Source organism: Rana temporaria, chromosome 3, assembly GCF_905171775.1.
Source record: "Rana temporaria chromosome 3, aRanTem1.1, whole genome shotgun sequence".
NCBI classification, from domain to species: Eukaryota; Metazoa; Chordata; class Amphibia; order Anura; family Ranidae; genus Rana; species Rana temporaria.
Window position 1 is genome coordinate 245,298,298 of NC_053491.1, and position 118,064 is coordinate 245,416,361.

General features: G+C 44.6%; 1 protein-coding gene and 1 pseudogene across 1 annotated transcript; one reads left to right on the forward strand and one right to left on the reverse strand.

The window, feature by feature from the left end:
* Positions 1-17,787: 17,787 nt before the first annotated feature.
* CREBRF (CREB3 regulatory factor) lies at positions 17,788-93,202 on the forward strand. The gene is made up of 9 exons (XM_040344548.1): positions 17,788-17,962; positions 41,237-41,407; positions 48,083-48,208; positions 64,911-66,033; positions 69,432-69,626; positions 78,993-79,182; positions 81,708-81,781; positions 89,307-89,429; positions 90,089-93,202. Exons 2-9 carry the CDS (start codon positions 41,300-41,302, stop codon positions 90,202-90,204), a joined length of 2,055 nt encoding a protein of 684 aa, XP_040200482.1. The 5' UTR covers positions 17,788-17,962; positions 41,237-41,299; the 3' UTR covers positions 90,205-93,202.
* Positions 43,098-43,252, reverse strand: LOC120933914 (annotated as a pseudogene).
* Positions 93,203-118,064: the final 24,862 nt, after the last annotated feature.

Sequence of the window (118,064 nt, forward strand, 5' to 3'; positions counted from 1 at the left end):
TCTTTTTAATGCAAGGAGTGTAAATACCTACCTGTTGATTTGGCATTCGCCTATTGCAGTGTTCAAATATAGCATAGCCGAGACTGGATAAGGTAGGGAGCAGTACAAGTAGCTAGTCAGTTGTGGTGCAAGACTTGTTACTTCACTACAGCACAACAATTTTGGAGTTCCTGCTGAGTGAATCAGTGGACAGAAATACTAATCCTTTGCCATGTAAAAGGGCCTGTGTGTGTATTTAATCTGTGTGTTCAGCTCTAATGCAGTTTGAGGCACTGACATAGGGCAAATCGTTTGTACCTTCGCTATCTAAAAACTTATTTTGGGTCAGGGACTCACATTATCTCTCGTTTTAGCCTTTAACTGGAATCTAAGCCCATTCTATGTCTGCATCTACCATTGCATATAGGAGCTGCCCCCAATTCCTTGTCCATATTCTGAAAACTAGCAATGGGGTGGGCGGCAAGGTACAGATTTGTTTGCTAGTGCATTAGCATGGTGACATTCCCCCCCGTTAAAAAAAAAAAAAAAAAATGGAGGAACCCTTGGCAAAAAGTTTGATCTAGCAAAACCCCTAAATTCAGATCTACAGCTCATGGGACATTGGTGTGGCAAAGCACAGGGAGTCAGGAGGGCATGTTGCATAGGATCAGGGCAGTGGCCTCCTTCATTTGCAGAGCTAAGCAGGGAAGCAGTTGCCTGTGATGAGTCCTTCTGCTGTGCTATTTCCTTCCACCTTCCCTTTCTGTCCAGCCCAATGTTGCATACAAGCACCCAGGAAGGGAGGGGATGCAACCTACCCATCAGCTGCCTGGGACTGGCTGAGTAGATCACTGTGTAGCCCTGGCTGAGAAACACTTAGCCAAAATGTACATTATATTTTTATTTTATCAGTGCTGCTCTCTACACAGGGGTCCAGCAGTACTTTATGATATTGCAAAACTAGGATCTCGGAGAGATGCCTGTTTTTTTTTTTTTTTGCCTTGGTATTTTATCTATTGTTGTGTTTTAGATACAAAATTCTACTCTTTGTGCTGTATCATAGTGGTAGCTTTATACTCCTGTACATAGCCCAAGTTATCACCATGCAGAACTTTCCAACAAGGGGAAAAAAGGGATAGACATGCACTTAATATGTTATTTTTGTAACATTGATTACAGGATGCATCTCAGTATGTAGAAAAAGTGAATATGGCCAATCAAGAAATTGTGCCTTTTGCATTTTCTTAGCCTGTAATTGCCACTCAATGTTCTTTGCAAAGGTCAAGTACGAACAGATGTTCATAAAGCAGAATGTTAATCAGAAGTCATGGCAGCTTTGCATGAGGAACAATATTTTATTACATTGTTAAAATGACCCAGAAGGTGACCACATTTTCTCTCTCTCTCTCTCTCTCTCATTTTTTATATATATATATATATATATATATAAATATATATATATATAAATTTTTTTTATTAGAATCCTTCCTTTCTAGCCACCAGTGACCTATAGAAATAAATTACCCCATTATAAGTTATTGATCTACGAGTGGGTTAGCTCTTCAATAAACAGTGATTTCTCTTGCGTTCATTTACGCCTCTTCTTCATATATGACATAACAGGTTTGTTTTTTTTAGCCCCACCTACAGCAATAGGACACAAGTTTGGTCATGGATAAAGAGGCTGTCCCCTCCCTGTCAATCAACTCGGAGAAAGGGATTTTACCGAAATCCTGTTTGTTTTTTAAAACACACACGTAATATAGTTCAATCTTTTTTTTTTTCTTGGCATACAGCTAGTGAAAACCCCAAATTCTGTATGTTAGAAAAATTTAAATATTACGTAAGACCAATAAAAAGTATTTTTAGTACAGAAATTTTGGCTTACTGAAAAGTATGTTCATGTAAAGTATAGTATGCATGCAATACTTGGTCGGGGGCTCCTTTTGTATAAATTACTGCATCAGTGCAGTATGGCATGGAGGTGATCAGCCTGTGGCACTGCTGAGGTGTTATGGAAGCCCAGGTTGCTTTGATAGCAGTCGTCACCTTGTCTGGTGTCTCTCCTCTTCACAATACCCCACAGATTCTCTATGGGGTTTAGGTTAGGCCAGTTTGCTGCCCAATCAAGCACAGTGATGAAGGCCGCTATCACAGCAACCTGGGCTTCCATAATACCTCAGCAGTGCCAAAGGGTGATTGCCTCCATGCCACACCACAGTAATTCATGCAAAAGGACCCCTGACCAAGTATTGAGTGCATACTATACTGTACATGGGCATACTTTTCAGTAAGCCAACATTTCTGGGTTAAATTTATTTTAATTGGTTTTATGTAGTATTCTAATTTTCTGACTACTGTGGTTTTTCACTAGCTTTTAGACCACTTTCACACTGGTGTGCGTTTCAGGCTAAAAACGGCACATAAAAAGCTCATGAAAACCTATTTCCATTAAAGTCAATGAACGCTTTCACACTGGGGGCAGTGTGCTGGAAGGGCTGTGAAAAAATCCCCTCTCCATTGAAATGAATTGAAAGCTCTTCAAAAGCCCTCAGTGTTTTTTACTGGCAGTTTAGAAGTGCCTCAGTGTGAAAGTGGCCTAAGCCATAATCATCAAAAATTAATAGAAATAAATGCTTCAAAAATATCACTCTGTGTGTAGCACATGTATATAAAAATGAGTTTCACTTTTTGAATTGAATAACTCAAATAAATTAACTTTTTGATGATATTCTAATCGTATGAGGGGTGTATATGTATGTGTGTGTGTGTATATGTGTATACATACATACGGCCAGATCCACAGAAAAATTACGCTGGCGTATCTATTGATACGCTGCATAATTTCAAAGTTCCTGCGTCGTATCTTTGTTTTGTATCTACAAAACAAGATACGACTGCATCTGGGCTCGATCCGACTGGCATTCGTCTTAGTACGCCGTCGGATCGTAGGTGCATTTTTCCGCCGGCCGCTAGGTGGCGTTTCCGTCGAATTCCGCGTCGAGTATGCAAATTAGCTAGATACGGCGATCCACAAACGTAAGTCCGGCCGGCGCATTTTTTTTACGTCGTTTCCGTAAGGCTTTTTTCGGCGTATAGTTACCCCTGCTATATGAGGTGTATCCTATGTTAAGTATGGCCGTCGCTTCTGCGTTGAATTTAGATTTTTTTATGTCGTTTGCGTAAGTCGTTCGCAAATAGGGATTTGCATAGAATGACGTTATCGTCGTAAACATTGGCTTGTTCCGGTTTATTTTCGAGCATGTGCACTAGGATACCCCCACGGACGGCGAATGCGCCGTTAAAAAAAAAAAACTTCATTTATGTCGGGTCACGACGTATTAACATAAAACACGCCCCTATCACATACATTTGAATTGCGCGCCCTTACGCCGCCAAAGTTACACTATGCCGCCGTAACTTACGGCGCAAATTCTTTGAGGATAAGGAAAATGCGCTGTAAGTTACGGCGGCGTAGTGTATCAGAGATGCGCTACGCCGGACGTAGGAATGCGCTGCGAGGATCTGGCCCACAATGTGTATATATAGAGCTTTTTTTCTCAGAAAATAGGTGCAGGAACTCAACCACGATCCCGTTCATGTTTCACACACAGTAGAAGGGTCTTAAAGGGGCATTAAATACCAGGATTGCATTACATACAGAGTGCAGAGTTCAGGGGGTTACATTCAGAGTGCAGAGCTGTCACTTGTAAACACAGAAACCAGACTTCTGTGTTTACAAGTGATTTGTGATTAGCAGGCACCAAAGGGTCTGAGCCAGAAGTGGTTGAACTCCGTTCCCCCTGAAAAAAAAAAAGCCCTGTATATATGGATCTGGGTCACTAGTAGAGAGAGTGAGAACAGCAATGATCGGTTGTACTGCATTAATTCAACTTGGTGCTCTCTTTGAAATTGTGTGCCAGAAAAAGGCCAGAAAACCTATATATGCAATAATGTTCTCATACTTAAAATGTATCTTTGATCAAAATGTAAAATCATTTCAACATTTAACCACTTCAATACCAGGCACTTATACACCTTCCTGCCCAAGCCAATTTTCAGCTTTCAGCACTGTCGCAATTTGAATGACAATTGCGCGGTCATACAACACTGTACCCAAACATTTTTTATAATTTTGTTCCCACAAATAGAGCTTTCTTTTGGTGGTATTTGATTAACTCTGGGGTTTTTATTTTTTGCGCAAAAAAAAAAGTAAATTTTCTACTTCAACGACGGGCACTGATATTGCGGCTGCACTCACAGGCACTGATAAGGCGGCACTGACGGGCACCGAAAGGTGGTACTTATGGTGGCATGTATGGGCACTGATGGTCACTGATAGGTGGGCACTGATGGACACTGGATGGCATTTATGGGTGGCATTGCTGGGCATCATTGATTTGTGGTCTTTCACAATGGTGCCAATCAGTGCCCATTTGTGGGCACTGATTGGCACATATTTGGCATCAATTTGCATATGTGGATGGCCATGTGGGATGTACCTGGCCATCCACATGCTTGGGACTTCCCTGGTGGTCCTGGCGGCTTCCCTGGTGGTCCAGTCTGGGCATCAACGGCTCTTCCTGTTTACGTTGTGATCAGCCGTGATTGTACATGGCTGATCACGTGGTAAAGAGTCTCCTCCGGAGGCTCTTTACCGAGATCAGAGATGCAGGCAGACTGACACCCCCGCATCACCCATCGCCGCACTGCGCACCAGCATGTTATCCTGCTGGACGCCAATAGACGTCCAGTCAGGATAACAGAACCACTTCCCGGACGTCAATTGTCTATTGATCGGGCAGGAAGTGGTTAAATTATTTCTAGCCCACACATTTCAACTGAACAATTTTAGAAATTTGTAAACTTTATGATAACACATTTACTTCCTTGAATTCTCTGCCATTTGCTATGTCCTGTTGATGGACACTGCTGTGTCACAGAATGCACTAAAGCTTCGTACACGCAATTGATTGTTGGCAGGGGACTGTCTGTTAACAGACTGTTGTCCCAAAATCTAACCATTGGTACGCTCCTTCTGACAATTGTCCAACTTTCGGCCAACAAATGTTGGATGGCAGGCTAGTACATTTTTGTTGGACAACGGTCTGTTTTCTGATTTTTGTATTGTCAGTACACAAGTCTGTCACACAAAAGTCGAAAGTACAAACACGCATGCTTGGAATCAAAGCTCGCCAAGCACAAAATTAGCAGAAGGGCCCCAAAGGGTGGCTATCAAGAGCTGAAATTTCTAGTAGTACATCACTACGTTTGTGTTTGTTGGCCGACAATTGTGTACCGCTAGCATGCAAGACAAAAATCCAGGCACACACCCTTTGGACAAAAAAAAAATCAGACTCTTGGTTGGCTAACAATCGGATCGTGTGTACGCCTTCTGAACTACAGAGGCAAGGAGTTTCAGGAGGCATCAGTATAGGATTCACTGCTTGAAGGCAGAAAGGTGTCATGTGATATGTAGTCCTTAAACGGAAGAGAAAGATGTAAAGCATGCAGGGAATCTAGAAAGTTATGGTCAGCAGACAGGAAGAACTCACAACATGAAAGGAGATTTTTTTTCAAGAAAGCTATTCCTGAATTGTCAAATATAAGAAAAATATAAGCCAAAAAAATATAACTATTGTTTGTATTGCTATTACAATTCTGATGTGATTAAAAAGAAAGTGTAAGCTCTGACCATAAATCTCCTTTAAAATAAGCATATTGAAATACAGTGGAACCTCGGATTGCGAGTAACTCGGTTCATGAGCGTTTCGTAATTTGAGCACTGTATTTAAAAAAAAAAATCGTGACTCGGTTTTTGAGTGTTGTCTCGTAAAACAAGCACAATTCAGGCCAAAGCGGTGTGCGGTACTGCTTGTGGCCCGAGGTGGGGGGGGGGGGGGGTGCCAAAGCAGAGCCGAACGTCGCAGTTCGCAAATGCACAGAAAGGCCAGAGGACAGCACGACTGACCTTGGCAAATGCTCGGGTAGGAAGTCTTTCTGAGGTGTGCCGAGGTCAGCCAAAGTGTCCTCTGGGCTTTTCGGCTGTTTCCGAGGCTCTGCCCCTGCCTCTGGCCGCAGGCTGAAGTCAATACGGAACAAATTATTTTCGTTTCCATTGACTTCAATGGGGAAACTCGCTTTGATATGCAAGTACTTTGGATTACTAGCATACTCCTGGAACAGACTATGCTCATAATTCGAGGTTCCATTGTATCTTAGGCTAGCACCAGTCAGCCCAATTAATGGGCCATGCCCACATAACTAAGCATCCTACTTAAAAATATTGGCCCTCACGGAATATAGTGGCTACTGTTATTGACCTCTACAAAAGAACCTGGCTGTCATTCAAATTCATTAGCTGTAGTAGTTTCCAAGTCACTGTTGCTTAACTAGTATCCCAGATTAGGATCTCTGGCTTCACTGGGATTTTAGTGATTGGTGTATGCAGGTTTTTTTTTTTTTCCCCCCTCAGAGAAAAGGTGCAGGAGCTCGCCCCTCTCCCCTAGGCCATGCCTGTCTCTGCCCCCCACCCACCTCCCAGCATCACCCCCTTTAGAGAACATGTATAATTTGGGGGGCTATACAAGTAATATGTATGAAACTTAATAAAAAGCAATGTCCGGTGCCAGTGATTGTTCCCAGGTTCCTTTCTAAATGGGAATCGGACCTTGCAACTCATTTCTCTGACTCACAAGAAGCAGAAAATCCTCCAATTTGCTCAGAAGTCTTCTATGGCCACTAGAATTTAGGAGACTGGTTACAAGATCTTGACCCGTTGGTATAGGGCTCCCACCACTTTGCACTGCATTCCCCCCCCCTCAGGTCCCTAGTACATGTTGACGATGTGGCAATGCAGAGGGAAATGGTGCTCCATATCTTTTGGGACTGTCCCAAACTTAGGAAGATTTGGCGAGAGGTGGTTAGTATTGTCAAGCACCTGACTAACGTCGATCTGAAGGGGAACTCTGCAACATGTCTGTGGCATCTCTCGGACCATCCTATCAAGAAATATAAAGCAGCCCTCACAATTCTGTTATTGAATGTGGCTATTGCATTTATCCCCTTATGAAAAATAAAAAAGAGACATGGAAACCAACGCAAACAAGCAATGCGATGTAAATGCCAGACACTCATCTACTCACCCCAATTGAAGGAGGGGCTCAATGGCTAGAAGCATCCCCTTGGAGTTGGAGATCCCACCGTCAAAATCTCTGTGGTTCTTCAAAGTCAATGAACTTCGGGATATGGAGGATCTCGCAGCTACCTTGCACAATCGTAAGAAGATCTTTCAGAAGACCATGGCAACATTTTGTATACACTGATGTCTATCATCAGGGAGTTTTGCAACCTCGCTGACCACCTGTGCGAGAGGTTCTACCCTTCCTTCTTAATATTGCTTTATCTTTCCTTGTATAAGATCATTTGTTTCTCAATTCTACCCCTTTACCACCACTCTTTCTTAGTCCTCTTTTCCCTCCACTCTACCCCCCCCCCCCCAATATATACCTGTCTGAGTTCTGTGTTCTGTCCTTTTTCAGATATTGGAATATCATTCTGGGTCCGTCTGGCTACCGGGAGGCCCGCTTCCCGGTGTCTTGCATTATTTATTTTGTAAAAATATAGTTGCACAGTTTTAAGCTCACTAGTATATATTTTGGGTCTCTCATGTCAATACTCTGCCTGCCATACAGGCTAGGTAAACTTTTATTGGATATAAAATAATAAAATCGATACACTCACAAGTGAAGGTAAATAAACTCTGGTGAAGCCAACTTATAGAGGACGCTGTCATTTTCAGGATAACTACACTTTCCTCTATTATTGTTATACAGGATTTATATAGCGCCAACAGTTTGCGCAGCGCTTTACATCAGGGAAGACAGTACAGTCACAATACGAATCAATACAGGAGGGATCAGAGGCTCGTTAGAGCTTACAATCTAGAAGGGAGGGTCAAGTGGAACAAAGGGTAGTAGCTGTGGGAGATGATCAGATGGACTCAAATGAAAATACAGATGTTAGGTGTGGGAAGGGTAGGCTTCTCTAAAGAGGAGGGTTTTCAGGGATCCTCTAAAAGCTAATAGAGCAGGAGATAGGCGGATAGATTGGGGTAAGGAGTTCCATAGGCTTGGAGAGGCTCTGGAAAAGTCCTGGAGACGAGCATGGGAGCAGGTGATGAGAGAGCTAGAGAGTAGGAGGTCTTGAGAAGAACGAAGAGAACGATTAGGCTGGTATTTAGAGACTAGGTCAGTGATGTAGCTAGGGGCAGAGTTGTGGATGGCTTTGTAGGTAATTGTTAGTAGTTTGAATTTAATTTGTTGGGTAAGTGGAAGCCAGTGGAGGGATTGACAGAGACTGTGCCCCACAGTCCTCTCCTGACCGGCCACCTCTACAGTCAGTGAGCGGCTCACTCGTGGTCTGTCCGCAGCTGCTTGATGAGCCCTTGTCTGTGGAGCCAGCCCATCCATCCAGCGGTCTTCTCATCCACTTTAAAGCACGGATGTGTCCCTCACTAAGGCTCTCTATTGGAGGAACTGTTTGACGCTGTTTTTTTCACCTTCACTTGTGAGTGTATCAATTTTATTATTTTATATCCAATAAAATACTTTATTGCACCATGAGCCTGTGTGCTCATATTCCCTTTTGTTTGCACTCCAGGACCTTAACATGCTTCTTCTTCCACTACTTTGTTGCCTTGGCCGTGTGTTTTGGGTCATTGTCATGCTGGAATACCCATCCACCACCCATTTTCAATGCCCTGGCTAAGGAAAGGAGGTTCTCACCCAAGATTTGCCAGTACATGGCCCCATCCATTGTCCCTTTGATGCTGTTAAGTTGTCCTGTCCCCAGAAAAACACCCCCAAAGCATAATGTTTCCACCTCCATGTTTGACAATGGGTATGGTGTTCTTGGGGTCATAGGCAGCATTCCTCCTTCTCCAAACACAGCGAGTGGAGTTGATGCCAAAGAGCTCAATTTTGGTCTAATCTAACCACAACACTTTCACCCAGTTCTCCTTTGAATCATTCAGATGTTCACTGGTAAACTTCAGATGGACCTGTACATGTGCTTTCTTGAGCAGGGGGACCTTGTGGGCGCTTCAGTTCTTCATGGTTTAGTGTGTTACCAATTGCTTTCTTGGTGACTATGGTCCCAGCTGCTTTGAGATCATTGACCAGATTCTCCCTTGTAGTTCTGGGCTGATTCCTCACCATTCTCATGATCATTGAAACTCCACAAGGTGAGATCTTGCATAGAGCCCCAGACAGAGGGAGATTGACAGTTATCTTGTGTTTCTTCCATTTGAGAATAATCGCACTAACTGTTGTCACCCTCTCACCAAACTAATTGACGATGGTCTTGTAGCCCATTCCAGCCTTGTGTAGGTCTACAATGTTGTCCCTGACATCCTTGAACAGCTCTTTGGTTTTGGCCATGGTAGAGACATTGGAATATAATTGATTGATTGCTTATGTGGACAGGTGTCTTTTTTTACAGGTAACAAGCTGAGATTAGGAGCATTCTCATTAAAGCGGGGGTTCACCCAAAAAACAAGTATATAACATAACATTACATTCAGTATACCTCAAACATGTACAGTATGCCTTTTTTTGGGGGGGGAGGGTGTACATACAGAATTATCGGTCTTTTCCTCCCGGCTTCCGGGTACTCACTCCCGCGGGACTGGGCGTCCCTGTGCAGTGCCGCAATGTCATCTGGGACTTCGCCCATATGATTGACGTGCCTGAGAAAAACTCCCACCGGCGGATAAGGCGCGTGATGACTTTCCGAAAATAGCCGAACTGCGAGTCGGCTCTATACGGCGCCTGCGCACCGACTAGGAGCCGTGTAGCGCTGACTGCGCAGGCGCCGTACATGTCTGAGGTATACTGAATGTAATGTTATATACTTGTTTTTTGGGTGAACCCCCCCTTTAAGGGAGTGCTCCTAATCTCACCTTGTTATCTGTATAAAGGACACCAGGGAGACAGAAATCTAGCTGTTTGATAGGGGATCAGATACATATTTCACTCAATAAAATGCAAATCAATTTATATATATTTTTTTTTAAATGCGTTTTTCCGGATATTTGTTATTCTGTCTTTCACTCTCACCAATACAATTATAGACTGATCATTTTCTTGTCAATAAGCAAACATACAAAATCAGCAGGGGATCAAATATTTGCTATGGCTGAATGCTATGCTATGGCTGAATGACGGCTATAGCGTGGACAGCCAGTTCTGGGAGGCCGTCATTTGATAGCCTCCCATGATCGCAGGTGGCGCTTTGTGATCACAGTTTAAACCTGGACACTGCCGATCACAAATTAAAGAGCCAATCAGCAGCTCTTTACCACCTGATCAGCTGTGTCCAAACACAGCTGATCAGAATGTAAACAAAAGCCAGTTAACCTTTTGTAAAAGGGACATACACTGATAATCAGGGCACGGATTACCAGTGCAGTCCCAACAGTGCCCACCAGTGGTGCCAATCAGTGCCTCCACATCTGTGCAGCCTCATCAGTGCCTATCAGTGAAGGGTAAAAATTCACAGTTTGCAAAATGTTATAATAAACTCTGCAAAAGTTTGTTTTTTTCAGAATTTTCAGTTGTTTTCATTTATTTTGCAAAAAAATAAAAAACCCAATGGTGATTAAATACCACCAAATGAAAGCTCTATCTGTGTGAAAAAAATTATAAAAATGTTGTTTGGGTTAGAAAAAGAGCAATCCTGCTCTCAGTAGCACAACAATGGTAGTCACTGTTCGTCGCCACTCTAGCCAGAGTGGGTGAATTGCCACGGACAGACTTCTGCCACAAGCCTGGCAGCCGAAGTGTCACTTTGTGTTGCTGGGAGGAACAGGCCTCTGCCACAGGCCTAGTAAGAAGATGAGCTAAATGAATTGAGCTGATCCTCCCAGTAGATTTAGTTAGGGTCACCGGGTGACAGTTGAAATGTACCTGTCAATGTCCCGGTCACCAGATCCCTGATGGTTTGTGCAAGCCCTGTTGGACAACCTGCCCCTGGGTTCTCCTCAAGCCGACCCCCCAATTGAGCGGCACCCAGCCTGGGATCTTCTCAGTAAAGCAGTGGACCCAGTAAGTCACTGGGGCCCCTCTCTGCAGCATGAAGCTCCACGTAGCATGCGACCCCGGCCTGGAAGGCCATCGCCGGGGTCCGTTGGATGCGCGCACCCTAAAGGTGGATGCCGCACCTGAAACCCGTGGGAAGAAGCCCTCCAAAAATCATGGCGTCTGCCACAGATATAACCCTCCCCAGCATGCCCCACGTGGGAAAACTCCTCCAATTGGCTGCTGGGCAAAAGTGGCTCTGCCAGAACCCCTCTAGCGCCACCTGTCGCCCAGGGGTGGAAACAACACCCCTGGAGCGCAGACTGACCTACAGGACAGTTCAGGAATGACAGCAGCCCATTTTTTTTTAGCAAATTGTGAATGGGAGCAAAATAACTCTCCCATTCCCCACTAACTTTAGCGTAGTGCCCACACTGAAAGTAAGGGGGCGCTACATACAGGAGACCCATTTCGCTTATTTTTTTGGTCCCGAATACTTTGATGCCAGGTATCCCTAAGTTTTTCTTGCTAATGGCCCGACTAAACAGAGGGTTGTTCTCATAGCCATATGCAAGTCGGTTTCCTTTAGCTGCAGTAAAGAGACTGCTGAGCCAAAACAATAGGTACCTTTTATTACAAGGTACTATTCAGGAGACGGAGGTCACTATCCTATCTTATTATGCACCAAATATTAACCTGGAACCTTTTCTCACCCACATCTGTTCCTTGTTGAAGTCCCATCAGAAAGGCACTCTCCACTTAGCGGGTGAATCCAATGTCACACTGAATCCTGCCTTGGATATGTACCACTCTGAACACAAAGCTCCATCATCTGATGCTAAAAACTTTGCGCATTCTCTACAAAGTCATGACCTTCGATATCTGGAGAGAGCTTCACCCCACAGCCAGGGACTACACCCATTACTCTCATTCTCATTTCAGAATTGACCATATTTTTGTTTCGCGGAAACATCTCCCTTTAGTAGTGTCTGCCTCAATCCTGGCAACACCTTGATCAGACCACGACCCTGTATTAGTCGTATGTCACGCGCTACTTTCCAAAGCACAATATTCCCCTTGGACTATGAATGACTCACTCTTGTCTTTTAAAGAAATCCTCACTGATCTTAACCAGGCCTCAGTGGATTTGGTTCTAACGCTGGGTCAGTCTCTTCCCCGGTGACCCTTTGGGAAACATACAAAGCGGCCCTTAGGGGACATGTAATCCAACTGGCAGAAAAACGTAAGCGAGAACGACTATCAATACGACAATCCTTAGAAACTCGCCTAGACTCCCTGTCTACAACTTTTAAACAATCCCCTACCTCAGCCAATCGAAAACTGTTGACGAGGCAGAATGTACGCTACGCTGGGCCTGCCAGAAATGGTACGCCAAAGCGAACAGACCTAACTCAGTGCTGGCCAACAGGTTGCGCACCTTCACCCCAAAACACACCCCTATCACCTTACGCACTAGACATTATGTCCTGACGGGTAACCCGCTGAGGGTGCTGGAAGAATTCCGACATCGCCTCACCACCCTCTATTCTGCCCCCACTCAGCCTCCTAACCAGAATTTAGACTCCTTTCTGACGGGATTGACATTGCCCAATACTTCATTAATGGACCGAGATATACAGTTAACTGAAGTTTTGCAATGCATAAAGGAGCTGAAGGTAGGCAAAAGACCAGGCCCGGGTGGCTTCCCCGCACTTTATTATAGGAAATTAGCAGACGTTTTGGCCCCCCACCTGACGACGATGTTCAATGCAGTGAAAGATGGCCATGCATTCACTTCTAGCCTCTTAACCGCCAATATTACTATAATTCCAGAACCCGACCGTGACCACTCGTCTTGGACCAACTTTAGGCCTATCTCGCTTATTAATATGCACATGAAGATACCGACCAAAATCTTGGCCAACCACTTAAATTTCTTCTTACCACGCTTGGTCAAGAAAGACCAGATGGGATTCGTCCCGAGGCGATAGGCAGGAGACGCTATTAGACGAATAATACAACTTCAGCATATAGCCCACAGTTTATCTTTAGCGACTATGTTATTGTCTCTTGATATGAATAAGGCCTTTGACACTTTGTCTTGGCCTTACCCGACGACAGTGCTCCAACACTATGGTTTTGGATCGTCATTCTTGCAATGGATCTTGGTACTATACGACTCTCCCCAGGCTAAAGTCAAATATTACGTTTTTTAATCATCTCTTATAGCTATCAGGAGGGGAACTTGACAAGTCTGTCCACTCTCCCCGTTCCTATTTATCTTGGCCTTGGACCTGTTGGGGTAGGCGATTCAATCTCATCCGGACATAACTTGTGTCGAGGTAGCGGGCTCAACTTATAAGATTTCATTGCTCATGGACGATATCCTATTAACCCTAACTAACCCAAGAATCAGCCTGCCTAATGTGTTTTCCCTATTGGACTCCTTTGCATCTTTCTCTGGTCTGTCTGTCAATCCTGCAAAATCAAAAGCCATGTCAATAATCTTCTGCCCTTGGACTCGACAATTTTACAAAGTACCTTCACATTTCAATGGATGACATCTCTACCATACCTGGGGATCCGACTTACTCCAACCTATGCAGGGCTCTATCAGGCAAACTTCCCTCCCCTACTTAGGAAGATGACGGACACATTATCCTCCTGGACTCATCTTCCATTATCCTGGTTTGGCAGGATTGTGGAAATTCGCTACGCATTGTTGTCACCACGTTCCCATGTGACCCCGGAAGCACGGGCGTACGTTTCTTTTTAGCTAATGCCGGCTTTTTTAAATATTACATTTCTGATTTTATGATCTTCGTTTGTTGTACCGTTCCCCCTTTTTTCAATAAACGATCCAGCTATCCTTTGAGATGACGCACTATTGCAGCTCTTTTTATTTTTTACATCTCACGGATTTACCTTCTTTGGAGAGAGGGATACCATCACATCTCCATCAGTAATCCTAGGAGCGGAGGTGAGGAGGTCTGCAGGAGCACGGTGATCTTGATTCCCTGGATGACCACTAAGACCCCGCAGAGGTTTATCTGTAAGCTTCTATGACCTTGCTATTAGAGGTCCATCCAATCTGGTAAGGGCCCCCCTTTTACCTGTGTGTGTGCACGAGGAGGAATTCATCTTGGTGGTGGTGGACAACCATTCAATCTCCTTCATCCCTCATTCCAACCTGTATGCACCTTTCCTTGTGGGACCGGATTTCTCCCCTTTGGATACAGTGGACTATGTTCCAATTTTTCCACTTCTAGTTTTTTACACTCATTTGAATATTGGTTGTCCATTTGACATATGGATATCTGATTTGGCAGTAGTTGTTTTTTGAGATGATATGTATCATAACTTTCTTTGTATTTATTTATTGTTTTTGTGCATCTTATTGAATGATTATTTATTTCACTATAAGTATCATCTTTCACTTCATTCATATGGTTTTTGCAGTTTAATAATTATTTGATTCACCATATATATGTATATGTATCATTGTAGCGCGACTATCTTTTCTTGCACATTTTTTCACATGATTATCACATGTTTTGTGTCGCAGCTCATTTTCACTTAATATTTGTTTGTAATCCACTTACCAATAGTGCAGTATTTACCCTCCTTTTTTACAATTCGCATGACTTACCTTCCAAAATGACTTTACTACTTCAGAGTCCTACCTGTCCCGATTCCTCTACATATTTTGTGAATACATTAACACAAAATCCTGAAGTTTGTGTGGGGTTCTACCCGACTCAGGATTAATAAACAAATATTATATGCCCGCAGGGTCAACGGTGGACTCTCAGTCCCCAATCTGCAAGCCTATTATACAGCTGCGAATATAGCTCCTCTATCCCATCTTCACGAAAAAAACACCAATTGCCATTATGGGACATTATTGACCTAGCGGACTCACATCCAATACCCATCTCCTCTTTGCCCTGGCTCCCCTTTACACATCACCCTTCTGCAAATGGGCCATGATTGGCTCATTTCCATTGTCTATGGAACTCGGTCAAGTACTCAGCGGGTTTGAATTCCCCCTCATCTACCTCTACTCCAAATCATTCATTGCCCATTGTTCCCACGGGGGTGCGATAACCCCCAGCAGTTCTTCTGGTGGAAGGCCAATGGTTTTACGGACATCCATTCCTTGTTTACCCCCACCAGGATAATATCAATCGAAACCTTACGCTCTTCACACGAGATCCATTTACAAGAACACTTTAGCTACCTACAGATTCGACATTTCCTCCAGGGACTTATAAAATTTCAGCCGACCCCTTACACTCTGGCCCCTTTTGAAAGCTTCTGCAGTGCTCGACCCCTAACCTACTGGCATTACTGGGACCTGAAGATATCTATTTACCTTTATGTATCCAACTTTCATTTTCTTTTTACCTTTTTTTTTATATTATTTTCTTATTACTAGCATTTTTATCTCCTGCATAAAATGCTATCCTTCTGTTATGTTTATTCATAATGTATCCTTTACACTGTTAAGCTGTGAAGTTGCTATGGATATTATTAAAACTCTTTGTATAAGAAAAGGAAAGGTACATTTTAATAACATTCAATTACAATATGACTTGTGTTGCAATTGTATATGCTAGAATTTTTTTTTTCTATTGACTACCGAATATACTCGAGTATAAGCCGAGTTTTTCTGCCCATTTTTAGGGCTGAAAATACCCCTCTCGGCTTATACTCGAGTCAATGTGCCTTGGGCGTCCATTTTTTTTAATTCGTGGCTTCCTCCTGGTCCCATCCCGTTCTGTGATAGGCGTTTGACACTGTGTTCAGTGTTCTGCCTATCACGGACGTTCTTTCATCCTTGGACTCAGTTTCCCAGCAGACACTGTGTTCAGTGTTCCGCCTATCACAGACCTTCTCTTGTCCGAGGATGAAAGAACGTCAGTGATTGGCGGAATACTGAACACAGTGTCTGCTGGGAAACTGAGTCCGAGGATGAAAGAACGTCCGTGATAGGGGGAACACTGAACACAGTGTCAAACGCCTATCACGGAACCATCACTTGAGTACCTGTCCTACAGCCGCCCATCACCAGAGTACCCATCACACAGCCACCATGAGCAGAGTACCGTCACACAGCCACCCATCACAAGAGTACCCGTCACACAGCCACCCATCACAAGAGTACCTGTCCTACAGCCACCATCACCATAGTACCCGTCACACAGCCACCATCACTAGAGTACCTGTCACACAGCCACCATCACCAAAGTACCCGCTACACAGCAGCCCATCACCAGAGTACCCGTCACACAGCCGCCCATCACTGGAGTGCTCGTCACACAACCGCCCATCACTGGAAAACCCGTCGCACAGCCACCATCAGCAGAGTACCTGTCACACAGCCGCCCATCACCAGAGTGCCCATTCCAGGGGTATAAAAGTGCCCTGTAGGCAAGTGGTTAAAATGACACTATACCCTATTTAAAAATAAAATTATATTCAAGTACGTATTCTTAACCACTTGAGCTCCAGAAGGTTTTACCCCCTTCATGACCAAGCCATTTTTTGCAATTCAGTACTGCACTACTTTAACTGGTAATTGTGTGATCATGCAACACTGTACACAAACACACTTTATATAATTGTTTCACATAAATAAAGCTTTCCTTCGGTGGTAATTGATCACCACTGTGTTTTTCTTATGTTTTTGCGATAGAAATGAAAAATTACCAAAAGATTAAAAAAAAAAAAAAAAAGCTATATTTTCTGCATGCCTAAAATTGTTCTCTTTCGCTTTCAAGCTACCCAGCAGTTATTCCTGGGAATGAACATATATGAGAAGGACACACAGCACCTTTATATGAAGACATTTATGTTCACAAAAAAACAAGACAAAGAGAAATTAATGTCTTTGTATTTTCAACCCATCAGAGAGGATTGTAATTGGTGGAGATGTTCCTGTGTGTGCTGTTACTATGATGACAGAAGGGTTGCTGGCTGCAGGTATTGGGCAGCACGTGTTGTCAGCCCTATTCTTATTATTGCCACTGACAGCAGAGACCACTGATCGCAGGGTGTCAGAGACTGGTGGCAGGGTGTCTGTCAGTGCTGATCGCAGAGTGTCAGTGCTGATCGCATGGTGTGAGACTGATCGCTGTGTCAGTGCTGATCGCATGGTGTGAGACTGATCGCTGTGTCAGTGCTGATCGCATGGTGTGAGACTGATCGCTGTGTCAGTGCTGATCGCATGGTGTGAGACTGATCGCTGTGTCAGTGCTGATCGCAGATATCGGGACAGCTTACTATCATAGACTAGGCTTCCAAGGACAGTGATTGGAGGACGTCTATGAAGCCTATCATCAGCCTTTCTAAAGAAATCTCCTTCTCTCTGGAATCCCCCCTCCTCCTCTATATGGGAATGAATGAGATGTGAGCCCTCCCACTAAGGGAATCCCCTTCTCTTATTAAACTGCTAATTACCCCCCCCCCCCATCACCCTATAAATGAGCAGCACTCCTCTCCCTAGTGCCTGTCATGGTCATCCCCCAGGGAGGATGGAGATGGATCATTCCCTGCTCCTGGGTGTCAGTCGGTCAGTGTATGGAGGGGTAGATGTATCCGAAGTATAAGTCGTCCCCGGGCTCTCTGTTGCCCCTCTCCTCCTGATCGGGACTCGCCCCCCTCCCCTCCCTTTTCCACCCATGACAGTTGAGCGCCTATTGGCTGGGCTCGGGTACCAGGCGGATGGGATTGGTGCAGTGGCGAGTCACATGGGTGGGGAGTCACGCGCTTTCCGGGAACCCGTCAGGAAGGAAATAAACAAAACAAAGCAGAAAGCATGGAGACTGTCCGGGGGGGTGATCGGTGGCGGCGGAGCGGCTGACCCCACACATAGAGCGCCTTCTACCAACTACCAGTGACAGGTAAGGGGGTGCGGGGGGGCTGGGGCGGTCAGCAGGAGTAAGACAGGGGCACGGGACAGGGCACAGGGCACGCCTGCCAGGGACAGCCCGATCTATTCCAAAGGGGGGGCAGATGACTGCTCATCATATGACATCTGTCACTGCCAAGATTTCCAGCACCGTGTGTGTGTGTGTGTGTGTGTGATGGGGGAGAAGGCTGCTGTCAGGTGTAGGGGGGCGTGGTGCACCATTGACAGAAAGCTGCCAGTGACTGTGTGTGTATGTGGGTGGCATGGCCTCTGATGTGCACCCTTAATGCACTCACACCACAATCATTTCCACTCATACTACTCCAGGCTCCGCCATGGACACGACTAAATACGGCCGATCACATGGGACTCCCAATGGCAAATAATACGACTGGTGTGTTTATTATAAAAAATGATCCATGCAAACTGGTATTGTGCTACAAGGAGTCTAATCATTTATGATGAGCTGAGTATTGGGGACGGTATTAGTATTAGTATTAGAAGAGATGGAGAGCCCCCAGCTAAGTGCAGATGGGATGGGGTACCTCCAGGTAAATTTAGAAGAGATGAAGGCCCCCCAGCTGAGTGCAGATGGGATGGGGTACCTCCAGGTAAATCTAGAAGAGATGAAGGGCCCCCAGCTAAGTGCAGATGGGATGGGGTACCTCCAGGTAAATCTAGAAGAGATGAAGGGCCCCCAGCTGAGTGCAGATGGGATACCTCCAGGTGAATCTAGAAGAGATGGACCCCCCCAGGTGAGTGTACTTCCAGCTGAAAATAGGAGGGATGGGATTCCTGCATCTGACTAAAGAAGGGATGGGGTTACTTCGACTGAGTATAGTAGGGATGTGGTGCCTTCAGTCCACAAGGGATGACATGTCTCCAGTTGAGTATAGAAGGAATGGGGTTCCTTCAGCTAAATCTGGAAGGTATCAAATGCCCCACAGTTGAAGATAGTAGGGGGTGAAGTGCGTTCTGCTGCATACCTCCAGCAGATATTAGTGGGTGGGTGCCTCTAGTAGACTATTTGGGTGGGATGGGGTACCTCCAGCAGATAATAGGGTGGGATGGGGTACCGCTAGTAGACTATATGGGTGGGATGGGGTAACTCCAGCAGATATTAGGTGGATGGGGTACCCCCAGTAGACTATATGGGTGGGATGGGGTACCTCCAGCAGATAATAGGGGATGGGGTACCTCTAGTAGACTATATGGGTGGGATGGGATACCCCCAGGGTAGACTATATGGGTGGGATGGGGTACCTCCAGCAGATAATAGGGGGTGGGGTACCTCTAGTAGACTATATGGGGGGGATGGGGTACCCCCAGTAGACTATATGGGTGGGATAATAGGAGGGGTGTGGTCCCTTGTGCTTGGAGGGGGTGGAGAAGCTGTGACCTCTGTGATCTGGTCTGGGACTTTCCTGCTCGGTGGGCTGATGCAGACAGTATATAGATATGAGAGCAGTGTTGCTGAGACTTGTGTAGAGCACTATGGCACTACTGATCCCATGTACAGAGCGTGTAGTGGGCGCTGGTAGGTGTGTAGAGGATGCTCCTAGAAGTGTCCGGGCCTGTTGTTTACATGCAGTGATGGCAGAGAAGGGGGTGTGTCGCTGAACAGAGGACTCTGCATGTCCAGGGGGTGTGAGCACATGAGGGGAGGAGCCTCGTGTTTTACATAACCATTCTAATGCCCCCACCGTCAGTCAGCTCCTGTGCTTCTTCTACAATGATGGGGGGAGGAGGAGGAAGAGGCAGCTGAGCCCCCGCTCTTCCGCCCGCCCCTCACATTGAATGGAGCTGGGGATTGTTTATGTGCCAGTCACAGCAACTTTGCGGGGAGGAGGTAGGCGGGAGCTTGGCTCTGAGCGACAGCACTTCTCTGAGCGACAGCACCCGCGACGAATGGGAAAAGGAGCTGCAGCCGTTGTATCCAATGAGCGGCGTCGTTGTGCCTCCGTCACGAGGTTAGGCTGTCTCGGAGCAGGAGCTGTGGCCATGTTGGCTGTATAGAGTAGGAAAGGGGTGTGAGTGGAGAGGCTTTCCCTAGTTTTATGGCTTCAATGTCTGTTCTATTTAATGTGAGCAGAGCTGCTCATTTCCCCAACCAGGTTCTATGTCTGTTACTGGTATGGATATGAATGGTCACATCCTTCCTGGCTTCAGAGGATATGAAAACAACTAGTAAACGGTAAATAATGTGGATGTTGTGTTTTCCCTCTGCCTGCTGAAAGTGAAACTCTAGAGACAGGTCACAGCCTGAAAAGGGATGGGAAGATGAGGTGGGAAAACATGAACCCCCCCCCCCCATTGTCAGGTGTTTTATTTCTGAGGAGATTCACCCTCTATAGTTGTCATGGTGACCAGTGCCCTCAGTCCAGGAGATGAGATGGAATCAGACAGGAGGGGAAATCTACCGTTCCAGTAAGAACTGTCTAAAAAGCTAATCTTACAATGCACTCATTTTGTCAGATTCTTGTGAATCGTCCAAAATTCAAGCCGTAGGGGGCCAAGCTGACCCCATCCAGATCGGAAACATTGACAGATCGAGAGTTAGAGGAAGAGTGACTGAAACCAATCAGAAGCATTCGCTGTTCCAGTCTTGTGACAGCTGCTGGAGAAGCCAATAGCCGGCAGAGGAGACTGCGCCATCCATGCTGGATTATTTTTTTTCAGTTTAGTAAAACAACATTTTTATGCTTAAGGCATAAAGATTTAAGCTTAAAGAGGAGTTCCAGCCTGTGTTAAAAAAAAATAAAATAAAATCCAGCAGCTACAAATACTGTAGCTGCTGACTTTTAATATAAGGGCACTTACCTGTCCAGGGAGCCTGCAATGTCGGTACCCCAAGCCAATCCATCAGGTCCAGGTGCAGGCGCCGGTATCTTCACAGCCTGTTACCTACTGCGCATGCACAAGTCATGCTATGCTTTCTGAGTGGTCCCGCTGTCTTCTGGGATCTTTGTGTCGCCAAAAAGACGGGGGGGGGGAGGGCCGGAAACTTCGGAGATGGCCGCACGATTACCGTGACCGGAAGTGGAAGTGGGTACTTGGTTTTGATAGGTAACTGCTGCCACCCGAAAGGTGCCAAATGTGGCAGTGGAGGTGGGGAGGCTTTAAGGAATCATGCACACTGAGCATTTAAAAAATGCCTCTCAATTTGCGGCGCCCCCCCCCCCCCCCCCGCTTCTTAACTTGCTTGTGACACTCCCCCTGCTCCTCAACTTGCGGCGGCAGCACCCCCCCCCCCCACCGTTCTCTGCTCCAGGGGGCTCATGCCTGAAGCTGTGTAAGGGGCCCCAAAATTCCTGATGGTGGCCCTCCTTATCAAGTGATGACATTATTTGTTGTCTAGAAGGTTGTAATTGTGCATATTGAAACCCTGTGGCTTTGTTTATGTAACTAAAAGGCAGGCTTCATCCACCTGCCGGCTTTTTATACAATTTTTGCCTAGGCACCCCTGAAGAAGCCTCAAGGCACCCCAGGGGTACCTGGGCATCCTGGTTGAAAAAGGCCCCCCTTGCCAGCACTTGAGCAGCAGTGTTTTTGCCAAAAAAACACTTGAGGGTAAACGCGCGTTAATTGATTCAGATCTGATTTATTCTGGCCAATGAAATTCCACTCAAACACTTAAAGCGCCTAAATGCGTTTGCGCACATCAAGTGCTCTTTCTGCCAAAACGCTGCTGCCAGGAGGAAAAGTGTTTAGGAGATTTTGGCAAATGCTCATGTGCATGAGGCTCAAGAGGAGCATCCTGCTTGCTTGGTTAGATATTCTTTGCCTTTGTGTAGCATCTTTGGAACAAGAAGTGAAATCTCCTTAATGGGGTTAGAACAACACTCAAAAATTCACTCGTTTGCTCGCATTTTGCGAGTGGAATTTATTCCAGGGCGAGTGAGGAGCGGGGGTGAACCAGGCTGACAGTTTCCTGGCTGAAGCGAGCAGCCAGGAAACTGTCAGCCGAAGGACACAGAGAGCGGCAGGACTGGACTGCCCTGGCGCCGCTTTGAGCCGAGGCTGCAGCTCTTTTCTTGTATCACACGCAGCAGGCATCTTCCGCTGTGTGTCATGGAGCAGGGTCTGTGTTTGGCCGCGCAATGTGACAAGGTCTCGCCCCCCAGCTAATGTGATAGTAGATTGAATCGGTGTTCTGCCTATCACATTATCTGGTCTAGAGGGGTGGGACCTTATCACACTGTGCCGCCAAACACAAACCCAGCTCCATGACACACAGCGGAAGATGCACGCTGTGTGTGATACAAGAGGGGGAGAAGGAGAGCGCTGCAGCCTCGGCTCAAAGCGGCGCCAGGGCAGTGTTTGTGTGAGGTGAGTCTGAAGTGATGGGGCAAAGTAATGTTGCAATTGATGGGGCAAAGTAATGTTGCAATTGATGGGGCAAAGTAATGTTGCAATTGATGGGGCAAAGTATTGTTGCAATTGATGGGGCACAGTAATGGGGTAAGTGATGGGGCACAGTAATGGGGCAAGTGATGGGGCACTGTAAGGCTGCAAGTGATGGGGCACTGTAAGGCTGCTTTCACAGGCACACTGAGGCTGCACAGATGGGTACTGATATGCTTTATGTTACTATTGTTAAAGTTGTTAATATTTAATTTTGGAACTTAATTCTGCTTAAAATATTTAACAGTGTAATTTCATGAGATAATTTACAAGGGCGTGTTTAGGGTCGGACTTAGGGGTGGGGCAGGGGAGGTGAAATTTTGAGCCCTGGGTTAGAATAAACAAAAAACCTGACGGATGTCCTAACCCCCTCTTGCCCAAACTGTGGCCCTTTGGTATCCGATGTGCGACCCTCCGCCTCAGCAGTTTGTAGTCAGAAAATCTGATTATGGTAATAGAATTGAGCACTACTAGCCTCATGTAACATGTTCCCAGTTTCATATCATCTTCTGCAGAATATCCCCAGTCAAAAATGTAGCATGCCTACACTCTCTGACCCTCATTTCCTCTATTAGGTCTGTAGTTTCTGACAGTCCTCTCATGGATTTCATAACTGCTCATTTTTGTCTTTGGGTGAGGAGAGTGGAGATATACTTGCCTAATCTGCCGATCCTCCAAGTGCAAGACTGATCCCCGCCGTTCCTGTCCACCCATCCCCTCCCCCCAGACGCTTGTGGTCTTGTGCGGTGGACTGTTCCTGATGTCATCACGCCATAGATCGGCTCTGGATGTGAGGACAGAATTGGCAATCCACCACTTAATGTGGGGGAGCACTGTTTTCCAGGGTAAGTATAGCCCTTCTATGTGTCCCTGGACAAAACGAGTGGTTAACCTATGCAGTGCATGCACAGCCACTCCCCCCCCCCCCGATCTAAAGTTTACATACCCTAGTGATTTTGGCCTGATAACATGCAAACAAGTTGACACAAAGGGGTTTGAATGGCTATTAACCATCCTCACCCGTGATCTGTTTGCTTCTAATTAGTGTGTGTATATAAAAGGTCAATGAGTTTCTGAACTCCTGACAGACCCTTGCATTTTTCATCCAGTGCTGCACTGACGTTTCTGGATTCTGAGTCATGGGGAAAGCAAAATAATTGTCAAAGGATCTGCGGGAAAAGGTAGTTGAACTGTATAAAACAGGAAAGAGATATAAAAAGATATCCAAGGAATTGAGAATGACAATCAGCAGTGTTCAAACTCTAATCAAGAAGTGGAAAATGAGGGGTTCTGTTGAAACCAAACCACGGTCAGGTAGACCAACTACAATTTCAGCCACAACTGCCAGAAATATTGTTCGGAATTCAAAAAAAAACCCACAGATAACTTCAGGTGAAATACAGGACTCTCTAAAAAAATATGTGGTGTGGCTGTTTCAAGATGCCCAATAAGGAGGCACATGAAGATAGACAGGCTGCATGATCGAGTCACCAGAAGAAAGCCATTACTTCTTTGTGGACGCACAAATAGGGTCAGTAGTCAGCAGATCGCACCATTTGTTGCGCCTACTACGCAGACTTATTCCATTTATCCCCAAAGTAGATGTAGCAGTCGTGGTGGGAACAATCGTGAATTCCAGACTGGACTATGCAAATGCCCTTTACCTCGGGCTCCCAAAGTACCAAATCGCTCGTCTGCAAGTCGTTCAGAATACGGCCGCCAGACTGGTGACTGGGAAAAGGACATGGGAATCAATCTCACCTTCGCTGAGAACCCTTCACTGGCTGCCAGTAAAAGACAGAATTGCATTTAAAGCACTCTGCCTGACACATAAGTGCATCCATGGGAAGGCTCCACAATATCTTTGCGACAAGATAGAACCTCACAATTCGAATCGCGTTCTGCGATCCACTGACCAAAATCTGGTCAGGGTACCAAAAACCAAATACAAGTCCAAAGGAGAAAGAAGGTTTGCTTTTCAAGGTCCCAGACTATGGAACGCTTTACCAACCAGCGTTCGGTTGGAGGAAAACCACCTGACTTTCAGAAGACGGATTAAAACTCTGCTCTTTTGATGTCATGAGACACGAAACATCAAGCGCCCAGAGGCGATTCAGTTCGCATGTGCCGCGCTATATAAGTTTTTCATTCATTTATTCATTCATTCATTCATTACTACACAAATGCCACAAAGTATCTCACTTACAGACACAAGCCTCAAACCTTCTGGCACAAAGTCATTTGGAGTGATGAGACCAAAATTGAGCTTTTTGGCCACAAAGTGAAGGTTCTGGAGTGGTCCTCTCAGTCTCCTGAGTTCAATATCATTGAGCCACTCTGAGGAGATCTCAGAACGTGCAGTTCAAGGAAGACCACTCATTTACAGGCACTGAAGGCTTTTTGCCAAGAGGAATGGGCAGCTTTACCATCTGAGAAGATAAAGAGCCTCATCCACAAATACCACAAAAGACTTTAGGCTGTCATTGATATTAAAGGGGGCAATACACGGTATTAAGAACTTTTGATCAGGGTCATTTGGGTAGCTTCTGTTGTGATTACATTGCTTCATTTATGTGAATTTTATAAAGAGAACAAGGAGGTACATGGTACAGCTGGTGCATATTGGTTCTTTCTACGTTGTTTGCATATGCAAGTCCTGATGAGGGCTTGAAAAGGCAAACGCTCTGGTTTATCCATTTGTATGCTTTCAGACCCTATACTGGAATGAAATGAGACATGTGGTGCTTCAGTCTTGGATCTGCTGTTCTGTATTGCAAATGAAGGAAGCTATTAGAATTCTGCTGGGATGTAAAAGCTGCAGCCTGGTAAGCAGGCAATTTATACCCATATACTATTATACTACTGGTTAGTAATACTAATAGGAGAACCCTAGGGTCTAGTGCTATCTATCCACTTTCTCGGTTTTTAGTGTAGAAGCTGCCAGCCTGGTAACCAGGAAACCTGTACTTGCACCAATATATTACTACTGGATAGTAATACTAATAGCACTAGACCCTAGGGTTCTCCTATCTATCCACTTTCCCAGATTTTTATTGTGGTCTGTGTCACCACTGGGGACAGGAAGTGAGGGTAATCTCCCCAGGAAGGACACAAAAAGCAATACAAACCTGAAAGGATTCTAACTCCCCCTGCTGGGGAAACTTTACTAATGAGATTAGATGGCAGCACTCCGGAATATGACTTTTTAGTAAAAAGAAAATCGTAGACCAAATACACCAAGGCTGACGCTTCGAGCAGATCCTATTTTCTAGGCAAAATCGGCAAGCGAAAGGGTACTGGTGTTTTTCTGAAATGTTGGTCTCGATGTATTTTTGTCCACTGTTTTCAGTAAATGTCCTTGAGCACCAAATTCCTAGTGTTCCGGCTTGTCCTAGTCTGCTCACTGCAGTACCACCACCCGCTATTTGTACATTGTGCTGTATGCAATCAGCATAGACCTTATATTTCCCTGATAGTCACAGACTCTAGTAATAAGAAAATAAATACATGGCTGTGGCTGCAGCTATCTTTTTAAAAACAAATCTGTGTGTAAAAGAAATCCCTGGTTACTATAGAAACTTTCACCCTAGTGCTATCTGGTGCCTCAAGCAGTTTCTTTCCTTGTAGTGGAGATCACACACTGTTCTCTCATTCTACAAAACAATGCAGTTTATTTACTGAAACTGGAGAGTGCAAAATCAGGTGCAGCTGTGCATGATAGCCAATTAATCAGTGTCTAACTAAAAAAGAAGCTGATTGGTTGTCATGCACAGCTGCACCAGTTTTAGGCCTGGTTCACGCCTATACGTTTTATTTTTATTTTTTTTAGTGCCTTTTCAGTTTTGCAGAAACACACTACTGTACAGTCCATTTAACATGGTTTCCTATGGGTCACGTTCACATCTGTGCATTTTATGTTTGTTCTGGTTTTTGGTTCCAAGGACTTCAATTGGATTAAAAATGCAAAATGCACCTGGAATATGCAAACTGTAACCTGCATAGGCCTTAGTAAATTAATCCCAATGTATGGTATCAGAGCCACCTATTAGCAGGCCTGGACATTCTCACCTAGTGGGGGAGGGGTATGTAGTATGCCTATTCTTAGCTAAGTAGCTACTTTTTATTTGCATATTGAAGTCAGAGATGTTGGTTGCATCACAGCAAACAGTTAATGCTGTCAGCTACCTGCTGCTTCTCTTGGTTTTATTATCTTGCTTTAGGTGTAGTTTTTACTTTTATTAATCCAAAGTACAATGTAAACATTTTAAAAGCATAGATTGCCTATGCAGATAAGGGTGGGCCATCCCAGGAAGTGGAGGTCCAGACCTGTTCGGAATGCCCCTGTGAAAGGGCCCTTACTGAGTTTGAGAGCTTACTGCTGTGGTGGTGGATGTGAACAGTAACAGCTGGGCCTCTGTTGGCAACATCCCTTGAAGCATCCTGGGAGTTTTCCAGTCAGGCTTTATGAGGTATGAAGGATGCACAGTTTTTTTTCTACAGATTCCCCTTTTATGCACATGCAGTTTTTTGGTAAAGATGAAATAACCTTTTAAATTTCTTGAAGTTAAAGTGGACCTTCAGGCTACGTTCACACTTGTGCATTGTAGAAAGGGGCACAAAATCATGTGATTTCCTGTTATGCGTAAAAAAATGTGCTGCCCTTTTGCAGACATGCAGTATTGCCAATAATGCTTAATAGAAATTGCGTGGGGGTACTAACACGCGTGTTTTTTTTTATGTGTGTTAAAACGCATGGTGTGCTGTGATTTCGCAAAAGGGTCTGAGACTTTTGCACATAGGGCAGCCCCTTGAAATAAATGGGCTGCCCTACACACAGTGCGCAGAATCGCATGAGCACTCAATAGTATGTTCTTCTTTTGTACTTCTGATAATATTGCTCTTTCCCCCCTTCAAATAAATGCAGATTTTTTTTTTTCACAAATACTTTTTTTTTTTTTTGGGGAACCAGCGATCGCTTCCACCTTTCTTGTCTAGGCGAGAATGATGTAAACCCCCATTCCAATGTTGCTCATCCCAGAAGGCTATGGGGCAATATACAACAGATATGCATGTGCAGCAGCACATCATCAGGAGACAAGCTGAAAGGATTCTAGAAGAGACCTCTGGCTCCTGATGTTGTAAACAAATAAGATGGTGGCTTGGGACAAGGGGTGCAGAAGATTACAGCAGGACAATGCTGGAATCACTGGTGCATGCAAGTATGTTCAGTAAAGATTTCCCAGCAATAAAGCTAAGCACTGTTTTAAAATACAATTTTTTCATGGGGGTGGTAAAGTTCCTTGATGTACCTGTGCTTTGCAACCTGTACAACAAGATCACGTTACCTGCCCCCTTCCCCTTTTTTCCCCCACTCATACCTTTCCTTTGCTCCCATGTCTTTCCATTCAATTCTTGGGAGGAGAATAATTTGCCCTTTATAGTAAAGCTAGAAGTGTCTGAGGTCGTAACTTACAATGAGCCATGTGGCCCTTCAACCTTCAATGTACCAGGAATTTGTTATTTTTAGGAATCCTACTTATCTAGGTGGATGCAGCATTGGTCCAATGTTGCATTTGTCCCTTGCCGGCTCTAAGGCTGAGAACCGAGCAATCAAACACAATGCTGATTGCTCGGTCCTGAGTGCTCTGTGAGCAGAGAGCTGGTGACTGTCAGCCAAGTGGTTCTCTTCTCTGCCCCCCCGCTCACTGGAACATTGGGCTGTAGAGGGGGCCGGAGTGGCTGGCTCAGGCTCACTGATAGGCTGAGCCGGGTGTCAGTCCAGGTATCTGGGTGGATCCTGACCATATGGTCGCAATCTTTCCCCAGCCTGGACTGGCTCTGTTACGTCAGCCAACAGCGTGCTTCAACCTGCTGTCGGCTGAAAAACGGGACACAGGATTTCAGAACGAACTGCACATCTGTGATCCACAGGAGAAGTACAGTCAAATGAGCTTTGGCTGTACTTCTCTTTTTAGACTTGGTTCACATCTCTATATAGAGCGGCACACAACAGGGGTCTGGTGCCTCCCTGTTCACCATTTCGTTAGGGGGTGAAAAAAATGAGGCCTGAGTTAGGTGCTGCATGCCGATAACCCCCCACTGCAGAATGGAGCTCCGGGTCTAAGCATTCATCTGCCTTGCGTGCTAGCCACGTCCCCCCCTCTACCTGGACATTTTAAAGCATATCTTTGGTGAAAATTTGAACTGTTATACTTTCACATTATATTTCAATTATTTTTAACTTAGTCTTGCTGTTCCATAATGATTTTTTATTTATCTTTTGCTTTTGGGCTTCAGAAGCTGTTGGCTTCTAGTAGCACGTTATGGCAGACTTATCTGGCAAACAATCCTCTCCAGTAGAGGTTGACCGATATATCGGTCGGCCGATATATCGGTCGGCCGATATATCGGTCGATATTTGGCCGTTTTTGTGAAATCGTCATCGGCCGATTATTGTGAAAAAATCGGACGATTTGCGGCTACAATATCTGGGCCGCCTGCCCTGCAGTACTGTACTGACCAGTCACCCTGCTCCCGCATTCATGTATGGCCCCTGCTCCTCACCGCAGGTCCTGGAAGTCTACTAGCGCGTACGGCAGCGAGTAGGGGCGTGACATCCCGTTCCTTCCCCCGCCCCCTACAGCTCACGGTCCACTCATTGCTCACATTGCGAGTAGGGGGCCACGCCTGTCTCCCACGTTACTTGCGTGCCCTGCCCCCTGCTGCTCCTGATTCCCGTGTCTTCTGGCTCTCCTTGCGAGTAGAGGCGTGACGTCCAGTGCGCGCCCCGCCCCCTGCTACTCGTTCCCGGCTCCTTATCTGATTCTTGCAGCATCCGCTCCTGCATTCTACTCGGTATGTGGCATTTTCCTTTTTTTAGTTTGTTGATCACTATTAATGGGCATATTAATTGTCAACACTAACACTGCTGGACATATGTTAAAGGTCACGCTGATGGGCACTTTTTTATGTTAAGGGGCACTCTGATGGGCGCATTTTATTTTAAGGGGCACACTGATGAGCATATTTTTTTAAGAGGCACACCGATAGACACATTTTGTTGTGCCCATCAGAGTGCCCCTTAACATAAAATATGCCCATCAGCGTACACATTAAAAATATACCCATCAGCGTGCCCCTTAACATAAAAGTTTTGTTGTGCCCATCAGATTGGCCCTTAACATAAAATTTGCCCATCAGAGTGTCCCTTAATAACATAAAATGTGCCCACTGTTAAATTTTACGAAATGGGGGGGAAAAAATAAATAAAAAAATCGGCCCAAAATATCGGCCGCAAAAATCGGTATTGTATATCGGCCGACCCGATTTCTAAATATCGGCATCGGCCATAGAAAAACCCATATTGGTCGACCTCTACTCTCCAGCACTGCGCTGCTATCTTCTCCCGGTCTTTCCAACTCTTTGACCACTTGGTTGGCCAGGCCACGATGACATCATTTCTGAGTGTGCATGGGATTCGCATCATCACAGCAAACATCGGTACTATAAATGCACACTTAGCTCCACATACATGGCTCAGTGTACATGAATGCTGACCGGTAGGGAGAAGGGTTTATGACAGAAGAGACCAATAGTATCCCCTACTGGTCTGTTTACCTTCCTCATCAACATACCACTCTGAGGCTACACACTTGATGCTGCATTTTCACCATGCACAAAGAGAAGAACAAGACCCATTTATGGTGTCTGCAGGTGAAGGCTAACGGTGAAGTCCCAGGATAAATAACAGCAGTAGTAAGATGTCATTTAAAACTTGTACCCACAGGTAAGCTTTTAATATCTCCTAAACTTGGTCCAATAAGGAGTTGTTCACATCGCCTCTGGCCGATTATGTCACTTGTGCAGGTGCCGTGCCTTTACTGCACACAGAGTGCCGAGAGTGCCATGACAGTGACCTTCTCATGGTCCAACATTCAAACCGCTGGAGAGAGCACACCCAGAAGGAAAACTGGGCGAAAGATGGAAGCGCCTGGAGCAGTGCTGGAGGGCTCTGTGTGAAAGTTTGTAGAGTACTAGTATGCAACATTTATAGCCTAAACCTGTAAAGGGGCTTTTTGTACAATTACTATTGCTTTGAGTCCTTCAAGTGATTCTTCCTGCCCTAATACTCAAAATTAAAACCCCTTTTCAGTGTGACACTGACAGGGCAATTTTTTTTAATGAAAGTGGAGTTTCCATCCCAATTTTTTTTTTCATTAGACCTAAAAAAGAAAAAAAAAAAAAACAATTTTTTACTCATCTGGAAATGCTTGTTGCTATGCAGTCCCACAAAATCTGCCTTTGGAATCACCTAGGATCCTGACATCTCCCTCTAATGCTCCTGGGAAATGTGTGTCATTTCCCAGGATGCAGTGCGCTGTCCAATTATCACTCCGCATCCAAGACTTCCAGGAAGTAAGTGCTTGTAGGCTTCACAATGGCCACAAGCAAAATGACAACGGTGTGGACATAGTTTATAAACTATCTTTTTTGAATAACTATGCGGAGCGGCGGCGGATTGTAAAATAGTAAGTGACCGGATTTATATTATAAAAACGCATGATAAAAGGACATACATTTAAAAAATGCTAATTGTGGTTGTAACCCCGCTTTAAGTTCCAAGAATTCTGTATTATGTTGTCTGTAAACACTTCAGGAATGTAAGAAAAGAAAAAAACTTGCTACAGTTTATATGAAAATGTTCAGAATGTCAAGTATGTATAATGGGAAGAGGCCAGAAGATGTGCTTAACCACTTAAGACCCGGACCAAAATGCAGGTAAAGGACCTGGCCAGTTTTTGCGATTCGGCACTGCGTCGCTTTAACTGGCAATTGTGCGACTTGGCTCCCAAACAAAATTGGCATCCTTTTTTTCCCACAAATAGAGCTTTCTTTTGGTGGTATTTGATCACCTCCTGCGGTTTTTATTTTTTGCGCTATAAACAAAAATAGAGCGACAATTTTGAAAAAAATGCAATATTTTTTACTTTTTGCTATTATGTCCCCCAAAAATGTATATTTTTTTTTTTCTCAGTTTAGGCCGATACGTATTCTTCTACCTATTTTTGGAAAAAAAAAATTGTAATAAGCGTTTATCGATTTTGGTTTGCGCAAAATTTATAGGGTTTACAAAATACGGGATCGTTTTATTGCATTTTTATAAACCTATTTTTTTTTTTTTTTTTTACTACTAATGATCAGTGATTTTTTTTTTTTTTTTTTTTTTTTTCGTGACTGCGACATTATGGCGGACACATCGGACAATTTTGACACATTTTTGGGACCAATGTCATTTTTCACAGCACAAAATGCTATAAAAATGCATTGTTTACTGTGAAAATGACAATTGCAGTTTGGGAATTAACCACTAGGGGGCGCTGAAGGGGTTAAGTGTGACCTCATGTGTGTTTCTAACTGTAGGGGGGCGGGGCTGGATGTGTGACATCATTGATCGTCTTTCCCTATATCAGGGAACAGACGATCAATGACAGCGCCACAGTGAAGAACGGGGAAGCTGTGCTTACACACAGCTCTCCCCGTTCTTCAGCTCCGGGGACCGATCGCAGGACTCCAGCGGCGATTGGGTCCCGCGGCCACGGAGCTTCGGACCGGGTCACGCGCCCGCGACCCACGGCTGGGCACTTAAGAGGATGTACAGGTACGTGCTTGTGCCCAGCCGTGCCATTCTGCCGACGTATATGTGCAGGAGGCGGTCCTTAAGTGGTTAATATGTGCTTGCTTTAAAAGCTACAGGTCAGGATGACTCTGCAAAGTAAAAGATGAAACAACTGAGAAACTGCTAGTGATTGTTAAAGAGGAGTTCCACCCAAATTTGGAACTTCCTCTTAACCCACTCCTCTCCCCCTTACATGCCACATTTGGCATGTAATTTTTTTGGGGGGGAGTGGGGGCTTCAGCACGAGTGGGACTTCCTGTCCCACTTCCTCCTTCCTGTAGGCGACTAAGCTTAATCGCCTTCAGGAAGTGTCTGCTGTAGGCGATCGCCTAGGACACGTCACAGGTCCTAGGCGATCTCCTGGCCAATTGCGCGGCGCCGGGCCACGCCGCTAGCGCATGCGCAGTGCCGCGCCGCTAGCGCTCGCGCATGCGCAGTGGGTGCCCGGCCGTGAAGCCGAAAGCTGTCACGGCCGGGTGCCCACACTGAAGATGAAGACGCCGGCCGGGGAGGGGGGGAGAGGAGCGGAGCCCCGGCCGGCGCGTCGCTGGAACGCTGGAGCAGGTAAGTGCCTGTTTATTAAAAGCCAGCAGCTACACTTTTTGTTGCTGCTGACTTTTAATAAACATAAAAATGGCTGGAACTCCCCTTTAACCTCCTGGAAACTGCTAAATTCCAGCATATAACACATATAAATAAAAATTTGACCATAAGCCCCCATTCACATCTAGGCGTTTTTACGCCTGTAGTGCTACGCCGCTGCCGCCAGAGGGATGAGAACACATGTCCCTCTATGGAGATGGTTCACATCTCCATGCCGAACGCCTGCCGCCTGAAAAAAGGTCCCGGATCTTTTTTTCAGGCGGCTTTCGGCTAGGAGATGGGAAGCATCTCCATAGAGGGGGTCAATCTGGGGCACATCTAGGCGGACAATACCGGCGTTTTGTCGCCGCAAATCGCGGTACAAAACGCCACTATTTGTACCGCGATTTGCTGCGACAAAACGCCGCAAATTTGTCTGCCTAGGTGTGAATGCAGCCTAACTCAAAGATGATTTTTATTATTTTTTTTTCATATATTATACAGGATTTATATAGCGCCAACAGTTTGCACAGCGCTTTACAACATCGGGGGAATACAGTACAAATACAATACAGGAGGAATCAGAGGGCCCTGCTCGTTATATATAACCTTTACCTGCTAAAAGTCCTAATTTTGACGTCAAATTTAGGTTTAGTCATCGTCTTTTGACTAAAATAGCATTTTAGTTTTACTTGTATTTTAGTCTAGTAAAACCTCTGCTACAGTTTAGTCAATTAAATTTGAATGGGTTTAATTGTAATGCATTATTTTAACCGCTTCAGCCCCGGAAGGATTTGCCCCCTTCCTGACCAGGCCAATTGTTGCGATACTGCACTGCGGCGCTTTAACTGACAATTGCGCGGTCGTGCAACGTTGTACCCAAACAAAATTTATGTCCACCCCCATAAATGGAGCTTCCTTTTGGTGGTATTTGATCACCTCTGCGTTTTTTTTTTTTGCACTATAAACAAAAAAAAGAGCGACAATTTTTGAAACAAAAACTTTTTGCTATAATAAATATCCCCCCAAAAAATAATTCCTTCATCAGTATAGGCCACTATATATTCTTCTACATATTTTTGATAAGTATATATTGATTGGTTTGCACAAAAGTTATAGCGTCTACAAAATAGGATAGGTTTATGTCATTTTTATTATTTTGTGTGTGTGTGTGTGTGTGTGTGTGTGTGTGTGTGTGTGTATGTGTTTCCTGGCACATCACACCATCTTACTAACTGACATATCTGTATGGCTGTCGCAACCATTCCCTAAAACAAAATCTTTCTAAAACTGAGCTCCTAATATTTCTGATATGTCCAAATCCTTTGTAACATCTTGAAAATACGCACCTTTTTACCAAAAACACCACAAGCTCCCAATTTACTCCCTTGTTATCTATCGACTATTATAACTCCCTCCTACTGGCATCTTTCTAAATAGGCTATTAAAACCCTGATAGGTTTTAATTCCTCTTTATTCCTCTGCAACGGTAACGCATAATGTGTCACTTGCCTGAAAACGAAGCCTGCGATGTCATCGCTGTCCCTGCTGGTTGGAAGCGTCCATCTTCAACCCTCTTCCTTCTGGGGACCGTGACTGGTTGGAGTCACATGACGTCACTCTCGCATGCACGCAGAAGCCGCCAGTTACGGCACGATCCCTTTAGAAATGGCACGTGCAGGGTTAGAAGATATTTCCAGCACCTACAGGTAAGCCTTAATATAAGCTTACCTGTAGGTAAAAGTGGTTGTACAGAGTTTACAACCACTTTAACCCTTTCAGTCTTTCATGAATGCCACTGCCAGACTCCTCCAACTTCCCAAGCTCTCAGTGTCCTGTCTCCCATGGCTTCCACTGACCCATCAAATACAATTTCTTTAAATAATAACATACAAAACCATCCTCAATGTTGCATTACTAACCTTGTTCCAAAATTTCAACCAAACTGGCCGCTTCGTTCCTTCCAAAATGTCCTGTGCATTTGGATACAATTTAACAATGAATGGCCATCTACCATAAGGGACATAGTCAATACATTGCCAAGCCATACCATAATGTGCTATGTCCTTGATGGTGAACCTTGGCACCCCAGATGTTTTGGAACTACATTTCCCATGATGATCAACTACATTGCAGAGTGCATGAGTATCATGGTAAATGTAGTTCCAAAACATCTGGGGTGCCAAGGTTCGCCATCACTGTGCTATGTGATGTCATTGTGACATCCAAATCTATCTCTCTACCCCTCGGCGCACTCCAGTCTCCTCACCTATAACTAATTTACTAACAGACATATCAGCCTGGATGTCTCACCACGTCCTCAAACTCAATCTATCCAAAACTGAGCTCATGAACTTTCCTCCCCCATGTGCCTCCTGCCCCTGATCTCTCTGTCAAAACCAATAGCACTACTATCAGCCCGTCCCTGCATGGCAAGGTTCTAGGTGTAACCCTGGATTCTGAACTTTCTCTTCGGCCCCACATCCAAACACTTTCCAGATCTTGCTGTCTCAACCACCAACATCTCCAAAACACGCCCCTTCCTAACCAATGACACCACAAAACGCCTAGTTCACTCTTTGGTCATCTCCCGCCTCGACTACTGCAACTCCCTCCTCACGGGATTACCTTTACATAGGCTATCCCCCCCCCCCCCCCATTAGTCCACCATGAATGCTGCTGCAAGGCTCCTCCACCTTGCCAACCAACCGTTCAGTGTCTGCTACCCCTCTGTCAATCACTCTACTGGCTTCCACTCACCCAACGAATTTAATTCAAAATTCTAATAAATTAAAAAGCCATCCACAACTCGGCCCCCACCTACCTCACTAACAGAGTCTCAAAACAACACAACAACCTACTCGTTCCTTGCAAGACCTCTTGCCCTCTAGTTCCCTTGTCACCTCTTCCCATGCTCACCTCCAGGACTTTTCCCAAGCCTCTCCCATCCGCTGGAACTCCCTATGCCAATCTATTCGACCAGCTCCTACTTTGCTTGCTTTTAGACAATTCCTGAAAAACCTCTTCAGAGAAGCCTATCCAGCCCCCACCTAACAACTGTACTTTTTACGTTCTCCATCAGATCATGCCCCACAGTTAACTTTTGTATCACTTTACCCTCCCTCCTAGATTGTAAGCTTTAACGAACAGGGTCCATTGATTCCTCCAGTATTGAATTGTATTGTAACGGTATTGTCTGCCCTCATGTCGTAAAGCGTTGTGCAAACTGTTGGCGCTATATAAATACTGTATAATAATAATGTGAATAAGCCCTTAGACCCCTTTCACACTGGGGCGTTTTTCAGGCGCTTTAGCGGTAAAATAAGGGCATGTAAATCGCCTGAAAGAAGCTGCATCTGCAATCCCAATGTGAAAGCCTGAGTGCTTTCACACTGAGGCGCTGCGCTGGCAGGGCGTAAAAAAAAAGGGCGTAAAAAAAAAAAAGCCCCCTTCCCATTAAGGGAGCTTTTTTAACGCCAAAGACGCCTGAAAAACGCCCTCTGAAAGCACTCAGGCTTTCACATTGGGATTGCAGATGAGGCTTCTTTCAGGTGCTTTACAGGCTTTTTTTATTTTTTTTAAACGCCCCAGTGTGAAAGGGGTTTAAAAGTTAGGCATTCCTTACATCATTCAATTTAGAGGAGTTGTAAAGAATTTTTTTTTCACCTTAACCACTTACCCCCCGGAACATATTGCTGCCTAAAGACCAGAGTACTTTTTGCGATTCGGGACTGCGTCGCTTTAACAGACAATTGCGCGGTCGTGCGACGTGGCTCCCAAACACAATTGGCGTCCTTTTTTTCCCACAAATAGAGCTTTCTTTTGGTGGTATTTGATCACCTCTGCGTTTTTTATTTTTTGCGCTATAAACAAAAATAGAGCGACAATTTTGAAAAAAATGAATATTTTTTACTTTTTGCTGTAATAAATATCCCCCAAAAATATATAAAAAAACTTTTTTTTTCCTCAGTTTAGGCAGATACGTATTCTTCTACATATTTTTCGTAAAAAAAATCGCAATAAGCGTTTATTGATTGGTTTGCGCAAAAGTTATAGCGTTTACAAAATAGGGGGTATTTTTATGGCATTTTTATTAATATTTTTTTTACTAGTAATGGCGGCGATCAGCGATTTTTTTTTCGGTATTGCGACATTATGGCGGACACTTCGGACATTTTTGACACATTTTTGGGACCATTGGCATTTTTATAGCGATCAGTGCTATAAAAATGCATTAGATTACTATAAAAATGCCCCTGGCAGTGAAGGGGTTAACACTAGGGGCGGGGAAGGGGTTAAGTATGCCTGGGTGTGTTCTTACTGTGGGGGGGGGGGTGGCCTCACTAGGGGAAACACTGATTTTCTGTTCATACATTGTATGAACAGAAAATCAGCATTTCCCCTGCTGACAGGAACGAGAGCTGTGTGTTTACACACACAGCTCCCGTTCCCCGCTCTGTACCGAGCGATCGCGTGTGCCCGGCGGCGATCGCGCCCGCCGGGCACACGCACGGGAGTCGGGGGCGAGCGGGGAGCGCGCGCCTCCGGCGGCGCGCACGCGCCCCCTAGTGGCGGCTATACGATAGGACGTATAGCTACGGGCTCTCGCCCAGGAGAGCCGACCTGCCGCCGTATAATGACGGTGCGCGGTCGGCTACTAGTTAATGCAATCTATGCATTAAGGTGAACAAACATCTGATGACGCCGAGCCCCCGTTTTACTTACCTGACCCCTTGAAAGTCCCGCGCTCGGTCCCAAGTTCCTCTTCGCTGCTCAGCCTGTCCGCTGATTGGCTAGAGCGGATGGATTTAGAGCAGCGCAGCCATCGGCTGGCGCTGCTGTCAATCACATCCAGTGACGCGGCGCACCGAGGGGCGGGGCCGAGTCATACAGTGAGCAGCTATGGCCGCTCGCTGTATCACGGGAGCGCGCCCGCAAGGACTCCTCACCATGCGAGCTCTCTCGCATGAATGTGGTGAGTTCTTGCGGGGAGGACCAGAGACAGCCGCCGAGGGACCCCAGAAGATGTGGATCGGGGCCACTCTGTGAAAAACTAACTGCACAGTGGAGGTAAGTATAACATATTTGTTATTTTAAAGAATATTTTTTTTTACCTATAGTAACCCTTTAACTGGTTAGCACTTTTATATACGTTCCTTGCAGTAAGGGAGGGTAGGAGCCTAATATGCCACCATACTGATATGTGAGTACTAACAATGCTCAGAAATCAGATAATAATAATAGTAGTAGTTTGATTATAACACTGTGAATATAGAGGGAGCAGGCTGTAAGACTCCCTCAGGCTTTACTACAGGAAGTAGCATTGTGCAAACATAGTACACAACCACTTCCTCAGTTTACCTAGCTGTTATCTAATGCCAAGTTGTATGAAAGTTCTTTCTTTTCCTTTTTATGTCTGTGATATTATTGTGTGTACATGTCCATTTGTCTAGTAATAGAACTTGTATTAGGGATTCTACAATGTAGGATGACCCAGAGAAGCAAAGGCAGTGCCAGCTTTTACCATATCAGCATGATGGAGAAAGTGGGCACAGTTCATTCATAAAAGTGCCCAGCTCTAGGCTTGCATTTAGCGACAGTCTCATTTCAAGTAGATACTGCATTATACTGCATACTGCATTATGTCTTTTTTGTAATTTAACTGCCTGTCCCCTTCACATTTCCCCATGCAAAGTCAAATGGCTATAAGAATTTGAGTTTGCACATTTTTCTTTCCACAACTTTTGTGTCTAGTTGTAACAAGTTAGTAATGTATGAAATTGCCTATTGAAGATTTGTGAATGTAGGCTCTGTGAGGAGCATTTCACAATTTGTGGTAAACCAGGAGAGCTATGCCATCTTCATCTGTTTGCGGTTTGTTTACATGTATGTTTTAGAGGAAACATTAATACTGACATTTTATTTGTGTGCTGTCAGAGCTGGCAATAGAAAATATAGGTCATTTTTACAGTGATAAAGTCTAGCATGACTACAGAGACCCAGAAGCACCAATTAGATCTTTAAAGTGCAACTCCAGACTGAAAAGCAGGATATTGTTTAAAAATGTGTAGTGGCTGAAATGTTGAGGCAGGTATAGCACCTTGCTTAAAGCGATACTCCACTCCCCCCCACTTTACCTATGTTTTCCCGCCACTTATCTGTGGTACTCTTCAAAGCACATCTTTGCTGCCTCTTCCCCAGCTGCTCTGTGTGCTGATAATGTGATGTGATGTGATGTGAGTATCCCAGGAGGCTGCAGGAGCAGGTACATGTCAGGGGTAACGAACATTTCCTGGAGTTTTCCCTGCGTCCTCATGAGTGGCAAAGGCCCATAATTCTCCTGACGGAGAGGGCTACCATAAAATAATGTCAAAAACAAAAAAAACAGTGTCCAAATGTTCTGAAATCATCAAAGAAGGAGGGAAAGGGAAATCCAAATCCTCATCCACCCGAGTAAAAAGATCCCAATTGTTGTGAACTTGGACAATACATTGTGACATATGTTGATAGGTGATATTCCAATGGTGCCCTCCACCAAAAAGCATACAAATCTGCTTACCAGAACAAATGGGTCCCTTAGTTACAGGGGACCACAAATCGCCTGTAATAGATAGAAAACTGCTGGGCTCAATGGAAAGTGGACAACCTGGCATGGATCGTCTCCTTATCAGTGGCTCCAAGGATGGTAATCACATGTATGGAAAGAGACAAGGATGCCTTGATAGTGTAAAAACTTTTTAAAAAATGTATTGAAAACAAATTCATATGGGTTAAAAACTCACAATTTGCAGTAAATAAACAGCCTTAAACCTGCAGCACCGGCCGGTCGCATGCAGGTAAACCCGTTTTGGTAGAAGTCATCAAGCAGTCCCGGGGGTTATGCCAGCGGCACACTGGCATCACCCCCGGGACTGCTCGATGACTTAATTCATGAAAAATGATTGCGCAAATACTGTGCGAGATAAAAAGTTGCAATGACCGCCATTGGGGTGTCTGCTAAAAAAAACATATATAGTGTTTGGGGGTTCTGAGTAATTTTCTAGCAAAAAAAATGATTTTTTGCATGTAGGGGAGGAGTGCCAGAATAGACCCGGTAAGGAAGTGGTTAAAAATGGCATTACTACGGTTTAGTGGAATAAAATGATGGGACTTTTTTTCTGTAGAAGAATTTTTACTCACAAATATTATTTCTCTTCTCTAAAAAACAAGAAATGCAGACAAATATTACTAGGCAAAGAAGTGTGTTGGTGTAGAAAGTGCTCCCTGCTGAGTAATAATGTCCAGCTTCCACCATGGCTGATCATACGGATGGAACTTGCTTCCCCAAAGTGCTCAGTTAATTGGTTTTCTTCAGCAGTGAAAAAAACGGCTGCCTTGAAACTGATTTTGTTTTATTATACTAATTCTGGGGCCCGAGACGTGTCTGCTTTCATCTCGTGTTCTCTTGCATATATTTCTTAAAATGCATAGGAAATTACTAAATAACGGTGAGTGACCTTTCCGCACTGAGCAAATATAAACATCGGGTCCTTGCCAGGTTTGGTGAACTGACAGAGTATGTTTCCACGTCTAAAGGTGTGACACTTACCGACTTAGACGTCAGAGGTGGACTGTGTGTGTGGGTATGATCTAGCTGGCAGTAACCTTCTTCATTTACCAAAACAATACTTGGCTTGCAGGGTATGGAAAGAGGAAGAGGCCATACCCATCACTGCCCTTTGCGTGGGCAAGAGATGACTTTTGAACAAGGGCAGAGATGTTTACAGAATTTTAAGATTTCAATGCAGTCTTGTACGGCATTGGACATAAAGTTACGATTCTTGGGGAAATGAAAAATTAGCACTAGTCCCCTAGGATTATTGTTACACTAGGATTTCTAGTAGTGATTGGATAAGGTATCTGGAATATGCCTATCCATGCCAGAAGATTTTCACTGTTTTTCCTAGGTTTTGAACCAGGCAAATCTAAGTTTTGAAGAGTCGATGATCCAGGCATACATTATTTTTTTTATTAAAGACTTTATCACAGAGCAAAAGTGTTTTGGTGGTCAGAAAATATCCCCTTCACTAGGGCTTATCATGCGAACATAAATACTGGACTATATTATTCACACCATGTCTGAGCTGCATTCTGCATTCTGAGATTTCAATATACCAGCTGAAAGGTGATGTCAGGCTTCTAGCAGGAGCATTGCACTGTAAACTGATAGATATTTAAAATGGTTGTAAACCATAGACATGAAATATGAACAAAGCATAACCCTCTATAGTGCGTACCTCTCTCAACTAAGAGAACTTGGTTTCATTTCTGTCTGCTGCTTTGTTCCTCTGCTATCAGCATGAATCACTTCTGACAAGTTTTCCTGACACCAAGAGAAAAATGGTGACAGGGATGAGATTTCCAGCTTATTGACAGCCTCCGCTCTGTTCCTGTGTGCTGTGTGAAGGGAGGGATTGTCTAATTTTGCATATTGGGAGTCCTAACTTCAAAGTATAAACACATTCATATTTGTTAGAAACTCTAGAAAGATGTTTATTTTTGTTATATGCACTGTAGCAATTGTAGTCTTATCATGGTATTTGTTATATCTTTTCTGTGAAATAGGCTCTGAATGGTGTGCCTGTGATTCCCTGATCTTCTACTCGGAAAACCGTTACTCTTCTTTGTATGTATAATTTTCTTGCTGCTGACCAGAAGGAAAAGTCAGAAAGAAGGCCCCTGGGTAATACACCATTGGGAGTGATTTTGGAAGAGCTGGGCTTTGAGATGCCTCAGGTGAGTTTCACTTCCACTTTAAAGTGCAGTTAAGTTTTAAACGTATGCAGAGAAGACTAGTTCTTTGTGGTTTCACCAGTGGCTTTGTCACTGCACTGGCCAATGGGAAATAAGCTAAGGGAGACACGTAAGCACCACTCTCTCACAGCACAGTGCATCTGGGAACATGCAACTGTCTTCTGTGATAGTGTCATCACCGGGGGGTCCAAAAGTCTTCAGCCTGCAGAACTTCCTCCTGATGCACGGCACATTGTTTGATACCAGTCCTGTGCTGATTTCATTGCGTAAGCAAGAACACAGCTGTACAAATGACAGCGCTGCAGGGATTTGATAGCAGGTTAACTAGTGTTGTCACATTGTGGGAGGGAGTGCTGTGGACTGGTAGGGTCACAGGTATTTATATAATAAAGGAAATGCTTTCACTAACCTAACATGGTAATTCTCTTATTTTAGAAATAATGATACTATAGGGTTAGTTTTTTAGCTGGAATTCTACGTTAAATTAGGCAGTTTTTTGCATTTACCGTTTATTTTCCTTTAGGGCTTGTTCACACAATGTACGTTGAGCTGCATGTCTCTGCTTACCACTGCACATGTATTTTTAATTTTTTTATGAAAAGCCTATGGCGTGTGAACACACCCAAAAACTCCACCCGGTGCAGAAAAAATGTGCACACACATAAAGAGTGTTCACAAAAGCGTGCAGACGGGTGCAACGTCAAGTGGTCCTCCTGTGAAGAGGGACCCAAACCCTGATCCCGCGGGGTGTTAGGCTCCAGACGGGGACTGAGGTACTGTGGTCCGAGCAACCGAAGCCGACACGGACCCAACTTCCTCAGAGGGACTGCCGAAACAGAATCCTCCCAGTACTAGGTGGGGCTCCCCCGAAGGGAGACCCCATGAGAGCAGGCGAACTAAGCCAGAAGGCCATGTCCACCCACTACCAAGACGTTCAGGGCTGGCCAGAGGACCCGCACCCTACTAATCGCACAGTGACACAAAACGTGCACAACAAAAAAAAAGACAAAAAAAGTGACAAACACAGGCTTAAATTAAATAAAGTGGGGGAAGGGATAGTGAAGAGGAGAGTGAAAGAAGTGGTCATTGTGTTCAACAATGACCAGGCCCTCCGGCCAGGAATAAAAAATTCCTCCGGTCCTAGCCAAAAGGCCCGGCCCAGGAGGCAGGTGCTAAAAAAAGCGTGTATCTGGTGCAGTGACCGTGGTATCTTAAATCAATGTGTCCCTCACACACAGTGATCTTCAGATACCCCTGGACTGCCACTCCAGGGGCACATGCACCATAGGCTTTTTCGTTCCATATCCGACCCCCCCGACCGGCCAGTGCAGCCCTCCACCCCTGCCAGCCAACCCGGCGGATTTGCATGGTCCTACCCGTCATATCCCAGGGCATTACCAGCTCCTCCTACCGGATCGCTGACAGAGATAGCACTTACACCAGCCAGCCAGAAGGCCAGACTAGAACTCGGCAAAAAGACCAAGACCAAGCGCAGCACCCATCCTCACCAGGAGCACCCTTCCAGATGGCTCAGACTCAACCATGGGCTGGCCCCCAGTATCTGTCGGGCAGCACAGCGTAGTCCCTGCTGAAACCATCCTTCCAGGTGCAGTGACGTCATTGGATTGCATCCACCCTCCCCATGTAGGAAGTGCTTCAGCGCTCCGCTGACAACTGATAAGGACGGATACCACACCCAGTCCTAGCCAAATAGCTGAGAAGCGGCAGGGAAGACACCGCGGTCAGCACGACCTAGAGTGTGCAATAGCCGTGCCTCGCCCTGGGAGAACCACCTTCATGATCATGGTGTCTCCCCTGCACATGTATTGCGAGAACGGGGCACATAGAAAACAGTTGTTTTCTATGTGCCGTATTCACACCACACAAGTACGATAGTGTGTAGAAGAATGCAGCTCAGACATGGTGTGAACAAGCCCTTTGTGTATTTTCCCAGTGTGGAAGTCCTGGACTGGTGCATAGTAATTGACTTTTTACACTGTAGTATATTTCTGAATTTTTTTTCCAGCGCCAAGCCTTGCAGAAAAAGAGGATGTATTGGTAATCTTGGTTAACAGTCAGGCATTAATAGTTTTACCTGTAATTCTGTGAAGAAAGCTGGAGACTGTCTTGGGGAGTCAGACTGGGATACCCTGGTCTACTGTAACTGAAGTGATGGAGCATTGGAAACTCTGCTTTGATGTCACTACCTTGAAACGGTATTGTTTAATGGCTACTCATCCTACTTGTGGTTGAATTGTTTACACCATGACCATAACATTGAGGAAGTCATTTACTACTGCACAATGGATGTGTTGTCTCCGTGAAGGGAAGTCGCTCTTTGAAATTTCTAAAGAACATTTCTTTGAAGCTGTCATTTTTTTACTTTAGAGACTGTGAACACTTGCTTTTTTTTTTTTTTATTAATTAAGTTCTTGTGTAAAAAGTGATCTGAACAAAATTGGTACTTTGGGTGCACCAAATTACTACCCATGTATTACTTTACATAATAGTCACAATGACATTATAACTAAGCTGCATTTAAGCTGGCCATACACACTTTGAATTTTGCACGGTGAACAAGTGAATTCCATCAATGTTTTTTTGTTTGTTTTTTTTCCCCTTAATTTCATTTGAGGTCTCAATCGCATGTTTGTATGATGATTTGGGTCATGTCACATCACTCTTCTTCCTTCTTCTTCTCATTTTGCACTTCACAGCAGTGTCTGCTGCGCTCCTGCACATTACTCTCCCACAGTGATGTCCTCTGCTCCCCCTTTACAGCACCCGCCCCCTTCCCCACAGCAGTATCCTGTGCCCCCTTCACATTACAGACCCCTGCTGCTCTGCCCCCTTTTCACACCACTGGCCCCCTTCACATTACAGACCCCTGCAGCTCTGCCCCCTTTTCACACCACTGGCCCCCTTCACATTACAGACCCCTGCAGCTCTGCCCCCTTTTCACACCACTGGCCCCCTTCACATTACAGACCCCTGCAGCTCTGCCCCCTTTTCACACCACTGGCCCCCTTCACATTACAGACCCCTGCAGCTCTGCCTCTTAACTTTCCTACCTTACTCAGGTACATAGAGTGGAGCGTGGGAGACATGATTGTTCTCTACAGAGAGGTATAGCAGCCTTGGATGGTGAGCGAGAGCTGCCAGAGTTAACTTTTCATTACCAAGCTGATGATTGGTTGCTAGGACTGCCCTTCATCCAAGCAACCAATCACCTGCTGGTTAAGTTGAAAGTTAATTTCGGCTGCTCCTGCTCCCACCCTCCATCGCTGCTGTGCCTTCTGCTCTCTGCACAGAACGGTCATGCCTCCTGCTCGTCACTCTGCTTTGATAATGACAGTGGTGGCTGTGGCTGAAGAAAAGAACCAACTTTTAAATGGTAGTACCGGTCTGCCTTTAGTAATGCCTGCTTTAGAAGATAATTTTAGTATCTTCAAAATTCTTTTTTTATTAGTAAACAATTTTAATGTATGTACCAGGGAACAATTTACTGAACTATATGTGTAGATATATGGATATCTTGACTCACATTGCACTAACCAATGTGCTAAAAGTTTGTTTTCTGACCAATGAGGCTGGAAATTGTTTAATTTTCCATCCATCTCTGCTGACCCTGGAGACAAGACCATTGGGCACTATCATGCTGATAAACTTGAACTGCATGAAACCGCTTCATAGACAGTAATGTGGAGATCATCTGACATACACTGAATAGTAAATGTGTATTTCCAATAAACATTGAATTGTTCATTTCCAGGCCAGTAGACCCTTTCTCAGCTGCCTGTTCACTGTGCACAGTATTAGGTTGAGGGTTTTTCTGTTGCTTATGAGGTAGGTATGGTTTGAGGACCCTACTGTGATCTCACTTGAAGGGGTGTCATGTCCATTACTCCCCTCTTTAACCTGGTCATAAACAGCCTTATTTGAGTCCATTTAGTTGAATTTTTGTTCTTTGCTAAATAAAAAAGTTGGTGACTTATTTAGAATACAGTGCCTTAAAAAAAATATTCATACCCCTTGTAATGTTCCACATTTTTCAACTAAAAACGTAAATGTATTTTATCAGGATTTTATGTGATAGACCAACACAGAGTGACACATAATTGTGAAGTTGAAGGAAAAATTATAAATGGTTTTCCAACAGCTAGACTCCAGAGAGTTAAATGTTTGCCCATTCCTTTTTGCAAAACGGCTCAAGCTCTGTCGGATTGGATGGAGAGCATCTGTTGACAGCAATTTTCAAGTCTTGCCACAGATTCTCAACTGGATTTAGGTCTGGACTTTGACTGGGCCGTTCTAACACATGAATGTGCTTTGACCTAAAACCTTCCATTGTAGCTGTATGTTTAGAGTTGTTGTCCTGCTGGAAGGTGAACCTCAGTCTCAAGTCTTTTGCAGACACTAACAGGTTTTCTTTTAAGATTGCCCTGTATTTGGCTCCATCCATCTTCCCATCAACTCTGACCAGCTTCCCTGTCCCTGCTGAAGAAAAGCATCCCCACCACATGATGTTGCCACCACCATATTTCACAGGGGGGATGGTGTGTTTAGGGTGATGTGCAGTGTTAATTTTCCACCACACATAGGGCCAGATTCAGAAAGAATTGCGTATCTTTAGGCGGGCGTAGCGCATCTCATATGCGCTACGCCGCCGTAACTTAGTCAGGCGAGTACCGTATTCAGAAAGAACTTGCGCCCGAAGTTACGGCGGCGTAGCGTATATGGGCTGGCGTAAGCCCGCCTAATTCAAATGATCCAGGCAGTGGGCGTGTTCTATTACAATGAGCCGTGACCCCATGTAAATGAGTTGCCAATCGAACGGCGCATGCTCAGTCACGTCGCAAATACTCCCCAAGATACGTCGGTTCAATGCTTTGTCGACGTGAACGTAACTTACGCCCAGCCCCATTCACGTACGACTTGCGCGAACGACGTAAAATACGACGCTGTTCCGACGCTTCCGACGTCCATACCTTAACATGACTTACCCCTGCTTTATGAGGGGTAAAGTTACGCCGGACCGACGCCTTACGTAAACGGCGTAGCTAAATCCGACGGCGCAAGTACGTTTCTGAATCGGCGTATCTACCTAATTTGCATATTCAACGCAGAAATATACGGAAGCGCCCCTAGCGGCCAGCGTAAATATGCACCCAAGATACGACGGCGTAAGAGACTTATGTCGGTGGTATCTTGGAGGGATTTAAACGTAAATGCCTTACTGATTAGGCGTAAAGATGCGACGGCGCAGATTTGGACTTGCGACGGCGTATCTGGAGATACGCCGTCGTAAGTCCTTTCTGAATCCGGGCCATAGTGTTTTGCCTTTAGGCAAAAAGTTAAATTGTGGTCTCATCTGACCAGAGCACCTTCTTCCACATGTTTGCTGTGTCCTCCACATGGCTTCTCGCAAACGTAACTTCTAATGGCTTTCTTCTTGCCACTCTTCCATGAAGACCAAGTTTGTGGCGTGCATGACTAATAGTTGTCCTGTGGACAGATTCTCCCACCTGAGCTGTGGATCTCTGTAGCTCCTCCAGATTTATCATGGGCCCCTTGGCTGCTTCTCTGATTAATGCTCTCCTTGCCCGGCCTTTCAGTTTAGGTGGACGGCCATGTATTGGTAGGTTTGAACAGTGCTCTGAGAGGTTCAAAGCTTGAGATATTATTTTTTTTTTTTATAACCATACCCTGTTTTAAACTTCTCCATAACTTTTATCCCTGACCTGTCTGGTGTGTTTCTTGAGGGGGTGGGGGGTTATTTACTAAAGGCAAATCTACTTTGAGTGCACTTGGAAGTGAAGTCACTTTAGAGGGGAAGAGGGGAAGATCTGAAATGAGGGGAACCTCTGCTGATTTTATGATCCAATCATGTACAAGCAAAAATACTGTTTTTTTATTTTCCTTGCATGTCCCCCTCAGAGCTACAGCGACTGCACTTCCAAGTACACTTGTAGTGTAAAGTGGATTTGCCTTTATGATGCTGTTTGTTCGCCAAAGGTCTCTAACAAACCACCGAGGGATTCACAGAACAGCTGTATTTATACTGAGATTAAATTACACACAGGTGGACTCTTTACTAATTAGGTGACTTCTGAAGGCAGTTGATTCCACTAGATTTTAGTTGGGGGTATCAGAGTAAAGGGGGTTGAAAACCAATGCATGCCACGCTTTTTTAGATAAATGCTTTTCAAAATGTTTTACAAAAAAAATTATAATTTTCCTTCCACTTCACAATTATGTGCCACTATGTGTTGGTCTATCACATATAAAATCTCAATAAATTACATTTACGTTTTTGGTTGTAACATGATAAAATGTTGCAACTTCAAGGGGTATGAATACCTTTTACATCGTACATAAAACTATAGCAGGCTGTGCTGAAACTGGTTGAAAAAATACTCCTTGACAAGGGCTTTCCTGCACAAACTTGGAGAACAATGTAAAAAGGGTGGTGCCAACAAATATAGGTCAGCTTATGTTTTAACATTTGCATAGCAAGGTCCACAGACTGAGTGTTCAACAATGTTGGTTTTATAGCAAAAAACTGGGTGTTTATTTCATATAACCTTTATACATTATGATACATGACACCACTAGTTTATGTTGTCTAATTGATTTTTTTTCTGACTTTTCACACAGCCAAATGTCAGCGGAATGGAGCCTCCATTTGGAGAAGCTTTTCGCAGCCCAGCCTTTGCTGAGCAAACATTAATGAGCACAGATCTCCTAGCAAGTAGCTCAGATCCAGACTTCATGTATGAAATGGTAAGTCATCACAGTAGTGAACTTGAGACCTCTTTAAATCTTTGCAGACTTTCCACGGATGATTTTGTATATTTTAACAGGATTAAATAATTTTATAGAGCCTCGTGTATTTGCCAGTAGGGATGAGCCAAACGCCCCCCGGTTTGGTTCGTAGCAGAACATGCGAACAGGCAAAAAGTTTGTACGAACACCGTTAAAGTCTATGGGACACGAATGTGAAAATGCTAACTTTGAAGGCTTATATGCAAGTTATTGCCATAAAAAATGTTTGCTGGCCCGGTTCCTGCCCCAGGGGACATGTATCAATGCAAAAAAAAGTTTTAAAAACTTGGAAGCAGTGTTTTTAATAATGCTTAAAGTGAAACAATAAAAATGAAATATTCCTTTAAATATCATGCCTGGGGGAGTCTATATAATGCCTGTTAAGTGGCGCAGTTTTCCCGTGTTTAGAACCATACCACAGCAAAATGAAATTTCTAAAGGAGAAAAAGTAATTTAAAACTGCTTACGTCTGTAATTTTATTGTCGGGTCTTGGCAATATAGATGAAAATCATTGGGTCAGCCCCAGTCCATTACCAGGCTCTTTGGGTCTGGTATGGATATTAAGGGGAACCCCACACCCAATTTTTTTTTTTAAATGGTTTGGGGGTCCCCCAGGCACTTAATACTCTGAACAGCAGTATATATACTATACGGTCTGCCCTATATACTCTGCAGAAAATTGGGCCTTGGGTGTTGGTGGTACCAGAACACTGTAAGCCCTCACAGTTGCTCTTGGTGAGCGCAGGAACAGGCCCTGCTGTGAAATATTAGATCAAAAATTTTAATTACATGCCCCTGTTGAACAGGGGCAGAAAAATTGGGCCTTTGGTGGTGGTGCCCTAAACTAAAAATATTGTTGGAAGCTAGCATCATCAAGATTGAGGAGGAATAGGATAGTCACTCAGCATAGGCAGTAGAGGTGCGCATCTTCACTGGTCTCACGATTCGATTACGATTATCTGGTCAACGATTCAATTCGGTTCGATTCCGCGATGCACCACGATTACCAACAAGCTCTCACTTCCACTTGAGCCGCCTAGGTGGCCCTTCCTCCCTGCAATCTTCTGAGACACATTACAGGTCCCAGAAGATTGCCCGGCTATGCAGGACAGCACAGTGAGACATGCGCACCTGGCTGTGAAGCTGCAAGCTGTCACAGCCGGATGCCCACAGTAGTATTGCCAGCACCGTGGACAGAATGGAGGGTTCGGGTGGCCACGTCGCTGGATTGTGGGACAGGTGAGTGTCTTTTTATTAAAAGTCAGAAGATACACTTTTTTTTGGAGCTGCTGACTTTTAATAAAACAAAAAAATTACTGAACTCTGCTTTTAAATAAAAATAACCTCACTCCCTTAAAGTGGAGTTCCACCCAAAAGTGTAACTTCCGCTTTAAGCACTCCTTGCCCCCTGACATGCCACATTTGGCATGTAATTTTTTTTGGGGGGGGGGGGCAGCGATCTTCTGGGACACAACACAGGTCCCAGAAGATTGGCTGGCCAATGGCAGATCACAGTGCGCGCCTAGCCATGAAGCCGTAAGCTATCATGGCCGGGTGCCCACAGTAGATATGACGGCGTAGAGGAGAGGAGCAGGGAAAGGTACGGGGCTCTGTGCGGCCGCATCAATGGACTGTGGGACAGGTAAGTGTCGGTTTAATAAAAGTCAGCAGCTACACTTTTTGTAGCTGCTGACTTTTACTAAACTAAAAAAACGGTGGAACTCCGCTTTAACCACTTGAGATCCGCGCTATAGACGAAATACGTCCGCAGCGCGGCTCTCAAGTGCCAAGTGGCCGTTTAAAAACGGCCTTTATGTGCATTACCCGCGCGCGCCACTGGGTGGCGCGCGGCGGGTAAAAACTGTCCCGACGCATCGCCGAAGACCCGATGCGTGTACCTGGCGGCCGCGATGTCCGCCGGGTACACGCGATCGTCGGTGACACGGCAGGTGACAGCAGGGACGTGGAGCTCTGTGTGTAAACACAGAGCTCCACGTGCTGTCAGAGGAGAGGAGACCGATCTGTGTCTCTTGTACATAGAGACACAGCATCGGTCCCCTCCCCCAGTCACCCCCCTCCCCCCACACAGTTATAACACACCCAGGCTACACATTTAACCCCTTCCTCACCCCCTAGTGTTAACCCCTTCACTGCCAGTCACATTTATACAGTAATTCGTGCATTTTTATAGCACCGATCGCCGTATAAATGTGAATGGCGCCAAATTTGTGTCAAAAGTGTCCGATACGTCCGCCGCAATATCCCAGTCCCAATAAAAATCGCAGATCGCCGCCATTACTAGTAAAAAAAAAAAATAATAAAAAAAATCATAATTCTGTTCCCCATTTTGTAGGCGCTATAACTTTTGCGCAAACCAGTCGCTTATTGCGTTTTTTTTTACAAAAATACGTCGAAAAATACGTATCGGCCTTAACTGAGAAAAAAAATAGTTTTTTAAAAAAAAATTGGGATATTTATTATAGCAACAAGTAAAAAAAATATATATTTTTTTTAAATTGTTGCTCTTTTTTTGTTTATAGCGCAAAAAATAAAAACCGCAGAGGTGATCAAATACCACCAAAAGAAAGCTCTATTTGTGGGGAAAAAAGGACGCCAATTTTGTTTGGGAGCCACGTCGCACGACCGCGCAATTGTCAGTTAAAGCGACGCAGTGCCGGACGCTGAGATTTCGCCTGGGAACGAAGGGGGTTTATGTGCCCAGTAAGCAAGTGGTTAAGAAGTGCACTACAGGGTACAGGAATATACGCATGTGGGAGGTCAGGAGGGATTAGAATCCACAGCAAGTTCCCTGTACTGTCTCTGTGTTTGAAATTTCCCTGGGCTCGCAAGTTTGCACATTCCAGCACACTAGGAGTTAACACAATGGAATGTGCAAACTTGGGAGCCCAGGGAACTGTCAACACAGAGCACGTGTAGGAGGAGAAATCGTACTGCTGTAAGAATACCGTTTTGTAATACATGCCGTTGTAATCCATTAAGTGGCCACCGCTGTATGTGCTTTTTAAAATATATGCAGCTTCTCATACCTGCATTTCTGTCTGTGTATACGCTGTATATTTCGCACATGTGACTCTGTCCTGTCCGGCCCACCTCTTACCTCTCGTCTCTGGTTCTGCTCTTTCCTGACGTGAGTGGGAGTTCTCAGCCCCGCCCACCGACTGTAGCTATCAGATGAGAAGAGAGGCGGGCGGGGCTGACGTCAGGAGAGACATGGGAGGTGGGCCGGAGCGAACAGTCACATGAGTGGAATATACAGAGTATACAGATAATACAGAAATATAGGTATAAAACACTGTATATTTTAAAAAGCACATGCAGCGGTGGCCACTAAATGGTTATAACGGCATGTATTACAAAACGGGTATTTTAATCTCTGAGCGCTCTCCCAGGAGGGGCGGGGTAAGTCATTGATTATTGGGGTCACATGCATCGATGCCGCATCGGGGACCCCCGAATCGCAATGCATCGTTGCAACGATTATATTCAGCACCCCTAATAGGCAGCCTTCAAGGGATCCCACATCCATAGAAAATTCAATCAGTTACATCAGCATCAGGTGCTTGATAGCTGCTGATTCAAGACTGATTTATTTATTTTTATGAATGTGAGCCTATCGACGGATTCTGTGGACAGGCGCACTCTATAATCCGTTACAAACCCTCCAGCAGCACTGAATGTGCGTTCAGAAAGAACGTTGTATGCAGGACAGGCCAGTAGCTCAATTGCATATTGAGCAAAGTCTCAAGACCCAGTAACCCAGTTGATGCTCTGTAGGATAGGTCTCCAAGTTTGCTGTTGCCCCTAGATATTCCTGCACCATGTAATGCAGACACTGGCGATGGTTGCTTAAACCGCTCAGACCTTGGCGCTGAGGACTGAAAAATTGTCTAAAGGCATTGGTCAGCCGGCCACCTTCTCCACTGCTCTTCCTCTGACTGAACGAAGCCTCGGCAACACGTTGTCCAGCACCTGGAAATTATAGCCTCCCAGGGTCTGGAAATGCATTGCACAAACCTTTCTTCAAGGCCTCCTGAAGATGTTTCATCTTCTGCGAAGGCAGGATTAGTTCTGCAACCTTACCCTTGTAACGTGGATCAAGAAGGGTTACCAGCCAGTAATGATCCCTCTCCTTGATACCACAAATCCTAGGGTCCTTTTGCAGGCTTTGCAGAATCGGGGAGGCCATGCTGCATAAGTTTGCAGAGGCATTCGATTCTGAGTCCTCTGGGTCACTAAGGATCACACTTAACCCGTAACAACCTCTTCCCAGCCACGTACAACTCCTTGGGTTTCTGGGGACTGAAAACCATCCCTTGAAGACTGCTGCTGAGTGTTATTCTCGTCATCCATGCTGACACAATCCTCCTTCTCCTTCCTGTGTGTTTGGCGGGCCCGCAGGAATACTATCTGGATAAAGGGGGCCTTGAGAGGTAAGGAAGTCCTCCTTTTCCTCCCGTTGTTCTGCCTCTAGTGCCCTGTCCATTATTCCACGAAGCGTGTGCTCCGACAGGAAGACAAGAGGGACAGTATCACTAATGCATGCATTGTCGCTGCTCACCATCCTCGTGGCCTTCTCAAATGGTGATAGGACCGTGCATGCATCCTTGATCAGTAGCCACTGGCGTGGCAAAAAGATGCCAAGCTCCCCTTAGCCTGTCCTGGTCCCATACTCGCACAGGTACTCATTGATGGCCCTCTGCTGCGTGTGCAGCATCGCCAACGTTGAGTTCCACCTGATGGGCATGTCACAAATGAGACAGTTGGTGGGCAGGTTGCATTCCCTTTGAATGTCAGCCAGACGGGCACTGGCATTGTATGACCGGCAGAAATGACTACAGACTTTTCTGGCCTGCCTCAGGAGATCCTGTAAGTCTGGGTACCTGATCAAAACCGCTGCACCACCAAATTCAGGACGTGTGCCGAACATGGGTCAAGTGTCCCTGTCGGAGGGTGGAGAGAAGATTGGTGCCATTGTCGCATAGAACAATTCCTGGCTAAAGCTGGCATGGCGTCAACCACCTCTGAGCCTAACACTGCAGAGCTGACAGAATCTCTGCCCCAGTGTGGCTCCTGTCCCCTAAGCAGACCAACTCAAGCATCGCATGGCATCTTTTTGCCTGAGTGCTTGCGTAGCCCCTTGAACTCTTACGGAGTACCGCTGGTTCAGAGGACAAATCTGCAGAAGAGACCATAGAGGAAGAGGAGGGGGTGGAGGAGAGGGCTGTGGCAGAATCGCCACTAGCATTTTGTAGGCGTGGTGGTGAAACAAGCTCCAACAATACTGAACCCTGTACTGCATCGTTCCCAGCTGCCATCAGAGTTACCCAGTGTGCCGTGAAGGATAGGTAACGTCCCTGCCCATGCCTGCTGGAACATGAGTCAGCGGTAATATGCGCCTTACTGCTGGCCGCCCTGTCCAACGAGGCCAAAACATTGCCTTCCACATGCCGTTAGAAAGCCGGAATGGCCTTCCGTGAAAAGAAATGGCGTTTTGGAACCTGCCACTGAGGTACAGCACATTCCACAAATTCACGAAAAGGGGCAGAGTCTAACAGCTGAAAAGGCAGCAGTTGCAGTGCTAGCAATTTGGTCAGCTAGCATTCAGACGCTGAGCATGTGGATGTCTGGGACCAGATTTCTTTTTACGGTTTAGCAACTGGGGTAGGGAAATTTGCCTGCTAAAGTCAGATGGTGGTGTACTGCTAGCAGATTGGCTGCAAGTACTTTAGACACCTATTGCTATACCTTCATTCCTCTCGGTGCAGGTTTTTGAGAGGATTGGAGGTATAGTGGGGATGGAAATCCCAGATGAGGAGCAAGGAGAAGTCCGCCTTTTTCTTTGAAGTGGGTCTTTCAAGTGCTGTTACCAACAGACTACATTGGAGGTCGTCATAAGTCTGGTCAAGCATGTGGTGCCCAAGCGGCTGCTGTTCTGGCCACGCTTGATCTGCTTCAGACATAGGTTGCAAACAGCAATGGTACGATCTGCTGCACACGTGTCTCAAAAGGCCCACACCAAGAAACTTTTTAAAGTCAGCAGGGGAGTCAGCAGCACCCTGCACATTTGCGGAGCTCTGTGGTGTGATGCAATAGGGTGGCTGCCCCCTAGAGGACATCATGCCTCCGTTGGAGATGTACCTCCTCCTCCTCCTCCTCCTCCTCTATCAGGCACCCAAGTAGAGTTGGTGACCTCCTCATCCCCTCCCTCCTCGTCATTGGAGCAAACTTGGCAGTATGCTGGGGGAACATGACTGCCAGTTTCTTGTCCTCCTTGGGCACCCACTCTCTCTCGGCTCATGTTACTCCCCTCCTCAACCTGGGAACCAACATCGGAGCCTTCAAATCGTTGCGCATCCTTCAGCAGTATATACCCGACACAGTGGTTGAATAGTTTGGGGGACTCCTCCGTGCATGCATACTCTGAGCCTGGATGACAGAGGATGAGGAGAATGAGGACAGCTGTGTTATCCACTACACCAACTCATCTGCATGTTCTGGCTCAATAACATGGCCAGCAACAGAAAAAAAGGACAAGCGTGCCCCACAGCCACCTGCAGAGTCCACAACCAGCACTGTTGACACAGAGCCTGCTTGCCCTCATTTAGTGGCCTGTGAGCATCTGCCTCTCCTTGGTGGCCTTCCGGACATGATGTATATTTTGTTTTGCAACAACACCACACTAAACAGTATTAGATACTGTGTACACCACCAAAAGTGTAGTAGCAACTGCACTATGGCTGCACTGTATTGTGTACACCACCATAAAAGTAGTAGCCACTGCACTGTGTTGTGTACTGTATACACCACCAGAAGTATTGTAGCAACTGCACTACGGCTGCACTGTATTGTGTACACCACCAGAAGTGTAGTAGTGTTATGTTCCTTAAACGCGGGGTAAAAGGGAAAGGTTTATTACTCACTCAAACATGATGACTCTCTTACATGGAGGAGTCTTCATACAACAAGCTTCTGTCCTTACCAGATGTGTAATCCCTTCTATGTATTATACTGCTGCTTCTAGTCCCACACACACTGTGACTGACTTCCTGGTACAGCCCCTCACCCAGCATGCATCAGGAGAAAGGGGTCAAGAGTCACAGTGATCCCACACAAACATCACACCTCTTTTTCCCGTATATAATAAAAAAATAAAAATAAAAAAAATAACAAGACAAGCAGGATCAGTTCAGCAAGTAGTATCTCCAATTCAGTTCCGTGGCTCCTGCAGCACATCATGAGCCCTGTTTGATGTCTTTGACGGGCAGACTTACAAAGTGGCACAGCACTGGGAGGGGTAGAGTCTGTCAAAGGTTCTGGAGATGTCAGTGGGTATCTAACAGACAAATCAGTCTCTGCAACTCTGGGAATATGGTCACCAACCGCTTCAGGTGTTGGTTATAAACTTGTGGGATCATGCCAAACACCATGCCATATGTCAACAGTAGAGCCCTGAGTAGACTCTGGTGGTTGGTTAGAAAGAGAGGTCGGGTTTGTTTCTACTGGCAGGCAAATGCGCTTTCTCAATTTCGAAAGGTGTTGTCCAACATAAACGCCATTCTCTAGGCGAACAAGGTACATTCTTCGTCCAAGAGGTCCATCAACAATGCCAGGAAGCTGATGAGGCAAAGCTCTGTGGTTCCGAAAATCCATACAAGATCACCGGCACGGAATCCCAGGACTGCCTGTCGGAGGAGGTGTTGGTGACTGTTCCTGTGGACGAACTAAATCAAGTTTGGTGCGGAGATGCCTGCCAAACATAAGAAAAGCTGGGGACAGCCCAGTAGTAGCGTGTTTTGTGTTTCGGTCCATTGTCAAGATCTCCAGAAGCTTCTCCTCTGACATTCTGACCTGGTCCAGAGTGGACAGTAAGTGCTTCTTAACCACTTCAATACCAGGCACTTAGCCCCCTTCCTGCCCAAGCCAATTTTCAGCTTTCTGCACGGTCGCTGTTTAAATTGCGCGATCATGCTACACTGTACCCAAACAGAATTGTTATCATTTTGTTCCCACAAATAGAGATTTCTTTTGGTGGTATTTGATCACCTCTGCGGTTTTTATTTTTTGCTAAACATATATACATAAGTTTTCCTTTTGTTTCTGCTATAAAATTTTGTAAATAAGTACGTTTTCTCCTTCACTGATAAGGCGGCACTGACGGGCACGGATGAAGCGGTGCCAATGAGGTGGCACTGTTGGGCACTGTCTATGGGCACTGATGGGTGGCACTGATGGGCGACACTGGGCACTGAAAGGCTGCAATGATGGGTACTTATGGGCGGCACTGATGGGCATTGATGCATGGCACTGAGCACTGATATGCATCCCTGGTGGCACTGGCAGGCATTGTGGGTGGGCACTGATTGGCAGCTGCCTGGGCACAGATTGGCATTTACCTGTTGGTCTACGGAAGCATACCTGGTGGTCCAGTGTGGATGGCCATCCCTGGTGGTCCTGGCGCCATGCTGGTGGTCCTGGGTGGGCATCCGAGGGGGTGCTGCGCTGATAACAATCAGCACAGACCTCCCCTGTCGGGAGAGCAGCTGATCGGCTCTCCTCTACTCACGTCTGTCCGCGGCTCTGATCAACGGCTCTTCCTGTTTACAGCCGTGATTGGACACCACCAATCTCCGCCATGCGTTGGCGTGCGCGGCGGCTGTTACCCTGCTGGATGTCATATGATGTCCAGTCAGGATAACTAAACCCCGCCCGGCCGTCATTTTGCTATAGACCGGGCGAGAAGTGGTTAACCGTTCTGCCAGCCCATTCGAGGCTGGATGATAAGGAGCTGTTTTGTAGTGTTGGATGCCCAAGCCACTGAGGAAGGATTGAAACTCGTGATGTAAATTGAGTCCCATTGTCCGAGACTATGGCTGATGGCAAGCCATATTGAGCAAAGAGCTTCCTTTAAGAATGGTAGCAGCTGAGGTAATAGAAGACATTTGAAAAACCTCCGGCCATTTTCAATGTGCATCTACCACAATCAAATACATTTTACCCTGGATTGGGCCAGCAAAATCAAGATGGAGTCTTGACAACGGGTCTGTCGACCATGGCCAAGGTTGAAGGGTTCCCTTCTTTTGGGGTTGCTGAGCTTGACAGCACCCAGGACATTGAGCCACATAATCAATTGCAGTATCCATTTGTGGCCACCAAACATAGCTCTGGGCTCGCTGCTTCATGTGCACCTTGCCAGGATGGCACTCATGCAGTATGCTTGGCATGGTTGGTTGCAAATAATGAAGTATAATCACTCTATTACCCCACTGTAGGCAACCAGAATTAGTCACAAGCTCACATTTTCTGGCAAAGTACGGACGAAATTCACCTGGGACTTTCTCTGGCCATTCAGCCTGAACATACGAGAATATCTGAGACAGGAATGGATCTGTGGCTGTATGTCTGGCAATTAGGGAGGTGGACATGCAGGATTGTGGCCTGTGTATTTCCACTATGCGTATGTCTCTTGGTGGGTGGTCTCTAGTTGGCAATCTGGAAAATGCATCTGCATTTCTGTGGGCATCATGGGAGCAGTATCTGATAGAATAAGTATAAGCTCCCAAGAATAAAGCGTACCTTTTGTAAGCGAGATGCGGTTGTTGTAGAAATTCCTTTCTGAGGGTTCAGTATTGACAACAGAGGTTTGTGGTCAGTGATAAGTGTGAACTCCCGACCATAGATGTGAAATTTTGTTTGTGGCCCATAAAATGGTCAAAGCTTCCTTTGTTTTTATCTGGTAGTAGTTTTGCTCTGCTGAATTTAAAGACCTAGAGGCAAAAGAAATGGGACACTCCGTGCCATCTGGCATGACATGGGAAAGCACGGCACCCAGTCCATAAGGCGAGATATCACAAGCCAAGGTGACATGTTTCTTTTTAAATCATACTGGACCAGAACTCGAGAAGACAGAATGAGTTCTTTAGAAAGACTTAAAGCTTTGTTACGTTTGGCTGTCCATATCCATTTAGCTCTTGCATCCAGTAAGCGATGTAACGGGTAGAGCTGGTGTGCTAGGTTCAGCAAGAAACGGTGGTAGTAATTTAGGAGGCCAAGGTAGGACCTGAGCTGTGTGACATTTTGGGGAGTAGGGGCATGGGTAAGGGCTTTAACCTTTTCTTCAGTAGTGTGTAACCCATATCGATCCACAGTGTGGGCACAAAATTCCAGTCAAGACTTTAGAAAGTCGCATTTTGAAAGATTGACAAGTAAACCATACCTTTTTGGAGTCTCTCTAGCACTGCTTCAACATTCTTTCTGTGTTCTTCATCAGTGGGACCGGTGAGGAGCATGTCATCTAGTAGACATTGGGTGAAAGGTATGCCTGCCAGGACCTCATCTATGATTCGCAGCCAGGTGGCTGGAGCTATGCCAAAAACCATGCAGTTATATTGGAATAATCCTTTATGGGTTTTAATGGTCAACAGATGGCGTAAATCTGGGTGTAGTTGCAGGTAAGCTTGATTCAAGTCTATTTTTTAAACTTTTGCCCCTCTGCCAGTGAGCCAAATAGATCTCCAATTCGAGACAATGGGTATTGATCCACAAGAAGTTGGTTGTTCAGGGCAACCCTGAAATCTCCACAAATTCAAATGTCTCCATTCTTTTTCTTTGACAGGCATAATTGGCAATGCCCATTCACTTCTATCAACTTTAGTTGTGATCTTTTCAGCCAATAGGTGGTCCAGCTCTGCTTCCACTTTCTTCCGCAAGGCAAAAGGTATTGACCTTGCCTTACAAAAACGAGGTGTAGCACCAGGCTTCAAATGGAGGTGGGCCATTTTTCCTTTTACTGTGCCCAAAGAGACTACAAAAACCTCCTTAAAGCGTGACTTCAGGGATTCCACTCAATGGTCTACCTCAGAAAGCAATGCACATTGGGAAATGTACAAAAAGGCATGCCCAGGGCTTTGATCCAGTCCCTACTGTACAGCGGAGGATCTCCTTTACTGACAACATAAAGGCGTAGAGTTTGACTGCGGTTGCCTAATGTAACAAGGGGTTTCACATAACCTAAGGGCTGTAGTAGTTCCTTGCTGTAGGTTTGTAATGTGAGATTTGTAGGTTAGAGTGGTAGGGACAGACCCAATGTCTTTAAATCAGTCCATGAAATGACAGACACAGCCCCCCTGTATCAACATCCATTGAGACACGGCAACCATTGAGTGTGACATCCACTTTTATCGCAGTACTCCCAGCTATCCGAAACAGTCCAACATGCTGGACACAGGTCTCCTCATCAGAGCTGGAGCCGTTCTTGTCAGTTTTCACATCAAATGTCTGTTTACGTATGACATTTATATGACCAGTCTTTCCACAAAGAAAACAAACGACACCCTTGAACTTGCAAGCAGTTGCACTGTAAGTAGTGTTACCACGACGGTAGCAAGTCGGTATCCTGAAGACAGAAGAATTAGGGTGGCGAGGTTTAGGCTGATTTGGTGTCGGGTGATAGCAGTGTGGAATATTTCCTCTCCCTGGCTTGCAGGAGTTTCAGGTGGTGCCTTCAGCAGGGTGACGTCCCTTGTAGCCAACTCCATGACCATAGCAAGGTCAGTGGCTTTCGTCAGAGTCAAGTCGGGTTCTGTGAGTAAACGTTTCTGTATGGCTGGGACGCAGAGTCCCATGACAAACATGTCGCAGAGAGCCGTCTGCAGGTAGTCTCCAAACTGACAAGTGGCAGCAAGTTTAAATAAAGCAATGATATACTGTAGAATTTAAACCGCTCTGCAATTTCTAACGGCTTTGGGTTGTAGTGCTCATGTAGCTTCTGCGTGGCTCCTCCCCCCGTACGCGTTACGTCCCTTCAGCGCTGGGCAGGTAAACACACTGGACGTCTCGCTGTGGAAAATTTACATAGGTTGATAGGTTGCCATAGACACTATCAGACACCCGGAAACATACGGCCAATAATGGCACATGTATCTTCTATGAAACTTGACAAATCGGGTATAGAAAAGGAGGGAGAGGACATAATCCTATATCAGTCGCCATAGTATATTGGAAACAATTAAAAAAAAAATAGAAACCAGAAAGTACAAAGCTAACCCCTTATGCAGACTGGTCAATGACTGAAAAAAAGGAAAAAATTGGGAATATGAATACATACATAAACCGGAGGAGCAAACGAAAAAAAAGATCCGGTAAATTATAAACAATACCTCATACTTTAAATATAGCTATTGTGCTCCCGGGAAAGGAGTGAATCATAGATTAACCCCTTAGGTATATATAAAAACAATGCACATCCAATAAAGACCAAAAGTTTGGACACACCTTCTCATTCAAAGAGTTTTCTTTATTTTCATGACTATGAAAATTGTAGATTCACACTGAAGGCATCAAAACTATGAATTAACACATGTGGAATTATACCTATCAAAAAAGTGTGAAACAACTGAAAATATATTTCATATTCTAGGTTCTTCAAAGTAGCCACCTTTTGCAGCAGACACATCTCTAGAACTGTTAGGAGAAGACTGTGTGAATCAGGCCTTCATGGTAGAATATCTGCTAGGAAACCACTGCTAAAGAAAGGCAACAAGCAGAAGAGACTTGTTTGGGCTAAAGAACACAAGGAATGGACATTAGACCAGTGGAAATCTGTGCTTTGGTCTGATGAGTCCAAACTTGAGATCTTTGGTTCCAACCCCCGTGTAACAGTTTGGGTTTGGAGATAGTAGGTGGATCTATCATCCCAGGGGCTATACTATCCCTCAGAGATGGTGCCTTTCTATGAGTAAACTGAGGGCGGTCGGGAAGGGTAGGGCCTAAAATCGCATCGCCCTTTAAGATAGGCCAATGTTTGGCTACTATCTTCTCAAATTTGCACTATGGCTACACTGTATTGTATACTGTGTACACCACCAAAAAGTAGTAGCAACTGCACTACAGCTGCACTGTATTGTCTACACCACCAGACGTGTAGTAGCAACTGTACTACGGCTGCACTGTATTGTGTACACCACCAGAAAAGTAGTAGCAACTGTACTACGGCTGCACTGTATTGTGTACACCACCAGAAAAGTAATAGCAATGGCACTATGGCTGCACTGTTTTGTGAACACCACCAGAAACGTAGTAGCAACTGTACTACGGCTGCACTGTATTGTGTACAGCACCAGAAGTGTAGTAGTAACTGCACTACGGCTGCACTTTATTGTGTACTGTGTACACCACCAGAAGTGTAGTAGAAACAGTACACCACGGAATGCACTGTAGATATAGGCTACACTGGATGCAGAGTGTGTGTGTGTGTGTGTGTGTGTGTGTGTGTGTATATGTATATAGATTGAGATATTATATACATACACTAGACTGACTGACTGTGTGTGTGTGAGATAAATATAAATATATATATATATATATATATATATATATATATATATATATATATATATATATATATATATATAATCTCAAATACACTGCCACTAACTGAATAACTTGCCTGCTTAATCTAAATCAAGCTATCTCTCCGTCCACACCAACATCACTACACAGGGCTGCCATCTAGGCAGCCTTATATAGAGTGGGGTGTGGACTTGGTCCCTCTGAGCCATGATTATGGCTCTTAGCAGAGGGTGCTGGGATTGGCCAAAGCATGCAAGTCAGGTGCATCTTTTGGCCAATCATCATACAGCAATGCACTGCGAACTCGCAGTGCATTATGTGGCGTTCCGCGGCACTCTAATTTGCTGTGAACACCCCATAATGTTCGTTCTTCGGCGAACGGGCAAACACCTGATGTTCCAGTCAAACTTATGTTCAACCGAAACATCGAGCTCATCCCTATTTGTTAGGGAAACTAGGTGGAACCCAGGGTAGCTGTACCCAATTAGGGGTTGTCCAACCCACAGCCCACGGGCCATTAATGCGATCCAACACAATCGTAAAGTTACCTATAAAAAATTGTATTTATTTTTTTTCTGTAAAATTGCATTTGCACTTACTGAGCGCATGCGAACAAATATGCAATTGGCAGTCTCCCTTTACTAGACTTTTATGCTGCATGTGCTTGCGCAAGTGTAAGCGCATTTTTACCAAAAAACCCCCCTCCCAAAAAAAAAAATCAACATTTGTAAGAAAGTTTTTTTACGATTTTGTGTTGGGCCACATTATTTTCCCAAGGAAAAATCTTCCACTCGTCACAATCGGGCCTTATTCATGTCATCAGTTTTACCTATATTTGTGAGCAACTATTGTCGAGGATGAAGCACATGAATGGCAAAATTAGAACCTAAATATCTGTTGAGCACCTTGAGAATGGCTACTACATTCATCGAATGATATTGATGCGTTAGTTTATCAAAAACAGAGTCCAATGTCACACTAGTCTTATGTTGCCCTCCTTTACTTTTATAATAAAAAATATTACAAACAAAATTAAGTTTTGTACTTGGGTACATGATCTATATCGGTGATTGTTACCTTGTCATCTGCCTGACTTTTTCTTCCCATACGCTATCTTTATTGTTAGTGTATCTTACAAAAGTGAGTACACCCCTCAAATTTTTGTAAATATTTTTTTCATGTGACAACACTGAAGAAATTACCCTTTTGCTGCAATGTAAAGTAGTGAGTGTACAGCTTGTATAAACAGTGTAAATTTGCTGTCCCCTCAAAATAACTCAACATACAGCCATTAATGTCTAAACCACTGCCAATAAAAGTGAGTACACCCCTAAGTGAAAATGTGTGTTAAATTTGGTGTTATCGCTCTCACTATCTCATACTGGTCACTGGAGGTTCAACATGACACCTCATGGAAAGCACTCTGAGGATCCGAAAAAAAGAATTGTTGCTCTACATGAAGATGGCCTAGGCTATAAAAAGATTTCGAAGACCCTGAAACTGAGCTGCAGTGCATTGGACACGACCATACAACAGTTTAACAGGACAGGTTTCACTCAGAACAGGCCTCGCCATGGTCGACCAAAGAAGTTGAGTGCACATGCTTGGCGTCATATCTAGAGGTTGTCTTTGGGAAATAAACGTATGAGTACTGCTAGCATTGCTGCAGAAGTTGAAGGGGTGGAGGGTCAGCCTGTTAGTGCTCAGACCATACGCTGCACACTGCATCAAATTGGTCTGCATGGCTGTCATCCCAGAAGGAAGCCTCCTCTAAAGATGATGCACAAGAAAGCCCGCGTACAGTTTGCAAGACAAGTGGCTTAAGGACATGGATTACTGGAACCATGTCCTGTGGACTGATGAGTCCATGATAAATGTATTTGGTTCAGATGGTGTCAAGCGTCGGTGGCAGTAACCAGGTACAAAGACAAGTGTGTCTTCCCTAAAGTCAAGCATGGTGGTGGGAGTATCATGGTCTGGGGCTGCATGAGTGCTGCTGGCACTGGGGAGCTACAGTTCATTGAGGGAACCATGAATGCCAACATGTACTGTGACATATGGAAGCAGGGCATGATCCCCCTCCCTTTGAAGTCTGGGCCGCAGGGCAGTATTTCAACATGATGACCCCAAACTCCAAGACAACCACTGCCTTGCTAAAGAAGCTGAGGGTAAAGGTGATGGACTGGCCAAGCATGTCCCCAGACCTAAACCCTATTGAGCATCTGTGGGGAATCCTCAAACTGAGGGTGGAGAAGCGCAAGGTCTTTAACATTCACCATCTCTGTGATGTCGTCATGGAGGAGTGGAAGAGTACTCCAGTGGCAACCTGTGAACTCCATGCCCAAGAGGGATAAGGCAGTGCTGGAAAATAATGGTGGCAAATCAAAATATTGACACTTTGGGCCCAATTTAGACATTTGCACTCACTTTTGTTGCCAGCAGTTTAGACATTAATGGCTGTGTGAGTTATTTTGAGGGGACGGAAAATTTACACTGTTATGCAAGCTTCATTCAATCAAAAATGTAATTTTTTTTTTTTTTGTTTTTTTGTTCAAAGTCTCAGCATAGGTATGATGCTATTTCTTTCATATTTACACATTCTTTTAGGCCAGATACTGTAGTAATTCTCTCCCTATACCTTTTGGCTCAGAGACGTGAGAGTTTGGGTTCTCTTACACTGAAGCTGCAACGTTTGTCCACCCTTCCTCTCCCCTTGCCCATTTACAGAATGCTTCATATTCTCGTTCTGTGAATGTGCAAGGGGAGGGAGCTTGCACTTCCTGAGACCTAAAGTGATTGTTGGCGATCACCTTGTAAAATAACAAGTTCAGTTTAAATTAGAAATGAAAGGCAAAACATTTTGTATATAGCTAAAAAAAAAAACATACCCTCCCCCATTTTTTTTTTTTTTAAGTGATCACATTTGTTCTCCGCTGCATAACAGCTGGGGGAGGAAAGGCAGCAGTATGTTCCCAGTGAAAGGCTGTGCGGGGGGGGGGGATTGGGGGCTGTCAGGACAAGTCTAATTATTGGAGGAGAGCACACTGAGTTTCCAACACATCTAGAGAGCTGACAACCATGTGTTCTCCTGCTTAGTGTGGTCGGTTTTTGATAGGAAAGCAGAGAGACTGACAGGAATTTCATTTTTTTAAAGTGCAAAACCTTTAACGTTTTTGTACTATCTGTTTTTGATTGTCAATAGGCACTTTTCTGAATAAAATTATAAATGTATACAAAGCCATATTGATGCACTTCAATCTATATTGTTTTTTTTTTTTTTTTTCTGAACAGGACAGAGAACTGGGATACCAACAAAGCCCAGCAGAGAATTTTCTGTTGTTGGAGGAGTGCAAAGACTTTGAAATTTTTGACTCATTTACTGGTATCCTTGGAAACAGTCCACCCTTAACATCTCACTGGGAGCAGTGGGACACATATTGTGAGGATCTGACCAAGTACACAAAGCTAACTAGTTGTGATATATGGGGAACAAAAGAAGTGGATTATCTTGGTCTTGATGACTTTTCAAGTCCCTATCAGGATGAAGAAGTTATCAGTAAAACCCCCACTCTTGCTCAGCTAAACAGTGAGGACTCTCAGTCAGTTGCAGACTCTTTTAGCTACACGGAAGGTTTCTTTGGAGGTAAAGCCACGTTTTTTCCAGGAAAGAAGGTGGCATCGGGAAGGGTGGCTGCTCCGGTTTGTTCATCTAAGACTGCCTCTGTCATCGAAGTGCCATCCCCTGACTGCTCCCAAAAAGCTGCCAAGACAGCAGCAAGTACCCAAATGGTAGCAAAGACTAATATTTCTTGTGATGAGAAAATGAATATCCATGGAGAGTGCAAGGACTATGTAAAAAAGGCTAAGGTTAAGATCAGCTCAGCACTTCCAAGCCGACCAACAAGCACTGTGGTTGCCATAGATGCAGCCAAGGAAAATACTTGTTTTTGTGGTGCTGTAGCCAAAAAGCAGGAAAGGACAATTGAAGAGCCCTCCATTGGCCGAAGAAGTTGTGCCATTTTGCCTTTCATAGAGACTCAAAAGCTTTTCTGTCCTCCGCAGAATGTGGCCACAATTGGGGTTGTGGAAGCTAGTGTTACTGTTTTAGCTTCTGTGTCTGATCCCTCACAAAAGAAAGAGGAGCACAACTATTCACTTTTCATCTCAGAGGGGCTTACCGAATCGGCCATCAAGACAGATAGCCAGCAGGACAATGAGGACGAGGATATTGATTTAGATGAAGAAGAACATGATGAAGGATTTGGTAGTGAACACGAACTTTCTGAGAATGAAGAGGAGGAGGAGGAGGAAGAAGAGGAAGAGGAGGAGGAGGAGGAAGAAGAGGAGGAAGAGGAAGAAGATGACGACAATGAAGATGACAAAGATGATATCAGTGATACCTTCTCAGAGCCAGGTATGTTCTCTCTATCGTAGATATAAAGATATGAGGCTTGTGACTGTTACATATGTAAATATGTCAGGTTTCCAGTCCTTTGGCTGCATATATAAAAACATTGTTTGAACAAGAAAGTCAAACCAAAAAGGACTACATATAATGGAAGAACTTGATTGGATGGGGAACAATGTTATAGAAACTTGGCTGCAGTGCGGTTCACCACCTATAGGGTATATTTAGACCAGCAAAGCAGCCTACACATACCGACAATAAAGAGAAAATATACAAAACACATAATTCTATATAATATATTTTTTCTTTATTGTCGGTATGTGTAGGCTGCTTTGCTGGTCTAAATATAACCTATAGGTGGTGAACCGCACTGCAGCCAATGTTCTATAACATTGTTCCCCATCCAATCAAGTTCTTCCATTATATGTAAAACTTTTACTATATTTAATAGATTTTTCTACTTTTGAATAATTATTTATTCAGTTGATTTTCCTTATAGTCCTTCTTTTTGGTTTGACTTTCTTGTTCAAACAATTTTTTTATATGTTCTCTCTATCAAATGTCAGGCAAATATTGCCACACATCACACATGGTTAAAGGGAATCTGTGCTGAGAGAAATAAAGAAGCTACCACTGTATCCTTGCAACCTCTCTTTCTGAAAACATTTGTTTCCTAGCTGCCATACTGATAAAATTCTTCAGTACGTTTTCTAAATTTCTCACTCAAAATAAGTTTGCAAATAAGAAGTTCCAGTTTTACTGCTTGAATGCTTGCACCAAGCCCCTGGTACTGGGAGTGTGTATGTTAAAGCGGAGATCCGCCAAAAAATAAATATTAAAAGCCAGCAGCTACAAATACTGCAGCTACTGACTTTTAATAAATGGATACTTACCTATCCAGGGTGCCCGCTATGTTGGCAGCCGAAGCCGAGCAATCGCTTGGCTCTCAGCTGCCCCCTCCGCCATCCTCGTGAGGGAATCGTGAAGTGAAGTGTTGCGACTTCACTTCCCAGTTTCCTACTGCACATGCGCGAGTCACGCTGCGTGACCTCACTGGTCCCCGCTCTCTGTCTTCTGGGACCAGTGTGTTTGCCAGAAGACAGCAGGGGGGCGTGACTCCCGCGGGAGTCTATGCCCGGAAGGGGGTGCAAATACCTGTACAGGCATACCTCACTTTTAAGTACACAATGGGACCAGAGCATGTATGTAAAATGAAAATGTACTTAAAGTAAAACAATACCTTTTATCACTTCTAGGGTGTAGTGGGGGGTCAGGGGCTGTAGTGGGGGTGTCAGGAGCTGTAGTTGAGGTCTCAGGGGCACACTGGAACAGGGTGGGCTATGCTCTGGGAGCTTCAACTTCTTCTACTGGGGCTGCAAAATGTCTGTACAGTACTTGTAAGGCACCTTACATACACTCACGGGCAGGGCTCAAGTCCTGCGGGAACGCGTGGTAACAGAGTTCCTGCACTTTTTTCACAGCAGGAACTCGGTTCCCTTTGCAGGACTAGAGCAGCCGAGCCGCCCGAGCCAATCCTTCACTAAGCGGCGTTGCCCAGCTCGAGTCACTGTCAGGGGCAGGCAAACCTTAGTAATCTTTTATGTTACTGGCCGCTTCCTGTATATTGATTCATCGGGTAGTGTGCGGGTATTTCGTCACTTCCTTGCACTTGCCGCACTGTCTCCTGGGAGCTTTTGTCATTGTTCCCAGGAGACATTGTGGAGGTCTGCCGCGAGTTATCGCGGGATTTAGAAAGAACTTGCTTCTTTCTAAATCCCGTGACAACTCGCGGCAGACATAAAGGATTACTAAGATACAGTGGATCGAAAAAAAAAAAAAACATGCGGTTTAGTAATTATGCATATGAGCGTATCTTTTTTTTTTTTTTTGGGTGGGGGAGTCGATCTTGGGTGGAAGTTCCCACACTTTTTTCCCCAGGACTTGACCCCTGCTCACGGGTATGTCCTTACTCGTGAGTGTATGTAAAGTGAGTGTACTTAAAGCTGGGTGGGCCTGTATTATACAGGTATCTGCACCCCCCTCCCCCCCTGAAAGGTGCCAAATGTGACACCGGAGGGGGGGAGGGTTCCGAAAACTTTTTGTGTGGACCTCCGCTTTAAAGAGTATGACGGCCAGTAGTAGCAACCTCTATTTTTCCCAGCACTGGAAAACACCGAAGGGCTTCTATCTATGCGGAGTAATATTTTGCAGTATTCGTTTTATTTTAGATGAAGGTGTATAAAAGAGACTGATATATATCGTGAAGTAACATTTACAGCTCTTTCTTGGATTTACTTAAAACCCTGGTAACAAAACGCCAGGTAAATTGCAAATAGACAATTTAAATCAATATAATATAGTACAAATCTTTGCATTGATTCCCATCCTCGTATAATTTACCACTCTACTTGTTTTGTCTTGTTATATGGTGTTTTACGCAAAGTATGACCTTGAGTTGTAAGTTGTCTTCTGTATCATGTCAAATTTTAAGTAGTATTAAACCCAAAAGCAAACATTTATTATGTTACACTTACCTTCCTGATCCTTATGCTGCATACACACCATCACTTTATGTGATGAAAAACAACGACATTTTCTGTGAAGTAAAAAACGACGTTTTTGAAACTTCAATTTTCAAAGACGAAGTTGCCTACACACCATCGTTTTTCTCACAATGCTCTAGCAAAGCGAGGTTACGGTCACCATGTTTTTCCATTGAAGCTCGCTTCATAACTAGCTTCTGGGCATGCGCGGGTGTAAAAACGTTGTTTTAAACGTCGTTTTTTGCTACACACTGTCAATTTCTGTGAAGTAAAAAACGACGTTTTGAAAAACGACACATAAAATTGAAGCATGTTTTCCCCCACACACGGTCATTTAAAGTGATGTTTTTAAAAACGTCGTTTTTTTTCATCACATAAAGTGATGGTGTGTATGCGGCATAAGAGCGGTTATAAACCGCTAGGTGCTTTAAAAAAAAGAAAAAATAATCCTTTTTTTTTTTTTTTCAGATCTGCAAGGTAAAGCCATAATGTACTAGTATGAATTGCATACTAGCACATTATGTGAAACTTGCCTGAAAATAAAGCATTTTGGCATTGACTCTGGCTGTGTGAGTGGCCAGAGCCGCGATGATGTCACTCCTGCGCATTTGCGGATGAGACATGATTTACGGCACAGGATTCTGAAGAAGCGGCCTGTGCAACCCGACCATTCCTTCAGAGCGCATTCGTGTTGGTCACTGTAACCTATGATTGTTGTCCTTTTTACAGCATGCGCTAGGAAATCAGAGTGACTTCCATGAACGACACTTTTGCATTTTCTTAATCTAATTATCTAATCTATATTCTTCTGCCTCCATGTTGGATTAACATTCTTTTATGAATATGAAATTAACATTTTAGGTTATGAAAATGATTCTGTTGAAGATTTGAAAGGAATAACTGCCGTGTCATCGAGGAAAAGAGGAAAGCGAAGGTATTTCTGGGAATATAGCGAGCAATTAATGCCTTCTCAACAGGAAGGGATGCTGAGACCGTCCGAATGGGACAGAGACACGCTTCCCAGTAATATGTACCAGAAGAATGGCCTGCATCACGGTACTTTTAATATTTTACTACCTTTCTGCTACCTTTGCCAATTTCCCCATTCACTAAATGTTCTATATTACTTTCTAATAACTGTACAGAATAGGACATTAAAGGGGGGTGATCCAGTGAAAATCCAGCTATTTCAGGTACAGGTTAGATACTGAACACTAAAGATTAATCTATTTTAATCTTCACATCTGCTTCAAAATAAAAAAAGAGTAATTAAAAAAAAACATGGTATTTTATTGGCTGCTAGGTTGACATACAGGACCTACGTAGACTATATATATATATATATATATATATATATTACAGTTTTTGCTTTAAGAGGACAGTTTTTTTTTTTTTTTTTTTTTCTGTCCTCATTAAAGTGATTGTAAAAGTTTTTTTTATTTAATTTTTTTTCTATAAAAATAACAAACATGTTATACTTGCCTGCCCTGTGCATCGGATTTGTACAGAGCAGCCCAGATCCTCCTCTTCTCGAGTGCCTCTTCTGTCATCTACGCAGCTTGCTATGGGGGCACCCGAGCCGAGTCACAGCTCCGTGTATCCATTCAGACACGAGGCCACAGCCTGGCCCACCCCCTCTCTGTCCTGATTGGCTGGTTGACTGACTTTGATAGCAGCGGGTACCAATGGCGCCGCTGCTGTGTCTTAGCTAATCAGGAGGGAGAGTCTCGGGTGGCCGAGACACTCGTGTACATCGCTGGACAGAGATGGGGCTCCGGTAAGTATGAGGGGGGCTGCTGCACACAGAAGGCTTTTTATCTTAATGCATTAAGATAAAAAACTTTCTGACTTTACAAAAACACCTGTGTATAGCATAAGCCTATGTAGCCATGTGTACATCAGGTGTTTATATCATGATTTTAGAAGCAACATTTTGAGGTATAAAAAAAAAAAACTGCACTAAAGCTGAATTATGAGCATAATTTATGAGCATAATTTTATGTAAATGAATTACATTGGTCAGAATAAATATTCCCGGCAGGGGAAAGCTATTTTTCTTTATCGTACATCACGGGACACAGAGTCTATTAATTACTAAGTGGGTTATATTCCACCTTCAGGTGCTGGACACTGGTGTAATCAATTAGACAGGAAGTTCCCTCCCTATATAACCCCTCCCATACTGGGAGAACCTCAGTTTTTTTCACCAGTGTCTTAGGTGTTGGTCACGTTTGAAGAAAGCTGTGCTTATGGGTCCTTTGGGGCTAAGGCAAGCTGGAAAAGACCGCATCCGTCCAAGGTGCTTCATAGCCAAAGTGGACGGTACCCGGGCCTCAGTACGAAGAACGAGGTTTAGCCTATAATGCCTCTCTGCGGAGGGCTGGATCCTGGGTTCCAGTACTTTTGGTCAGTTTCAAGGACCAAATGTTTTTTCTGCTGCCAGGGTGCTATATAGGTCCAGGGGAGTGGTGTTCCTGCTCATGGACCCCGGTCCCTGAAGGTCTTAGACAATACCCACGGTGAAGGGTGAAGATTGGGTCTTCTGCAAACCATGCGACATGGAAGGTAAGGGGAAGTACCTGCGGAACTTGGTTCGACAGGAGGTCTTCCATAAGGGGCTATTGGGTCTTGCCTGTAATGCATGTGTGCCTGGGCAAAGAAACCACTATCTGTTGAGACAGTATAGCTGTAGTACCCATAGATCTCCCCTTGAGGGTGCTGGTACCTCTAAGTCCTATGCTGAAAAAAAAAAAAAAGATTGTCTTCCATGTGTCTTATCTGTTTTCCACCACTAGAGGCAGTAAAGAGACATACCTGGTGTTTCACTTACCATGCTCTCCAGGAACGAAAGCTCAGTGTTAGCCGGTCTATTGTGCGGCTAACTTCCTCTGGTTCAGGCTCTGCCATAGTTGTGTGGGGGAGTCCCTCGTAGTCCGGGTCCATGGCGCTCCTTGGGGGATCTCTCTCTCCCCCCGCCTCCACCATTTCCCTAAGTGCGCGAGGGGGGGGCGTGCTTTGTAGGCAGGGGGACGATGTGGTTGCCGCTGGCACATGCGCACGTGCTCGCCGGCTCATGATGCAGGGCGGGCCCTTCAAAAAGCCCAGACGTCAGAGCTCTGTCAAGCCAGAGGGACACAGCAGCTTGGGACACGTAAGCACCTCATGTGTGTTGGATACTGACGTATCTAAGATGCCTACTCAGCATCTAGCTGTGCAGATTAGCAGGCATTGGGGTGGATTCAAGAAGCAATTGCGCCTGTGTAACCATAGGTTACACAGCGCAATTGCTTACTTGCCCCGGCGTAACGAGTGCTCCTGATTCAGGAACCTCGTTACGCCGACTGCAGCCTAAGACCTGCGCGGCATAAGGCTCTTATGCCCGCATATCTTAGGCTGCATTCTTGCGATGGCCGCTAGGTGGCGTTCCCGTTGTGCTCAGCGTATAGTATGCAAATTGCATACTAACACCGATTCACAACGTTGCGCGAGTCCTGCGTACGCAATTTACATCGTTTCCGTACGGCGGTTTTTGCGTAAGGCTGAACAAATATATATACAAATATATTGTGCTAAACTTGTTACAATGTGATGTGATAAAAATAGATAAATGGTGATACTTAAGGCAGCCGACACACCAATGGACAAAAGGCAAAAAAGTAAAAAGAAAAAATGCAGCGCCAAAATTAGAAGATCCACCAATCAAGGTAGTTCTAAAATGTGAGTGACTTCTGGGATGGATCTCACATCCACTCCCAGATCTAGATGCAAAAAACACTGTGCCAAAAGGAAAAATCAAATATAGCAGAGTGGCTGTGTACATAAAAATGTTGTGAATCAAAACACTAAATAGAGAAAAACAATCAATTGAGTGTGCTGAAATCAAATACAGCCAGAGAGTCCAGTCCCATATGTGCATACGGATGGTCTTGTTAAATCACATATATGTGTAAAGGTGTTTAGTTCCCTCTGTTAGACCCATCAAATCTCCAGGCAGGTATTCCTTGGCTTATAAATAAGGTTAAATACTCTTACCGGATGATGTTGACCCACAGGGAGGGCGATTGGCCCACACAAGCCTTTGGGATCCACCCACCGTATGGTGAGCTGTGGGTCAACATCATCCGATAAAGAGTATTTAACCTTATTTATAAGCCAAGGAATACCTGCCTGGAGATTTGATGGGTCTAACAGAGGATGCACAGTTGCTGGTGCACATTGCTAACGCCAACAGCTATATCGCATGATTGCGGAAACGTGCGTCTGCAGAGGATAACTTCCTCTTTACCAGTCCGCATGTTTGCAAAAAATACATGATTTTGGAATGTTCAAAATGCATGTGGGGCAAAAACAAGTAACAGAACATGTTTTATTGTTGATCACATAAAGATACATGTTTCTGTCTGTATGGGTTTACGTGTTTTTTACATAGTCGCATAAGGATGCTTGGTCACATTAAAGCACTTAAGTTGCACAGAGAAGTTTTATCTGCACAGAAATGCCTAGAATCGCATAAAAATGCTTGATTGCATAAAGATGCTGGATCACACAAGGTTGCCTGATCACACGACTCCTTGATTACCCAAGGAGATCAGGGTCACACAGAGAGGCTTGTTTTTGCAGTAATGCCTAGAATTGCTTGAGTGCATAAACATGCTGGATCACACATGGTTGCCTGATCACCCGAGTCCTTGATTACCCAAGGATACTTGATTACATAGAGAGGGTTGTTTTCACAGAAATGTCTAAAGTCGCATTAAAATGCTTGATTGCATAAAGATGCTGGATCCGCACAGTAGTGTTTAAAATGCCTAAGATGTTTGATCGCATGAAAAATGCTGAATCGCATAAGGATGCATGATTGCTTAGAGTTGCTTGTTTGCTTTGATTTTGCATGGTTGCTTTAATGAGGCATGATAATTTAAGTTTCCTTAATTATACAGGATTCCTTGTGTTCACATAGGAATATGTGTCTGTATACATGTTGCGCAATGTTGCATAACACGTTCATAACGCATGCTTGCTTGCAAGATGCTCGTTTCATAGCACACATGCTATATGTATGCGTGTATACAGCGCACCCTTTTTTATGTTTTGCCTAAAACATATTTATAATATTTCATGCTTCCATGAATGCACACTTCCATAAGGCCTATGGCTTTAACACTTGCCACATACACATATGGGGAGCCATTTGCATATGTATTTATTTACATGGGACTGCAGAGGTTGTCTGCGTTTTGCAGGGGAACAGCACTGTCTCCAGTTGGTGGTCTTGCCCCTTGGGTTAGCCACCGTGCCCGGGTTGACAGGGTGCTAGGGCCCACCTCTAGCAGGTCTAAAGGCCCAGGGTATAGCAGTAATGACATACCGAGGCAAACTCCTGCTGATGGATCAGTCAGTAGCATGGCTGGACCTAAGGGTGTCCAGCATGGTCAAGTATCTAGAACTCCTGGGTTAGAATCCCAGTCTAAAGGTACATTCTTTCATTTGGCAAGAAGCTTGGAATGTTTGGGACACAGCCCAAAAAGGAGAGTTTTTTTTTTTGGCCTCCGACAAGATCATCGCTATGAGAAAGATGGTCTATGTGGTCAAGGCAAGGAACAGTTCCTTACATTTGCCTTTTGCTTAAGGTTCTAGGGAAGATGGTGGCTTCATTCAAAGTAGGGTTGTCCCGATACCGAGCATTTGCCTGAGTACAGTCAGGGTGATCAGTGCGGTGGGGGAGTTACAAGCACGGATCACCGCTGACTGTCCTTGTATCCTCCTCCATTCCGCTGCTGTACCCCTCCATGTCCCCCTCCATGCTGCCGCCGTGTCCCCCCCATGCTGCTGTCATGTCCCCCTCCATCCTGCTGCCGTGTCCCCCCTCTGTGCTGCCTCCGTGCCCCCCCTCCTGCTGCCATGTCCTCCCTCTGTGCTACCGCCGTGTCCCCCCATGCTGCCGTTATGTCCCCCTCTGTCCTGCTGCCGTGTCCTCCCTCTGTCCTGCTGCCGTGTCCTCCCTCTGTCCTGCTGCCGTGTCCTCCCTCTGTCCTGCTGCCGTGTCCTCCCTCTGTCCTGCTGCCGTGTCCTCCCTCTGTCCTGCTGCCGTGTCCTCCCTCTGTCCTGCTGCCGTGTCCTCCCTCTGTCCTGCTGCCGTGTCCTCCCTCTGTCCTGCTGCCGTGTCCTTCCTCTGTCCTGCTGCCGTGTCCTTCCTCTGTCCTGCTGCCGTGTCCTCCCTCTGTCCTGCTGCCGTGTCCTCCCTCTGTCCTGCTGCCGTGTCCTCCCTCTGTCCTGCTGCCGTGTCCTCCCTCTGTCCTGCTGCCGTGTCCTCCCTCTGTCCTGCTGCCGTGTCCTCCCTCTGTCCTGCTGCCGTGTCCTCCCTCTGTCCTGCTGCCGTGTCCTCCCTCTGTCCTGCTGCCGTGTCCTCCCTCTGTCCTGCTGCCGTGTCCTCCCTCTGTCCTGCTGCCGTGTCCTCCCTCTGTCCTGCTGCCGTGTCCTCCCTCTGTCCTGCTGCCGTGTCCTCCCTCTGTCCTGCTGCCGTGTCCTCCCTCTGTCCTGCTGCCGTGTCCTCCCTCTGTCCTGCTGCCGTGTCCTCCCTCTGTCCTGCTGCCGTGTCCTCCCTCTGTCCTGCTGCCGTGTCCTCCCTCTGTCCTGCTGCCGTGTCCTCCCTCTGTCCTGCTGCCGTGTCCTCCCTCTGTCCTGCTGCCGTGTCCTCCCTCTGTCCTGCTGCCGTGTCCTCCCTCTGTCCTGCTGCCGTGTCCTCCCTCTGTCCTGCTGCCGTGTCCTCCCTCTGTCCTGCTGCCGTGTCCTCCCTCTGTCCTGCTGCCGTGTCCTCCCTCTGTCCTGCTGCCGTGTCCTCCCTCTGTCCTGCTGCCGTGTCCTCCCTCTGTCCTGCTGCCGTGTCCTCCCTCTGTCCTGCTGCCGTGTCCTCCCTCTGTCCTGCTGCCGTGTCCTCCCTCTGTCCTGCTGCCGTGTCCTCCCTCTGTCCTGCTGCCGTGTCCTCCCTCCGTCCTGCTGCCGCCATGTCCCCCCATGCTGCCGTCATGTCCCCCTCCCTCCGTGTCCCCCCTCCGTTCTCCTCCTCCACCCCCCTCGATCTGCCAGGATGGAGAGCGGTGGCTCCTACCTTTTCCGAATGTACAGAGTCAGTGATCACTGACTCTGTCCATTCATATAACTTAAACATTGTAACCTGTTTACAATGTTTGTTTATGAATGGAGAGAAGTTGCTGTCTTCTCTCATTTCATTTTCAGCGCAGCTGAGGCTGATGAGAAAGGGATTGGGGAATCTGTGTCCCTATTCCCTTTCCCTGTCTCAGAGGGGAGATGTCAGGGGTCTGTTAAGACCCCTGATATCTCACCAAAGCCCCCCAACAGGGCTGATAAAATAAAAAAGGAATTGCAATAAATAATAAAAAAATGAATTGTAAAAAAATCACACCGACACTGTCCACCCCCCCCCCCCCCACTCCCCTTAAAAAAATAAAGCCTTGTTTAAAAAAATAAATAAAATACTGACACATGTGCCACTGTCACATTAGATTTAAAAAAAAGTATCGGTAATCGGTATTACTTCGGTGAATACTTGATAAAAAGTATCGGTCCTAAAAAAGTGGTATCGGGACAACCCTAATTCAAAGCAGTTCCCTATGCTCAGTTTAATTCAAGGCTGATATAAACATTATTCTGTCGGCCTGGAACGAGTGGATCCTAACCTGGCATTATCCGGAGAGTCTGGTCCCAGGAATATGCTGTAATTTCAGTTGATGGTTTTTAACCAAAAGATTGGCAGAAAGAAAGATCCTTCATGCCCGTTACCTGGGAGGTGGCGGCTACGAAAGGCTGGCCTCTAGAGATAGAGGCCAGGCATGGAAGAGACCACTGCCCAGGGGAAGTGGTCAAGCTCCAAGTGAGCCGTATCCGTCAGCATTCTAGAGCTACTGATGGAGCATCTGGCTTAAGGTCCTGGACGTTTAGGTTGAAGGATTGTTCTGTCAGAGTACAATCCGACAATGCCACACTAATGATTACTTTGTTTACGTAGGAGGCACTAGAAGTCACACAGCCAGAGGGAAGTAAGCCATGTTCTGGCTTGGGCAGAGGAGCTTGTGCCTTGCCTATTGACAATCGTCATTTCATGGAATGCAGAATTGGCAGGCGATTCTCTGGAGCCGTCAACAATTGTTTCCGGGAGAATGACCTCTACATCCCGACTTTTTTTCTGACCAAACGCCACAGAAAGGGTACCCTGTACATAAAATGTATTGGCGTCCAGGTTCAACAAGAAATTGAACAGCTTTGTGTCAAGGACAAAGGATTCACTCGAATGCGGAACAGATACGTTAGTGATCCTGTGGGACCAGTTGTTACTGGTTTATGCGTTCTCTCCCCCCAGTGCCGCGACTTTCGTGGCTTCTATGCAACATCAGAGGAGAACAGCAGCCGGCCTAATTGCTCGGGCATAACCCAGACGACCTTACTGTGCAGGAATAGTAAGGGTGGTAGTAGAAGACCCAGGGTCCCTTACATCCTGTCCAGGCCTACTTCGCAAGGGGGTTCTGCATCCTGTCTTGCAAACATGAGAATTAGTGGTCTGGCTGGTATAGCCCGCATTCTTGAGGATCAGGGCTTTCAGAATCAGCGGCAATTACCTTGATTCATACAGGAGAGCTGGCCTCCAGGACCATGTATCATAGGATCTGGAAGGCCCATGTTCCTGGTGTGAAACCAATGGGTAGCATCCTTGGAAGTATGTCATAGGTAAAATTCTTGCCTTCCTACATTAGGAAAGGAGATGGAGCTAGCCTTAAGTTCCATCAGGGATCCGATCTCTGCCTTGTCAGTGTTTTTCAAAGGTCGCTTGCTTCGCACTCTTTGATCCGGGCCGTTGTACAAGGGGTAACGTGTATAAGTCCACCAGTTAGGTCGCCCTTGTGCTCAGAGGATTGAGTCTAGTTTTGTTGGCTTACAGGGTCAGCACCTTGGGCCGATGCACCATATTTCCCTTCATCCTTCTAACAAGGGAATTGGTGTTCTTGGTTGCGGTAGCCTCCACAAGAGAGTTTCAGTATTGGCAACTTTCATTGTATAGAGCCATACTTAAATATTCTTACAAGTAGGGTGATGTTAAATCCCCACCCAGCCTTATTTCCTAGAAGGATCTAGTGTTCATTTGAATCAAGATATTCTTGCCTTCCTTTTTCCAGAACCTTGTTCCGCGGAAGGAAAAGTTATTGCTTTTCTCTCAATAGTGATCAGAGCAGTTAAAAATCGATCTGAAGGTTTCAGATATAGAAAACTGACATTTTGTTGTGCTGCCAGAAGACCCTAGATGTGGGCAGGCAGTGTTCAGATCATCTATTAAAATGGTTACACTCTCTCTCTCTTGTTGGAGTAAGAAGGGTCAAGGCCTATCTGAAGCAGCTGCTCGGATATGGAAAACTGATGTTGCGCTACCAGGAGGCCCCAGGAAAGGGCAGACAGCGTTTAAATCAACTGTTTTCAATGTTGATCCATCAGGTTATTATTCAGGCTTGTGGTTTAAAGAGAGGGCTTCCCCCTGTTTCTTTTTGGTGTGCACCCTACCAGAATAGTAAGCGCTTCATGTGTGGTGCATTACCAAGCCTTTATGACTCAGATTGCAAGGCCGCAACTTGGTCGTCGGTACTTACATTCACTAATTCCTATCAGGTGAACATAAGTCAGCAAGAGGATGCCGCTTTTTGGCGCAGTATGCTGCAGGCAGCATTATAGGTCCTCACGTCTGATGGCGGTCTGCGTTATTTGTGTCTCCCTCCCCTCATTAAGCATTGCTTAGGGACATCCCACTTAGTAATTACTAGACTCTGTGTCCCGTGGTGTACGATAAAGAAAATAGGATTTTTATAACCGCTTACCTGTAAAATCCTTTTCTTGGAGTACATCACGGGACACAGAGTTCCCGCCCCTCTTGTTTGGGGATATTGGGACACTACTTGCTTTGCTACAAAAACTGAGGCGCTCCCAGTACGGGAGGGGTTATATAGAGAGGGAACTTCCTGTTCTAATTGTTTACACCAGTGTTCAGCACCTGAAGGTGGAATATAACCCACTTAGTAATTACTAGACTCTGTGTCCCATGATGTACTCCAAGAAAAGGATTTTACAGGTAAGCTGTTATAAAAATCCTATTTTTTCTGCCAGGAAAAGTCCAGCATATTTGGAGCATAAATTTGTACGCATGTATGCATGAGGCCTAAAAGTGAAACCTAAAGGATGACCGTGCTCCATTTTCCCAAGCCCCCAGTATAATTCAGCAGACATTTCTGGATTTGTTCATGGGACTGAGTGTGACCACAGTGTTGTAACTATAGAGTTTTGTACATTTCCACTGCAGTAATTGAGGTATTTTATTTAGCAGCATACTATACATTACTGACAAGTGCATTATTGTGTGTGCAGGCAAGTACACTGTGAAGAAATCTCGCAGAACAGATGTGGAAGACCTGACTCCAAATCCAAGAAAACTTCTGCAGATTGGTGGTGAACTGCGTAAACTGAATAAAGTAATCAGTGACCTAACACCCGTATCGGAGCTTCCTGTCACTGCCAGGCCGCGATCTCGTAAGGAGAAAAACAAGCTGGCTTCCAGGTATGTTGGCTATTAGTAATAAATGGGAATTATCACAATTAAAGCGGAGGTCCAGCTGGGAAAAAAATAAATTTAAAGTCAGCAGCTACAAACACTGTAGCTGCTGACTTTTAATAAGCACATTTACCTGTCCAGCGTGCTCGCAATGTCGGCCGCCCAAGGCTGATCCATCCTCTGTATCGTGTGCCGGCGCCGCCATGCCCACTAAGGGAAATGGGCAGTGAAGCCTTGTGGCTTCACTGCCTGTTTCCTACTGCACATGCGTGAGTCACGTAGCACTTTGTGAATGGGCGGCTATAATCTGGGAGACACATAGTTCCCAAAAGACAGTGCGCCCCATTTCCCAGGAGGCAACGTGAGGATAAGAGAGAAGATCACCGCGGACAAGGAAGTGGCAGATTTTTTTTTTTTTGGGTGGACCTCCGCTTTAAATTTACTGTACACCTGCAGAACATAAAAGGTCCACAACATGCTCTTCAAAGGTGATTATTAGGCAGACTATACAGTTGTTTCAGAGAATATGAATAATAACACAAACTTTTCTTTCACTCATGGTTAGTGTTTGGCTGAAGCCATTTATTATCAGTCAACTGTGTTTATTCTTTTTTTTTAAAGCATAATCACAATAGAAACTACCCAAATTACCCTGATCAAATGTTTACATACCCTCGTGATTTTGGCATGATAACATGTACACAAGTTGACGCAAAGGGGTTTGAATGGCTATTAAAAGGTGACCATCCTCACCTGTGATCTGTTTGCTTGTAATTAGTGTGTGTATATAAAAGGGTCAATGAATTTATGTCTTCTCTCCCTCAGTCAGGTCAGTATTTTGACATCATTTAAAAAAAAAAACATCTTGCTTAAAATTATGTAATCGGTTTTACAAAAAAGATTATACTGGTATAAGTGTGTATACTGGCAGTGTCTTTCCCTTTGCAACAGTTTTATTGGAAATACGGTACGGTACCTGTCTAACGGATCCCCTGGGCCCGCGCGTGATCTGCTCTTCTCCGCTCTGAGATCCCTGCTGACGTCAGCCCGCTTGGAGCTCTGAGAATGGAGGGGCCCCAGACGTCAGCCAGATGGAGGGAAGAGCCGAGATCCCCGCTGACGTCAGCCCGCTCTGAGCTCTGAAGAGCAAAGGGCTGCAGATGCCAACGGGGAGGAGAGAAGGAAACCTCCGGCAGAGTGGTGGCTGTAAATATGGAATTATTAAATACAGTTACAAAGGGAGACACACACACTGCACCTTATACCAGTTTTACAGTTTTTAATGAACATTACTAGGGCTTATTTTTGGGGTAGGGCTTATATTGCAGCCCTCCCTGATAATCAGACTAGGTCTTATTTTCGGGGTAAGGCTTATTTTTGGGGAAACACAGTATACTTGGCATCCACACCATAACCTTGTCACTTCTATATTTTTTTTCTGTGTAAAAGGCAAACATCATACTCTTCCTGATATAACAGAGTTCCATATGCCACTGGAATCTTCCCAGTCCAAAAATTCTAGATGTGTTGAAGTTGTTCCACACCCTTGACTACTACATCACTAGTGTGCCTCTGAGCTGCAAGCCTAGTAATATATCAATTGACTCTGCAGAGATATTGTACCAGGAAAGCTGCAAGGACAAGCCAGTGGCATAGTAGCTTGCAGGGCTTGGAGGTAGTGATGGGAAGCAGAGACACAGAGACCCCACACACCTGGACATGTCACATGTAAAGCTGGCCATAGACAAATCAAAATCCAGCCAGATCAGTAGTGACTGGTTCAGCACCTACAGCCATGAATCAGTGTATTCTGACAGCTTTCCTCCATCCACCTTGTTTGTATGGATGGTGTAATCCGTTCCTTCCTCTTAATTTTTTTATCAGCCAGCTGGCTGAAAAAAATAGAACCATCGATCGGTCAGCTTTACACTGGTAAATTCTGAAAGTTTGATGCACTAAAATGGCCATCGGTAAGTATGATACTTGCCTTTTCGACACCAGTAATAAAGTATAGAGCACATCCGAAATGCTGCTTTTACACCCGACCTTTGTAGAGTGTGTTTTACGGCTTTAGCCAGTGATTCTCTGCTGACCACACCCACTGACACATTTCACCCCGCTCACTGGGGCTTAGTCATAAGCCTCTAAGACTAAGCCCTGGTGGTCAGGGCGAAATGCATCAGAAGGCATGGTCAGTAGAGAAGCACTTGATGAGGCCTTAGAACTCTACACAGGTCGGGTGGGAAACCAGCATTCCGGATGTCCATTATTGTTGTTGCTGGATGATACTACTTGATCGCCAGCACCCCTACATCTGAGGACCAAGGGGAAAGAGGACATACGCCTGCTTGGAGCGGCACTGCAAAGGTCACAATAAAACATACAGTAGATGTTACAATAGTCGACAGGGTCTCCTATATGCATGTCTACTCTTTTTTTTTTTTTTTTTATCTCTCACTTTTACACTACTCTTTGTTGAATCTTTCCATTAGCATGTGTTCTGCATGAGCTCATTTTCCTTTCTTTCACAGAGCTTGCCGTCTAAAAAAGAAAGCCCAGTATGAAGCCAATAAAGTGAAGCTGTGGGGCCTGAATACTGAATATGGTAAGAAATTGAATGTTTCTGTATGGTGGAGAAAAATTATGGAGATTCTGATAGACTTTAAGAACATGATGTGTGGCTTCTTGACCTGTCTCTGAGGCTCAGACTTCTTTTTGGAATCGCACACACATAAGGAATGACAGTGGAGCACATAGAATTCCCATGTGGCTTACTTTAATCTCTCCAGTGTAAGGTTTATTATTCTGTATGCTGCATATAGGAGCAAGCAGCTTTTATGTATCCAATGTACTCCTCTTACTCTACATTTAGGAAGTTGACTTATAGGGCCAGTGCACATCAAACCGACAAGGGGTGATTTTGCAAATATCTCCAAGTTTTATCAAGCATTTAGATTTCAAATTTATTGTAAAAATCATCTATCTATCATATATATATATATATATATATATATATATATATATATATATATATATATATATATATATATATATATATATATATAAATGCTCACAGGCTCGGATTCACATACATTGGCGCATATTTATGCCGCTGTAGCGTATCTCATATACGCTACGCCGACGTAGCGCAGAGAGGCAAGCACTGGATTCACAAAGCCAGTGCTGCCAAATCTGCGCTGGATTTCCTAGGCGTAAGTCGTCGTAAGTGGAAGTGGGCGTGAGCCATGCAAATGAGGCGTGACCCCATGCAAAGGATGGCCCGAGCGCCATAAAGATACGAATAACGAACGGCGCATGCGCCGTCCCCTGGACGCATACCACTGCGCATGCTCAGAATCACGTCGGAACTACTCCCTAAGATACGACGGATCACTGCCTACGACGTCAACGTAACCTACGCCTAGTCATATTAACGTACAACGTAAACGACATAAGATACGACGGCTGTGTTCCCTGGTCCATACCTTTGCATGGGTTGCGCCTCCTATATGGGGAATAACTTTACGCCAGACGTACGACTTACGCAAACCGCGTATGTTATGCGCCGGGCGCAAGTACGTTCGTGAATCGAAGTATCTCCCTCATTTCCATATTTGAATAGGAAATCAATGGGAGCGCCACTTGTGTCCAGCGTAAATATGCGCCCACGATACGCCGGCGTAGGCAAGTTGCGTCGGTCGGATGAAGCCTATTTTTAGGCGTATCTCGGTTTGTGGGCACGGCGCATTCATACATACGACGGCGCATATTTGCACTTACGCGCCGTATCTCGAGATACGCCGGCGTAAGTGCTTTGTGAATCCGGGCCACAGTAACTATCTTATTGCGAGCGGTTTAGACAAAAATGGTGTTTTGAGTTATTTTGGGGGGCAGAAAATTTACCTCGTTATACAAGCTGTACACTCACTACTTTACATTGTAGCAAAGTGTAATTTCTTCAGTGTTGTCACATGAAAAGTTATAATAAAATGTTTACAAAAATGTGAGGGGTGTATTCACTTGAGATGCAATATATGTGTGTGTGTTTTATGTTTGTTTAAAAACTATTTAGCATTTTGTGTGTATCTCCAGCCAAGCTGCAAAACAGTGACAATATTTCTCGTACATCACGGGACACAGAGAAGCATAGTAATTACTATGTGGGTTATAAAGAGTACCTTCAGGTGTGGACACTGGCACGCCCTTAAGGCAAGAAGTTCCCTCCCCTATATAACCCCTCCCATACCGGGAGTACCTCAGTTTTTTCGCCAGTGTCTTAGGTATTGGTCACGAGTGAACATGTGCTCCAAGGAGCTCCACTGGAGAGATCCATATTGGATGTAAAAAGCCTCCATAAAATCCGGATCCATCCAAAGTGCTTCTGAGCCAAAGTGGACGGTACCCGGGCCCTGGTTAAGAAGAACGGGGTTTGGCCTGTAATGCTTCTCTTTTGAGAGCTGGATCCTGGTTATTCAGTACTTTGGTCAATTTCCTAATACCAAAAGTTTACTGACAGGGTGCGATATGGGTCCAGGGGTGTGGTGTTCCTGTCCATGGACCCCGGTCCCTGAAGGTCTACAGACGCTGCTCTCCGTGATGGGGGAAGATTGGACTGTCTATTTAGTCCTGCAGCGTTGGATCAGGTAAGTGAAGGTGCTTCAGGACTTGGTCCTAGGAGTAACCTTCCTTTATTTGAGTCATTATGGTTGCCTAAGCTATCTGTCTGTGCTATCTCCTATATGGTACTGTGTGTTGTGGGGAGGAGGGGTATCTCTAGTCAGGTAGACAGCCCCTCCTGTGCAGGTTAAAAGCAGAAAGAAAGTTGTCCAAAATGTTTGGCTTCACTTGGCTTACCTGGTCCTCACATGGAGCTGCGGTGTTCCATCCTCATGCATGAGCGCGTAGCGTCATGCGTGCACGACATTGATTGTGTCTTAGGCGCACGCGCGCGCAAATGAATTTTTTTTGTACGCTGCTTCGGTGCGCACGAATGTGCACGGCGTGGTCCCTGAGATGCGTGTGACGACATGTGCGCGCGTGCGACTACGTGTGCGCGCGTTGCCTCGTGGTGCACGCCTAGCAGCGGCGTGCGCATGCGCACAGGGGGTCTATCTCAGCTGTTCTCTATGAGACTTGAGATTACAGGACAGAGCAGGTCAGGTGATTTACACCTAGTCCTTATATGCTCCAGTCCACCTAACTGGTTCTGGCTGACGGTGGACACAGAGATCTCGTGCACATACTTTCAGTATTTGGTACTGGTGGTGGACAGTGACATCTGCTTAAGGCGCATAGTGGGCTCTGCACCTTGCCAACCATCAAATAGCAGCATCAGTGCTGGTCTATAGGTTCGCAAGTAGTTGCAACTATTGTGAGTACCTCAGCTTTATCATGGCTAAAGGCTCAGGGACTAGAAGCAAAAAAGCAAAGGGATCGCCATCTGGCTCAGAGGATCTCGGGCATGCTCCTGCGGCTGCTTCCTCTCCTGATAAATTGGAGGAGGCCCAGGGTGAACCATCAGGGCTGTCAGATGCCTGTTCTGCCCTTGTCCCACCTGCTCCAGTTTTTGTGACACAGGAGGCTCTGGCCTCAGCTATGGGGGGTCTGGAGCAGAGATTAGCGACCTTGATTGCATCCTCTCTCTCAAGGGAAAAACGCACAAGGTCCCCCTCTCCCTCTGAGGAGTCCCTCGATTTGGGGCATGCATCCTCAGAAGAGGTTGATTTACCCTCTGGAGATCTGGCAGAAGGTCAGTTGGAAGTAGTGGACTCTGAGGATTCCACTTTGGGAGAACCTTTTTTGGCGTCGCAATCCGAAAAGTTGTTGGTCCAGTCCCTCACTGAGATGGTCCGTTCGGCCTTCAAGTTGCCACTTTCAGAGCCAGCTTCAAGTGCAGTCTCATCTTTAGGCTCCTTAAAATTTTCCTCAAGCTAATTATTCCTTCCCGGTTCACCCCCTGCTGGAAGGGCTTATCTACAAGGATTGGGAACATCCAGATATTTTCTTCCTCCTAAGAAATTTTCAGTTTTATACCCTATGGAGGAACAATTCACAAAAAAATGGGGCATCCCCAAGGTTGACGCAGCTGTGTCCTGCATAAACAAATCTTTGACCTGTCCAGTAGACAACGTTCTGGTATTCAAAGATCCGACAGACAAGAGATTAGAGACATTATTAAAAACCTCTTTTGCTTCGGCTAGAGGAATAACCCAGCCTGCAATTGCGGCTTTTGGGATTTGCCAGGCCTTGAAAGACCAGTTTAAGGGGGTCTTAAAGGAATTGCCGGCACAACAGGCCCAGAATTTGGCTGAGTTTCCCAGAGCATTATGTTTTGCCATAGATGCTATCAAGGACTCCATTCAGCAGTCCTCACGTCTCACTCTCTAGCTAGTTCATATGCGCAGGTTACTCTGGCTGAAGAACTGGTCTGCTGAAGCCCCGTGTAAAAAATTACTGGCGGGGTTTCCCTTTCATGGAGAGCGTTTGTTTGGGGAAGATCTGGATGCTTATATTCAGAAAATTTCCAGTGGCAAAAGTACACTGTTGCCAGTAAAGAAAAGGTTTAGGGGTTCCCCCTCCTTTAAGAGATCCTCCTCTCCTATCCCTAGTAGTTCCGGTACCAGGCAGTTCCGACGGCCTCCTGGGCGATTCAATGCAGGTGGGAAGCCACAGGGCCCGCCTCAGGCTTCCAAAAAACCTTGGAACCGTAAGCCACAGGCCAAGCCAGCATCTAAGTCAGCATTATGAAGGTTCTCCCCCACTCAGCCGGGTGGGGGGAAGGCTTCAGCTGTTTGCGGAGGCTTGGCTAGACAGGATCCAAGACAGGTGGGTCCTCTCTACGGTCTCCGGGGGCTACAAGCTGGAGTTGAGCAAATTTCCTCCACTGCGCTTCTTAACCTCGAACGTCCCAAAGGACCTCGGCAAAATAAGGTCCTTAGCATTGGCCTTAGATCATCTGTTTATCCCAAAGGGTAATCAGAGAACTGCCAGTGGAAGAACAAGGTTTGGGGTTTTATTCCAATCTCTTCACCGTCCCCAAACCAAACGGGGATGTAAGACCCATCCTGGACCTCAAGGCCTTAAACAAGTTCCTAAAGGTCCAATCATTCCGGATGGAATCGATCAGGTCGGTGGTGGCCTCCCTGCAAGGAGGGGATTTACTAGCGTCCATCGATAGGAACGTGCAAGTATGCGTCCTTTATATCTTCCTCGACCATCAGAAGCTGCTTCGCTTTGCGGTAAATCAGCGCCACTTCCAATTCGTGGCCTTACCTTTTGGTCTGGCCACCGCTCCTCGTGTTTTCACGAAGGTATTGGCTCCACTGTTAGCCTATCTAAGGTCTCAAGGCATATCCATAGTAGCCTATCTAGACGACCCATTGGTGGTAGACCGGTCAGTGGCCGATCTAAACTCAGCGGTACACAGAACCGTAAAATCTCTGGAATCCATGGGTTGGGTTCTCAACCTGGACAAGTCAGCCTTAATGCCTGTGCAAAGGCTCGAATATTTAGGTCTACTCATAGACGCAAAGCTAAAAAAAGGTCTTCTTGCCCCAAAGGAAGTTCGAGGCTTTGAGAGAACTAGTTCAACTAGTCAAAGCAAAGCGTCAGCCTCCCATTCGCCTCTGTATGAGGTTACTGGGAAAAATGGTAGCCTCGTTCGAGGCCGTTCCATTTGCGCAGTTCCACTCAAGGGAGCTTCAACATGCCATTCTGTCCGCATGGAACAAAAAAGTTCAAGCCTTGGATCTACCTATGTTCCTCTCCCGGTCTGTCCGGCAGAGCCTTTGTTGGTGGCTGGTTCCCCGGAACCTACTAAAAGGGAAGTCCTTTGTTCCCATTTCATGGCAGGTTGTGACCACGGACGCCAGTCTGCTAGGCTGGGGTGCAGTCCTGGGAGGTTTGTCTCTCCAGGGGAAATGGTCAAACTCCGAGAGGTCTCTACCCATAAATCTGCTGGAAATTCGAGCAGTTTATCTAGCCCTGTCAGCTTGGTCAGACAGGTTGAAGGGTCTTCCGGTCAGGGTTCAATCAGACAATGTCACTGCCGTGGCATACATAAATCACCAGGGGGGCACAAGAAGTCGTGCAGCCCAAAGAGAGGTGAATCGAATCCTGACCTGAGCAGACAAATATGTCCCATCCATATCTGCAGTGTTCATTCCGGGAATAGACAATTGGCGAGCAGACTACCTAAGCCGCCAACAGGTGCTTCCGGGGGAATGGACGCTTCACCCCGACATCTTCCAGAGCATTTGTCAGAGGTGGGGAACACCAGATGTCGATCTCTTTGCATCGAGGTTCAATGCAAGGGTGGGAACTTTCTGTCCCGGACCAGGGATCCACTTGCTTACGGCACGGATGCACTGGTGTTCCCATGGGACCAGTTCTCCCTAATGTATGCGTTTCCCCTGCTGCAATTATTACCCCGTCTTCTTCGCAGGGTAAAATCGGAAGGAAGACCAGTGATTCTGGTGGCTCCAGCATGGCCCAGAAGGGCCTGGTTCGCGGACATTGTAAGGATGTCCGTGGGGCAACCGTGATCCCTTCCGCTTCGGCCGGACCTATTGTCCCAGGGGCCAATATTCCATCCTTCCTTACCGTCTCTCAATTTGACGGTTTGGCTATTGAGTCCCATATCTTAAAGAGAAGGGGTCTCTCTAATTCGGTGGCATCCAGACTCATTTATTACAGAGTCTGGAAATCTTATGTGGCCTGGTGCGAGACCAGGGGTTGGCATCCCCGAAGGTATCTCATTGGCAGAATTCTAGAGTTTCTACAATTAGGGGCAGACATGAAGTTGGCCCTAAGCACTATTAAGGGCCAGATCTCGGCCTTATCGATTTTTTTCCAAAGGCCACTAGCTACACATTCCCTGATCAAAACCTTTTTGCAAGGTGTGATCCGACTTAATCCACCAGTCAAGATTCCCTTGTGTCCGTGGGATTTGAATCTGGTCCTTTCTGTCTTGCAGAAACAACCATTTGAGCCTTTGGCTCATATTCCTTTGGTCCTTCTGACCAGGAAGGTGATTTTTTTGGTAGCCATAACCTCCGCTAGGAGGGTTTCGGAGTTGGCGGCCTTATCTTGTAAGGAACCATACCTTATATTTCATAAGGATAGGGTGGTCCCACGGCCCCACCCGGCTTTCCTGCCTAAAGTTGTTTCAAAATTTCATATGAATCAGGATCTTGTTCTCCCTTCTTTTTTCTCAGAACCTAGTTCCGCAAGGGAGAAGTCTTTGCATACGCTAGACGTATTAAGAGCAGTTAAGGTATATCTTAGGGCTACTGCTCAGGTCCGGAAAACTGATGCATTGTTTATCCTGCCAGAAGGTCCCAGATGTGGGCAGGCAGCGTCGAAGTCCACTATTTCCAAATGGATTCGGCAGGTCATTACTCAAGCCTATGTATGGCTTGAGGAAAGGTTCCCCCGTTTAGGGTTAAAGCTCATTCCACTAGAGCGGTGGGTACTTCCTGGGCAGTGCATCATCAAGCCTCCATGGCTCAGGTCTGCAAGGCCGCAACATGGTCGTCTGTCCATACTTTCACAAAATTTTATCAATTGGACATAATAAAAAATGAGGAGAGCGCCTTTGGGCGCAGTGTGCTGCAGGCTGCAGTTTGATTCCTCATGTCTGATGGCGCCCAGCTTATTTTTGGGGTCTCCCTCCCCTCATAGCATTGCTTTAGAACGTCCCACATTACAGTAATTACTATGCTTCTCTGTGTCCCGTGATGTACGATAAAGAAAATAGGATTTTTATAACGGCTTACCTGTAAAATCATTTTCTTGGAGTACATCACGGGACACAGAGCTCCCGCCCCTCTTTTGGGGTATTTGGGACACTTATTGCTTGCTACAAAACTGAGGTACTCCCAGTATGGGAGGGGTTATATAGGGGAGGGAACTTCTTGCCTTAAGGGCGTGCCAGTGTCCACACCTGAAGGTACTCTCTATAACCCACATAGTAATTACTATGCTTCTCTGTGTCCCGTGATGTACTCCAAGAAAAGGATTTTACAGGTAAGCTGTTATAAAAATCCTATTTTTACTCATATTTTTTTATTGCATAAATAAAACATTTAAATTTAATTTATGTATTTTTTTTACTCTACATTTGTCTGCAGATAATTTGCTGTTTGTGATCAATTCAATAAAACAAGAGATAATGACACGGATACAAATCCCATGGGAGGAATGGTCATCAAGCATGGAGCAGAAACTGGATACTCTTATCAAAGAGACTTTGGGTATGGAGCTGTGTGAAGGATAAAGCAGAGTAGGCAAACTTTAATGGCTGTATTCTTGTATGAACAGCCTTCCCAACCATCAGGTTATTGGCTAACTATATTTTAAATATTGTATGGCCATTTCTTTCATCCCTGCTGTTTTTATATCAATTCATATATTGGAAGTTTTCTTTTAGCAATGTATCTGTCGGAATAATTAGTCAATGTACCTTTTATTTTAAAATAATGAAGGGACCACTAGTCCTCTATTCTTTGTGTATGACTAGGTGTATAGTAGATCTTTGTAGACAGATGATTCTACATTTGCCTTCAATTTTCAAGCATTGAAGGGTTCTAACAATCCAGGGGGGCGCTTCGTCCCCAAATATGGCAACAATTGCTCTGGGTTTTAATAATAAATGCACTGAAATGGGACTTTTGAGGCACAACATATATCTAAAAACACCATTTATTTGATACCAGTAGTCATAAAATTGATTTTCCACATTATTCCACAAAATATCATATTATAATATCCAAATATAGGACAAATACTAAAATTCTTAGTGATACATTTCTGTTCTTGCTTTAGACCATAACACAAAGGACCGCTTATCCGGAAGCGGAATCTGATTATGTTGGTGAAGTGTTGTAAAGAAGCTTTTTATTTTGTTTTTCAGGATCCTCAGTGGCTGGCCAGACCTCCGACTTTGTTAATCAAGTTCTGGACAAAACCTCTGAGGGAGATCCCACTGGTGGCCTATTTGGGTTACGTATACCCACTTCAAAGGTGTGATGGCCTCCCTACACGATGAGCGCTGATGTCATCCTTGTCTTCTCCACAGTCTGCACTGTAAATTCCATTTAGGTTTTGCATGTAAATTTCATCATCTGCTAGGATTCTATTTTAAACAAGATTTTGTTGGGCTAGAAAAGCAAACAAACTTGTCTACAAGTGGCAAGTACCCTTTGCATGGAGCTCTGTTTTATCACAACTTCTGGTTGTTCGTAATTCTTTGTTATTAGCATACAAGAGCAAACAACTCTATCATTGCCATAGATTTCTAAATACTGAACTTAAACGTGCAAAAGAAATAGTCAAAATGTATTGTAAGTTTAATGTCTGTCTTAGTCAGACTTCTATTGTTTTTTTTTCTTTTACGTTCCCATAGTTTTGAGCTAATGCCAAAATTATTCAGAATAAGCTTCAAACACAAGTGATAAGAACTCTTTTGGGATGTTAGAATTGTGGATTCTGATTTTAATACAGAATCCTTATGCCAGGCTTATATGTCTATGCCTGTGTGTGCCGCGCTCATGTTACAGTAGCAAAGCCGCGGTCACCAAAAGTGGCTACAGTCACAATATGACTGACGCAGAGAAAACGGACATTGCGATCGCAAATCGTTTGTCAGAAGTGGGACTACGATTATAAAAAAATTATCTTTGTGCCTTGTAATTTGCGAAGTGAGAAGATACTTCTACTGCTTAAAGTTGCTTTTTTGGTATGCTTTAAACCGTTACAAAATATATATATAACAATTTTTTTTTTTTTGTTAGTGTAGTGGGCTTAATTGCATAGTTTGATACATATTTATTGGGTTGAGCTTACATGTTTAAGATAAAAAATCCTTGTGACTTCCTTTTTTCTCCGAATGTATATAGGAATATGTTGAAAATGTAGATATGTGCCACAGAGTCTGTGAATTGTATAGACATTGAAAAAAAAAACACACAAAAAGGTAAAAAAAAAACAAAAAAAACATAAAAGGCAACAAAAGAGAGAAAAAAAAAACTTAAACGGTGGCTCTTGAACTAAAAGCCGCACTTTTTGATTTGTGTTCTTTTTATTTTCTCTTTGGTACTTTTAGATTGAAAAGGACGAAAAATTGCACATTACTTTTGATTGTTTTCCTTTTTTATTTTTATTTTGTACCAAAGACAAAACACGTTGAGGTGGCGAACTGCCAGTCAAAGTAAAGATTTGCACAGCTTAAAAGATACTGTAATGAATGTAAACATTTAAAAAGAAACATATATATATATTTAAAAGTTTAGGTCAGCATAATTTTTTGAATTAGTAGGGGTTCTAATAAACTGTGAATTTTTTTTTTTTTTTGTTTTGTTTTTGTAGTGGTCCAATATTCTGAGTCTGTATGTAAACTCTGAGGGTTTATTCACAGTCTGCTGTCTACAGTAACACAAGTGATTCCCTTGTAGATAAATATAGACTTTATATATGTAGTTGTGTTTGTTTTTTGTATTTAGCTTTAGATTTTATTTTTCAGATTTTTGGAGGGTAGGTGGTGCTGCTACATTTCATTCATATAGATAAACTTCCAGAATCTGATATTTTCCCTAGCCAGAGACATGTTGTAGGCCTATATGTTGTAAAAGAAAATATATATAAATATATCTATTTTTGCTATTGTTATATGCACCCAAATATATTGAACATGAGAAGAAAAGGAGAGCTTTAGAAATTCTAATACTTTGCCAATATTTTTGTTAATGTTGTTGATCATACAGAGCATGACCTGATATGAAAGAAACAAACGCAAGATGTTAAAAGAGAAAAAAAAAAAGGAAAAAATATATATTTTTGTACCTTTTTCTGCAAGATATGCTTATTTGGTTTGTTAGGGACTTGGTTTTCATTTTTGTCTTTTGGTGGATTAGGCTTTATCCTGCATGTAGTTACTTTGTGGCTACAGAAAGTGTTGAGATTATTCTTTCTTACATTAGAGAAGATAGAGTCTAAAAACAGACCTAAACTTTAAAGTTACGTCCACTTTAAAAGATTTCCAGCTTTAAGGAGGCTTGCTAGGGGGGTAAAGGAGACGGAAGATACATGGGAGATGTAAAAGCAGATTATGTAGCCATTTGGCTTTTGGTCACAGACCTGAAGCCAGCATGTTGGTTGACATGACTTGAAGCAGCTCTGTATTGTGGGTTTCGGCCTCAGCAGATTTTTTTTTTTTTTACTGAAGACTCTGCTGAGGTTTGTGCTACAGTGCAGGCCACTGTGGTTTCAGAACGATAACCCCAAATTGAAATACCACAAGAGTGCATCTAACAGGTATGTGATTGAAGACTTTACTCCCCTAAGCTGCCTCCCTATTGCCTAAATCTATTGAATTAGACCTAATGTTAGAATGTTGAACAAGTTAACCCAGCAATTTCATTTAGCCATCGCTATGGATCAGCTCTATAGCTGTCTGTAATTAGTTTAGTTTATATGTAGAAATTCCCACAATCTGGAAAAAAGTGTTCAATATCGAACCATTAAAGAGTTATGCCAGCCACCTCTGATGAAAATCCAGTATTTGGTTCAACTGTTTCATCATGTTGTACACATAGCAAGTTTTCGTTCATTTCTATGGGCTCTCACAACTGCCGCTAAAGATCCAGTAGCCCCCATTGCCTGCACATGCTGATTCATGCAGAACACATTTGTTCTGACTGCTCTGTTTATTCAGAAGGTGACCCTGGTGGGTGAAGGTGGCATCCCTTATTTTGCCCAAATCGGATTGTGAGTTAAGAGGCAGCAGAAAACAGAACAGCATGGGACCTTGAGCAGCACTCCATTTTTTGTCAGGACATTGAGAAGTAAATGAGTGCTTGCTATGTATAACGCATGATGCTTCGCCAAATGCAAAAGTGTTCACTGATGGCTGGAGTTTATTCTGTAATCTGGTTCGGTCTTAGATTATATTTTCTTTGATACATATATTCTTGAAATATACATAGATTTAAAATGTTAGTTTTGATATACAGAGTTTTTTTTTTTTTTTCTTGCTGTAAAGAAAGAAATTTGCAGCACTTTTGGTAGTTGTAATGCCAAAAAAAAAAAGCGAGAAAAGAAAAAAAAAAAAAGATTGCTCCCTTAGACGTGCCTTATGTTTTTTATAATTCGGGGGTTGAATCTGTTTTTAGGTCTCAAAGTCTTAAACAGTATACAGAATCGGAGAATTGCAAAGTGCTTCAGAAATGTCCATTATCATTTCTTTTAGTTTTGTTAGGTACCAGCAGTTTATGCAGTTATGGTAAAATAATTGTCTCTAAGAAAATACAGTACTACTATATCGCGATTTGTTTTATAGTAATCTGGTGCGTACTCACACTAGTCTGTAACATGTTGGTCTGCTTTTCCTGGGCTGTGGAAGCAATTTAAAACTTGGTTACATTTATGTATTTACAAGTAGCTCTTTCTTTCCACACATACACAATATTGTCAAAAGTATTGGGACGCCTGCCTTTACAAGAACTTTAAAGGTATCCCAGCGTTAGTCCGTAGGGTTCAATATTGAGTTGGGCCACCCCTTGCAGCTTTAACTCTTCTGGGAAGGCTGACCACAAGGTTTAGGAGTGTGTCTATGGGAATGTTTGACCATTCTTCCAGAAGCGCATTTGTGAGGTCAGACACTGATGTTGAACTAGGAGGCCTGGCTCACAGTCTTCACTCTAATTTATCCCAAAAGTTTTGGGAGTTGAGGTCAGGACCTGTGGACAGCCTTCCTAGATTAGTTGAAGCTGTTATGGCTGCAAAGGGTGGGGCTAACTCAATTTTGAAACCTACGGACTAAGACTGGGATGCCATTAAATTTAATGTGCGTGTAAAGGCAGGCGTCCCAATACTTTTGACAATATAATGTGTGTAAACCCATGCCTGTGCAGATATTGAGTTTAGACTGCCATTTTTGCACGGCTTGTTGTTCTATAATAGCAACTACTTTATTCAACTTTAAAACTGAACTGGTAGATGTTTATCAAGTGCCCTTGGTATTTATCACCTTGTATAAAATGTGTAACGTATGCCCAATAGATGTATACTTGTTTAACAAGCAATCCTTCATTTTTATAAAAGATTTAAAAAAAATACCTGTTAATATGGCACATTTAATTAGAGTTGTCATTTTTATAAACAATAAACTATCATTTGAAGATTATTTGAACAGGCAGATCTACTACATGAACCTGTCAAATGTACTCCGATGGGTACATCTGCCGCCTGCTCCACTCTGTGGATTCCTGCTGAAATTCAGAAAATTTGAGCATTCATCGTGGTAATCTTTGTATTGTTAATTCTGCCCAGATGTCTTTTTGCCACCCAGGAAAAACACAGCTGCGTGTTACATGTTTGTGACAAAGTGAGAAGGCACCTTTTTTTAACTAAATTACACTGACGATTCTGAATACACTAGAAAATCTCTAGCGGTGAGATTGTTGCTTTTGTGTTTTAGCTTTAAGTGCTGTGTGTAAGTGGACCTGGGTGTCAGTAATATGTATTGCTTAGCACCACGGGTCCTGAAAATGTGCATTATATTGAATGCAGTGTGTATCCAGCAAAGTATCCATGAGCATTAACATTTGTCTGCTCCGCAGAGAATAATTGTTTTTTGGACACATTTGTATAGCACCAATGCTTTAACATGGGCTGGGCAGCATTTTCTATTGTTTCTAAGAAAGATCTCTTATGCCCCGTACACACGATCAGAATTTCCGATGGAAAAAGTCAGACGGACATTTACCATCGGAAATTCTGACCGTGTGTATGCCCTATCAGACTTTTTTTTTATCGGAAATTCAGAGGAATTCCATCAGAGTTTAGATAGAGAACATGTTCTCTTTTACTCCGATGGTATTTCGTCGAAATTCCGATTTGATTTTGGCCGGTCAAAAGTCCGACCATGTGTATGGGGCATTAGAGATGTTGAGCAATGGTAGAAATAGTTAGAGTTCCCAACAGTCTTCTAAACCCATTTTTAACCTTCAGAATCTGCTTTAAATGATCAGAGATGAATGAAAGAGAATTCTAGACCACAAAAGATTTTCCATTAAATCTATATAGCATGAGTTTATAGGGACGTTTTATTTTTATTGTGAGAAGTATTTTCTGTAAGTTATTTCTTACGGGTGCGTGTGTTTTTTCAGCCAGCCTTTTTACTCATTCATAAGGGTCTATTGAAGCACTACAGTTATTATTTGTAACGGCTTGTCTGTATCCATAACATTTATAACTGGCTTTATGTGCTTCTGTGTCTTCAGCAGGCCCAGAATTAGTAAAAGATTTTGTTTTCACCTCTAAATGGTGCATCCAATACAAAAAAATGAACAGTGAATGGCCATTCACATTGCCCTTTCATTACTGAGATTTGACTTGTCTGGATACACTTTCTGCCTTATTTGAAAAAAACAAGAGGTATTATTCAAAGTGCAGTAAGCCAAAGCAACTGGTGAGGTTTCATCTTGTGGTGATCGCAATGCTTTAATCTGATTGGTTGCTATTGATTTTTGCACTCTTTAATACATCATTGATTTCCACAGTTTTACTGATTAGGGCTGTATGAGCACAGCAGGACAGTGACTGCGTATCAGCATAGTCTACTTTAATATGCCAACTGCGTGATTCATCCTGACCTGTTGTTGTTTTACATAAGGCCCTGTATCCCATTTAGCAGAAGATTTGATGCGGATTACACGGCTGTACCCCTTGTCAGCTGGCTTAGCCATGTTTTGCTAGATACAGAAAAAAAGTATATAGCCAATGGTGCTGAGGTGACTATAGAATAACATTTACTTTTTACCCCAAGTTTCTTTTGGGAAGTGTACAAATTGTAGCAAACAGTAAGACATTTTGAAAATGTATAATGAGCTACCACCTTTTTTTTTGTGGCTTAGTGAAAACAAACATTCATTTTCATGGACCATCTAATGTGAAGCTGGCTGTTCAATAGAAACCTGGCTAGACCTGGAAACCCAGTGCTTTGCCTTTTCTAGATGCTGCCCTCTATTTCCCATTAATGTACATAGCAAACACTGACAATCCCAGCCAAAGTCCCAACAGTCTCACAATTATATGATGTGTTCTATGTCTACGCCTTTGGCCCACACACTGAAGGGTCATCCTTCAGTAGCTGCTATGTTCATGCCCAAGTGCGTTTTCTGAGGTGCTCTTCATTCATCTATATTTTGCACTTTGTTGTCCAATAGAAGTTCCAGATAACATTTCTGTTTTATCTAATCTGTAATGACATTTAGTAGTTGGCATACATTTCGGAGTGCCTTATTGATAACCGTTGTTGCTTCCTAGTCTGCTTCCTTCCTGCCTTTTCGAGGAACTTATACTGACTTTTACGTCTCAGTTGATAAGCTTTTTTTCATTCACTAGTGTCCTATTCTGCAGGTATTTCCACAACTTAGTCAGAGAAAGAAGTATTGCTCACTGGTATTTGCCAGCTGCGAGTTGGGCTTGGCTAAGAGTACAAAGCGCAGTGATGTTTAAATTGCAGAAATCTTTAGCAGCCAACCAGATTCATTATAGTCAAATCACAAAAGAAGTTCTGATTGCCAGCTCTAGGCTACTGCGCTTTGTTCCTTGTTAAGAGTCCCACATATTTTTCAATGCACAGCTATAATGTCCTTTACCACTTTCAACTGTTAGAGGGCAATCCAATGTACTGTATGTATCAATCCTTCATTGCTGTAATAACATCCCAAGCCATTTCTACAGTAGACACACAACTTCCGGAAATCCTTTTTCCTCTGGCAATACACTTGCTTATATTTAACACAGGGCTATATATAACACTCCAAACACCTGACAGATAATCTTAGCCTACCTATGCTTGAGTCCATATAAACATGCCCCAGTATCTGTAAAGCACAAAAGACTCAGGTAACTTGCTAAAACAATTCAAACTTTTTTTCTGACCAGATGTGACTTTAAATAATACATTTTGTGTTAAGGGAAGCCTGTATAATTTAGCATTATTCAGACACGTAGGATGTATTGTATCGCAGATGGAGGACGACTTTAGGCAACAGTACTACGTTGATTTTCTATATGATGGCCATCTATTCTAATTGGCTGTTGTGGCATTATAATAAATATTAAGGCAGCAAAGATGGCAGTATTTTTCTGCACTTGCCTTGTGGAGTTTTCTCATGAGTTTTGTATGGAGAATGATTGTCGTTCTATTGAAAAAAAAAATAGCATACAGACATAGCATTTACTCCTTTTGCACTGTTATGTTGGGGGGTGCCTTTTCTATGGTAGACTCTTGATCATGTTTCAGTTCTGACTGTGGCATAAGTTAAGTAATACAGATCTACAGTATGTTCCAGACAATCTACCATTGTACCTCCCAGTTTTATCTACTTGTACAAGGCACTCTGTAAATATTTTTTTTTTTTTCCATTGACTTAAAAATTCTGTGTTTATTGGTGCTCATGCAAAAAGTAATGAGGGTGATCTATTGGTCAACTCAAGCAAAGAGGAATGTTGTCCATAGCAGCCAATCTGATTGCAGTTTGCCATTTTCCAAGAAAATGTAAAAAAGAGAGGCTTGCATATAATAAGTTGAAACAGTCATATTTTTCCCAAAATGTTCCACAGTGTTTATTTTTTTTTAGCTACATTCAACCTTTAAACTGAACTCAAATGTTACCTCACCTATGGTTCTTTGAATCGTGTGAAATAATGTTAACTATACCTATAAATGTTCAGGTTGAATGGCATGCAAAAGATTCTAGGATGTGCCTTTTTCCCCGTAGTGAGCCCATCCAGAGGTCAGTATAAACGTACCTGTAAAGCACATCCTGCTTAGATTTGTATGGAACCTAAGGTGTGGTGGCTCTTGAATTCCATTGCCCAAGCTATGAACGCTACAGAAATCAAACATAGCATGGGCACTTATGAAGTGCCCATGGGTACAACCTCTCAACTATTTTACTCTTGGTAAAATGAGGGCCATGTTTTGCCTCAGTATGGCACAAGAAAGTTATATCCTTTTGCCATAATTGTACACCCACTGATTTCCTCTTCCTGCCACTTCATGTCATTCCTTCTCATCCCTTATTATCAGTGACATCGAACATGGTCACTCCAGTCTCTAGGTGGCCACACAGTGTTATTGCTAGTTTGTATAGTGAGCAGATGTTGAGAGATTGTAGACTTAACTTTTTTTTTTCTTTCAACTGACACTTTATTTTATAAGTATTTATGTATATGTACAAAAAGCACTTTGTTAAAAGAGGAAATAGTTTTGTTTTACAAACACACACACACACACACACACACACATATATATATATATATATATATATATATATATATATATATATATATTTATATATATATATATATATATTTATATATTTATATGTGTAATTTTCAGCCATTTGCTGCTAACTCTGGACTGTTCTGTATGCTGCAGCAATACTTGATGTAAACTAAATACAGCTCGCAGTTATGATACAGAGGAAAATTATGCCTCAGGTCAGGTTGGATTTGCATGGTTTGACTATTGGACTTTGTCATTGAGGACATGGTAAGACCGTCCTAAATTTAGATATTTTATTACAGGTCCTGAACTGGTGTTGACCCTTAAGTGTTTTCTGTTTTGCATGAGTTGATATCTATCAAGGCTCTCCTAGCTATCAGGTAAATTGGACAGAAAGCCCCAATGAAACAGCACCTAAATGCTTTTCTGAGGCCTAGCTAGTTTACAGCAAGGAACCAAGTGTGCGGAATGTTTGAACTAAGGACCAATGTGACTATAATTAGTGACTGTCTGAGCTTGGCCCAGACTACCAGGAGCCACCATGCACCCTCCACACAATGACCCAGTTTAGAAGAGAAAGCTGTGCGGCTTTACTCTTAAACCAGGAGACTCTGTGGTATTTTAAAACAGTCTAGACATGGTTGTACTTCGATGCCAGTAATATTCTGCTTCCTCTATTGTCATAATATATATATATAATAGTATACATTTATATATTATAATGTAAATCTTTAGTGTATAGTTCTTGCTCTTATGAAGAAAACAAGTTGCATTGTAAAACCTTATTATGTATATATGTTAATTTCTGCATTTGTATGTAGTTTGAGAACAGCCAGATTCTAGCTACACAGGACACAACCAGTTGTGCACTTGGGTTTCTTGCAGGTTGAATATGATCATCTGACATGAATTTTTATGTGTGTTGTAATCCCCCTTGGAAAAATTCATTTTTATGTTATCGGTTTTCAAGGCATGCACACGTCACGCAAGGCTGGGATAATTAAAATAACTACGCAGGTTTTCTTGGGAAGATTATATCTAATAGTTTTTATGCCCTGAGATCGCATGAGCATATGGTAGCTACGAAGAGGGAAGTTAAGGTTCCGATTTCCAGGAGGCTCCTTTCCAAGGTAAACTGAGATTTGTCTCCTTTCCTCTCAGTACCCTGCATCCTCTAACTGCTTCCAACACTGCCTGTGTTAGTAATTGGATGAAAGCATACATTTGTACTCCTGCCTGCATTCCCGAATATGAGGAATGATGAAGACGATCTTCTAGGAGTAAATGAGAGCGTGAGTCACAGTTTTACTTCTAACAACCAGTTGGCAGAGTTAGTGGTTGCTTTTTAAAGATATGTGTCCATGTAACTATTTAGATAGTCTTAAGGGTTATCTAAGCATTAAATAAACATTAAAAGAAGCCCTCACTGGCCTCTGTAGCTGCAGGCATTGTGGAGTCACTCAGTCTTTGTATATACAGCAGAAAGTATGCTCTTTCAGTTTCATTTAAGCAGTTCAGGTCATCCTGCTCCTTCTCTCAGCATTGACTTAGGTTGCCAACCTTCTGTTGAAACACAGAACAGGTGTACTAGAAGGAGAGATCGCAAAGCACTTAAATTTTTTTTTCTTGTAAAATTTAAGGATGAATTTTACAGTGCCTGCAGCTACAGAGCGGGTTGTCCTTAAGCCTGGTACACACTTTAAGTTTTTTTCCATTCAACCCAGCGGGCTGAACAAAAGGGGGGGGGGAACTGATGCGCCAAGGAGGAGCTCATTGTACTATGTGATTATTGGTACAGCAATCTCCCCACTGACATTGTGTTTTGACAGGGAGACTAACCCCCCCCAACCAAAAAACGCTGGTTACTGCTACCAGCTGTTGACTGCCAGCGCTGATTGGATGCAGAGCTACTGATTTTCCAGTATGCCTGTTTGACCGGAGTCAGCTGTTCAGCCGACTTCTGTCAGACAGGCTGATGCACAGGCCGGTTTCTGTTGCACAGGCTGATATTCAGCCCATGTGTACCACCAGACTTTAAGTGTGCATTCACACCTGAGCGTTTTGTAGCCTGAAGCATGAAGCTCAAACGTTAGAGGGGAAAAAATCCATTATTCTCAATGGAGATGGTTCACATCTCCACTCCAAAACATCTGAAGCCGAACGCCTGAAGCTCAAACAAGTTCTGGACCCTTTTTTCGCACGAATCGGGCTGATTTGGGCATTTTTGAACGTTTGTATTCCCATAGAAACTAATGGAAACGCTTGAGTCAAGCGTCTAGCGTGACAACGAGCGTTTCTACAGGCGTTTTGTCGCTTTAATCTGTTCTGTGAAATAGAATATTCACCCAGGAAGAAGATAAAAAAATCTACAAACATAGCAACAAATGATGAAAGAGATGATAATTTTTTCCTATTGGCTAAAATAAAAAACGACAGAACTCAAAAATGTCAGACACGCTGTATGCAAACGTGTAAATACGTGCGTTTGCATAACATGAGAAAAAAGATGGAAAAAACGTCCGAAAACGCTACGCTCAGGTGTGAATGCAGCCCAAGCTCATTTAGTGCTTGATATGATTATGTAAATATTTGAATGTCCAAAGCCTGGTCACGGTTCTGCTTTTAAGGTTCATTCACATTTGACTGGGCAGTTTCTTCACAAAAGGGCTGTCTAAATTGTCAAAACTAGTCACTTTAGAGAACACCACCAAATGGTACTTCTGGTCATATATATCCCATAGATTATGGTGGTCTCTCATTTCACTTTGCTTAACATCTAATATTCCAGTATTACTTTGAAGTACTCATCAGTTTTCCTTCTACTGCTAAAGATCCTACACTTTGTTGTAAAAGAGGTTTGAAACCCTACTATGGATCAGGCAGTGCACTTATCAGACCCAACTGTTTTGTTTCCCTTGCCTGTCGTGTGTGTGTGTGTGATGTGTTTTTATAATTGTGCCTTACTTGTACATTCAGATAGAAGCTGGCCTTTTTCTAGGCTCTTTTTGTGTGGACCATTTGGGAAGAAATGTGTTAATGTGTGCGATACTGACTAAGAAATAGAGATGTACCTTACATAAGGAGACAAATTTTGAGTGCCTCTCTCCTGTTTTGAGCAATGGGGCTAGCTTGTAGATTCTCTCAGTGATCATGTTATCTGCTGGATAAAGTGTAACTCATATAGTACTACAGCAGTTTTCCATACTAAAGATCATCTTGCCACACTTGACAGAATGCGGTCATATGCATCTCCTTTTGTTGGTTTCCTCCACAGCTATATTACTTTCCTGACATTTAGTCAGTTATGCTGTGTATCTATCTAATGAGTGTTAATAAACTATCTGACTTGCAGCCACAGTGGCACCAAAAGTTGCATTTTCAAACCTTTGTTTTAGATGTTACCAGCCAAAATCAATAATATCTCAATCTTGCGGTCCTTATCTGGATTTCCAGGGTCTGATTCACCAGACACTCAGTACTCACTGGCACTTGTAACCCGAAAACCTGGACTAAAGCTACTTTGGAAGCTCTGGTTAATGCTGCTATGAGTCATTGTGGAGATGCATATGAGAAGCTACTCCTCTACTCCACATTAGTAATTACTAATAATATTTTGCACATGATTTATCAGCAGATGGCACTTTATTATATTCTAAATATGTTCTTGCTGATTCTTTCTGTTTGGGGTGGTCCCAAAATAAAAATAAAAACCACAACTTTGTATTACATTGTTCATGCTGAACTATCTATCTACAGTCTGCTAGGTGTCATCTATTTACCTGTAACCAGACTGATTGTAGAAAGGGACGGTGGTGTCAAATGAAAGTGAACCCATTTAACTCCCACCCCTAACTGTGTGCTTTATTATGTATGTTTAATTCAGCAAGGTCGTAAACAAATTGGATATGATCCATGCATGCACACAGTTTTCTGCCTCTATTGCAGCCCTCCATTCCACAACATCTTCAGGGTTCCTGTAGTGGGGAAAATGCTTTCTTACGAAATTAGCATGTCAAGTCAGTTTACCACCTTGTTTACCACTGTATAACAGATGTTTGCCCCTTGTATAATACATGCACAGGAGGAGGCTAAGTGGCTGGAATAGAATCTGGAGTATGTAATGCAAAAGTAAAAAAAAAAAAAAAATACTGTAAAAAGTGTTTCCAAAATGTCTTTTATTTCTGTCTGTTTCTGTTTTGCCTTTTATTTAATAAAGCTATTTTGTCTCTTCACAAAAAAAGTGTACGTTTTTTCTTTTCTTGCATAGACATAAAATTCTGATGGCTTGTTACACTGCTGACTTCTAGTCAGACAAGATCCATGCAACAGAAACTGCTCCGGGTCCTGAGTGTTTGTTTGTTTTTTTTTGTTTTTTTTATAGTAGAAGTCAGTGTGAATTGCCTTCGTGCCGGTTCACACTACAGCGACTTGGTTTCCGACTTGTCAGACCTCAAGTCGCCCCAAGTCACTTGACATAAGAAATGACATTATAGTTAATGAGGGCCGTCTTAATGTACACTACTGAAGTCGCTCCGACTTCAGAAAAGGTTCCTGTACTACTTCAAGGCGACTTTTAGGCAACTTGTACCCATAGATTTCAATAGAAGTTGCCTCCAAAGTCGGATCTCTGTCTTAACTGAAGCAACTTTACAGGAAAGTTGCTCAAAGTCGCACTGAAGTTGCCTCCAAATTGCCTTGCAAAGTCGCTCTGTAAGTCGGGTTGCCCCTGTGTGAACCGGCACTTATGGACCTTGCATGGATCATAGGCACCCATAGTGGGTACAGTTAAAGTATTGTGTGGTTTTTGCTCATTTGGTTAATGCTACTACATGAGAGAAATATGGGGCTGCCATCGACTTCATTCTGAAAATGCTTATTACAGTGAAACCTTGGATTGCGAGCAACGCGGTTAACGAGTGTTTTACAATACGAGCATTTTTTTTTTCCATTCTGACTCGATTTGCAAGTGTTGTCTTGCAAAACAAGCAGGATTCAAGCCAAAGCGTGTGCAATACCGCATTTGACCAGAGGTGCAGGGGCGCCGGAGCCGATTAGAGCCTTTCGTAAATACGCAGAAAAACTCTGAAATACTTTGTTCCCGTGCCTTTCTGAGGGTTTCTAAATTCAGCTGCGCTGTCCCAGAGCCTTTGAGTATTTCCGAGGCTCGCCGGTGCCCTTCCCCCCCCTCCTCTGGCCACATGTGGTATTGCATGCCATTGAAGTCCATGCGGAACAAATTATTTTAGTTTCCATTGACTTCTATGGGGAAACTCGCTTTGATTTGCAAGTGCTTTCGATCACAAGCATTCTCCTGGAATGTATTATGCTCGTAATCCAAAGTTCCGCTGTATCTGGATGTTTGACTTGCTGGCTACAGTCACTGACCAAAAACAAGTATGAAGATCGAGTTCTTGCTTGCATACACTGTATGTTCCAGGTCTGTGAAAGTATTGAAGCAAGAAGGCCAACAATGGCAGCCCCAAGTTTTATTATAACAATATTAGTTGTCCCTACATCAACATTAAAAATATCCATAAAAAAAATTACATTTGCCCTTGGACTTTAAATAAGGTGCATCACCGACAACTAATAATTTGTGAAGCACTGTGTAAATTGACAGCGCTATAGAAGTATCTGTAATAAAATAAAGAAATAACTAATCTACTAACACCTTATTGATCACTGGTTGCAAATATTGCATACAAAACCATTAAAATTAGTATTAAGCTGATTGGTAATTCTATTCCTTGTCAGTATACAGTATTCACAATCAAAATGTTACTAACCTTGTACATTACAGGTGTTAATATATCACTATATTAAAAAAAAAAATCTCTCTCTCTCTCTCTACCCCCCCTCCCCCTATAAAATGGGACACCAATTGTAGAATATATAGTAAGCATAATAGTATCACATTTATAAATTAAGCTGTTCCAATCCCAAGGGACCCAATATTATCAAATCCATTAAAAAATAGCAATATTACCGAATGGGGTACAGGTTGCCACGCTATATGTGACACATTAGCAATATAGCAATATATTATTACATTGTTACATTATTACATTATTTCTTGAAAGTGAAATAACTTCTTTAAATGATGATCAAGTGAAAATATAAATGTCCATAAGTCCCAATAGTGACTGATATGATGAGTTTGTTAATCCAATGCTTGTGAGCGCCATCACCTCAAGTAAACAGGACTCCTACCGTAGCCTTTGGGTCCTATTACAAAGTCAAATCAGCATTTAGATCATAATTTCATCCTGGAGTATCTCTATATAGAAGCCATTTATTGAAAATTCTGTATCTCCCACTCTCTAATATACAGTATATGAGATAAGTGCCTTCCACAGATTCACAAATGGTTCATCATATCATGAAATTAGAGTAAAACTGTGAAAAACCTTAATGTAAATCAAGAACAGATGAACTAATCAAGTTTTTTAAAGGAATAAGCGCTTACTACAGAGATGCCATTCCAAGTGGACAATTCAAACATTTCCTGGTACAGACAAGCGTGGTGGCGTTGTGTGTTGGCTTCACTCTATGCATTTCTTCACATCTGACCTCATCGGGGGCACGACCGCCGTGCCAAATAACATGCCAAAATATTTTTTTATTAAACAGGGGAGGTCCTGCAGCAATCCAAGCCTTGTTTTTGATTTTCAAAATGGCCGACCAGCCCTGATCATCAAGGAAGCCTGAATCAAGCATCTGGTTTTATTAAAGTTTTATACTATGTGAGTTGTCTTACTCTAGTTTCATAATATGGTTGGATATGTGGATGGCACTTATCTGATATACACCTTAAAAAACAATTAAGGAACACTTTTCAGAGTAGCATCAAGTCAATTAAACTCCTGGGATATTTATCTGGTCAGTTAAGTAGCAGAGGGGGTTGTTAATAAAATTAACACCAAAAGCAGCTGAAATTGATTAACAACAGATTCACTAGATGGGAAACAATGAGACGACTGCCAAAACAGGAATGGTTTTACAGGTGGAGGCCACTGACACTTTTTTTTTCTCATCTTTTCTGACTGTTTTTCACTAGTTTCACATTTGGCTAGGGTCAGTGTCACTACTAATAGCACAAGGTGATACCTGGACCCTATAGAGCTTGTACAGGCAGTCCAACTCTTCCAGGATGGCACATCAATACGTAACACTGCCAGAAGGTTTGCTGTGTCTCAAGAGCATGGAGGAGATTCCAGGAGACAGGCAGTTACTCTAGGAGAACTGGACAGAGCTGTAGAAGGTCCTCAACCCATCAGCAGGACCGGTATATGCTCCTTTCTTCAAGGAGGAACAGGATGAGCACTGCCAGAGCCTTACAAAATGACCTCCAGCAAGCCACTGGTGAAGGAGAAAAATTATTTATTTACAAAATAGACAAAAATAAACAGTGAATACCACAAAAAAAGCTCTATTTGTGTGAAAAAAAAGTGATTAAATATTCATGTGTGAGGAGCAGGGGAGATGCCAGGGATCTAATAGATCCCTGATGCCTCAATAAAGAGTGCCTATCACTGCACAAAGCTATCGCAAACGGCTTGTTCTCCTCTTGTAATAGCAATAAAGTTAAGTGTAACAAAGTCAAATAAAATCAGCAGGTCCGGTGGACTCGATGTCCACTGGAAACGATCATTCTCCGCACAGACAGAACAGGGATCTGCATAAGTAAACAAGGCAGATCTCAGTTATGACAGGGTATTACACTGAAAGCCTGTCTTTCTGCTATGCAGAAAGACGTATCTCTGGGTTTTCCCAGACAGCCCATCCCCCATACAATTAGTAAACACACCCAGGGAACACCGTTAACCCCTTGATCATCCTTGATGTTAACCCCATTCCCTACCAGTGTCATTAGTACAAGGACAGTGCATATTTTTAGTACTGATCACTGTAATAATGTCACTGGTCCCCCCCAAAAAAAGTCAAGTTAGACCGGTAACTTGTTTTCCATGAGTCTTTCAGGACAGCACCTTGAGAGTGTGGCTCCACCCACTTGACAGGAAACACATCTTCACCAAACTTCTTAAAAGGGAGGCTCCTTCCACTTATCAGTAGTAGTAGAGAAACCTCCGGCCCAAGCTGGAACACATAATCAGAGTATGGTTAGTCACAGCATAATATAATATAAAAAAAAAAAAAAAGGCGGGTTGCTGCTGTCCTGAAAGACTCATGGAAAACAAGTTACCGGTAAGTCTAACTTGAATTTTCCCTTATCGTCTTTCAGGACAGCACCTTGAGAGGATAACAGAGACTTACCCACTTAGGGAGGGACCACAGCCTGCAAGACCTTTCTGCCAAAAGCCTGATCGCTTGCTGACAAAAGATCCAGTCTAATATAAGATGAACGTAAGGTAACTTGACCACGTAGCCGCCTTGCAGATTTGATCTGGGGTGGCACCAGCTATTTCTGCTCATGTAGTGGCCTGAGCTCTAGTAGAGTGTGCTCTAATTCCCAATGAGGGAGATAGCCCTGCTTGCGAGTAGGCTTCCAGAATAGCGGTTTTCAGCCATCTAGCTATTGACCCCTTAGACGCTTGGTGGCCCTTCTTTTTCCCTGAAAAAAGTATGAACAAGGAGTCTGAAGATCGAAAATCCTTGGTCACTTCAAGGTAATGTAGTAAGGTTCTTCTCACATCCAACATGTGAAATTGGTGTTCCTTCTCCCCTGATGGGTTAGAGCAGAAGGTTGGTATGACAATTTCCTGCGACTGATTGAGGGCTGACGCCACTTTTGGTAGAAAGGCTGGATCAGTCTTTAGTACAACCCTGTCTGTATAGACGGATAGGAAGGGTTTCTTTATTGACAGGGCGTGCAGCTCACCGATTCTTCTGGCTGTCGTAATTGCCACTAGGAACACTGTTTTGAGAGTAAGGTACTTCAAAGAAATGTCTTGTAGCAGTTCAAAGGGTTCCTTAGATAGTGACTGAAGAACCACTGACAAATCCCAACTGGGGAAGTGTTGCACGGGAGCTGGTCTGGACCTAGAAAGCGCCTTGAAAAATCTTGACACTAATGGATCTGAAGATATAGGCCTTTTCAGAAAAACTCCCAATGCGGCTATCTGCACTTTAAGTGTACTGACTGACAAGCCCTTTTCTGCTCCATTCTGAAGAAATTCCAGAATTGACACTAGATTTTTCACCACTCTATTAGACAAGTGACACCAGGAGTTGTAGACCTTCTAGTATTTAGCATAGATCTTCCTGGTAACCACCTTTCTACTGGAAAGAAAGGTAGTCACAAGTGGTCAAGACAGACCTTTTCGTCTCAATAACTGCCTCTCAGATACCACGCCGTGAGGCTTAGACAGGCCACCTTCGGATGGCATATCGGACCCTGTAGAAGTAAGTGTTGCCGGAGCGGCAGCCGCCAAGGCGGCCTGACTGCCATTCGAAGAATGGTGGTAAACCAAGCCCTTTTTGGCCAGAAGGGAGTAATTAGAATTACTTCCACCTTCTCCTTCTGAATCTTCCTCAGTACTAACAGAATTAGTTGAAACGGAGGTAGTTTCTGTGAATGGAGAAAAAGACGGAAGTTGCGTATTTTCTTCTGATGCAAATAGGTCTATTTGTGATTGGCCCCAGGCTCGGGCGATCAATGTGAAGACTTCCGGATTTAGGGTCCATTCTGCTTCCTGAATCCGTCTTCTGCTTAGAAAATCCGCCACTATATTTAAAGTGCCTTTGAGGTGGATCGCTAATGAGGACAGAAAATGATTTTCTGCCCAGTTTAGGATGTCTGAGGCGAGAAGCTGAAGTGTCTTGCTTCTTGTGCCTCCTTGCCTGTTTAAGTAGGCTATGGTAGCGGCATTTTCGAGAAGACTTGAACATGGGCACCTTGAAGGTCTGCGGAGAAGGCATCCAAAGCTAAGGCCACTGCCCTTAGTTCTCTCCAATTGGAGGACTTTTCTGCTTCTGACCGGGACCAAACACCCTGAGCATAGTTCTGACCCAGGTGTGCCCCCCATCCCCATAGGCTGGCGTCTACCACTCTTTCTATTGGAAATGACCATAACAGGCCTGCTGAAAGTTTTTTCTGACTTCTCCACCACCAAAGCGATCATTTTACTTTGGGGATTTTTACCTTTGCCTCCAGAGATTCTGTCCTGTGATCCTATATTTTCAGGAGAAAACTCTAAAGCGGTCTGAAGTAAAGCCTTGCCCACTGCACCGCTGGCATAGATGAGGTAAGGGTTCCCAGTGCTGACATTACTTGTCTGACTGATAGCTCTTGATTTGTCTGTAAAGAGGCTATGACCCTTAGTATCTTTAGTTTTTTGTCTTCTGGGAGAAAAATTCTTTGCTCCACTGAGCTTATCTGATACCCCTGAATTTTTCCATATTTATGATCCAGCCCAATGCCTCTAGATGACTGCGAGCTCTTTCGAGATCCTCCAACAATTTCTCCCCGGAGGGGGCAAAGAAGAGCAGGTCGTCCAGGTATGGAATTACTGCTACCCCCTGTAAGCGAAGAGGAGCGAGGGCCTCTGCCATGACCTTTGTAAATATTCTCGGAGCCGAGGAAAGGCCCAAGGGGAGGGCTTTGAATTGAAGGTGCACGACCTCTTTTCCCATGTTAACCGCCAATCTTAGACATTTTTGGGATTGAGGGGCTATGGGGATATGCAGATAGGCATCTCGCAGGTCGATTGATGCCATAAAGCACTCCTTTGTCAAAAGATTTTTGACCGTGAAGATTCAGTCCATACAGAATTTTTTGTATAAGACCGATCTGTTCAAGGGCTTCAGGTTGAGAATAAGTCTGAAACTTCCGGACGGCTTTTTTATCATGAATACGTGAGAATAAAACCCCTGATAAAGCTCCCCCTGTGGTACTTGAGTTACAACCCCCTGGTTCATCAGATCCTTCAATAGGCTCGTCATTGCTAGGGACTTGACTATATCTCTTGGTAGATTTGCCAACAGGTACCTCTCTTGGGGAGGGTCCGAGAACTCTATTCTGTAACCTTGGGACAGCATAGAGAGAATATACTGATTTTCTGTTATGCTTGCCCAGAAAGGGCAACTTTGAAGTCTTCCCCCCACCTGCAACCGGTTGTCATTGTGTTTTGCTGGTTGCCACAGGAGGATGGAAAAGGACATTACCTTTGCCCTTTACCTGCTGCCCTAACCAACCTTTCTTCCTCTCTTGAGGCTTGTTTTGTTCTTGAGCCCTTTGAGGACAAAAAAAACCTTTTGCCTGTCTGCTTTTTCTTTTTGACAGAGAAAGATTTCTTCTTGTCTGCAGTTCTGTCGAGCACTGCATCTAAATCGGGGCCAAACAATAAATCCCCTTGGAAGGGTACTCCACACAGCTTGTTTTTAGATGCTGTGTCCCCCGGCCAGGTTTTTAACCACAGCGCCTTCCTAACTGACGTAGTAAGGGCCGCGGATCTTGCCATCATTCTGATAGACTCTGCTGATGCATCTGAGACATAGGCTACAGCTGCTGACAGGGTTGAAAAGGAGTCTAGGATTTTTTTGCTTTGGACAATCAGCTATTATATGATCCTTAAGCTGGTTCGACCAATATTCTTCACTATTTCTGGAGACGCAAGTAGTCGCTTTTGCTGGCTTAGGCCCCTTTTCAGACGGACGGATAGAATGGTGCTTTTAGCTGCGGATTTTGCCGCAGCTAGAAGTACACAATGCTTTCCTATGACATCATTCACACACTACGGTTACCTGCAATGTTTTTCCCCGTGGTTTTGTGCGGATAGAAAAAATATAACTGGATGCGTCCAGCTGCGAAATCCCGCAGCTATCGGCACATAACCGCAGTGCACTGTGTCAGCTGCGTTTGGTATGAATCTTGAGGAGGAACTCCACGCCAAATTTCAACTAAAAAATCGGCATGGGTTCCCCCTACAGGAGCATACCAGGCCCTTGGGTCTGCTATGGATTTTAAGGAGACACCCCCTGCGCCGAAAAACATGGAGGGGTCCCCCAAAATCCATACCAGACCCGTATTCGAGCAGCAGCCCGGCCGGTCAGGAAAGGGGTGGGGACGGGCGAGCGCCCCCCCTCCTTAACCGTGCCAGGCCGCATGCCCTCAACATGGGGGGGTCGGTGCTTTGGGGCAAGGGGGCACCCTGTGGCCCCCCCACCCCAAAGCACCTGTCCCCATGTTGATGAGGACAGGGCCTCTTCCCGACAACCCTGGCCGTTGGTTGTCAGGGTCTGCGAGAGAGGAGCTTATCGGAATCTGGGAGCCCCCTTTAATAAGTGCAGGTCTTCAACGCCGTCTGGTTCTCTTTCGCCGGGGGGGGGGGGCGCCGCTCTCTTCTTTAGCTCTTTTACAGCGGCCCCCTCCCGGTCTTCTTATTCGGCGTCTTCGGCAGGGGGGTGCCTGGGCTTCTGTCGCCTTCTTCTTCTCCGATGATGACACATCGCTTCCTCCCGCTGCAATGCCGTGTGCCGCGGCTCGCACCGATTTATATAGGCCTCTTATGACGTCACAGTCCCAGCATGCTCCGGAGAAGAAGGCAGAAGGCGACAGAAGCCCGGCACCCCCCCCCCCGCCGAAGACGTCGAATAAGAAGACCAGGAGGGGGCCGCTGTAAAAGAGCTAAAGAAGAAAGCGCCCCCCCGGCGGAAGAGAACCAGACGGCGGTGAAGACCTGCACGTCCCCCCCCCCCAGATGACATCGAAGAAGCAGCCCCCCCTCGTAAAAGAGCTAAAGAAGAGAGGGGGGCCCCCGGAGCTGACTAATAAATTACTTTAATAACCCTGTGTTGTGTTTTTTTTTTTACATATTTCCCCCCCCGCCAAAGACGTCGAATGAGAAGACTGGGAGGGGGCTGCTGTAAAGGAGCTAAAGAAGAAAGCGCCCCCCCGGCGGAAGAGAACCAGACGGTGGTGAAGACCTGCACATCCCCCCCCCCCCCCAGAAGACATCGAAGAAGCAGCCCCCCCCCTCGTAAAAGAGCTAAAGAAGAGAGGTTAAAGTTATTACTTTAATAACCCTGTGTCGTGTTTTTTTTTACATATTTTTTTTTCCCACCAGGTGAATGGGTACTCATTCACCTAGGGTGGGGGGCCGGCATCTGGGGGCCCCCTTATTAAAGGAGGCTCCCGGATTCCGATAAGCTCCCCTCCCGCAGACCCCGACAACCAACGGCCAGGGTTGTCGGGAAGAGGCCCTGTCCTCATCAACATGGGGACAGGTGCTTTGGGGTGGGGGGGCCACAGGGCGCCCCCCTGCCCCAAAGCACCAACCTTTTTTCCCCACCCCTTTCCTGAGCGGCCGGGCTGCTGCTTGGATACGGGTCTGGTATGGATTTTGGGGGACCCCCACGCCTTTTTTTTGGCGCAGGGGGTGTCTCCTTAAAATTCATAGCAGACCCAAGGGCCTGGTATGCTCCTGTAGGGGGGGAACCATGCCGATTTTTAGTTGAAATTTGGCGTGGAGTTCCCCCTCAAGATTCATACTAGACACAGTGCTTGGTATTGGCAGGGATCCAAGTCGGATCCCCGTTCAATATCGTGCCGCTGCTAAACGCAACCGCAGCTAAAAGCACTGTACAAATGCAGCTGATCGCTGTGCCTGGAGTCTTGAATTCCAGCAAAACATAAACATGCTTTTAGCTGCGGTAAAACTGCCATTTGTCTGAAAGGGGCCCTAAGGTTGCCTATGATGGATTGCCAAGTCCTCTTTAATTGTTAATCCATCCTCTTATCCATGGGGTCTTTCAGAATCCCCATGTCCTCAAATGCTAGATCTGAAGATCTTGAGACTTGAGAAAAAGCTGCATCGAGTTTTGGAACTTTATTCCAGGGAGCTGCTGGGTCTTCGTCAAAAGGAAACCTTTTCTTGTGTGCCTTAGCAAAGAAAGGTTTATTTTCAGGATCAGCCCATTCTTTCTTGATCGCTTCAGAAATTACTGTATGGACTGGGAAGGTACGCATCTTGGGCTCACTGAGTCCTGCATACATCCTGTCGTGTAAAGATAATTCTTTACGTTCCTCCTCTAATCCCAAAGTTGCATGAATAGCTTTCAGGAGGGCATCAACTTGTTCCAAAGACAATTTATATTTTGAAGACATATTCTCCAGCTCATCCTCCTCATTTGATTCTTGAGAATGTGAGGGGGAAGGACCTTCCTGGTTCAGAGGACTCTCTTCTATCTCCACTACAGGGACTAACAGTGAGTCTTGTGAGGATTGTGAGGTAGAGGTCTGTCTCACGGATGGTTTCGTGAGTGAGGACTTAAAGGACTAAATAGTAGCATCCAATTCTTTAACAGATGCGATTATGTTGCTGCAAGCGGCAGACACTTCCTCCTTCACTAATGAGTCAATACATGTCTGACATAAAGCTTTTTTCCAGCCTTCAGATAGTTTAGACTTGCATGAAGGACATTTATTTTTATTCCCAGGATCAGAGCTCTTGGCCTGCCATGATAAGGGAAAAGAAAAAAAGGAAAAAGACAAACCATCCATTTGAGTCAGCCTGAAAACCAATCAAGATGCTCACCACAGGTGCACAGTGAGAGATCCACTACACTCATGTGCAAACAGGCCCCCGCCACCAGGGGGGAAAAAAACACTCACACCCTCCTAAGGGAGAAGAGAGCTAGAGAGAGACCCCATAGTAAATGAGGGTAGAACCTCAGTCTACCCCTTACCTGGGCCTTGCTGGTGCCAGTGCCTGTTCCACTCACTGCGGATCCTCATGTTGAGGCAGCAGCGTGATGCTGGTGGCCAAACTGCCAGTTCCGGACTCCACTAGCGCCACTGCACCAGACCTGTTCCTCCCTCCTCCCTCAGCACTTCCTGGCGGAAATTACGTCCATGCCCTGCGCCGGAGGGAACCTGATGCCTGTGCCGCGCTGATGGCTAATCTGAGGTACTGAATGGGATGGGGGAGGGGGGTTTGTGCTGAATGGGGGCCCATCTGTGCTGAAGGGGGATCTGTACTAAAGGGGGGGTCTGTGCGGAATGGGGGGGTCTGTGCTGAAGTGGGGTCCATCTGTACTGAATGGAGGGTTCTGTGCTGAAGGGGGGGTCTGTGCTGGAGGGGGGTCTGTACATTCTCTAGGCTATATTTATATGGACATGGAGTGAAGCTGAATTATCTAAAGAGCTATTTCACACTGCCAGCTGGCCGCGTTATCGTTAAAGCACCGCTAAAAAGTGTCGCTTTACCATAATTTTAGCTGAGCTATTCGGCCAATAGCGGAGCGCTTTTAACCCCCACTAGTATTTGAAGAAAGGGTTAAATGCGATTGTGTATTGTCGCTGCCGGAGCCCCCCCCCCCCTTTGAAAAAAAATCAGCGGACGCCCATGGCTGTCACAGCTCCAAGTTGCTTTGGATAAGTCTCTATGAGCTTGCCACATTTTACCACTGGGATTTTTGCCCATTCCTCCTTGCAAAACTGCTCCAGCTCCTTCAAGTTAGATGTTTTCTGCTTGTGAACAGCAATCTTTAAGTCTGGCCACAGATTTTCTATTGGATTGAGGTCTGGGCTTTCACTAGGCCATTACAACACATTTACAAGTTACAATTGAATCCCACTGGTTCAGATAAGGTAGCGAAGGACCATCCCTGGATTAGTAGGCCCCATAAACTCCTGGGCCTACTATCAGTTGCGAGGCCTCGGGCCAGCCGGCCCCAAGGCTACAAAACAGCTCACACATCCTTGAGGCCAGGAGGGCCATTAGGTCAGGATCGGAAGACGAACGCCGCCAAACTGCATCTGTCCATCACGCCCCCTGAGCTAGTTCTGGGAAAGAGATACCCAAATGCATCCAGCCTGCTGCCTTTCCAACCTTGACCTGTGGTAACAGCGACACCCACCGTCAAGGGGAAACTTGTGCAACCCAGCCGAACTGAAACAGAACCAACAATTTAGCATAATCCTTCCGAGCCAAACTACTGCTCAGTCAACTATAATTTAACACAAAGCACCCACTCAATGGGAGCATGGCGCTACATACAGATACTCCAGTCTCTGCTGTGGAACTCTGCAGCTCTTCCAGGGTTACCTTAGGTCTATGTGCTGCCTCTCTGATTAATGCCCTTCTTGCCCGGTCCATGAGTTTTGGTGTGTGGTCGTCTCTTGGCAGGTTTGCTGTTGTGCCATGTTCTTTCCATTTGGTTATGATAGATTTGATGGTGCTCCTAGGGATCATCAAAGATTTGGATATTTTTTTATAACCCAAGCCGGACTTTTACTTCTCAACAACATTGTCCCTTACTTGTTTGGAGAGTTCCTTGGTCTTCATGGCAGTGTTTGGTTAGTGGTGCCTCTTGCTTAGGTGTTGCAGCATCTGCGGCCTTTCAAAAAGACGTGTATATGTAATGACAGATCGTGACACAAATTATGTTACTTCTGAAGGTAATTGGTTGCGCCAAAGCTTTAATGGGCTTTATAATAAAGGGGGTGAATACATACACACATGACAATTATAATTTTTTTTTGTTTCTGAAAAATAGTTTTATGTATATATTTTTCTAATTTTACTTCATTAACACGGACTATTGTGTTCTGATCTATCACATATAATTCAGATTAAAAAAAACATTGAACTAAAGGCTGTAATGTAACAAAATATGTAAAAATACAAGGGGGCTGAATAATTTTGCAAGGCACTGTAGATAGACCAAAATGAGGAGGACAGAGATGGACTTTGTTCCAAATCGGGGACAGTCCCTCAAAATCAAGGACCGTTGGGAGCTATGCACTACAGTCCATTTAGGCCTGGTTCACACCTATTCAGGTTGCAGTTTGCATATTGAAGGTGCATTTTGCATTTTTAAACACATGGGGCCAGATTCACGTACGAGCGCGTAACTTTGTGCGGGCGTAGCGTATCCTATTTACGCTACGCCTCCGCAACTTGGACGGGCAAGTGCAGTATTCACAAAGCACTTGCTCCGCAAGTTGCGGCAGCGTATCGTAAATTGGCCGGCGTAAGCCCGCGTAATTCAAATGTGGAAGAGGTGGGCGTGTTGTATGTAAATCAATCGTGACCCCACATAAATGACGCGCCTAACGAACGGCGCATGCACGCGCATGCTCAGTATCACGTCGAATTTACTCCATAAGATACGCCAGGCCCATTGCCTGTGACATGAACGTAACCTGCGCAAAGCCCCATTCACGTACGACTTACGTAAACAACATAAAAAGATACGCTTGCCGACGTCCATACTTTGCATTACCTACGCCTCATATAGCAGGGGTAACTTTACGCCGGACGTAAGCCTTACGTAAACGGCATAGCGGCCGCAAGTACGTTCGTGAATCGGCGTATCTATCTCATTTACATATTCGACGTGTAAATCTACAGAAACGCCCCTTGCGCGGCCAGCGTAAATATTGCACCCAAGATACGACGGCGTAGGAGACTTACGCCGCTCGTATCTTGGCCAAATCTATGTGTAACTGATTCTAAGAATCAGGCGCATAGATACGACAGCTCACATTCGGACTTACGACGGCGTACGTGGAGATACGCCGTCGTAAAGTCCTCTGTGAATCTGGCCCATGCTTTGCATCCATTGAAGTCTATGGAACCAAAAAACAGAAAAAAGTCCCTGGGCCTTTTCATAAAATGCACAGATATGAACTCCATCTATAGGAAACCATGTTAAATGGACTGTAGTGTGTTTCTGCAAAACTGAAACCGCACTAAAAAATGCATAGGTGTGAACCAGGCCTTAACATGGCTTCCTATGGGTCACGTTCACATCTGTGCATTTTATGGAAAGGGCCAGGGACGTGTAATGAAATATGCAAACTGCAACCTGCATAGGTGTCAACCAGACCCCATGAAAAATGAAAAGTTAGCAGGTACAAATTCTGCAGCTGCTGACTTTTAATATATGGACATACCTGTCCAGGAAGCCCTCGATGTCGGCACCCCAGCCGATCTTTGGATCGGCTGTTGGAAGCAGCCGCTGCCATTCCTGTTAAGGGAACCCATCAGTGAAACCTTTCGGCTTCACAGCCGGTTCCCTACTGCACATGCGCAAAGCATGCTGCACTTTCTAATTGGCCCGGCAGCAGAGGAAGGAGGAGGGGGCCGAAGTTCTGAGAGACTACGCCGTGGCCCCGTCTTACATGAAAAACAGGTACCCGTTACCCACCTCCCCCCTGAAAGGTGCCAAATGTGGCACTGGAGGGGGGGAGGAGACGGATAAAGCCGAAGTTCAACTTTTGAGTGGAACTCCGCTTTAAGAACTATTGCATGTTCAAACCGCCCAACTTTTTGAGATGGGAAGGAGGGATACCTATTAGCAAAAGTATGTAGGCATAGGACACACCCCATTAACAGAGAATTATACAAAAAAAGATTAGTTAAACCCACCTTTTTCTTTTACAACTATTATTACTTATATTGCTTTTTAAAATTTACAAATGTAGAAATTGGATGAAAGGTTTAGCACCAGGAAACACGTTTTGAAAGAACTAGTGCATTTTATATATAAATATAGAGATCAGACCAAAATGAGGAGGAAAAAAGGGACTTTGTTCCAAATCAGGGACAGTTGGGAGTATAGGCATGCGCACAGGGTGTGCCGGGGGTTCTTGGGCACACCATAATCACCCTGTGCAGTAAAGCTTCCCTCCTGTCCTCTCCTGCCCGTTGCTGCAGTGGATTCAGGATTGATGGATGAATAAACGAATGAACACAGTGAGCGATCTGTATTGATTGCTCCTGTGTTCATTCCTAAAGTGGAACTTCTGCTTATCCGTCCCCCCCCCCCTCCGGTACCACATTTGGCACCTTTTAGGGGAGATGGGGGAACGGGTACCTGTTTTTGACAGGTACCCTTCTCCACTTCCGGAGACGGCGATGTGGCACTGTCTCTCGGAAGTTTAGCCCTCCTCCTCCTTCCTCCACCATTGGGCCAATTAGAACGTGCAGTGTGCTTCACGCAGGCGCAGTAGAGAGCCGGCTGTGAAGTCAAAAGGCTTCACTGCCGGTGACTTGTCGGTATGGTTCCTCTATCGAGTTGGTTCCTGTAAGGACTGCGCAGTCGCAATCCTTGCCGACGGAAATCTCCGAACCTCGGCCGGCATCCAGGTTCATTCCTTAACATCCCCGTGGATTGGAGGATGTTAAAAAAAAGAGCCAGGAGGCTGAGCGAGCACGTGAGGCCGACTGGCCACTTACCTCAAATTCCATGTCGCCCTAGAGGTTCGGTGATTTCTGTCGGCAAGGATTGCGCCTGCGCAGTCCTTACAGGAACCATCTTGATAGCCGGAACCATATTGTCAGATCACCGGGTTCCCTTACCAGGATCAGCTGAGGTAATTCGAAGATCAGCTGGGGTGCTGACATTGCAGGCTCCCTGGACGGCTAAGAGCCCTTTCACACGGGCGGCAAAAAGGTCAGTAAACGGACTTGTAATGCTTCCCTATGAGATTGCAGACGTTAGCGGATTGAGCGTCCGCAAACATCCGCCTCCGCAAAGATCCGCTTTTTCGGACGGAAGAAACCCCTAATTTTCTTCCGTCTGGCGGAACGAATCGGATGAATACTGACACACGGTCCGTATTCATCCGATTCCCCATAGGGGAGAGCGGAGGAAAGACAGGGCGGTCTCTGCACAGTGTGCA

What these genes read in the sequence shown, in the direction of transcription:
- CREBRF (XM_040344548.1), top strand. Translation starts at nt 41,300, where the DNA reads ATGTATAATTTTCTTGCTGCTGACCAGAAGGAAAAGTCAGAAAGAAGG. An exon ending in TGATACCTTCTCAGAGCCAG is followed by an intron (nt 66,034 to 69,431) that starts GTATGTTCTCTC and finishes TTAACATTTTAG; the next exon opens with GTTATGAAAATGATTCTGTT. An exon ending in GGGCCTGAATACTGAATATG is followed by an intron (nt 81,782 to 89,306) that starts GTAAGAAATTGA and finishes ATTTGTCTGCAG; the next exon opens with ATAATTTGCTGTTTGTGATC.